Source organism: Patella vulgata, chromosome 2 (genome assembly GCF_932274485.2).
Source record: "Patella vulgata chromosome 2, xgPatVulg1.2, whole genome shotgun sequence".
NCBI classification, from domain to species: domain Eukaryota; kingdom Metazoa; phylum Mollusca; class Gastropoda; family Patellidae; genus Patella; species Patella vulgata.
The window spans coordinates 77,055,067-77,199,245 of NC_065880.2; the positions used below are offsets into that span (position 1 = coordinate 77,055,067).

General features: G+C 36.9%; 1 protein-coding gene across 4 annotated transcripts; it reads right to left on the minus strand.

Annotated features, from left to right (window-relative positions):
- Window positions 1–256: 256 nt before the first annotated feature.
- LOC126811658 (tachykinin-like peptides receptor 99D) lies at window positions 257–54,716 on the minus strand. Of its 4 annotated transcripts, none has more exons than XM_050537465.2 (6): window positions 54,582–54,716; window positions 40,000–40,780; window positions 20,439–20,660; window positions 4,830–4,980; window positions 2,642–2,838; window positions 257–1,862 (listed from the first exon to the last, which is right to left on the minus strand). In XM_050537465.2, exons 2-6 carry the CDS (start codon window positions 40,437–40,439, stop codon window positions 1,628–1,630), a joined length of 1,245 nt encoding a protein of 414 aa, XP_050393422.1. In that variant the 5' UTR covers window positions 40,440–40,780; window positions 54,582–54,716; the 3' UTR covers window positions 257–1,627. The 4 variants fall into 4 exon arrangements, with proteins under 4 accessions (XP_050393422.1, XP_050393425.1, XP_050393424.1 ...); XM_050537468.2 differs by having other exon boundaries at window positions 54,595–54,679; XM_050537467.2 differs by having other exon boundaries at window positions 54,586–54,673.
- Window positions 54,717–144,179: the final 89,463 nt, after the last annotated feature.

Consider the following 144,179-nt stretch of genomic DNA (forward strand, 5'->3'; position numbering starts at 1 on the left):
CACTCGACACAAACTAGGTCATTTCGGGACTAACATATGGTTCAGGTTTATTTCATTAACTCGCTAGCGAGTAGGGGTCTTTAGCAGTGGGAGGAAACTGGACGACCAGGAGAAAACCCACGAGGTTGGACAGGCGACTATATTCCTTGTCACGTACAACCGGGGAATTGAAACCACGTTAGTTGACTCAATGACAGAACTTACGATACAGCGCGCACACGCTAACCATCCGGCCATCCAACCCCCCTTCAAGTGTAGCTAGTACATCGTTCCGGGTTTCATAAATCTCATTTGTATCTATTTATTTGTTACCTGTATTCGTACCGCAGAGACCCCCATCTGATCCCCGATGCCCTACTCTGGCTACGCAGGGATAAAATTAGATAAATTATGATTTGTAAGGTATTCTATGGTCTTAATAGCCTTGCACAGGTGGGTGGGGTGGGGACAAACTTTGTCTACTCCGGCACATACAAATTCTCTCGGCGCCCCTGAGTACACATTCAAAAAATAACAACGAACCTTTTCCAGGTCTATAATTAACGTAAATATACACAAAAAAATGTATATGTCAGGGTCATCATTATCCTCATTAAAAAAACAACCACTTTAACATAAATTAATGTAAATATATATGTCCAAAACAAAGAGAAACCGAATCCTCGAGTGTTATAACACATTCACTAGACATACTTATCCTCTTTAAAGAGCAAAACAGTCACTTCAACATAATTATTTACAGAGACTTTCAACCATCAGCCCCAAACGATGTCAGCAAACAAATAGCGTATGTCTTAATTAAATCGTAACCGTTTACACACGGGTGAGAAAAGGACCATCCGCCCACAACAGCCATATGAAATACTGTCTAGCCAAATGGTATATTTTCATTGTATATATCGATTCTGTACACGTGATATTAGGGCTATAATCACAATGTTATTTATTCAAAACACATATATCTATGTCACTAACAATAGCGTTTTATTTACATCTTTCTTCCAATAGATTCATTATTTCAAATTCATCATGTTTCTCATGGTAAAACACGATTCAAATATACATGTATATATATATATGTATGTATAAATATATATTTATTCAAAGCCATAACACTTAAACGGCCACGTCAATAACATTCAATATTCTCCTTTTTATGCGAAAATCATTGGAATGCATATTATTTAAGATGGCAAATAAGAAAATATCCTACCATGTCCGGAACATTCACAAACACGTATAAATAATCCACAATGAGAACCATCTGATTCTACATGTATCTTGTACAGATGTTCTTATGTTCTTGACTGAAATGTTCTTAATTCCAAAGCAATGTTCTTAAATTCCAAAGAAATCTCCCTATTGGTGTCTTCATATGTTTTAAAATATTATTCCCGGGTAACAAAATGATGTCCAGTGTAGAAAAACGATTCTTGCTGGTCTACAACAGAAGGCATCGGGTTAACTCTTCGTCTACGGAGAAGCTTTATGTTTTTTCTATTCATCTCGAGAGCTTTAACGTTTCTGATCTTAGGAAATTTGGTACAACAATACTCATATCCCCTTACTTTCTGTCTGGTACATAGACTCGTCTCATATCCTTTAACTTCAGACATCTTCTCTTAAATCACATAGAATCATCACGAATCCGCTGCTTTATCGGATGCATTCTGTACACACTGGGGGTTGATGTTGTATCATCCAAACTATCCATCTGAGTCTGCATTAACGAGCCGTTTCGATCATACTTCTCTGAAGCGCTACTCAGGCGAGTGGAATAAAACGCCCTCTCGTGACCAACAAGTCGTCCACTCTGGCGACAGGGTGTACAGCGGAAAAATCGTACAAAACCTTGACGGAATCTGAAAGTAGCCAAATTGTGGATTGAATGTAACTTTCTGCTTTTGGTTTTATCAAGAATAACAAACATGCTGAATACGGGTATACAGGTACAGGATATCAAGTGGTGTGGTATTGCTTAACCCTGCATGTGGTATTTGGCCTACTCAACTGAACAGTTTACAGGTAATGATTTGTATATGATTGTAAACGAGCTGAATAGAGAACTTTTTGACCAACAATACGTCTGCCTTGTCGATATGCAGAACAGCTGAAAAAATTGATGAAGCCTTGGCGGAATCTGAAATTATGCAAAGGACTCGGGTGAACTTAGAATTTTTTTATCATTAGTATATATTAAAGTAATGGGAAAAGAAAAGACGTCATTATTTAATAAATGTTAGAAGGGTCATTCTATAGCGATGTTGTCAGTGATGGATTATTTTGATCGGTGTTCTAAAGTGGTTAGGACAGAGTGTGCGTCTCTTATTTGCAGTGCAATAGCTTTACAACACAAGGATAAGACTTTACATATTGTCACCCACATTCATATGTTCAGATGGTTAATGATATCTGTTAAATGGGTTTTAAGGTAATAACTTTAAGGATAACGTCACAGGACACCATAAACACTTTTCACAATAAAAAAAGTTTTCTTTCCCCTTTAACCATCTAGCAAGGGAACATATCACAGAGAAGGGAACATCAATGGGTACATTTACAGCACCAGGATGATGAACGGATATGAACAATCACAGACAAGATGGGTAACTACAGATATATCAGTAATTATATAGCATACCTGGCATTCATCCAACAATATATTATGGGATTATACATAGAGTTACTCATGGCCAACCAAAATATGAGGATGAAAATCTGTTGGATGTTCTTGCTGTGGACGATGGACGGGAAGATATTGACCAGTATAAAATACAGATGCATCGGCAACCAACAAACGGCGAATATTATAACCACCACTATCATCATCTTCACTACCTAAAATCAGAAACAGGTACAATATGTATTGCATTCACAGTTACTAGATCCTGTGTCTTAATTTTGTATCAGGGACAACGTATATATAGTCGTTCGGATGGTATGAAAACCCGAGATCCCGTGTACATATTAGCGTGCACGTACATGAACCCTTGGCAGTTTGAACTCGATATATGAGTAGAACAGTAGGACATAAACCACATTTTATTCGATTCTTAATTTTGTATCGCAATCATTTAAACCCCTCAATTTATCCTGACGTCACTTATGTTTTAGCTATATCATTCGTTGTTTATCAAACGAAAGGGTTGGCTACTGTGCTAGTGTGTGGTATTGAATTCCAACTGTCAAGGGGTCTTTTACGTGCACACCAATATGTACACAGGACCTCGGTTTTTCGTCCCATCCGAACGACTATACGTTGTCCTTCACCACGCCGGAAAATTCCCGATGAACTTTCTCGGCCAAAGCAGGGATCGACCGAGGGACCTCCACTGAGCCATCATGGATCCTTTGTGCATATCATATATCACTGTTATGAATGCAACAAAAGTTTGGGCTTTGAAGTTGCTGGAATTTGGCGGATTTAATGTGGTATATTTTTTTTTAAAAAATTATGGATATAATGCGTGTTGGACAGGACTTAATGAAGTTAAAGAAATTGGGGTGTGTTTGGTTTTTTTTTACTTGCTCATAAAACTTTAAAATAAGCCAGATGAAATCTCAAGTAATTTTTTGTTAATTTGTTAATATTTTTAAATGAATAGGGAATGTAACTATATACATAGTATATCAATGTGGGTTAAACTTAGAACTTTTGTTAATTAACTTGCAAGGTTTCTTTAAGACTTTCCTGGTTTCCACGAATCCGTTTAAAGCCGATTTCGCACCATTCTATTTCAATCGATTAGATTTTAATGATTTCCTTCGTCATCTTTACACTCTAACAGAAAGATATTATTACACCATTAACACCGTAGACTAATGCTAGGTTCCCACTACCACGATTCGCGCTACGATTGAAATCGTGGTTTTAATCATGGAGTAATGTTGGTGATCCTATCAGGTCTTATCATATACTCTTCAAAACAAAGTAGGGGAGACTGAAATTCAAATACTTATGCAGGTTGTGATATGATAAACAGTCATGGGCACTTGACATGCTTTGAGAGTATGTGCACAGATGAAGAACTTATCGCCCCAAGAGAACCCCTGATTTGCACATGCGACACGCAATAGCACCATACAGGTGGGAGGGGTTCATTGTCAAATTTGACACTTCAAGGAAGGGTTGATGAAAACTGCCACTTGCTGGTTTATCCTATCCATGTTTGCTCTCCTATCGGTTATTGCATAAGATTTACTGTTTAGCGTATCTTTGCTTTAGTGTGTTACGTTTAATTTGATCGGGAGACGTGTTTGTCGACGGCAACGGCAACCGACAACACTGCAAGAATTGGCCCTGGACGGTTAATTAGAACCATGCAACGACGAATTGGTGAATGTCTGAGGATTGGTGGAGCAATTACTCATTATTAAGACTAAAATCAAAAACTTCCATTTTCACTTTTGACAGTGTATCTCTTTGCGAGTGAAATGCGGCCGTCAGATAAGCCGCCCATATGAACTGCTTATGTTCATGTGTAGGCAATTGGTCTGTTATTAACATACACCGGTTACCTCTAATAAAAACAGCAGTGCCTTTCCGCAGTTTTGTATTGTTTCTGAATATCCCGTACATTTTTTAAAAGTATATATTGAGAGCAGTCGTGTCAATCGTGTTGATCGTATCGAAACGTATCTTCACGTACCAGATCTTGGGGCAATCCAATCGTAACGCATCGCACGACAGTGCGAACCTAGCATAACATTGGTGTTTTCATTGGCTGTACGCGACGCAACGAATGCAATACATATTCTGGTAAAATTAAACTATACAAACATGGAATATAAAAGGAACGAAACGTTGTATTTGTACAAACATAACCAACCTTTCTTTTACTTTTGACTCTTTCAGCTTGCATTGGTACAGTTTCACCAATAACTTGACTTCCCCATAGTTCCCATCCGATCCTAGCATACGTGCCAGCTAGCGTCAACATGGGCAAGAAATAGTTGAAGATGATCAGAAGTATGTTATATCTGAAATGTATGAAATTGTAATAACCTTTACTAAAGATACATTATGAAAGGGGATCCATGGTGGCTAAGTGAGTAAGACGTTGGTTCGCTAACCTGGGGGTCCGTGTTCGATCCCGGTATTGGACGAAAAAGTTCGTCTCGATTTTCCGTCGTGGATATCCCACTTGTAAATTATGAGTGATGGAGGACCTGCCACGGCACAACGTATAGTCATTCGGAACCTAAAACCGAGTCCTGTGTAGGTAAAAGAGCCCTTGACAGTTGGAATTTGATATAAGAGTAGGCCGTAGCGTCGCAGTTTTGTCCTACCCCCCCCCCCCCCATAGCACACTGCATGGCGTATGTCCGTCTTCATTAGCCTAGTCGGAGCATTATGTAAAATTTAAATAAAGAGCTGACCGTTTTTGCTATAAAAGTTCAAAATAGCTAATAATGAAGCAAGCATATATACAATAAGAAACATCGCTCGATGACCGTGACTGCTATATATGTATTGGTTAATCTGATGTAGCATTAAATAAAATAAAATAAAAGTAGTCCGTTTTAGTAATGAGGTTATTTTTTGATAGCGACATATTTCTTTGGACAAACGAAAGAGGACTTTATCTCTTCTAAATCATGTAATCATGAATGTGCCAGTAAAATAGCTAATACTCAAAGAGTGATAGACAAATACTTTCCGGTGAAGCCTTACACGACAACAGGAATTTGACTTTTAAATACCGCCCCCCCCCACCCAATAATTAGTTCAGACGATTCAAATTATATCTGCTTTAACAAGGTACGTAAATATGAATATATCAGAATTTTTTTTACAATTTTGAAAATGTATTTGGATCTATTTAATGATTTCGTGATATGGCCCGTATTTTGACGTTAACTACCTCCACTCACTACTCATTTAATATATGTTAGTGCCATCCAATTTTTTTTTAAGGTATGTAAATACAAATGTGCCAGAAAATAATTACATTTTGTAGCAAGAAATAAACATGCTTTCCAGCAGTATATGAATAGATATCGAGAATTTCTTATTAAGATCGTTTTTTGGACTTTGAATACTGCCCATCCCCTCATTTAATAAAGTCTAGTGAAACTGATCTTTTATCAAGGTATGTAAATATAAACGTGCCAGAAAATAATTTGAAATATTTCACGGTACTAAACTCTATTAGGTGATGGGGAGGGGGTTGGTGTAGTCTGAAATGTCAAAATACGGACCATACTACGACATTCCAGATATCACACAGAATATCAATGAAAAGAAATTCCATTTCATTAGATTCTGGCACATTTAAATTTGCATAGCTCAAAAAGGCTATTACAGTTGGATGACGCTAAATACTATTAAGTTAGTACCAGGGGTGGGGGTATTTAAAAGTTAAAATACGGGTTATCGTGTAATGCATGACCGGAAAGTATTTTTTTATCCCTCTTTCAATGTGTTACTTTTTCCCTGGAGCGTTCATGATTACGTGATTTAGAAGAGATAAAGTCCCCATTCGTTTGAGGAAAGAAATATGTCGCTATCAGACAAAACTTAATTTCTGAAAATAGACTACTTTCAATTTCGACCGGATTAGCCATACTATGCCTGTGGTTTTACTAGAGTAGCGGACATTATTGTATGGTGACATATTATAAGCCAGGTTGATTTACACTCATGTCGTCATAATGTTCCGGTTCCATGAATTTCGAGAAATGTTTTTGGAGAAATGTTTTTGGAGAAATGTTTTGCAAGATTTGTATTTGGAGATTTGTATTTGTTGTTCGAGATTTCTTTTTCGTTGTATTTTTCCGATGAGATGTAAATATAGGCTAATATTTTGATTTTCTAAAATAAATGTTATCTTTATATTAAAATACAATTAAGTTAAACAAAAATACAGTCGGATTTGTAAAACAAATATAGATTTTAAGTTACAGATGTTAATTTTGGTGTACAAATGCCGAAATACGACAACAAATGAAAAAATAAGAATAAAGGAATATGAATGAAGAACTAAGAACACTGAATAAAGAGCTGTTTGGTCTTCCATATAGTTTTGAAAACTATTGTATATATATTATGTCACAGCAAGAGAAATATGGATCTGCCATAAACATAATGGATATTGCGTAGTCTCTGTATTTCGGTAGTACCGCACCGCTACCCCACACCCAAGGTGGACTATATGATGAAGGTTTGAAAACTATTGTATATTGTATACATGCATTATGTTACAAATAGATGTGTCATATAACTATTAATGGATGTCATAGTTTCTTTGTCCTCGGGTGGACTATTCGAAGTCTTGAAAACTATTGTATATGCGATGTTACAGCAAAGGAAAAAAGAATTGATCTATGTATTTGAAGGCGCTAGTCTATATTAAACATTTGATCTCGATCAATAAAATCCCAATCAAGACGGAATCGGTGTAATATGACATATTTGAACTACCATAACCTTGGAATTCCTAATTATAATCAATTCGTGTTATCGCTAATTTTTTTACTCATTTATTGACATTTTTACTGTTATATTTGCCCAATAGTCGGCGGTTTGTTTGTACATCATGATTTGGTATATAGTGGGGTTTATTAAGAAACCAGTTAAGAAAGGAAATAAAAGAGAGGTCTTTAAATGGAAATCATCAACTTTGAACTCTATTTGTCTACTGATTTGTCGCATTCCTGAAGTAATGGCCGCAATGTCATTATACACTTCTATACGTTCACACATTTAGAGCTCTTGTGAATCCCGACTGATTTGTTACGCTGTGAGGGAGCAGATGTTAACAAGATTGTTGACAAGTCAAAAGTTAGGACGAGAATCACCAGCCAGTCCAGCAGTTTTAAGTGGGATTAGAAATAATCTAACGAAACACTGCGGGGGACACACTCACGGAAACTACTAAAATTAACTGAAGCGGGGTAAAGCTGTGTTCTATCCAACTGAGTCGATTTTTTAAAGCGCGGTTCCCATTTAGAGCCCGTCGGACGGACAAATGAAATGAAGTTTTATGGCCAGCTTACGCGGTGGCTCAGTGCGTACGACGTTGGCGCGTTAGGTTGGAGGTCCTGTGTTCGATCCCGATCGTGAAAGTTCATCGGGATTTCGGGTGTGGTCCCCCTTTGTCAGTGGTGCAGGAATGAAAGCCGTGACAGTTGGAATTCGATATACGAGTAGGCCGTAGTATTGCTGTCCGGGCAAACTTTTCCTCATAGCACACTATATGGCGCATGCCCGTCTTCAGTAGCGCAGTCTGAACAGAACAGTAGCACGTTAAACCATATTGCATTTCTGTTGTCGACAATATAAGAAAGATGAAGACTTTTCCTTGGCATTTACACAATTACACAAAACAAACCTACTGACGTGGCACAATATACATGTACACACGCGCTTCACACAATAAACGGATATATCAAATCTAGAGAAAGAATCCGGGAGGTAAGATTTAAATTAAATTTGTTTGAGCTTCTCAATCTGTTAAATCATTGACAAAAAAACCCGCTTATGTCATACTTATTGGCCATTATCACGACCCAGTTTGCAAAGCGTGTGAACACCATAACATTTATTAGACTAAGTAAGTATTGAATTTGAGGTACTCAATCTGATAAAAATATAAAGCACTTTAAATATACTGTTCGTTTATTAGAGGTGTTATGTCAGCATCTAAGTACGTGATATTTTTATATGTCAATGGTTCAAGAAATGGCTAGAATTGATGATTAAAACAGAATTCTACACTAGGTCTGAAAGAGTGTTAACAGACTTCACAGCATTTTTTGATTGATGTTCCGGGTTTGTGTAACGGACATTAGCCCAATCTTTTCAGATAAGTGGGTTGTGCATCCAACGAACACACATGTTCCTAGACTGGTCTGCAATTCCCGAACTTATAGCTACGTTATCTCCCTTTACCACAGACAGTGAACAATAGCGATGTCCAATCAGAGGCCGTGACACGAACAGACTGGAATCAAACATGGCGACCTCCACGGAAACCTTGACCTTGAACGAACTTTGAACTTTTCAACTCGATTATCACAGATAGACATTTTAGTTGGAATGCGCGAGACTTAATTTCTATCGAGGAATCAGAGAGGTCACAAGCTGTCAGTAGCCAATCGAAATTAGTGACGAAATATGCAGGGTATTACATGAAGACGGGGGACAGACGGATTTCAGGTTTTGTTGAGGAACAACGGTCAGCGAGTTAGATTTGTCACCACCTGTCGTGTGCGTTACGGTGTCGCTCTAGCTGTGTGGCGATTCCAAGTTTTCCAATCTACTGGGCCAATTTCGTGGGTTTCCTCACGTTCCTCCGTTTTAGTCCCACTGCTGAAGAACCCTACCCACGAGCGAATTATTGAAATAAAATAGCATCATATGTTAGTCCCGAAATGTTATAGTCTGTGTCGAGTGGACGTTAAACACACACACACACACACACACACTCTCTCTCTCTCTCTCTCTCTCTCTCTCTGTAACTGGGTATTGGCAGAAGAAGGTAAATTTTAGCATGCAAATTTTATATATCAGGACAGAAAAATAACACCTGAATTAACATCACATTAGTTAACGTCAGGGGACCGAGAGTAATCAAATTAAGTCAGAGAGCAACATCCATAGCCGACGAAAAGACTCTAAAAGTACATTTTGTAGCATGAAAATTACGTATAGCGCCAAGAAATGCAACCTACCTAAAAACAGCATATTATTTTGCGTTGGAAAACCGGCGGTAATAAAATCTAACTCATAGAGCGACAACCTTAGTGGGCGAAAGACACTAAAAGTATGCATTATATGTGCGTGACATTTTTTGTATAAGGCAGAGCAATGACACCTAAAAATTATAATGCGTCTGAGAGGCCCGGGGTAATGAAATGTACGCCACAGAGTGATGAAAGACGGTAAAGTACATTATTTGTACTATTGTTGAGAGAACACGTAATTTGTAAATAGAACAAAACAACGTAGAGTATTAAACTATTTGATGCCCCAATAACAAGGAAATCTGATCATGACAAAGTAGTCAGTAAAGAACATCAATTAAACCAAGTACGTCTAATAACCCTTATCACTGTCTGATACCAGTTCATTATAAATCTGCCCACAATCTGCCAAAATCCACTAGCCTCGGGAGTAAAAATTCTCATCGGATAGGCTTCTATCATAATGGACCGTTTTCTGCTATCTTCTATCTCTAATTATAAATGACCACCGTCGCTTGTAATGATTATATAGACAAAGAATGACCGATGGTGAACATGCACTATGGGAATTAAAATATTGCCAATATGACATTATTTTAGCTAAATATGATCTTTAACCTGACGAATGATGTCAGGGAATTATGAGACAGATTACAATTGCTACATCAAACATTTTAACCCTTAATCTTAACGATTTCTTATCAAATGACCTTGTTATGGTAAATAATTATTTGTTTTTATTCAGAACCTATGGAAACATTTTCATTGTATATTATAGCTATATGATTAATGTATATCTATGTTTTCTTAGGGAAGGGGGCGGGGTGGTTGGCCAAATGGTTAGCACATGCCCGCTGTATCATAAGGTCTGTCATTGGGTCAACTGGCGTGGTTTCGATTCCACGGTTGTACGTAGGCTCGCCTGTCCAACCTTGTGGGTTTTCTCCGGGTCCTTCGGTTTCCTCCCACTGCTAAAGACCCCTATTTCAAGCGAATTATTGAAATAAAATTGAAGCATATGTTGGTCCCAAAATTACCTAGTTTGTGTCAAGTGGACGTCGAATATGGTTTGACACTATGATATATCCATAAACAAATTATTTGTAGAAATATTCGACTTAAACATACATTATGCAAGAGCTAAATCTGTCTATCTAAATGTTATCTAAATTATAAATAAGACATTTATTAACTTATCCAGACCATAATCATCTCCCAGTGTCAACGCTAGCCTGCGATATTTATTTGATTAGGAACCGATTTGCTGCTAAACTTTCATTCGTGATTTAATCATGAAATGGATAATCGAGACTATGTTTTTTATCGTACCGACTTCAGTAATGATGATCGATCTAGGCTAGGCCGAAAATTCAATCGCTAAAATCTCGGTTCAGAGTGGATCAATTTGACTGAAATTTTCAGCAAATTGCCTTTATATTATTTATTTTTTAACTATTATAGGGGGAACTGTCAGCTCTTTATCTAATCTCGCATAATGTATCTTTGATGTAAAGATGCATTGTGTATGAGATAAATCTGCCTATTTCAGGTCTTCTTTTTGACTTCTTTATGACATATTTAGATATATATTAACAAGACAAGCACTTAATCAAATCGCCAGACCATTGGCGGATGACCGAGATATTTTATAATTTAACTTTAAAATGAATATTTGAGACTTTTTTTATTATCCTAGCAATGGTATTTGACAACCAAGACTATTAACCTATATCGTGTAAAGCACTTATAAACATTGCTCGGAATAAAATAATTTATCTTTTGTTGAACTATAATAGCTAGAACGGCCATTTCTCGGGGGCCCTAAGCCTAAGACAATATTTGTGCTAATGTGTCTACATTTATAAGAATAGAGTTGAGTGGGACCAAATCGGCGGCAACGCTTCGCACGTTTGTTGACTCAACGTGATTTCGATGAATATGCTCTGCCGAAGCAAATGGGGGTGCAGACCCCCCACACCAACCCCGCCTGTCAAGTGCCTGGATAAACACGTTGATCATGACGGCACGTGTTTTCTGACGTCAAAATAATAATAATAATAATAATAATATATAATAATCAATACTTTATTTAAAGATAAGGTTGTCAGGCAACGAAACATGCGCCCATAGCAGCTAAGTCGCCCGGGAATTCAACCAGTGTTGTCGCATATTTTTCCTTTGTCAGTTATGAGAACATTTACAACACATTATAAACCTATAACTGTAAATCTCTTTGATCTTTAGGGTATATTCTATGTCCGGAATAACTTGCGGCCTGAAAGTGGTGGCCGGCTTTAAAATATATACTGGAAAATTTGGGGTTATTCTTCTGAAAGTTTTTCTTTAAACCTGTTACGGTTTATTCTTCCAGGGTAGGAAGTTTTTCTTACTGATATTAGGGGATATTCTCAGTTTACGTACATTTAAGCATAGACGGTTTATAAGCAAGATAAAGTCCCTGACTTCGGTTGGGGAAGCCTGCCAGCCTCGGTGTTTCTTTTTCTCGGTTTATTTTCTCCAGTCTTTCTTTCCCCAGCATAAACTCAGTCTCGTGCTTTATTCTATACATGAAAATATGATTACGAGTAATGACCGATGAAGTAATTATCAGAAAGCATTATAATTTGTTTTGATTGTTTGTCTCATGAAAGCGAGACTTATATACCCACTGAGGAACCGCAAACGAGCGGAGTTAAGTCCAAAATTTATTCGAAAATTGTATTAAAGATGGGTTCCCGCGTACAAACTGGATGATTTAATGGTATATATGGACTAAAAACATATTCAAACTAATTAATTTGTCATAATTATGCTTCAAATCCTTCTCAAACATTGTAATTGCGAAGGAATGCCCTGCTATTAAAATTCGATCAAAACAGGTCATGTTTACGTCACGTCTTGGAAATCAGAGGAGAATTCATTGCATACATAAGACGATGTTGTCTTTAATCGCTTACTATTTATTACAAATATCGAATCCTAATTAAATTCTCGGATTATCCACTACCCGCGTCTTTTTCTGTCATTTTTATCTCAGAAATTGTTGTACGTCTAACTCTTCATAACGTTTATCAACTTGTACATCAAGCGCTCAATGTTCGCGTGTGACCTTTGACATTACGCGTGCAGACATTCTTAATCGTCGGGCTGTTGATTAGGGGAACCCTTACATTTTTGTCCTCTATACGCTCAGTGAGTGTTTTTCGGGGAATCCAGTATTTTTCTAGTAAGATTGGATATCTCTACTTTCCATATATACCAAAATTGCCATACTTTTATTGGAAATCACCCGATAAATACTTTTCTGGGAACCCATCTTTAAGAAAGACTGTGATATTTGTAATAAATTAGACCACTACTTTATTAGTGTTAAAACTGGTAAGAAATGTTCTTGTCGCACTGGTTATAATTGTTTGAGTAGAAATATAGTCTACCTAGGTGCTCCTTTAGTAAAAAAAACCAATACCTAGGAGAAAGCAAACGCGCCTTTTCAAAAAGAATAAACGAACACCATGCAGACATTAGACACCGGTCGCAATACAGTTCAATTTGAAATGACGTACGAGTAGAAATGTTATGATTAAAATTATAGAGCTTTTTAAGACCGACAGAGATAATGGGGAAAAAATGATGCTATTAGAAAAGCCAGTGAATTCAAATGGATTCGCACTTTAAGAACATTCGCACCGGATGGCATTAACGAGAAGATATAGTTCCGAAGGATCCCCCACTTTATTGTTTACTCAATTTATATTAGCTTTAGCCTCTAGAGTGAATGAATGAATGAAATGGATTTTTAGCATCTAGAGCGTCCACAAGATTTTTTAAAGTGATCAAGGGCCTTAACTTTGAAATTGAATAGGAGTCTGCGTTTCATGCCCCGAAACATCGTGTATAAGTATAAAGTCAATCAGATGTTAACTTTAGCCTCAAGAGCTTCTACAAGATTTTTCAAAGAGGTCAAGGGCTATAACTCCGGCAGTAATTATCAAAAATCATCAGGCTTCTTCGTCTCATGATCTTAAACAGTGCGTATGAATTTAAAGTCAATCGGATATTAACTTTCGCCTCTAGAGTGTTCACAAGATATTTCAAAGTGATCAAGGCTATAACTCCGGCAGTAAATATCGAAAATAGTTGAAAAGCATTAGTTTTCTTCGTCTCATAACCTTAAACATTGCGTATAAATTTAAAGTCAATCGGATATTAACTTTAGCCTCTAGATTGTCCACAAGATATTTCAAAGCGACCAAGGGCCACAACTCTGGCATTAATTATCGGAAATCGTTGAAAATCAATAGGCTTCTGCATCTCGTGACCTTAAACACTGTGTATAAATTTAAACTCAACCGGAAAAAGGGTTGTTAAATGAGCTTTCTTATATATACATTAATAAGATAGAAAAAGAAATAGAAATTTATACATTAATAATATAAAAACAAGTTGAAAATATATACATGTACATTTATGGCACATAAAAGATGCAATGTCGATTATAAAAAAAAAGATTTTACAGCACCGACCACTGACACACTCACTCAATCAAATGTGCAATCAAATGCCTGGTGTTATTTTGATATAATCTATATACTTAAAATCCCATATCGGAAGTCCTCTAAGCAATCAGGATTAAATATATATTTATATCTACGATACATATTCAAGACCATTTATTAACACAGAAACAGACATTTAAAGATCACAAACACACGATAACATATACAATATTTACACAAACCTACGCTGATTTAAAGTATATTTTGACTGTCTATTGGAACAGATAATTATACGTGGAGCCAAGAAAACGCATATTATAAATAATTTATGATTACTACTTTCTAAGCAATGCTGTTGGTTTACATCTTACAAAAAACAGTGCTTATAAACTTTGCTTCTTGGTTCTGGAGAAAAGCTGTAGTTGTTATTATTATTCCTTACATAAACTCATATATTTACGTTATGTCACTATCTCCGAGGCTTTTTGCCGTCTATATATTAAATATGGATGACGAGTAGACTACATTCACAGAAGACCTACACGTGTGCATTTAATATGATTTAAATTAAGAAACAAGAAATAGAAAAAAAGGTGCTAAAAAGTCTGACAGTGCCAAATATAATATTATTGTATGTCTTCCTTTTCTCGTGTCAAATTAAATTCTCGTTACGTTTTTAGAGTCAATATTGCGCCTTTATTGCCTGTCTTCAATAGAAATCCGTATCTGTTTGTGCTCCATCGTTACATACCCCCTAACAAGGACAATGCCTAGTCGTTCGGATGGGAAGCAAAACCGTTGGTGTTCCACGGTAAAACAACACCTGACAGCTTGAATTCGATATATGCCGTAGTGCCACTGCCAGTACAAAATGTCCCTCATAGCACGCTGTATCGCATATGTTCGTCTTCATTATGTGAGTCTTTGCAGTAAAGCAGGACGTTAAACCTTATTTCATTTTATTTTCATTTTTACATATCCTGATTGCCACACACATTATTTATTACATAGTTTAAACAATATAATCACTTGCGTACCTGAGGGATAGAGCGCATTGGGGCGGCATCTTTGCTCTACTGCATCCATAGAAAAGGTTGTTTTCTTGCCGAAACAGTTCAAAGACACAACAGATGTACATTTGAACAGCAAGAGCAAGAGGGACGCAGTTCACTTAAACAAACCCGACAAGGCAAACCTGCAGACAAGACGAACTACACAGATATTGCCAGCAATAAACAACAAATATCAAATCAAGTGAGAGGACCCGGGGGGCTAGCCGGAAGCGCCCACTACTCTCTACAGTCCCGGGCCTGCAATGATATAGACTTCGCTCAAAATGAGAAGATAGGTTGCCAGGCAACGAAACATACAGCCACAGCAGCTAAGTCTTCTGGGCAGTCAACAAATGCTGTCGCATATGTTTTCTTTTGTCAGTAATGAGAACATTTACAGCACCTGAATATCTGACTACGATTAATAACAGATAAAGTATTTATCAAAAACATTATAATTTGTTTGTCTTAGCCTCTAGAGTGAATGAATGAATGAAATACAGTTTCAGCCTCTAGAGCGTCCAAAATATTTATCGAAGTGATCAAGAGCCTTAAATCATTGAAAATAAATAGGATTCTTTGTCTCATGACCTTAAACACTGTGCATAAGATATTAACTTTGGCCTCAAGAGCTTCTACAAGATTTTTATAGATGTCAAGGGCTATAGTTACGGGAGTTATTATCGAAAATAGTTGAAAATCAATTGGCTTCTTCGTCTCATGACCTTAAACAAGATTTTTCAGTGTTCAAGGTGGGCGTATAAAAACAAATCAAAGTGTGCTCGTTGTGTATTGTATTTGCGGGGGGTGGGGAGGTGCGCCATTGACTATAGTCATGTATACATTAATTATTGTTTAGAAACAAGTAGCGCGTAATTGAACTTTTTGGCAAGTTTTACATGATACAACTTTTGAACTATTCATTATTATTTTTAAATTCCCTTTCGATATATTCTGATTATTTAAGAATTCCAGAGCGTGTGTATAGTGCAATATTCTCTAGTAACCTTTAACTACAGTAACGGCCGTTGCAGCTGTTGTGAACTCATGCAAGAGTAATTATGAACAAGAAATAATTTATACAAAGTTTTGTTTGCATAAGTGAGTTGTAAGTGTTTTACTTACATCAATGAATCATTCATTATTTTGACTGTATACATTTTCAGAAAACCTGGTAATCGCTGAGTTAAATAAATCATCCAGGAAAAAGTTCAAAATCAAAATATTATGAAAATAAATACACGTAACATTGAATTCATTATACAATTACCATGGTTACAATCATAGGCAGTTTTCTATTTAATACGAAAGACTGAAATGAAATGAAATTGGGTTTAACGTCCAATTTGTTTGCTCTAACAGGTTTATAATGAAGCCGAGTATACATCACGCAGTGTGGCGTTTTCTCCTACCATCAAGGTTTCTTTTACGTGCACAACGAAGTTTATCGTACCACCCGTTGCTAACCAGGGCCCCTTTTCTGCACCAGTGACAAAAGAGACCTTGGGCAATAATGCTAGCATAAAAAAAACAATTTTCAATGGCAGAGCTTCACGAATGTGTATTTATCTGAAATTATACAGGGCGACAATATGCTATGTCGATTCAGCTGTCATATGTGAAACATCGCAGATTTCTTAATCCGTTTTATAGCCAACCTTTGCCCCTATATCTATTAAACAGACACAAAGTTATCATTAAGAAAAAATATTGTAATATTTCATTCTATTTGAAGGCTGCATTTCATTTGAGACCACTGCGTCGATATTTTTCGATCTCCGATCACCGAAGAAAATTAGATTTTCCATTCAACTTTTTTTTGTACGGAACCTCAATAGCGTAACCTCTGCTTGGATCGCTAAGAAACACGATGCCTCTGAGAACACAAACAAATCATGGTTGTCCCTATTGCATATCAATCAATCCAAACAAGACATATAAACATGGTGATGGTTACACATCGAATATGGACAAAAAATAATTATCTTACTGGCTGAATAGCACTGATTTTAATTAGGATAAAAGCTACAGCATGTAACTCCACACTCAACATCATGATCTATTATAATAAATAGCCAAGTCAATGCTCGAGTTAGGAATTTTGAGATGTTCTGGAAGTTTTTGTTTATACATCCATCACCGAGAACTTGAAATAAAGTAAACAATCAAGTCATGGCGATAACGTGTTATTGGCGATTACACCGCTATGGGGCTGGCTTATTTAAAACTTTGGTTATATCACTGTTTCCATCTCGCAGTGTTAGTTTTAGATGAGATGGATTTTTTTCTGTATTGGTTTCTGAAACTATGTCAATATGATGTTTATGAACATGCTAAAAGTTAATAAAAACCTCCTTGGTTTGTTTTTGTATCCTATTCGAAATAAATAGGCCTACTGTTTTAACCAAGTATAACGTTTCGTATCGTTCCAGCAACTGCTATATCGCGGTGTTAGTTTTGTTGTATTGTTTTCCGAGACTATGTATTAACAAGTATAACGTTTCGTATTGCATCCAACGCATATCTCATTCCATTCCACACACAGCGATCCATCTACTTCATACTTCGAGAATAGATCTCTGCCCGAAATGGCCGCCATATCCATAAAATAGTATATTGTTTTGTAATGCGGTTCTACTCCGTTTCACATGTGGCATACACACAAAGACAACTTCTTCAATTTTATTAAGTGGAAACAGAATAACTACTTAACAAAATTCTCGAAGTTTACTTAGTGTTTTCGACTAAGATCGTCGATTTAGGACTTAAAATGTCGGTCAACTATCTTAGTGTTTGTTCTCAAGCGGAGCTAACTGTAGACAGACAGCCTATGTTTAGTATGATCTCATTCCAGCCAACAGCTATATCACCATTTCGATCGCACAGTGTTAGTTTTATTTTTGTTTTTTTTATATTGTTTTCCTTGATGTTTATGAACGACGTATCTTTTCATCCAACGCACGTCTCATTCCAGCCAACAATTGCTTATTGGTGACCTGTGACCTCTGACAGAATCAAATAACAAACTAGATGAAATATCTGGATGATTGAATAATTTCCAGATTCGTTCGATAACTCGGTACACATTTCGGTTTAACATTTCTCCGATCTTATATATTCACCGGTATTGTACATCTAAAACGGAGTATCGTGGCTATTTTTTCTTTTCGATTCCATTTAACGAGATTAAATAGATAAGAAATTGTTTATTTAAGGAATAATTCTTTTCCATGCGATCGTTAAAGAATGAGTGATTACAAGCTCGGAATACACAAGTTAAATTACCCTTCACGCTTTTTTTAGACGTAGTTTATTTTCACGTAACTTTTATACGATTGCGATGCGCTTGATTATACATCAATCAGAATACATCAGTTTGTCTTTGAAGAGAAAATAACAGAAAATTAAAACTTAAGAATCGTTTCTCTCTCATTCATATCAATTTTGTTATTCGTAGATGTGGTTTTAAATCGATATAATTCAAATTATTCCACAGACAGACTATTTGATGTTGCGGAATGTCTTTAATATGAGATATGTAAATGCACTATATTTGGTGTGAATTTGTGAATGGATGAGAACAGAATGAAGGGTGTGGGTGTGTGTGTGTGTGTGTGAGAGAGAGAGAGAGAGAGAGGGAGAGAGAGAGAGTTTAATAGTTTAATATCCACTCGAAACACATTAGGTCATTTCGGGACTAACATATGGTTCAATATATTATTTCAATTCAGGACCCGGAGACAGAAAACCCACGAGGTTGGACAAGCGACCCTACTCCTTGTCACGTACAAGCGGGAAATCGAAACCATGCCACTTGACTTAATGTCAGATCTTCAGCCATCCAACCCCCGTATCCGGGAAGAAACACCAGAACACAACATATTCTAATCAATCTGTTTAAAGTACAGACAGATCTATATTTCATTTCGTTTTTTTTATACTTTCGATGGCCTATACTACATGAAGATCTGACAAATTGTACTATAAGGTCGTGTCAGAGGTCGTACGAGCCGCTTTTGACTCTATGACGTCAGGCATTGATTAATCAATCAGCGTTGGCGTTTCTAGTGGTTTACCCACAGTTCCGTGCATATGGCACGCCAATAAGTCGCCGTAACAGACTGTTTCATTGGCTTAACCCTCCCTTCAACCAAAACGCCGATAATATAACAACTCTTCCAGATCCTAGTGTAGTAAACACAAGTAAAACGAAATTTTGAACTATAAAAAAGGAAACGAAATAGGATCTGTGCTTTAATCAGATTGTATTCCAATCTACAGTGCACTTGACTTTTTAAACTGAATGAAATATCATTAAACAAAACTATTTGAAATACTCATAAGTAATTCTTTCAGATTATTTCAGGAAAACGTTATCTAAATGTAGCTGCCTTATAATGTATTCTAAGTACACAGTGCTGCAAAATGTGCCAAATGTCATCTATTCAAGTCTATTTTTTCCTTTAACAATGACTGTAACTGATTGTTTCAATGGCGTTTTGTAATTTAACTGGAAATACACAAGGACCCGATAAGCAGTAACTATATTCTATACTAATATTTGTGACTGTTGTTTGTCTGTTTGTCTGTCCAGGGTTGGCGGCTACACTAGTGTTGTCCCGAGGCTGAAATTTGGTATATATAGAGGTAGCTCGGACAAAGGAATAATATGGGCTAGGTGACGTCGGTCTACCGCTTCCGGTTTCGTAGTTAAGGGCACAACCCGCACACAGCCCGTGCAGCGTCAGGTCATCCGCTAGTTTAATATAATTGTGACCCGTGGATTGTAATGAGGTGGGGTTTAACGTCTCGTGAACCTAATACTTCGGTCATTTTGAGACTGGTATATGGCTGGTGTTTTATCTGTGGTTACGTGTCCAAGTTTGCCCTGGGAGCAGCATTCCCACCTACTGCTCTACGAATTACAACTAACCGGGTATCTTGTACGTACATAGCTAAATTGTAAACGGGACCTCGATTTTTTAACCCATCCAGACGACTAGACACACTGCTCTATACTTAATGTCCAGCACAACTGATGATTAAATGGCCAGGAAATGAAGTGAAATGAAATGTTTAACGTCCTACTTCTCTAATGGGCTAATGAAGACGGAGGCAATCATACGTTATACAGTTTGCTATGAAGCAAATTTTGCCTGGACAAGGGGTCAGAAAAAATCGGAAATAAAGAAGAAATACTTACGCCATATCAGCAGTACTTTGGTTACTTGCTCCATCTGGCCAAAGCAGATAACAAAGAGTTCGGACAGTATTGTTAGTTTTTTCATCATTGATATCATAGACTGTGGCATACAGAAGACTTGGTAGTGCCAATAAGAACGAGGCACCCCAAATTCCCACAATTATTGTTAGAACTATTCTTCCTGTTAATCTGGGTTTCAGTGGGTGGATTATAGCCATGTACCTGAAAGAAATAAAGTCAACATGTATTTCGATCAAAAAGTTTACAGGAATAGTCACAGTACCAGAGTGCACTCTCGCTGTAATTATATTTCCATTTGCACATTGTATGTTTATAAAATATAACTATATTTCTGACAGGGAGAGGGGTTTAATATATTAAATGTATTTCGATCAAAAAGGTTCCAGGGACAATCATAGCACCTGAGTACATCCTCACCGTAATTATATTTCCATTTGCACATTGTATATTTATAAAATATAACTATATTTCTGACAGGGAGAGGGTTTTAATATATTTAATGTATTTCGATCAAATAGGTTCCAGGGACAATCATAGCACCTGAGTACATCCTCACTGTAATTATATTTCCATTTATACATTGAATATTTATAAAATATAACTATATTTCTGACAGGGAGAGGGGTTTAATATATTTAATGTATTTGGATCAAAAAGGTCGAGGGACAATCATAGCACCTGAGTACATCCTCACTCTAATTATATTTCCATTTGTACATTGTATATTTATAAAATATAAATCTATTTCTGGCAGGGAGAGCGATTTAATATAGGCTAGGCTATGCCTGTTCCCCAGTCCCTGGTTGGATAGCAATCTGAATAAAACATATTGTTTATAATTTTTAAAAAGTTCAAAAAATAAATCTTCAAAAGTACAATAGAAATATTCACAGCAATTAACAGTTTATTCGTTATTACTAGGAATATTAAGTCACGGCTTTCCACTTTAACGGCGGCGAGGTAGTTGGGAAAATATTTACACTGTTTCTCTCGTTGCACTGAGAGTATCTTTTTTCAAGTCCATAGTTCTTACTATTACCACCGGAAGAAAACATCGCGTGACGAACACTCTTGAATCTGAACTTTTCATTCAGATACTGTTTTTTTTAGTTTAAAGCTCTAATTGATTCATCTGTGTTTCAAAAGCTTCCATTAACCCCATTCCTCTAATTTAATTAAGAAATCTGTTAATTATTCATTATGTGTATCTATTTTCTAGCATATATTTCATCTCTGTAACCTAAACTTCTCTTTTTTTCTCTCTTTATCTAAAAGTAATTTAATTAAATATACCTGATAAACCAGCGTAAAATTTGACGAGTTGTTATATAACTTAATTTTATAACATTTCTTATCTTTTCCAGACGTTTCAGATGAAAAAGGCAGTTCGCCATAATGATTATATTCCTATGACTGACAGGTATGGTACACTGAGAGTCGAGCATGGTTGTTATTTTTTATCTATATATCCGGGATTAATATATGTTCAAATATTGAGTGTATATCACTTATACCCCAAATGTTAGTCTCGAAATGACCTAGTATGTGTCGAGTAGACGTTAAAATCTCTCTCTTTCTCTCTCTCTCTCTCTCTCTCTCTCTGAAGGGTGGTATTGTCATTTAGTGACTGACATGAATTGATTCAGATTGTGTATGTAGAATCTGTGGACGCTGAAGTTGTCCTTTAATGACATGAAACTATGGCAGCTGGAATTGCCCTTTAACGACATGAAGCTGGTGTTGTCTTTAATGACATTAAATGATTCTGACAGACTAACACGTACTAATTTCGTGTTTAATATAGAGAAACCCATTGAAAATAATTATTTGTTTGGTGTCAGTATGTCTCTGGTAAAAGTTTGTCCTAGGACACCTAACAGTAAACGTACTTAGTGAACTAGGGCAATATTAAAAGAAAGCCAATAAGAAGGAAGAAAAGTTGTCAGGAAATTAATGAAGGAAGACGTTTGGGACTTATCTTCATTGTATCTAAAGCTTCAACTGATGCGGTAATGTAACAGACTGGCATTAAACTTTATCTAGGTAGTATAATGTGTATCCCCGGAAGTGACTGGTTATTTAAGTTAATGTTCCAGAGATGTACACGTATTACCTGTCAAGATCGGCCCATCAGGCTATAAACTAATTTCTACATCATGTCTTCGTGACTCAATAGAGTATTTGGCAAGAATCTGGTAAATAAATCTTAACTTTAAGAATTCGAACGTTATACACGAAAATAACTCAAATGGGACTTAAGATCCAACTTTTCTGCACCGACTGGGATAATGAAGATAACCATACGCCATACAGTATTGTATGGGAGATATTTTGCCTACTTTTATTCGAAGAGTTCTTTTACGTACACACCAATGTGTACCCGGGACCTTGGTTTTTCGTCCCATCCGAACAACAAGCCACTTTCCCTTGTTAGATTCACCGTCCTAATAACTGGCAATGGGAAATGGCACCGCAAAACCCAGAGGAACTTTCTCTGGGTTAGCGAGCCAGCATAATCCCCACTAAGTCACCGCGGCTCCCCTACACGAAAATACCACCATGTCAATATTAATATAATGTCCATTGTCAATATTAATATACTCTCCATTGTCAATATTAATATACTGTCCATTGTCAATATTGATATACTGTCCATTGTCCTAGTACTTATTTTTAAAAGTGATGGCTCGTAACTACATTGATAGCATGCAAATAAAATCAAATTTGATAACAGTAAGCAGCTCATTTTGAATGATCATATGATAGTATCCACGATGGAAATGAATGGAATACAACGTAAGAGGTTTAGATCTATTTGATAAGGCTAACTTCAAGTTTGGTCAAAGGTCACGAGATGTAAACAGGGCAAACCCTAACCCTAGACCTATCTGCAATGCTTACCCTTACCTTAACCTACTATCTCGCCAGCAATCACTTGCCCTATCTATATTTACATCTCAGCGACCTTGACGAAAATTGAGTTGGCCTTAACAAATAGATCTAGCCAACGTAACAGCCGATAAAGACGGGGTTCAGAGTGCAATGCATTGTTGTTTTCGCTTGCTCGTTTACAGGAGACTTTATGATATACGTCCGTCTTTATTAACACGGTCGGTACAGAAAAGTAGGACGTTAAACCACATTTCATTTCTTTTGTCATCGCATGTAAAAATTTCTCACACGCTTTCACGGACCCACGAGGTTGGAAAGGCGACCCTACTCCTTGTCACGTAATTTGTGTCCAGTGGTCGTTACCGTCCCCTCCCCACCCCACCCTCTTCCTCTTTCTCTCGTACAAGTGTACTGACGTAACTGATAATAGACAACCGTGTACGATTATAGCTAATTTGACAGATTATCACATATTCACATATTTCCTAGTTAGTTGTATTTTATGGCTGAAATGATTTGTGAGAGTCTCTTATTATTATTTACAATGACGTCTAGTCTCATCACCCTTATCAACAGAAACAATCCCACATAAACAATAGTCGATGATTGATTACTTTTGAATAGAAATGACACGACACACTGTTACATGTTAAAAGTAAAACACTCTATGTACAATTACCTTTGCCTATTAATTAACTTTTGAAACCCTGGTCGAGTTTGTTTTTTTTTCTGCTGTAAAAATTACTGAACGCAATGAAGAGATGTGACATAACCTCAGATCGGTGTGGTGGGAGACGAATGACTCCTGGGTTTGAAAGAGTATACCATGCTTTGTTATAATCGTCAGGATTGGATCTATTTGTTCAATAACCTATGCTTATTAAAGGAGCCAAGTCTTTAACTCAACATGATCCACAATCTTTGATATTCTAAACACGACTTATTGGTCAATTTAAGTCAACATTGATGTTACTCGTATCTTTTTGTGAAAAGCTGGGCTTCTGATATCCAATATTTAAGACAAAATGAAAATTTAAAAATTGGCACACGAATCACGTGCCAGAATGCTTTCGAGCATCATTTGTATGAAGCGACTTGTTGAACCAGGCTAAACATATCCCATGTAGGAAAATACTACCGGTGTAGACTGAAATAACCAGACGCCAAAGATTGACATTCAATTCGGACTCTTCGCGTATTTCGCCGAACATAACTGATTAGAAATTACAGTAAAAGCAGAAACGATTGAATGCAAATCAGTTTATGTACATTTATATTACTTTAGTATATGCGTTGTGACCCTTTTGTGTCCATTTCCAGGTGCCAAAGAATAGCGATTTAGCTCCTTTAACTTTAAAAAATCGGGCTTGAAAACAATGTCAAGTAAGTGCAGGGGTAGCGGTGAGGGGAGGGGGCGCAAACAAAACCGATGACAACCCTGCGGATAAGACTCAGGTTTAACGCCTGCGCCTTGGATCATAAGGTCTGTTATTGAGTCAAGAAGTTTGGTTTCGATTTCCAGCTTGTATGTGACGAGGAGTATGGTCAGGCGTCTCCCGTTTCCCGCCATTGCTAAAGACCAAAACCCGCAAGAGAATTATTGGAATAAAATTGAACCATGTTAGTCCCGAAATGACCCCCTCTCTCTCCTCTCTATCGCTCCCTCTCTCTCTCTCATAGTGGTTTTAATCATCTCAAAAATAATCATAAAAATTATTAAAGTTTTCATAAGTCATAATGTGTTATAAATTTCCCTTAATCGAAGATTGCAACATTCATTTTTTCCCAGTCAACAACATATAGATTTACAGAAAGGTTATCGAACAATAAAACATTTCAATAATAATTAAACGCCTTAGTTGTACTGTAGATAAACTGCTTTACTTCTTTGTTTTTCTTGTGCAATAAATAGCAATTTGCATTCTTTTTTTGCAAACCCTGGAATCCACCTTTTATATGAAACATGTGTTGTAAATGTGCTCGGTGCCAGATTTATAAATGCTGTTAGTTTTTAATGACTCTTACTTTAAACATCCATTTAGTAAAACAACGGATGTAACGACTTACCGCTTCATAAAAATCATTTAAAATGAAATGGGGTTTAACTATTTAATTTTCTGCAACAATGAAGGCGTGTACACCATGTAGTGTGCTATTAAGTAAATATGCCCTGGATGGGACATGTAGTGTGCTATGAAGGAAAATCCCCCTGCATCGTTGAGTGGCCAAATGGCTTAACACGTGTGATTTAGATATTTAGATCACAACGTTCAGTGGCATGGTTTCAATTCCCTGTAGGAGTCGGGTCGCCCGTCCATCCTCGTGGGGGTGGGGGTGGATGGCCGAATGGTTAGCACTGTATCATAAGATCATAAGGCCTGTCAGTGAGTCAACTGGCGTGGTTTCGAATCCCCGGTTGTACGTGACAAGGAGTAGGGTCGCCTGTCCAACCTCGTGGGTTTTCTCCGGGTCCTCCGGTTTCCTCCCACTGATAAAGACCCCTACGCGCAAGCGAATTATAGAAATAAAATTAAAACCATATGTTGGTCCCGAAATGACCTAGTTTGTGTCAAGTAGACGTTAAACCCCATTTCTCTCTCTCTCTCTCTCTCTCTCTCTCTCTCCATCCTCGTGGGTTCTTTCTTGCAAAATTCATTCATGTTCGTCAGCAGAACATCCATGCCCAATGAACATTATGTTATTAATTTACACCACCCCAATGAAGTATTTGTATTATAATTGCAGTTTTAATGGTTGTTTAAAATAACGAAAATGAGATTATTATACAGAAAGTTGGCCAGTCATACTGTGATGAATTCCAACATATATTTACGTTCAGTTTATCTTGTCCAAATATAAACTGTTACATAAGATAGCTGAAATGGGCCTATTTAGAACTAGCTTTAATGAAATGAAATTAAATGGGGTTTAACGACTTACTTTTCTGCACCGACTGGGCTAATGAGGGCGAACATACGACATGTTGTGTACTATGGCCTACTTTTATTTCGAATTTCAAATGTCAAGGGTTCTTTTACGTGCACGCCAATCTGCACATAGGATCTAGCTTTTTCCTCCAATCAGAACGACTAGACGTCGTCCCTGTCAGACCTCTCATCCGCACCCTTGACAAGGGAAATCTCGCCAGAAAAACCAGAAACTTTCTCGGCCAACACTGCTGTAGCGAACCCGTGACCATTTAGTTAGCGAGCCATTTACTCACTCAGCCAATGCGACTCCAGCTTTAATCTAACATATTGATATAGTATTTGTGAGTATTCATGTCTTATCATTAACTATGTAGAGTATTATTTGTCTCATCTGGTCAAGCCTTTTTCCATTAACACAGAAAATATATGGAATGATTTGGGTCATACTAATCACCAACAAGAACCGCGTATTTTTGTCAATATTGCAAAGTACTGCAAACATTGACCGACAAGGGCAGTTATGTTCTAGATATCCAAATGAACAAACATGTGGATAATTGAAATATTGACAAAACAGTAATCTTGAATCAATCTTTTCGTGAAAATTTCAATTATCCATTTTTTTTTTTAAAAAAAACCAAAACATTTTCGTGAAAACATTCAAATTTTGGATATGATGTGTAGAATATTGACGAAAAACATTCTTGTCGGTGATTAAATAGTAGGCCGCATTTCGCTATCTGGAGAGGGGATCACGGTTACTAAGTGGGTAAGGCGCTGGCTTGCTAGCCTGGAGGTCGGGTGTTTGATCCCTGCATTGTCCGAGAAAGTTCATCCAGATTTTCCGGCGTGGTTCTCCCTTGTCAGTGATGCAGCACGTTCGGATGATACTAAAAACCGAGGTCCCGTGTACACATTGGCGTGCACGTAAAAGATCCCTTGGAATTCCATATAAGAGAAGGCCGTAGTGCCGCTGTCCGGGCAAAATATTTCGAAGATCTTGTGTTCCGATATATTACAGGGAATATATCATCGAAATCTTTAAAAACACTGAAAGTGGCAAACATATGCAAGAAAACGATAAGCAGATGTGATCCGCGTAACGAATTAATAATCGATATATTTAATCGTGCATCGCGAACACTATTTTAATATTTATCAAAGCTTTAGCTTATTTCACTAAGCAAGACTACTTATGTTAACCTAAGAATAATGATAAATACTATTTTAGAGGCATTTAGTAACTGGATAGAGCAATCATCTATAACACATACTTATGGAACAACAGCTACTAATTTATTTGGGCGACGTTTAGAAGGGTATTCTCTCAACGTTATCAAGCTAATTATGTGTAACGGACGTCGATGTTTATGGTTTACAACAGAAATTGCGTTTACTGTTTCGGCTACAAATCTCGCCTATGAAATCTAATACATATATCCGGCTTGAAATTTACACACCGTTTTGTTCATTAACACAGGTTCGCAATAAGATAGGTAGCAGCTGGCAGCCTTGTTGAAGTAATTTAAGAAACATCAATCGTGCTGACAGGTAAAACTCTGGTAATTATTAAAGTATTCTTTCATCTATCTTGTTGACAGATATGTTTTTATTGATACTATTCGTTTACTAGATTATTAAGAAGTTTTGATATAGATATCGATATGCCAATTACAAATCCGTCTTCATTAATTTCATTCAGTGCATAAAAAGTAGGACGTTAAACCACATAAATACAAGAATATATGAGGTAGTAAGTATATCCGAATGTAAGGAGCGATGTAAATTGTAAATGTAAATGATCGGCATCTTCGAAGAAATGACCACAACCACAATCACACTGAAATAAATGCCCATTTAGGTGACAGGTTTTTTTTATTTTCTGCATGTTAGCCTAATGTGTGTGTGCGTTTTCTTTTTGTTTTTTTTGGGGTTTTTTTTATTTGTTTTTTGGTTTGTTTCTCTTTTCCTTGTGGGGGGGGGGGGGCTTTCATTAATATCATAGGTAATGAACCATACTTGAGTAAGGCTGACCCAATACTTAGACAGTTTTACACATTTTCATTGTTGCTATCGCTATGTAATATTATATATCGCAATCAGTTGGGTGAGTTAGTTCAATACAGGGGCGAGTCAACCTTGGCATCCGTTCCTTCTTTTAATCTATCCATGTTGTTTTTGTGTTTCAAAATAGCGGACAACTGCGATAATTATTTTCCTCAAAACATACAAAATTATAAGCATCTGTACACGACAAGTACTAGCAGCTACGGTGACTCAGAGAGTAAGACACTCGCTAAACAGGGTGCCTCGGGGTCTCTCCCGGTGTTGGCCAAGACGTTCCTCGGAATTTCCCGGCCTGGTTTCCCCTTGTTAGTGTTACAGGACGGAGGGCCTGGCTAAATGTCCCTTATAGCACACTGTATGGCGTATGCCCATCTCTCCATGTCAATTTAATGGCAATTGCATTATCAATCAATGCGTTATTTATTATTGGTGATCTTTTAGGAAACATGCTTAGTTGTTTAAATCGATGGGTTCTACTAATCGCCGACAAGAACCACTAATATTTACCAAAATATTGCAAAAAACGCCAAAAAATGAAATGAAATAAAATAAAATAGGTTTCAACATCCAAATTTTCTGACTTGGTTAATGAAGACGAACATACGTCATGCAGTGTGTTATGGGGAACTTTTTTCCCGGACAGCGACAAGGGGAAGAGGACCAACATTGAAACATATATCGTAGCTGTGCACGTCGTACACATGACATTATCAGTGAAATTGTCAATTATTTGGTTATTTATTATTGGTGTGCATTTGAGAAACATGCTTTGTCATGTCAATCGGCAAATCACAACATCATCATGTTCTTTTAGGCGCAATCAATGTGCAGTCATTACTCAATCGGATATGCAATCCATTCGCACTACTTCTAATCTTTGTTCAAAGCGCACGAAAAACAAATTATTGTCCGTCACCCACGTTTATAATCAATGAGGCTTTTAACTATAATCAATAAATGTCTCCGTATTGGAGATAAGGTGTACGAGACAATAAGAGTCGCAGATCCGTAATACCCCCATTTCTTTTTAAAGTTATCACTGTATTTTACAGTTTTCTATTAGCTAGACAACGGAAATTGATGGTTAACACACTTCAATCCTTTGTTTGCCGATTAGCCTTATATTAAAAGCGGTTGTCGATTTAAAAGTACGAAAATCTCTATTGATGTGAAGTATAAATTCGACCGTTAAAATTTAAACACAAGCAGAGGTATACGCCGCTGTCTACTTGGCATACTCAAGTCACGGAGGTTTGCCCGAAAATTGTCTTTGTCACCCGAATTTTCAGAATGATTCGGCCATGGACTAAAATCAATTTTCCACAAAGCTGTGATGGTTGTTTATTTTTAATTAATTACACAATTACACAACAAAATAAATGTAAAATATGTTAAGCAAAAACATCTTAATGTTCCCCATTCTCTGATGTTTCTTCCCGAAAAACAGAAATACATTGCCCGAAAAATAGACGGTTCACTAACTACGGGAGGGGCGGAAGGGTTGAGGGAAGCTGTAGCCCCCTCCCCCATCCCCTCGGCTCTTACACTCTAATGTATTCATTAAGAAGTAGGTCGCGGAAACATCTTGATGTCAAACTTTGCAAATGTGTACATATTTAAAAAAAACACCCACACACACGTATGGAGTCTGTTGCGATGCATTCTCATGTTACGGAGTAACTTAGTAATTTCTATGGATTAAAATGATACGGAGACGTTTATATGAACTGTATCTACTTAGTTATTGGGTTAACATTAAACCATACTATATCTGTATTTGTTATCTATGAACTATAAACGTTACTAATTCTTCATAGTTTGTTTAACAAGTTCTAGCATCTGGTTATAATGATATCAATGACGTACAGAGCCTAAAGCTACGTTTACACGTGTACATTGCTATACAATAATCGTCCACGGAACAGTTCCAGGAAGTAATACAATTCCAGATATTTGTCCCGCTCACATTGCTATACAATAACCGTTCACGGAACAGTTCCAGGCCATGATAAAAATAAATCAAAGCCATTTGCGTCGTTTATATTACTATTATAATAACCATTCTGGGATCTGTTCCTGTTACATTAAATGTTGGAATTCTTTACAAAAGAGTAAATTTCAGGCTCCGGTATGTTACTGAGAATACGAAAACGATGAAGCAAATATGAGTATTCTTTAAACGACTTAATGCCCATTTTGAATGAGTTAGATAGCAGTCAAATCAAGTTATTCAAGCATATAACACTACCATACAAGATCAAAGCGAACGGCCATGTCGTTTATAAATACCCTGTTTTACATTATCACGGGAACAAAATGTCAATGTTAATACTGACGATTGCGCGAGAACATATCTCTTCAATAGTCCAGATTGGAATGATTTTCCGAAAACGTAACGCTTTACACTACTTAAAATTTAACCTTTCCGTCCACGGAACCATTCCTCTTTGTTATATCACCGATTGTTACTTGTTACTTTAGTTTTTCGGACGGGGTTCAGCGGAGGGGCAATGAAGGGTTTTTTTTTTTGGGGGGGGGGGGGGCGGGGGGAGAACAGTCTACAGTAGGTATTTTACAGCTATGGTCAGCAACTTTTTTTCGCGGGGGGAGGGGGGCAAAACATTTTTCAGGGGGACGTTGCCCCCCTCCCCCGGCTACGGGCCTGGTGTAAACGTAACTAAAATATAACACTATTATTCTACAAAAGTATTTTCCATCAACATATTTCCGTTACGGGTTTAATCGGGGCTTTGTTTTTTGTTAATAACCCTGTTTGTTACTTGATCTTGATTTCTTGAAGAAAAAAAAATACTAGTAGTGTATACGTAACTAAAATATAATATTATTACTCTACAAATGTGCAATCCATCAAAAAGTGGGTGGTATGTCTGATAAATCGTGTACCGCTGAGAATAAGACAACATCATAAATCCAGATTTCTTAAATAAACTGCCGTAAATCTAGACTGAATTTCTTCTGTTGTAATTTATTGATGGCTGTCTGCGTCGTAAACCTCTATTCATAATTCGTTTTAATTAACGCGTTTGGGAAATATTAAAGGTCCAGGTCAACTTTGTTAACAGCAGCAGCGTTTAATTTACGTCTGTTAGTTTGACGCCAATAAAAAAAACTGCTGATTATTTTGAATTTATACTGTTCAATCGTACTGGGAATGTAAATTACTTGATAGATTTATTTCTGTTAGTTTGACGCTAATAAAAAAAAAACGGGCTATACTATATACCGGTAAACACCGAAAAACACCGGAAAACAACTGGAAAACACCCGGAAAACATTGGAAAACTACCGGAAAACACCATGTTATACTGAATACCGGAAAACACCGGAAAAAACACTAAATACCGGAAAACACACTAAATACTGGAAACCACCCTATATAGGTAACCCGGAGAAGGGCTATACTATCAACCGGAAACTAACCCTAACCCTAACCCAGGCACACAGAGGACCAGGCTCCCGGTTACCTATTTAGGGTGCCAGTCTCCGGGTTACCTATTTAGGGTATTTTCTGGTATTTAGTGTGTTTTCCGGTATTTAGTGTGTTTTCCGCTATTTAGTGTTTTTCCGGTGTTTTCCGGTATTCAGTATAAAATGGTGTTTTCCGGTGTTTTCCGGTATATAGTATTGCCTAAAAAAACCTGCTGATTATTTTGAATTTGTACTGTTCAATCGTACTGGGAATGTAAATTACTTCATAAATTATAGGGGTAAATAATTTATTTTATAATTTATAGAGGTCAATGGAAATGGGTATAGAAAATATTTCATAATTTATAGGGGTCAATGGAAATGGGTAAATACAATATTTCATAGTTTATAGATGTCATTTGAAATTGATAGGGAAATCACTTCATAATTTATACTGAGCATAGAAACTATTTCATAGGGGTCAATAAAACTGGGAATAGGATGTATTTCATAACTTATAGGGGTCAATAGAACTGGGAATATAATTTATAATTTATTTCATAATTTATAGATGTCAATGGAAATGGGTAAATAATTTATTTCATAAAGGGGTCAATTGAATTGGGTATCGAAATTATTTCATAACTTATAGAGGTCAATGGAATTGGATATAAAAGTAACTGTTGGTTATTTTGAATTAATAGAGGTCTTTGAACTGTGTATTGCGTTGTGTATAAGAATATTACATATTTTGGTAGATATGTCACTCCGTACAAGAACAGCGACACCGTCCTTTTCTATTTCTTCTGAGCGGCTAATCCGGTTCCATTCACTTGATCTGATATGTGCGTTTGTTATTTGTGGTGTCTGTATATTGTGTCCTGTCCGTAGGTTTGTCTTGTGTAATTGTTTGTATGAGGTGTGGCCCCCCTGCACTTACTATTAGGTCTTCATTTATTATATGTACGTATCACTATTATTGTCTTATCCATTTGATGACCATTAAATACTTGTTATTAAATAGAGCATAACGACTGATATATCAATTTGCAATTAACTGAAATATTCTGAATTTTTTTGATAATTATTTTCTCATGAAAATTTGTGTAGCTCATTTTAAATATAATGATAAAATGCGCAGTAGCTTTTGGGTACTATTCTTGTAACGATTTGATAAGCTGCCACTATATAATCTGCAGGGGCCGGTTGTTCAAAAATCAGTTATTTTAACGATCCGTTAAATTCTATCTTACTAACTTATCGTTTACTTACCCGTCCGTGAAATTTCAATTGCTGGAAAGTCAATTCCATTATCCATTAGCTAACGGACTGATTAAAGTTAATCCAAGAGAAGACTGTTTAGTCATTAGTGTGCAGACTGTTCACAAAAAAACTTCATTAAAGACAAAAAGATAATATAAATTTTACCATAAATCTGTAGGCAATATTATACGATTTGGACTACAGAAACTGTAGAGTATTTGGGGCCGTTATTTCCTACGGGCCCCCCAAAATTCCCAACACTCTAGAATGTTCTTTATAAATCTATGTAAAACTACACTGTTATTCCATCGACTAATACCATCAGTAAACCGATAGCTGAGCCCAACATCTTCGTTAAATATAACAAGTTAATGACTTGTTGAAGTTAGCGGGGCTTCCAGCAAAAGACTTTCTCTCCGGTACAGATAACGATCCGTTAAGGATGTCAGGGTGGAATAAAGTAAGCATAGGGTGGTGCATTTTGTTCTAGATAGAGTAAATTAGGATGGAGTAGGTTGTTCTAGTTAGAGTAAGCATAGGGCGGGGTAGATTGTTCTAGATAGAGTAAGCATAGGGTGGAGCAGGTTGTTCTAGATAGAGTAAGCATAGGGTGGAGCAGGTTGTTCTAGATAGAGTAACATAGGGTGGAATAGGTTGTTCTAGATAGAGTTAGCATACGGTGGAGCAGGTTGTTCTAAATAGTGTAAGCAATTGGTGGAGTATTTTGTTCTAGATAGAGTAACTAAGATGGAGTATGTTGTTCTAGATAGAGAAAGCATAGGGCGGGGTAGGTTGTTCTAGATAGAGTAAGCTTACGGTGGAGTAGGCTGTTCTAGATACAGTAAGCATACGCTACCTAGCACACGACACCCATCTCTATTCACATTTCAGTATAATATATATTTTTAAAAATTGAACAATGGTCTTTCCGTGCTGATATAATCATTGTTCCGAATTAGAAAAAAATCACTACGGACTCGAAACAATGTCCTGGCAAGGTCCAAGAACAATCTAGGGAATTTTCAGTCCGTGTCCATACATCATGGAAAGTGTTGGGAAGTGGTTCGGGTGGGATTACAAACAGAGACCTATCCGTGTACATAACTCGATGAAAAGTAGACAGAGACGCCGCGGCTGCCCTATAAAATTCTCGTCCCTAGCAATGCACACGCGACAATATTTGTCTCAAAAGCACAGAATTAAAGTACATTCCTTGTTTTTGTTTTGCCTTTCTGTTTTCATTTAATCAATCAATTGGTGCTTTGTCACTTTAACAATACATTATGGGAGATAAGATAAAGAGCTGGCAGTTCTCACTATAATAGTTAAAATCTAGAAAATGTAAAGGCAATTTGCTGAAAATTTTAGTCAAATTGATCCACTATGAATCGAGAATTAAGTGATTGAAATTTCGGCCTAGCCTCGATTATCATTACTAAAGTCTGTACGATAAAAAACATAGTCTCGATCATCCATTTCATGATTAAATTATGAATGGAAGTCTAGCAGCAAATGGGATCATAATCCAGTAAACATCGCAGGCTAGCGATGCCATCGAGATTTGATTATGGTCTGGTTAAGTTAATTAATGTCTAATTAATAATTTAGATAACATTTCAGACCTAAAGAAAGACCTGCAATTGGAAGATTTAGCTCTTGCATAATGTATGTTTAATGGAAGATCAAGATAGACTCACTCAATTCAGCTTGAAACTTGAACATGTTTCTGTTATTATTCCTACTGTGATTGTCATTACAGACATACCAGACGTCATAGAATAGCATGTCGACAAACAAATCATTTATTCTTTAAGTCAGAGCTAAACATATTACAATCGTAGATATAAAAAAAACAACTTTCGCTTTTGTGTTTTGTGCGTGCACCTAGTGGGGTGTAAAACAATTTGGCATTGAGTCAAGCAAACACAAGAGAAAAATCCTAATTATATTTTGTAAATATGTAATTTTGAACTTGTGCAACGTATTTAAATTAATGAATTATTTGAAGGCAAGTCCTAGTTCCATAACTTCGAAGTTAATAAGTTGGATGAAAAGAACAAAATAAAAAAAAAAGAAATAAACACTCACAACCCAAAATAACAAACTGCTAGTTGTTTATCAAGTAGAATAATAATTGGTTACGTTTGGGTGTCATGCAGTGTATATCCTCCGAAAAATTCATTTTAAAATATCAAAATTGTTTATCGTCTGGCCTTTTAGGCCTACGAGACACATGCCAGGCAAATCCTTTAAATTATTAAATAAGTTAAAACTTATAATAAATACCATATTATTAAACATATATTATGCAACAGCTAAATCTGCCTATTGTAGGTCTTTCTTTAGGCCTTATATGTTATCTAAATTATTAATTAGACATTAATTAACTTATCCAGACCATAATCAACTCTCGGTGTCATCGCGAGCCTGCGTTATTTACTGGATTAGGATCTAAATTGCTGCTCAACTTTCATTCATGATATAATCATGAAATGGATAATTGAGACTATGTTTTTATCGCTAAATTCTCGGTTCAGAGTAGATCAATTTGACTGAAATTTTCGTCAAATTCCCTTTACATTGAACTAACTGCCAGCTCTTTATATAATCTCCCATAATGTATCTTTAACATATACTGCCAATCATCCACTAAGATATTTTCTATGACATGTTCGTAACCGGGGTAGCTAATATTACAAGAGTCGAGTTGCTCATCAGGGAACATAACTAGACAATTTGTGTCAAAGTTGGGATTGCGAGATTTATGATGGCCGCGACATTCCATACATTTACTCTCAGATCCAAGTAACATTCACAAGTACAAAGAAGAGGGTCTCATTCTCTACAATGGACGTGTTTTGATAGTTACATTTTCTATCTGTTAGGTTCAGTGGTAAATAGCCCAGTTTTTAAAGGGACAATAACACTCTTGCTGGCTTGACAGCTCCAGAAAATAAAAAATAGCCTTATTCTAAGTACTAGATGTGTTAGTGTGCAACCTGTTGTGTAAATTATCCATTAAATCCTATTTTACTTGTCCAGAGGGTTCAAAAATATTTTTAAATCTAAGTCTCATTTGAAAAGCTTTACGTCAGGCTTTTCAAATCATTTAGTTGAATTTTTCCAATTTTTTAAATTAGGTGTGTTAAGATGAAATTTGTATCATCAATTAATTGGAATGTTGTAAAATAGTGCAATTTGTTGACCAGAACAAAGATTGGGACATATTATTCAGTTACAATAAGAGTGGTATTGAGACTTTAAAACCCTGCATCAATAGACACAATAACAGCGGTTATATTAATTGTATATTAGTTCTTGGGTTCCAGCCCAGTTAGTATGGGGACTATCATCATTATCAGGACAGCTTAAATACCCATAAACGAACCAGGTCCCTCGCTGACTCAGTAAGGCGGAGTTTGCCTAGAAAGTTCTTCCGGGTTTTTCAACAGGAGTTCTTCTTGTGAGAGGCGCAGGACGAAGAGCATGGCAAGGAACTGCGCCTGGTCGTTCGGATGGTACGAAAATGCGAGTCCTGTGCACACGTTGGTGTGCACGTAAAAGAACCCTTGCAAGTTAGAATTCGGTCACGAATACGCGGAGACTCTGCTGTCCGAGTACAATCTGCCCCAAAGATTGTTGACTAATGAAAGTATAAGAGGATTGGGGTCTTTAATGGACCTTTAACGTGCAGCAACCAAAACACATCCTCGAGTACCAGGGAACTAACACTACCTTGACAAATTCTCAATTGTGGATGTTTGAGTGGTGTCAAAGCAATTTCTTCATTCAATTACCTAGTTCTCAACCATATGATTAAACTTAAAACTTTGGTTTCCGAATCATTTTAGATCATACCAAATGTGAATTTTCGCCCCATTCTGCCAAATCTCTGCTCAATAGAACATGTCATTCCATTGTTAGCTTAAATTTTATCCCCCGTATTTTCTTTGCTTTCAAAGGGTACATCATGCAATTTATATCTAAAATCTAAGGTCAAGTACCGTTCATCCCATCAATATCTTTCAGGATTTCAATCTTGAAGATATATTTTTTTATATGCTCAGACTTAATTTTCGCTATTTGACATCAAGTGCAATTCTCGAATATATATGGCTCGTTTGTCGAAAGCCGCAGGAAGCCGAATGGGGCCGCATTAACCTTTAAACCTTAACAAAGTATGAAATAAAAATCAGGCGAGTCTGCAATACTGTTATTTATTGGCTATTACCATCGGAAATAAAAGTCATTCTTGTCTCTTAACACGATAATGCTCTATAATATGCCCCCAGCCTTCCATATACAATCAGTTAACATTATAAACGTATCCATTACTTATATTTATTCGAATCTTACATACCATCCCCGAGCACAGTAAGTAGACAAAGAAAATAGCTTAATAGCCCAAAATGATCGGGCGGTCTTCTCTCTTTAAGACGTGAATTATTTCTTCGGTAAGATGAAAATAATTAGTAGTGCTATAAAGAAGCAATATTGTCAGGCTTTTGTTAGCATAGTAAGTCGTGGGACAATTGCTTTTGTTAGCATAGTAAGTCGTGGGACAATTGACCACTGCTGAAGACAATTGCCCAACTGCTGTTCAAGACAATTGTCCAACTGCTGAAGACAATTGCCCCACTGAAGAATATTAACCCACTGCTTTGTTAAAACAGTGGGGCAATAACTATGTGTATCATGCGTTCCTAGTACTATTTGAGGGATACAGTACCAATTTTAGGTTTAGGTACAATATTCTTGAAAAAGTAGATTTTATCCTTAGTAGGCGTTGCTTAAAGGTTTCAATACAATGTATATCTCATTCGTGTTGACAGTTAACTCTGAAGTCCTAGTCTGAGTACGCGGGAGGTGTTACAGGCGACCCGACCCTTCTCCTTGTCACGTACAAGCGGTGAATCGAAACTACGCCACTTGACAGACCATTTAATTAAATGAGCACACGTTAATCATTCGTTTACCTAACACTTTCCCCGACACTTTAATTAAATCTACATTTATCAAACTGAAAACTCAAATTATAAAAATACTTGGCAACTAAACTAATAGGTGTTTACGATGACGTTGTCAAGAGGAGATAATCAACGGACATTATTTGAGAATAAACTACTAGATTTTCTTAATTTAGTATGATGAAAGACTCAGAAATTCTTCTATTTTACGAATAATTGCTATTTTAAGAGAAACTGTATGGCATATTACTGTATTCATTATCCCAGTCAGAGCAGAACAGTAGGACGTTAAACCTAATTTCATTTCATGTCAATCAACACCGATATATACCTACGCATCTTTACTTTTCTACATCAGAGCCACGGAAATTTATTTCTTGAGCTGTCTTTTGAGATGGTAATCCGTTTATGAGATTATCAGATTAACATGTTACATCATGTTATAATCTGTGGCGCAGTGGGTAAGGCACTGGCAAATTACTAACCGGAAGATCCGCGTTCGATCGCGTTTTGGGCCGAGGTTTTCCAGTCTGGTATCATTTTGGCAACGGAAGCTCTGGCCAGTATCTAGTCGTTCGAATGGTACAAAAAGGTGAATATTCATTTACACGTCAATGAATCCATGAATGTTGGTATCTGACGAAGAGTAGGCGCCGTTGTCCAGACAAGAGTTCCCCCAGGACACACTGTAGAACAGCTGAACGTCAGGTTACCCCGCTTTTTATTACATTTCATTTTCTACCAAAGGAGTTTCTACAGACACGTTAAGTTATAATATAGTTGCCTTGTAATGTTATTAATACTACTAGTGCGTCCCTAGAGGTGTATCATTATAGTTGATATCATCACGGTTATAGCCAGTTGAATACCTAGCTTATCTATATAACAACCTTATGACATGAGCACCGCTTGATTAAAAATATATGTATGCAGAGAGAAATAGAGAGAGAGAGAGAGAGAGAGAGAGAGAGAGAGAGTAACGTCCGCTCTCATATACAAGGTCATTTCGGGAGGGGGAGGGAGTTCATTTCGGGACTAGCATAATCTGGTTGCGCGAAAGGGTCTCCCCCCACTGAGAAAAGAACAATATGGTAGTCCCGAAATGTGGAGTATGCCTATCTTAGCACTAAATTAACACATTTATGTTAAACTCGTAGAGGTAAAAAAAACAAGGCTAGATTGAAACGTCTTGGTCGTTAAACGCTAAATTAAATTAATGGGTCGAAATTCATTCTATAACTATTAACGGAAAAGGTAGAGAATTGGGAATTGAATTCCAAAATATCTCTTTCGTATTATAAAGAAGACTATTTCCATATAATGTTTCGTTTTAGTTTCCGTTTCCGTTGGCGGAATTTAGGGTGTAAGGCTATCGGTAGTTCGAAATGGGGAGTGACATATGTCTGATGACAATACACTTCGGGGATATACAACTTCGGTTTCACAAAAACAAAATAAAACAGTAATGGAAGGAAACCGTTTCCGTTTCTATTGACAGAATTTAGGGTATAAGGCTATCGGTAGTTCGAAATGGGGAGTGACATAAAACCGTAGAACCCGGGGAAAACTCATGAGGTTGGACAGGCGACTCTACACATTAGCGTTCATTAAAAGAATCATTGACTGCTGGAATCCGATTCACTGGCCCAGTTGCTACATTTTAATTTGTTGCATACCAAAAACTTATGCTTGTAAAATAAACTACTCCTCCTTGTCACGTACAAGTTGCGAATTGAAACCATGCTACTTGCCTCAATGACAGACCTTGTTATCTAAAGCGCCACCCAACCCTCGTCAATAATATTTCAATCATTCGCTTGCGCGTAAGGGTCATAAGGGTGGGGTTTCTTTTTTTTGGGGGGGGGGGCGGAGGAAATCCACGGGGTTGGGCAGGCGACCATACTGCTCACGTACACGCGGTGAATCAAAACCACGCCACAGAGTGGAAATGTATGAAAGGTAAATATATGAAGTAAAATATAATTAGCTTACCTGTCTATAGCTATGGCCATAAAGGTAAGAACACTAACAGATATAGTGCACGGGGAAATAAACATGGAAAACTTGCAGTAGTCTTCTCCAAACCACCAATCTTGATATAAGATAAATATAAAATTAAACAGAGTGTTGAAGATGGACATCAACGCATCAGCAACCGCCAAGTTGACAAGGAAATAATTCGTAACTGTTCGCATTCGTTTATGGGCTAAAACAATCCAGATCACAATAATATTACCACCTGCGGCCACCCCAAACATTACCACAAACAAAGCAATAAATATTAACTGTTGCCACCATGGCAATATATAGTCCGGTTCCGACACCGTAGAATTTGTCGGATACGTGGTAGCATTTTGAACAATTTCCGCAAGCTTCGAGATATTATTTGCCTGGTGCGTTGAACTGAGAGAAATCAACCCGCTACTTTCCATGTTTGAGATCTTTGAAAGTTCATAAACCTGCGGTGATAAATCACTGAAATTTAGCAATGTTCCGTAATCCAGCTGCCTTCTGATATAGAAGTAATTGTCTGATAAGTACTTTCTTATATATATACGGTGCGGGTATTGGTTGATAGCCAACAGAAGTTATTAGCGCTTGTTAAGCTTCATTAATGTTGAATAAACTGAAGGTAGGAATCGTGGAGTTCCCAATCCTTTTGGCTCGCACTTTACTGCAGAGAGAGTTCTATTATGATAATCTGTGCGTCAACAGTTTGTAGTATCGACTCAAAACTCAGGATTCAGCAGATGTTCTCGAGATAGATCTCTGTCTGAAAAATAAAAATTAAAATTGCAATTTAAAAACACGTAACACTTGCACGTCGGACGTTAAAGGACTGTAGTTATTTATTGCCGAAACATCACATAATGCTTTAGTAGATAAATGTTGGTATAACAATAGGCTCAGTGAGTACAGCACTGGATCACTAACTAGGAGGTTCAGGTTGCGATTCTGGTGCTAGCTGAGAAAGTTCCTTGCTACTGGTGCACGGATGCGACGTAAAACCGGTCACGTTTACACATTAGCGATCATTAAACATACATTATGCAAGAGCTAAATCTGTCTATTGCAGGTCTTTCTTTAGGCCTGGAATGTTATCTAACTTATTAATTAGACATTAATTAACCTATCCAGATCATAGCCAACTCTAGATGGCAGCGCTAGCCTGCGATCTTTAGTGGATTATGAGCCGATTTACTGCATAACTTTCCTTCACGATTTAACGATTAAATGGATAATCGAGACTATGCTGTTTATCGTGCTGACTTTAGTAATAATGATCGAGGCTAGGCAGAAATTTCATTCGCTTAGTTCTCGGTTCATAGTGGATCAATTTGAATGAAATTTTCATTGCGAATCGAAATCATGGCACTTGCCTCAATGACAGACCTTGTGATCTAAAACGCCACCAAACCCCTGTCAATAATATTTCTTTTTGAGGGGGTGGGTGGGGGCGGAAGACTCGGAGGAAACCCACGAGGTTGGGCAGACAATTATGCTACTTCTCACGTACAAGCGGGGCGAAATAGCACCACTCAGTTACAGACGTTAAAAAATTCGCCCACCCAAACCCATCAATTTCGCAAGGACGTAGTTCCAAAATACTCATTCAATCTGTACTCAGAGACAAATGTACACTACCTGTGAAGTGAAAAATGTTCAGAATAATTTATTTTAACATATATCTTAACGCCCATCCAGACATATATATGCCATTAAAATAGATGTTATTCCGTAATGTGAGACAATAACAGGTGAAAGGGAGTAAAGCGTTTAATCACAATAATAATGGTAGGAATTCTCGAATTCAGATAAACTCCGAGGCTATTTACCCTCATTCCCACCTGTTCTTAACACAACCGGAAATGACATAATAGCTTTTGTATATTCAAGATATCTGGTCGTTGTATTTACATTCTCCATATGCTGATTTGTCTGCAGGCATTTTTTTTTCATTTATATAAAAGCTTTACAGATAGAAGGAATTAATACATAAAAGCAAAATGTATCTGCTTGTACATGTACTCGGAAAAATTAGTAATGGCGACCTGCATGTAATACGTGGCGGGAAATTCCGTTCCTGTTTTATAAATGAAATGGGGTTTAACGTCCTACTTTTCTGCACCGACTGGCTTAATGAAGATGGCCATTATTCCAGTCGGTGCAGAAAAGTAGGACGTTAAACCCCATAGAAACATTTTAGTTCATAAAGTTTAAAATCCCCGTGTAATAAAATTGCTTTTCAAAATCCAATATGTCTTGACGGACGTGTAACAGATTCTATTTTCAGTTGTCTGTTAAAGATGTTTGATAAAAAACAACGACATGGAGTTCTGGGTTGTATCTTCTTGTCATTACTAACTGAAATATACATCGAGCTACGGTGTAACAACAAACTATGGAGGACCAACTGGGACAGGCCCATTACATTAAATATATATGAATGACATTGCCTTAGGCCCGAATTTCATGTACGCGCTTCCGAGCGCCATTTTTTTTTGTATTCGCATGTGTACAAAGAAGTCGCTGAAAGGTTTGGGGAAAACCAGGATTTCTCTTTACACCTACTATGTTAACCTGCATACCTATATATATAAAAACACGTGAACTGCGCGTGTAAAGTCGCCGCCTTTTTATAATAACACCATGTCCAAAAAATCTGGCATTTGCAGCCTGATTTGCAGAAACAAGGGTGGTTGCTTGACTTAGTTTGTGCGGCAAAACGTAAACGTACGCATGTGCACACTTCGCGCGAGAAAAAACGCCAGCGAAAGAGCGGTCCCATTACATTAACATTGGACCGACTACAAACTATGAGGGGGCAACTGGGACAGGCCCTTTACATTAATTTAGTACATGGGTCTGTTGCGTTATACTGTTCGGGTGGATATAAAAATATATGCTTGTTTATCTCTTTAATAGTTTTCTCAGCTATCGAACGCGGTACTCATAATATATCTTTTTTATCAAATGTTATCTGGTCCCGAGTTCAAAAAGCATTCTCAGACTTAAGAATTTACTGAAAATTGTTCGCCTTATTTTAACTGAAATATAGCCCCTTATAACCCTTTCGTTGTTTTAATGTATCAAATACATCAATAAGAAACTATGTGCAAACTTTTGTGTTTCTGGATCGAAGATATTTCTCATAAACAGTGTTTGAAAGATGAGTAAATTCTTAAGTCTGAGAATGCTTTGTGAACTCTGGGCCTCATATTGAATCCATTGTGAATCTAATCAAGGAGAACGTGCATGACACTCAGACGAATCCACTGGTAAAAGCACATATTTTATTATTAGTATACACGAATCCATTGCCGTATAATAGCAGACTACTTGGTATGGATACAATTACTATACTTTATTACACTACAACATTTCAGCCAGATTTCACGTCGTTTCCAAGCCAAAAGCTAAAGCACAATTAATGCAACATATCACGAGTGGATTACATATAGATGTACAATTGCTGCATCTATTGCAGTAATGGGCGATATCTTAAATATAATAAACTTAAACTTTAACAAAAAAAATGTGAATACAATTTCCATCTATCTCATATAATAATATCGTTTAAAAAGATAAAACCACAGTCAACATATTCTTTAAAACCAATTACTGTCATAACAAGTCTACCCCATCGTCTCTCCCACATAAACTTCAATTAAAATGGGAATACACTCTCAGCGGATCTAATAAAACCGTTAATAAAATCCAACTACGCGCAATATACGTATTAAAATCAATTACTTTAATGACAAATCTACCCCGCCATTGCCCCCCACTCCCACATCTGTTTAATGTGCGGCCTTATCGGATAAGGGGGAAAGCTATGTATTACTTTTCAGTCAATTAAGGAAATAACTGATTAAATGGAATCATAGGTCCATGATGGAATTGATTAATATAATTAGTGAAATTAATACGATTAATACACATATACCACACATAATATATTATAATCTTTATATAATCACGGGTTATAATACGATAATTGATAATGATAACAGAAGCATGTAATATTCGTTGAAGGTTATAATGGCATCCACACAAAATTCCACTATGTCATGATAAGGCCAAAATAACAAAAATACGTGTAAATATCTGTGTGTGCGTTTACCCGACCGTCCCTATTATTGTTACTCAAAATCGCCAGCCCTGGACTTTTTTGGCGTGATATTCTCTATACAAATTCCAACATAGAAATTTCATATCATTTTCAAGAACCTTACTCAGTAATTAAGCTAAAATGTTAAGAAATAGATAACACAAACCCTGTGAAAAAAAATAAATAAAATAACTAAGTAACCGTAAACACAGATTGTTATTCCTTGGCCTAACATACTAATATTGTAATAATGAATACACAAAAAACAACATCTGCATCAAGAACAATAATGAACATATGTGTTTAGTATGCATATTATTTAACACATTTAGCAGTTGTTCTATATTTTTCAAATTTCTGTGTTTTTATGATAACGATAACTTGTGTAATTCTATGAATATCAAAATACGAATTTCGCCAAAGTCAAGAACAACAGTGGCAATCGATCGTGTCTGTTAATCTTGAGAACTAATATTTGTCGTAGGTTCATCCGGATCTTTCGGTTTACTCCCACAATAAAAGTTCCTTACGCGCAAGCGAATTATTGAAATAAATTTGAACCATATGTTAGTCCTGAAAAAACCTAGTGTGTGTCGCGTGGACGTTAAATCTGACTTCTTTCTCCCTCTGTCCAATGGCGGCCTTACTGTCAAAACATATTACAAACTAAAGGAATTATAAAGTATCCAATTTTTCAACATGTCAATTGTTGCTTGAGCGATACGTAGTATTAATCTACCATCAATCATTTTATAATGAACATGCTGATAGCTGCCATTTTAAAATGTCATAACCGATGGTTGAAAAGTGTGCTTTAAGAGTGTTCTATTTAATAAAGTGTTTTTTGATAACAATAACCCCAATAAGAAATATAAGAAGGCGGTGACAGCATCTTCTTTTACATTTTCAATAATCGTGTTTGTTGTGTTGCATCCGCTTCTATTTGTATGTGTGTGATGATACTATGTGTATTAAAATGTGATCAGCACGATACTTACAATACAATACAAATTATATGTTAATAATGAAAAACAGTAGATACACTATATACAAGATACATAAAACCCATACTTAGCTAAATAGACCTAAAGTATTATAGTTTGTAATAATAATAATAATAATAATTTAAATTCCTTTAGTTAAATTGAAATTTGATTGAACTGTTGTAAAGATCAGATTACTAATTACGTTGTTGGAGTCATGTAGCCCGTAGAGTAGAGGTTTGCTATTCTTATACTCATGAGATAATGTAGAAATGGTTTTTCGTCGAAAAATTTTGACGTTTTGATAGTGTAAAAGATAGTGTCCACTATCCTCGAAAGGGAGAAAACATTTGCAAGCTGGATTTCAAAGATGTGTCTAAAAACCGTGTAACCATTTAAGTCACTGCATGAAAGTCGTGGTTTGCTGCGGATAATTTCAATTTTTCTAGAACCAATGTTTTTGGGGTTTGGAGTCTTGTTCGGAGTGTTTTTGTTTAAAAGAGACTTTGTTGATCGTTTTGTGGACTGGTCTAACCGGTTCCATTCCTTTATTGACAGATGGTACAAATGAGTTGGAAAATAATTTCGTTCTACACCGATATTCAGTGAAGTCATTTATATTTCTAAAATTGTACGAATATTTTCTAGAAGGTGGAAAAAGTGTAGAAAGATAATTGGGTATAGTGTTATTGAAAATTTTATAGAAAAGAATAAGTTTATGTCTTCGTCGACGTTCTTTTAGAGGAATGAAACCGGTTTCCTTGTAAAGAGAATCGTGGCTCGTACCTTTCACTCCTCCGCAGATTGTGCGTAGTGCGTCCAGTTGCAGGTGCTCAAGTTGATTTATTAGTAGTTCCGAACATCAATCGGAAACAATATCCCCTTATAGTCGAAGTAAGGCAGCATGTAAACGTTATAGACAGTCAGTAAGGATTTATGTTTCAACCGATATTTCAGAGACTTCAAGCAGTTTACTTTTTTCTTTTTTCATATCCTCCTATGCGGATATCCAACTTCTGAAACGTAAAGTCTAAATGTTTGTGGAAAGAGACTTCATTTATTTTTACAGAATTAAAGATACACCCACATCAGCTGACTCGCCCGATGGGTCGACATGAGTTTTCGCATATCTATTCTTTGTAGGTAATGGGGGCATTAACAAGACAATTTCATATAGATCAGATTATAATTTTCATCGTTTAAGGGTTTACAAGGTTCTACAAAATGAAACAAGCGCCTTAATTCAGGAAGTAATTTACAGAAATTGTTGAAATTCAACCAGCTTTTCGTTTCACTAATTTGAATGATGCATATTAATTTCATACAAATTGGAAGATAACTTTTGTCGTTGGAGCGTTCACAAGGTTCAACAAAGTCAAGCAAGGGTCATAACTCCAGAAGAAATTAACATAAATTATTGAAATTAAAACGGGTTTTTTATCTCACTAATGTAAACAACATATATCACTTTCAAAACAGATGATGTGTTGTCTGTAGAGTGTTCACAAGAAATTGTGGACAACGGTCCGACGGGGGCGACGGCAATATACGACAACATTTCCATGTGTGTGTATATAAATAAGTGGTGGCTTAGTAATTTTTATGGGTGCTGATAGTCAAAGTTTCAGTTTTAATGGGATTAAACTTTTAACTCCTCACATGAACATAATATTATACATACATTAAACATAATATTATACATACATTAAACATAATATTATACATACATTAAACATACATTATGCAAGAGCCAAAATCTGCCTATTGCAGCTCTTTCTTTAGACCCGAAATGTTATCTAAATTATTAATTAGACATTAATTAACTTATCCAGACCATAATCAACGGTCGATGTCATCGCTAGACTGCGATATTTACTGGATCTGCTGCTCAACGCTTATTGATGATTAAATGGATAATCGAGACTATAGTGCCGATTTTAGTAATGATGATCGAAGCTAGGCCCAAAATTCAATCGCCAACATATCCTTTCAGCGTGGATCAATTTGACTGAAATTTTCTGCAAATTCCCTTTAAATTATCTAGTTTTTAACTATTATAGTGAGAACTGCCAGCTCTTTATCTTATCTCCCATAATGTATCTTTATCATTTTGTTTTTTTTAAATAAACAAAAGAGAGTTAAATGGCATTGCCTTCAATAGCGTATTTTCATTACTTCGCTGACAACAAGTGATTAAAATTTGAATCCAGATTTATAAGAGCCAAAGGTGAAGGATCACATGACGTGCTTTTGTTTCTGTCATTTTAGTATATCATATGAATATTTCATAAACAACCCTGCGTCGACTTTGATTGATTTAAGACATGCGTCACGTCCAACATCAAAGAGGAACCATGGATCGATGGATTAATAAATCATGCATTTCACAAAATTAAAACATTTATGACCTTTAACAAGGTTAATTAAATAACAGAAATTCTAAAGTGGTGTTGTGAATAAGACATTTTTCTTGAAAAAGCATGTTCAATTAAATATATGTTTTAGTCGATCTGAATATTAAAAAAAACACAACACAATTTTTATGGAAAACAATCATTGCTTTTTATACACATATATACACGCATAAAATGTCCACCGGAATTAGAAATAATATGTGCTTGATAACGATACAAGAAAACTTGCCGAAACGTCGTGCTATATGTGTTTAAACCTGTGATTGTTTCATACAAATTGTATTGTGTTTTTTTTTTAAATTTTCAGATCGACTGAAACATACTTAAATGAACATGCTTTTTCAAGAAAAATGTCTTACTCACAACACCATTTTATTTAAATAACCTCAATCGTTAAATGCCACTCTAGGATTAGATATAAGTATTCTTACGTGGAATTAATATACCTTTAAGCAGCTGACCGTCAATTTCATTTATCCGAAAATGTCTAATCCACACTAAAATGTACTTAAATTGATTATTTAAAGATACATTATGTAAGATTTAGATAACGAGCTAGCCATTCTTGCTATAATAGTTCGAAAATGGATCACGTAAAATGAATAATTTGTAAATGTCATTCAAATTACTCTATTGCGAGCGAAAATATTAGCCTTTGAAGGTTTGACACCCGACAAGCCGCGTGCAATAATTTCAACCACCGTACTGGTTGTTCGAAGCTATGTCTCGCTCCTCACATTTTTAGATTAAATCAAAATATGTCTGAACCGTTCTAATCTATTTAATATCGGAGAAATCCGATGCCATCGAGAGTTGATTATGGTCTGGATCTGTTAATTAATGTCTAATTAATAATTTAGATAACATTTCAGGCCTAAAGAAAGACCTGCAATAGGCAGATTTAGCTCTTGCTTAATGTATGTTTAAAATCTAGTTATAAAAACAAAATAAAAATATCAGCAATGAGTTGGTGGCGCTGGCATGATTTGACCATTTCCCGATCATTTCAAGGGGATGCCGAATGTCGATAAATTGAAATTGAACTTGTCAGTTCATCATATGTTTGTAAATATTGACTGGAATATAATAATGTTTGGTTTGATATTCTTATTATCGATCCAGCTTTCACAAAAATTAACCATACCTCAAATGACGATCAGAGACTTTAACCTACATCTCAATGTCAAATTGAAATAAATCCCTGCAATGACGACGTGAGACTTTAAGCTCCACGCAGCAGTATCAAATTGGAATAATTTCACCGACCCCCAGTCCGTCACCGATTCCATCATCTTACACTGAATAGAGCTATAAATCGCTCTAAAATTGGCTAATGCGTAAACATTTGAAACCTGTACGAATTATCTAGGAAACCGTATCCCACCTCATTGGAATGTATAAGTTATTTTACTGAAGTAAATATTACATTAAGATACGTCGCCCACAGATTAAATCCTGCGAAACAAAGCGATCCTGTGTTACAATATTATCAAACGTAAACAATCCAGTCGTTCTTACATCACTGCCATTCTTTACTGGATTTTATTTCACATTTAAGATAAAGTAGGAATGAGACGGAATGGGGTTTAACGTCCTACTTTTCTGCACCGACTTGGCTAATGAAGACGGGCCTACGTCATACAGGGCGCTATGAAGGTAATTTTGAATGGACATCGGCACTACGATTTCAACTGGCAGGGGTTCTTTTACGTGCATGCTAAAGCGTACACGGGACCTCGGTTTTTCGTCCCATCTAGACATTGTTTCGTGCCAGGCCCTCCATCATCCATCACTGACAAGGAAAATTTAAGATAGAGTTGGAATGATAACCCACGGTAAGTTATACATTTCGCACACAGACAACTGTCTGCTTCAAGAATAGATCTTTGCCCTAAATGTCCGACATATCCAAAAATTAGCATACTATTTTGTGATGTGGTACTACTCCGTTTCATGTCTGCCATACACTAAATAAACCCTTTTTATTAATATAAAATTGAAGCAGAATAAATATTTCTCAAAATTATCCAAGTATACTTAGATTTTTCGACTAAAATCATCGATTTAGGAATTAAAATGTCGATCAACTAGATTTGTGTCTGTTCTCAAGTGGCGCTAATTATTGTAGACAGACTGTGTACTTTTAGTATTTAAGTTATACTGACATTAACAAAGCCGATCGTCATTTGCATTTTAGCCAATTTTTTTCACGACATCATCCACGCTAATATAAACTCAAATTTATTTTCAACATATGATTAAGAAATGAAATGAAATGGGATTTAACGTCCTACTGTTCTGCTCCGAACTGGGCTAATGAAGACGGGATATAATTAAGAAACCAGAATGATCATATCAACAGTAAACGTTCAGTCACCATTACACAATTACTGCATGTATACAAGAATAGTTTTCATGAACATTAAAACCCTTTCAATTTGCTGACATTTGTATTGTCCTTAAGCTTCCCTAGCTTTATTAAAATTATTACATTGATTAAAATGTCTCGTTATTTGAAATGGAATGTTACTATGTCGACGCTTTTTATTCTGTACAAAGGTTAGTTTCTTTTGGAATGTCGCCCGAGGGCTCCTGAATCAAGACCAATTATCAACCAATATCCTGAAGTATTTCTGTTTGAGTGCTGATCAGCCCTAATAGGAGCACTGTGTAATCTTTGACTTCGTATCATTATAAATATAGTAAATTGGAACACGTTAAATTAATGACCATAACAATGTTGGTACATGAAGATGACAGAATAATATACGTTACAGACGATAAACTTAAAAATAATTAAATTTAGAACAGTGTGCAAATAACCAAATATTGCTAGGTGTTCTTGAAATAATTCGCACACTTAAAAGGTTTGTTGCAAGTATTAATAGATAATTAAAAGAAGTAATATATGATGGTGTGTGGCTTAGTCCCCAGTTCTTAATATACCAGCACACACTAAACGGTTTGTTGCAATTATTAATTGAATGGTGTCAGGTGTTCTAAAATTATTAGCACACTCGAAACGGTTTGTTACAATCATTAATATCTTAGTCCATGGATATATGTACAAATGGTGTTAGGCGTTCTTAAAATAATTAGCACACCCTTAACAGTTTGTTGTACAAGTATTAATATATGATGTTGTGTGGCTTAGTCCATGGATATATGTACAAATGGTGTTAGGCGTTCTTAAAATAATTAGCACACTCTTAACGGTTTGTTGAAAGTATTAATTTGTGATGTTGTTTGGCTTAGTCCAAAGAAATGTTGTTGGGTGTTCTTAATATTCTAGCACACAATAAACAGTTTGTAGCAATTATTGATTGAAAGAAGAAATATGTGATGTTGTGTGTGGCTTAGACCATAGATATATGTACAAATGGTGTTAGGTGTTCTTAATATAATGTAGTTTGTTGCATGTATTAAGAGACATGATGGTGTGTGGCTTAGTCCATAGATACAACCAAATGTTGTTGTGTTTCTAATATACCAACATACCGTAAACGAGTTGTTGTAATTATTAATAAGTACATAGAAATAAACAAATTTAATAATGATGTTAGTTGTTTGTAAAACAATTAGCACACGCTAAACGGTTTGTTGCAATTATTAATACCATTCATGCTAGAAGCGTAGTCCAAACGGGGTAATACCATTCATGTGAGAAGCATAGTCCCAACAGGTAATACCATTCATTCTATAGAGGCTTGTGAGAAGCTTAGTCCAAACCAATGCCCCCGTTAGCTATAAGTACAGCCGTGCCATGTACATAGTCGGACACGCTTACACTTGGCACCACACCCATTTTAGGATTTTGCATAACTAACAAAGTTTAACTCTTTGTATTTAGCTGCGGATCTGTACTTTATTACATTCTAAGATTTACCCAACATGTATTTATTACAAAGGACCCCCCCCCCCCTCATAAACCACGTTTCATGCATTCATACAAAGCAAAATTGAAATGAAATGAAATGGGATTTAACGTCCTACTGCTCTGCTACGACTGGGCTAGTGAAGACGGGCATACGCCACGCAGTGTGCTATGTGGGAATATTGCCCGGGAAGCGGCACAATGGCCTACTCTTATACTGAATTCCAATTGCCAAGGGATCTTTTACGTGCACGGGACCTCGGTTTTTTTGTCCTATCCGAACGACTATCACACAAAGCATATTATAAAATTAAACATCACGATTTGTAGGCCCGAAGTCTCAGCATGAGCTTATTAGATACTGTGTCTTTGGGTATCATTCCAGTTTAAACAAAGAGACAATAATGGATGGAAATTAATTACTAATTTAAAACTCTGTTTTGACAGATGTGTGATATATATATACAATATCTATAGTAACTGGTATATTACATTATCTCTTCATTATATGCGTTAAAGATGGGTTCCCGCGTACAAACTGGGTGATTTAATGGTATATATGGACTAAAAACATATCCAAACTAATTAATTTGTCATAATTATGCTTCAAATCCTTCTCAAACATTGTAATTGCGAAGGAATGCCCTGCTATTAAAATTCGATCAAACCAGGTCATGTTTACGTCACGTCTTGGAAGTCACAGGAGAATTCATTGCATACATAAGACGATGTTGTCTTTAATCGCTTACTATTTATTACAAATATCGAATCCTAATTAAATTCTCGGATTATCCACTATCCGCGTCTTTTTCCGTCATTTTTATCTCAGAAAGTGTTGTACGTCTAACTCTTCATAACGTTTATCAACTTGTACATCAAGCGCTCAATGTTCGCGTGTGACCTTTGACATCACGCGTGCAGAAATTCTTAATCGTCGGGCTGTTCATTAGGGGAACCCTTACATTTTTGTCCTGTATACGCTCTATGAGTGTTTTTCGGGGAATCCAGTATTTTTCTAGTAAGATTGGATATCTCTACTTTCCATATATACCAAAATTGCCATACTTGTATTGGAAATAACCACCTGATAAATACTTTTCTGGGAACCCATCTTTAAACAGAAGAGAGAGGGAGAGCGAGAGAGAGAGAGATAGGTTAAACGTCCACTTGACACAAACCAGGTCATTTGGGGACAATTTAATGGTTCAATTTTATTTCAGCAATTCGTTTGCGCATAGGGATCTTTAGCAGTGGGAGGAAACCGGAAGACCCTTGGAAAACCCACGAGGTTGGACAGGCAATTCTACTCCTTGTCACGTACAACCGGGGAATCGAAACCACGCCAGTTGACTCAATGACAGACCTTGTTATACAACGCACTAACCATTCGGCCATCCAGCCCCCTCTTCATTATAAATAAGCTATTAGTGTTTACGCCATGTAAAATCACTCCATTTTATCCGCTAAATAGAGGATAGTAGGTCTGATTCGATGGGTTAAAATCATAGTCATGTCTCATAATTGGATTAAATGGTATGAAACATGATATACCGTTCAGGGTTTCTCTGGAGCTTATTGCTAGAATACCAATGAATGGTTTAGTGAGGGGAGGACGAGGACTTGAAGACCAAGACTTAAGTGAACTCAAGAAACTTCTCAATGAACTTAGATCGATGTGTAGGAAGCGTTTACTTATTTTCAAGTTACTCATGAATTAGTTTCGCAGTGAATGTGAAACCTTTTAAAGAGATCGCCACCTCTTGAAGATCAGCAAGATAATTAACACCATCGCATGTCAGCATATACTCCACTTTCAAATTAATAACATCGTACCGTCACCGAGAACAATGGTCAACGAGGATTAACAATAATATCAATCAAGATTTGGCAATAAGTTTGAAAACACTCATTAAAGAGAATAGGGGCCAAGGTGGCTCGGTGATAGAGGCTCTGACTCATTAACCAGGAATTACGGGTTCGATCCCGTTATTGACGGAAAAACTTCCCCGGGTTTTTCAAGTGTGGCATGCGCCTGGCATGTCAGTGGTGCAGGGCCAAGGTTAGGGTCCTGACTAGGAACAGTGCCTAGAAGTCTGGATGGGACGACGTATCGGGGCCCCGCGTACACGTTGGCGTGGCGTTCACGTAACAGAACTCTTGATGATATAAGAAGCCCGTAGTGCCGCTATACGGACAAAATGTGCCTTATAGTACATCGCATGGCGTATGCAAGTAGATTTTGCTGCCCTCGCTTCTCCAGTTTCTAATACATATTTATATGCATGTGAACGTAATGGTTAAACATTAAACATCACACTTTTTATTGTTTTTATTAACTTTTTCTGATATGCAGAGACTAGTACAAAACAATTTACCGCGCTCCAATAAACCCACGTGTTGCCAAGTCACATAAAACCAGTTTTTTTTTTCTTGCAAAAGTCTTCATATTGTTATAAATTTATAAAAAAAAAGCATCCACGCTCATGGGGTTAAAACTAATATATTATGGTCAGCTACTAACTTATTGCATCTTATTTATCAAATACAATTGTGAAAACTCTAAATTCGTCGGCTATCAATATACCGTGCATATACAATGGGTATTATTCGGGAATACTGCAAGTGTCAGAGCCTACACTATTCAACAATTACAACGATTAAAAACTGACGGAGCATTATGATGACTTGCATTGACAGACATATAGTCGCTTTAAAAAGTGAAAAAATTGGGTTTATATAAAAATCGCTTTACTTCCACTCCAGTCTAAAGGCAGAATATACGTACTATAAGTTTACAATGAAAAAAGAAACTCTGCGCAAAGACGGGTATTATTCGGGAATACTGCAAGTGCCAGAGTCTACACTATTCAACAATTACGACGATTAAAAACTAACGGAGCATTATTATGGCTTGAATAGACAAACTTATAGTCGCTTCAAAAAGTGAAAGATTTAGGTTTATATAAAAATCACCTTACTTCTACCTCAGTCTGAAGGCATAATATACGTACTACAAGTTTACAATGAAAAAAGCTCTGTGCAAAGACTGAGCAACAAAATGATAACACATTTCCATCGATTGCCAGTAATGCAACCTTTCAAACAATGAAATAAAATGTCAACAACCAATACCCTTTACTTATGTTCAATTAAAACGTTTTAGAATAAATAAAATAAAAGCCGTGTCTTACCTACATGTCTCACCTTAGTTATTTAGCCTCTTGAATGCAAGTTTTAGTTCGTCCCAACTCTGTTGCGCCTGTATCAATCATAAGCAATTATCAGTAACGAATGGAAGTCGAGAATTGCTATCACCAAGCGCCAGCATGATTGGCAGCTTGGCTCCACCTCCCAACTTCGTGTGAATTAAGACAGTGCAGACGTTAACGGAGAAATTGGCTTAAAAGTCGGGAAAAGTAGTATTTTATTGGGAAAAGTGTGGGGGTGTTATTATTTGGCGTACATACATATTTAAAGAAGACAAAAATTGATGTTTGTCATCCTGGATAACATCTTGTTGTATTTGATCTAAATGCATTGCTTGTTGAAATGTATTAGCGTGCCTATAAATGTTTTATATTGGCACTTACTGCGCGGGATATTTGTATATATACGATCTTGTTGATATCATCCAATTTGCCAAATAGACCATCAATTAACTAAATATTTCATACTTGTTATGTAGTGTAGATTTTGGGTAATAGTATACATTATAGGTAGTTGTAGATTATTCTATTTGAAAGTGACAAATTAGAATATTGTGTGTATTGTGATACGTTTTATTGTGTCCAATAACGATCTGTTATGAAATCAATTGTGATAAAGTTTTTAAAGTAGATTTTTTAGATTGAAGAAAATACATGTGTAATGAGATTAGGCTTAGAGTTATCAATGTGTTTAACAGATTTTGATCATCGCCATCATATTTGACATGTAACAATGAAATTGAATCTGATGGTTTTATATCAGTGCGATGAATTAAAGCGTGATTTGTCAATCTTGTGTAGAGTTTCTGTTTATAACGAGAAATAAAGCACGTGGACGCCGTATAGGCTCCATGAGCTTCCGATTAAGTAGATACAGGGTATTTGGCTGTATAATATTATAATATTACTGCAGAAGCCGCCAGAATGCTAGATATGAATATCTATCAAGAGGCCCAGTCGGTGCAAAAAAGTAGGACATTTAACACAGGGGCGAAAAGGGTGTGGGGGGGTCACCTCCCTCCCCCCCGGCTCAACCCCATTGTTTTTTTTTATTTTTAAAAAAGCACTTTTATGCGAAAAGAGTCACGATCGTGAGCTTTATCTTTTATCATCAGATGGTGAGATGGGGTGGGCATTCAAAGCGCGATATAATGATCCTATTAATTCATAATACAAATTGACGTCAAACGGGTTGTCGGATTTATCACTTTAAAAAGCTCAGTATGTCTGTATGCCTACGTTATTTGGAGAGGATGATGGCATCGTGCATTGTCAACTGTCAGATTCCCTTAACAGGAACCTGGCAAACCCCCTCATGTAAAAATTCCTAGATCCGCCCCTGAAAAGCCATTTCATTCAATTTTTATCAAGAGACTGACATTAACAAAATGACACTTATAATAAAGAGATTTGTAATTATTTCTTACTTATATCATCGTCAATGCAAGTAAGCATTTCACGTATCTGTTCAAATTCTAAGAAGAGAAAGCGAGAGAAACAGAATGGGGTTTAATGTCCTACATTTCTGCAACAACCGAGTTAATGAATAAATGAAATGGAACGGGGTTTATATCTTACTGTTCTGCTTCTACTTGGCTAAAGAAGACGGGCATACGACATGCAGTGTGCTGTGAATGAAGATTTGCTCGGACACTGGCGAATTGGCCTACTCTCATTTCGAATTCCAACTGTCAAGGGTTCTTTTACGTGCACAGCAATATGTACACGGGACCTCGGTTTTTTTATCCCATCCGCATAACTATACGCTATTTCTTGCCAGGTATTCCGTCCCACATCACTGGTAAGGGGAAACCACGCCGAAGAACTTCCTCGGCCAACACCGAGATCGAACACGAGACCTCCAGATGGTTAGCGAACCAACGTCCTACTCACTACGCCACTGTGACTCCCTGTGTTAATGAAGAACGGCATGTGGTGTTAAAAATTCCGTCTTCTATTCATCGAAATCCAACTGCCAAGAGTTCGTTTACGTACATGCCGACGAGAACACGATCGAACCTCTGATTTTGTTCCATCCAAACGGCTAGACGCTTTTCTGTCCTGCCCCACTGACATATGGAAGAACTAAGCTGGGAAATCCCGTGGAACTTCCTAGAGCAACGCGGAGATTGAACTTGGCTTCCAAAGAGTCAGAAACCTTCGTCCACGCTAAATATCCCTCTCATGCATCAAACATAATGTCCTAGTCTTAACACAAAAGAATAATAAAGTATACAGGGTTTCTGGGACACGCTCGTTTATAATGTTTCTGTCCATTCTAAAACCACTGAAAAAGTAATCTGTTCAACTAATCCAGGGAGATCCTCGGTCATATTAATATCGAGTGGCCCAGAAAACACGAGTACGTTATTTGAAGTAAAGTAATTCAAAACGTATTGTATATCATTCACATTTCACATGTTGTACAATATGGATGTCTGACACTCCACTTGAAATTGCAGAATGGAGAAGTGTAAATTACAAAATAACTAATGCATGGCTCTCTTATACTTTAATTTCACTATTACGAAATACATGAGAAGAATTTGAGTCCTGTACGTACCATCATAAATATAAACGACCTAATTATTTCAATAATTCTCTTGTGCGTAGGGGTCTTTAATAGTAGGAGGAAACCGGAGGACCCGGAGAAAACCCACGAGGTTGGACAGGCGACCTTACTCCTTGTCACGTACACGCTCACCACCCCCACCCCTCCTGCAATAATTGGAACAACATCCCACACACCACATACAACTCGTCGAAAGGTCGGAGAATCATCTTTGAAAAGATAAAAATTCCATAATCTGGTGTGTATGGTGAGCGAATAGGTGTGAAATTTATAAATCAAAATGGCTTAAAATAGGACCTTATCTCTACGCTGGCTACCGTCCAAAATTCAAAACAGTAATGAAAACTCTAGGGAATGAATGAATGAAATGGGGTATAATGTTTTACCTTTCTGCACCAATGGGATAATAAAGACGAGTATACGCCATACAGTGTTCTATAAGTGAAATTTGGTCCGGAAGAATTCCAACTGTGTAGTGCTCTTTTACACAGGACCATAGTTTTTCGTCCTATCCGAACGGCTAGACGCTTTCCTTGCCAGGGCCTCTCGTCCTGCACAACTCACAAGGGATCGAACGCTGGACTGACTGGTATGTGAGCCGGCACCTTACTCAACCAGTTACCGTGGCACACCCAACAACCACCTAACTAAGTGGAAAAGTCGAAATTTCCGGACTAAACGTATGTGTTTGGAAATGCGGAGCCATATCCTAGAGACCCCAGCTACTTTAACCATCACATCTAAAACCTAAATCGGTAACTGCCATTAGCATGAATTAGCACCCATAGTTCACCTCTATGTGCAAAATACCCGTCCACCAACAGATTTGTTCCTTGTATCAATGTCGCAACATCCGCCCACCTTCACGTCTGAATCTAAACCGGTAGTTGCTATTAGCACGAATTAGCACCCATAGTTCACCCCTATCTGCAAGTCACCCGCTAACCAACAGGCCACTTCCTTGTGTGAAGGTCGCCACACCTGTCCACACGCAGGTCAGTTCTTTGTATCAATGTCGCAACATCCGCCCACCTTCATGTCACTTCCTTGTATCTTTTTCTGGTTTTGATGAGTAGAACAAAAGTTGTAGCGCGATTAATGGGGAATCAAAACGTTATATCTATATGTATAAATGAATTAAAATAGGGTTTAACGTCCTAGTTTTCTGCACTGACTGGCTTAATTAAGACGGGATGTACATATGTACATTTACAACTTCCTTGAGTAAATTTAGAAATTGATATAAGTGTAAGAGAGAGTGAGAGAGAGAGAGAGAGAAATGGGATTTAACGTCCACTCGACACAAACAAGGTCATTTTGCGACTAACACATGGTTCAATTTTATTTCAATAATTCGCTTGCGCGTGGGAGTCTTTAGCAATGGGAGGAAAACGGAGGGCCCGGAGAAAAGCGATGAGGTTGGACATGCGACTCTACTCCTTGTCACGTACAACCGGGAAACCACGCCAGTTGACTCAATGACAGACCTTAAGATACAGCGCGCACATACTAACCATTGGACCACCAAATCCCCCTTGATATAAGTTATAGACATAATACGGAACAGAATGACTATTTTAATTTAAAGTGATTTTTGTTGATCTTCTCTTTCAAAGTTATCAACTAAATGATAATAAATATAGACAGCTAGAAGATTTATAATGCATACTTGTATATTGCGTATCCACATTCATGCTCAGACGGGAGCCGCGGTGGCTCTTTACGTAAGACATTGGGTCGCCAACCAGGAGGTCCCAGGTTCGCTCCCGGTGTTGGCCAAGAAAGTTTCTAGAGATTTGCTGGTTCGCTTAATCCTTGTCAGTTGTGCAGGGCAGGGAGCCTGACAAGGACAGGGTCTAGTCGTTCGAGTGGGACAAAAAACGGGGTCTCGTGTGCATATTGGCATGCACGTAAAAGAACCCGTGAAAGTTGGTATTCGAAATAAAACTAGGTCGTCCGGGCAAAATTTGACCCATAGCCCACTCACTGTATGGAAAATGTCAGTCTTCAATAGCCCAGTCGGAGCAGGAAAGTATGACGTTAAGCACCATTTCATTTCACTTCATGCACAGTCTGTAGTTAAAAAGAAATGACAGAAAACCTATTTAACATTATAAAGTGTCTATGCGGATGTGTTTGAAATTATATCTCGTGATCATGACTTTAATCTTTTTCTGTCACTTACGAATATTTCTAGATTACTTAGCACAAAAAAGATGTGTACATTTCAAACCTCTGCTCACTCCTAACAATCAACAAGATATAAATCTTCTAGAATAGTTCTTCATGACATTGTTATAACGTATGATGCATATTAAAGAGACAAATGAAATGAAATGAAATGGGGTTTAACGTCATACTGTTCTACTCCGAACTGGGCTAATGAAGACGGGCATACGTCATACAGTGTGCTATGAGGGAAATTTTGCCCGGGCAGCGGCACTATCGCCTACTCTTATATCGAATTCCAACTGCCAAGGGATCTTTTACGTGCATTCCAATGTATTCACGGGACCTCGGTTTTTCGTCTCATCCGAAGGATTAGACAGCTGTCCTTGTCAGGCCCTCCGTCCTGCATCACTGACAAGGGGAAACCACGCCGGAAAATCTGGATGAACTTTCTCGGCCAATGCAGGGATTGAACACCTATTAAAGAGACAATGTTACGGTATTTATTTTTTCATATTACAAAATGTTGGTCTTATACGAAATTGGTCATATACGAAGATGTTTATGAAATGAAATGGGGTTTAACGTCCTACTTTCGTCACCGACTGGGGGGGTTGGATGGCTGAATGGTTAGCGTATGCGCGATGTATCATAAAGTCTGTCATTGAGTCGACTGGCGTGGTTTCGAATCCCCGGTTGTACGTGGCAAGGAGTTGGGTCGCCTGTCCAACCTCGTGGGTTTTCTCCGGGTCCTCCGGTTTCCTCCCACTGCTAAAGACCCCTACGCGCAAGCGAATTATGTAAATAAAATTAAACCATATGTTAGTCCCGAAATGACCTAGTTTGTGTCGAGTGGACGTTAAACCCCATTTCTCTCTCTCTCTCTCGTCACCGACTGAGCTAATGAAGACGGGCTTACACCGTGCAGTGTGCTATGTTCGGACATTGGTGCTACGGCCTACTCTTATATCGAATTCTGACTGGTAAGGGTTATTTTACGTGCATGACAATGTTTACACGGGATCCCGGTTTTCGCCCCATTCGAACAACTAGACAGGCACCACAGGGAAGGGGAACCATGACGGAATATCACTAGTAACTTTCTTGGTCAACAACTGGTGAGAAGATGTTTATGATCGATCGCCTGCAAATGTCGATGTTATACAGACAAAAACTGTCCTTTATCAAATAAGAGAAGCGTCCTATAATGTGAAACAGACAATATGTGACAAAACAAATGAGTTAGATGCTACAATGTAAAAAATATCCATTTTTTATGTGGCCCAATTCCGTAGTTTACCACTTTTTTTCTGTTAATCGATGGCTTTTTTGGGGGGAGAAATTGTATTAAAAGTGTGAGTTATTTCTTCAAATTACGTGTTTTATGTATTTTTATGAAATATTCAGTATTAAACAGGAAATTTCCGTGAAATTTAGGGATAAAATGTTTTATTCACTTCTATAATGGACTTAATTCTGTTATTTTACGGAATAAAAGTTGGAATGACTAGGAATTTCCGTGAAATTTTGGGATAAAATGTTCTATTCCATTCTATAATGGACTTAATTCTGTTATGTCACGGTGGAATGATCCGGAATTTACGGATTATTTCTGTTTGCAAATGCAACGATAAATCATATATAATCATTCCTAATAATTATCATATTATAGTATTCATTTCAATTTATTAACCATAATATGAAGAATCATATTTTGTAAAATTTGTTATATTACATGTCATATATATCTAATTTCCATTATTTATAAGATCTATAAAGTGTATTGTTATTCATCATACGTTAATCATATTGTAAGTATTTTCATAAATGTATAAAAATATGTGTTTTAACGCCCGGTCTGTATAGGTTGTATTATTTGGTAATCAAGCACGCTTAAATCCTGATAATATAACCGATTGGCCGGTGTAAGCCGATTTGCCTTTATGGCAGAGTTTACATACCTGCTAATTAATAATACCGCAAGCTTACATCTGGAAGCCTCTAACCGGTCCAATCACTGACGAGTATCGGTTTGTGATACCTTACCGATTTCCCTCCCATTGCTAAAGACCCCTATGCACACGCGAATAATTCAAATAAAGTTGAACTATGTATTAGTCCCGAAATGACCTAGTATGTGCCGAGTTAAATCCCCCCCCCCCGCGCTCTCTCTCTCCCTATCTCTCTCTCTTTAATGCAACAAAGTGCATTCAGTTTTGCAATTAATCGTAAATCTTGATTCTTTGTACGCAGTAATTTTTTAACTCATAAATGTTTCAAGCAGATTTTATATTAAGACAAATTGAATCTGATGTTTTTCATACCAGCTCTAATTCTTCTAGATGCTATGTTGGAATATGGATAGAGATGTTCATTGAACATCATGTTATGTGCTGTTTTATATGTTTATGTTTTTAACACCGTATTTATCTAATATAACACAGCTGTAGAACATGTTTCATTTCTACATTTATTTAATAAATTATATAGAAAACTAGTTGTGTCAGGTTAGATGGGGAACCCCCTGTGTTATAACATCATTCATTATCCGTTACCCTACTGTTTGATTGTATGAGTAGTTTCTAGATAAATATGATATTTTTAAATGTAAATAGCACTTTCACTTAAAGCATCTGTGCGTGATTTGAATTAGAAAAAATATGGTGACTGAAAGCGTCCATTTAGTCTTTAGATCGTCGTGTTTCTAGATACAAAGCGAGGGTCGCCGTTAAGCCAGCATGACGAAAGAGGCCTCCCGCGACTTTCACAACACGGGAGTCGCCGTTAAGCCAGCACGAAACAAAGGTCGTCGATTACTTTACGATATCGATTTCCATCTTCCACTGGATCTTTTACCTGCACGCCAATGTGTCCACAGAACCTCGGTTTTACGTCCCATCCGAACGACTAGACATTAAGATAAAGTAGGGTAAGTTATAATGACATTAAGTCGCTGCTAGTCATTTGTATTTTTCGGAAAATATCAAGCTTCTCATGGCTTAATCAGGGCTAAAATATAGCCTACTCGTAATGATTATTTAACATTTAACATTTGATTAAAATATCAACGGTATGGAGAAAAGCGGTCCAAAGATTTATTCATAACGGGTATAATCTACTAAAACCAAAACGGCCCAAAAATTTCGTCAAAACGGACATAACGGTATAGATAATACATTTAAGAGAAAATGCACCAAATAATTTGTCAAAATAACCATAGATTGGGGATAGCCACAGTAATTAATATCAACGAGACCTATTAAACATTTGTTATCTTTTAAAGATACATTATGGGAGATTCGATAACGAGTTGGCAGTTCTCACTATTATAGTTAAAAACTAGATAATGTAAATGCAATTTGCTGAAAATGTCATTCAAATTGATCCACTATGAACCGAAAACTAAGCGATTGAAATTTCCGCCTAGCCCCGATCATCAGTACTAAAGTCAGTACGATAAACGGCATAGTCTCGATTGTCCATTTAATCGTTAAATCGTGAAGGAAAGTTATGCAATAAATCGGCTCATAATCCACTAAAGATTGCAGGCTAGCGAAGCCATCTAGAGTTGATTATGGTCTGGATAGGTTAATTAATGTCTAATTAATAATTTAGATAACATTTCAGGCCTAAAGAAAGACTTGCAATAGACATATTTAGCTCTTGCATAATGTATGTTTAAGAACCCAGTGATATACATTTAGATAGATTTTGACCGACCACATGTTTTCTCGCTTTGGCTTTTAAGAGAATTTTTGTCGTTGGTGTTTACGTATCCAAGATTTACGTACTCAGACTACGTACAACGGAACAAAAACTTACTAATTAAAGAATAAGTTACCAGCTGGCTGCATAGCAAGTCACTTGCTCGCCTCCACAATAACATATTAATGGGAAAGATACCAGTTTGCCTTCATACTTAATAATTCAATCGGAAGTTACCTGCTCGCCTCAACAATAAAATCTTACATATTCTATATGAAATTAACTGCTCGTCTCCAAAAATGTTATATTTCTTTATATAGAGTCTTTTTTGATGTAAAAACACAAGTCATGCACAAATAAATAAATATAATTCTTTGCTATAAATTTCACTTTTACTGAACCTGATTACATTACGGCGTAGTGATACATCATTTTTGACAGCAATTCAGCCATTGTAAAGTGTTTCCATCAAGGTCATGTGAATAACAATAGTTCATTTTTAATTTAAAAAAAGTTACTTTTAATAAGAAATGAACTGTTCTTTGAAAATAAAAAAAGTAGTTCCTATTTGATTGACCAATCAATTTCATGTAAAGCGATTTCTCCTGAGGAGATATCGCAGTAGATTATGAAATTTATCACACAAGTGATATTTACTGTAGAATGTATTATTGGGTGATAAAATAACATAATACAGTGTTTACTCTTAATGAATCTAACTCCTAATATATTTAAATGTTTTTAAACCGATATTCTTAAGAAAGGCGGTTGGATGGCCGAATGGCTTAAGGTGTGCGCTTTAGATCATAAGGTCTGTCATTACTGTCATGAAGTCCAGTGGCGTGGTTCTGATTTCCCACTTGTACTGAATTCGTTAATCCAGCATCGTGGGTTTTCTCTGGATCCTCCCACTGCTAAAGATCCCTTACTCTCGGCATGACAAAGTTTGCGTCGAATGGACGTTAAACCCATATCTCTTGCCCTCTTTACTAAATGGAGTGATGGTTTGAGACTGGATTTTGAAATAGAACGACACTGGTAGAGCATAAATTCTTGCTTTTTATTATACACGTTTTCTTTATAGATTCTAAATGTGAACTGTACGTGACAAGGAGTAGGGTCCAAGCTCGTGGGTTTTCTCCGGGTTCTCCTAAAGACCCCTACGCGGAAGCGAATTATTGAAATAAAATTAAACCATATGTTAGACCCAAAATGATCTAGTTTGTGTCGAGTGGACGTTAAACTCTCCCCCTCTCTCCCTCTCTCGATCGACCGTATTACTTCCATAATCCTAATTATCAACTCTCCACTCTAAATTTCTCCGATCATTTTCTTTTATTACCAAAGAAAATTTTTCACCTAATTGCTATTACATATTATCCCAACCACATAAAAATATGACCCAGTGATTAAAGTTAATTAACCAGTAAGATTCTCTCAGATGTACATTAAAAACGTTTAATGAATACATAAAGTGGAATTACCAACACATGTTCTCTTTTTTTTGTGTATAATTTGCATGATTTAGAACGATGTTTGCAGTCGAGATAAGAAGGTTTATCAATTTTTCTGTTTTATATATCATAAACAGTTGCTGATAATATGGAAAGGAAGCTTGCGAAAATTAAAAATAAATTAAAGATACATTATGGGAGCTTAGATAAAGAGCTGATAGTTGTCACTGTAATAGTTAAAAACTAGATAATGTAAAGTTAATTTGCTGAAAATTTCAGTGAAATTGATCCACTCTGAACCGAGATTTTAACGATTGAATTTTCGGTCTAGCCTCGATCATCATTACTAAAGTCGGTAGATAAAAACATAGTCTCGATTATCCATTTCAGGTTTAAATCATGAATGGAACTCGAAAAGCAAATCGGAACCTAATTCAATTAACATCATAGGCTAGCGATGACATCGAGAGTTGATTATGGTCTGGATAAGTTAATTAATGTCTAATTAATAATTTAGATAACATTTCAGACCTACAGAAAGACCTGCAATAGACAGATTTAGATCTTGCATAATGTATGTTTAACGGTTTAATACCACTCATATATATAATATGGATCACAAGACCGTGAATGTTACGGCATAAATTAACGGTTTAATGCCACTTATGTGGTTTAACGTCAACTCAAAATAAACTAGTTCATTTTGGGACTACTATATAGTATAATTTTATTTCAATAATAAGCTTTTACATAAGGGTCTTTCACCGACCGGTCTAATGAAGGTGGAGATATGCCCTCTACCTGGATAGTTCCGCTATGGCCTTCAGTTTTTCGTACCACCCGAACGACTAGACATGGGAAAACCGAGAAACTGGGATCGAGTCAGGAACCTCCCGCGTCTTACTGACTGAGCCATTTCGACTCCTTATACAGCAAAGAGTTCTGTAATATTTTCATATTTTCAAATATTGACCACTTTAAAGTGCGTGAAGCGTTACAATATTCAATTGATCAACCTTGACTAAATGGAACTGTTCTGGTGAACCCACATTTAAACATTGGAACTGTTCGGGTGAACTCACATTTAAACATTGGAACTGTTCAGGTCAACCCACATTTAACATTGGGCATCCATAACTTCGGGTAAAGCGGGGTTGTTAACAACCGTCGAAAGATTAAAGAATATCCTGCAGAATCGATATAAGAAACGCACAGTAGAATCACTTACGTAGGAAGACAACAGGAATAAAAAGTCAATACAATTACAATATCTTTTCAAGTGCAATAAAAACCCAAAGTAATTTCTGTATATTTTCCAACAATTTAATTATTTTTATTATTTGTATTTCTTATTTTAAATAAATTGACATGTCTTTGCTAATAAAATAGGTGATACCGTGACGTGCACGCTATTTAATCGAGTCTTTCATTACCATTGAGATTATTCTTAAAATACTTCATAATCTTTTTCTTATAATCTGATAGAAACTAAGAATTTTTGCCCATCAGATCGCTAAATCTATTAAATTCTCAGAATTTTAAGATTATATAATTGAATTTTTTTTAAAAACTTTGTATGGGTATTCGATTACTAGTTTTATTCCATAGAATTGTAATATGTGTTTTCCAGTTCAGTTACTAAATGCCATTGAAACAATTTTAAGATTATATAATTGAATTTTTTTTAAAAACTTTGTATGGGTATTCGATTACTAGTTTTATTCCATAGAATTGTAATATGTGTTTTCCAGTTCAGTTACTAAATGCCATTGAAACAATCTGTTTAACAAGGGGTGTTGGTAGCCGTATGGCTTAACGCGTTAAGATTCATAAGATGTGTCATTTGGTCAAGTGGAGTCGTTTCGATAGGGTCACCCGTGCAACCTCGTGGGTTTACTCTGGGTCCTCCGGCTTCATCCCATTGCTAAAGATTCCTACGAATTATTAGAATAAAACTGAACCATGCATTAGTCTTGAAATGTACTAGTTTTTATCGATTGGACATTAATTCCCATAATATCTCTCTCTCCCGCTCTCTCTCTCTCTCTCTATCTCTCACTCTCTCTCTCTCTCTTGCTTGTTTAACATATAAATGTTTGAACACCTCTCCCCACCCCCACAACCAATAAAATAAATATCTTATAATCTCGTATCGATGGTACTTTCAGACTAACACTTATTCTATTACTTAAATTGGATTAAGTTACCCATTACGTAAACTTTTGTTTTCTGTTTATAACCAACTTCCTGGCTCAATCATCTTCATCATATAGTTAAAACGTTTTGATTAAGATAAAGTAAGGGAGATAATTGACTAAGAGCTATTTAGAATAAGGCGAGGTTTTAGGGCATGTTGTCTAAATAGGCCTATTAATAATACTATAGCTGTATATTATCCATCAATATCTACAATCACTGCTTGAGCAGAAAACCAAGAAATTACCGTCGTTAATCTGGCGCGAAACCACCGGAAGGCTAATAGGCATGAATGGAAAATGGAAGACCACATTTACCACCACATAAGGCGACCAAACGGCCAGTCCTTTTATGGTAATCTAATCAGTTTTACAGTATGTAAAGAGTTTGGCTAATGATGTAATGCACGTTTCCGGCCAACTGGTAAAAGGTCACAAGACATCATGTCTATTATCATCAGTGTTCATCGGAAGATGGTTCGCAATTTCGTATCAACACGGGATTTGTTCTTAAAGACCGCGATATTCAAGCCAAATTTTATCATCTCGACATTTGTTCTCTCGTAATCTTAGTAAACCGACCATTTTAATATGCTTACATCATGCCTTCTTTCAGTATGAAAAGCATTAGCTTTTTCCCTAATCGAGATATAATTCAGCAGCAGTAAAAGAAAATCTGCCTAAATTCTCAGCTTAACAAAGGAATCCGCGCGAAAGATAGCAGACAGGAGCCATTCCCAACTACCCATTCGAAAGAATAGATAAGAGTACTTCGCAGTGATCATTGTTCGAATACAAAATTCCAAATATTGAAGCTTTGAATCTTGTACGGAAGATATAATTGGTTGATAGTCTCACTGTTTTAGAGATAAATGGACTTTCGAAGAGGAAAAATAACTAATTAATTGTATATAACATCATATTAACAACACCAAATCAAAAGTATGCACTCATTTAATTTATCCCAAATGTTTTTTATTGAGATGCCTCCAAAATCCTGCCCGTTGAAGAAAAGTTTAAGAGTGTCGCCAAAAGCCCTGAAACTTGTATGGCAGATATCGTTAGTTAATAGACTTTAAAAGGAGAGTACCCCACCTCAAGTTATGCGGGTGAAAGGGAGATCCTTTTGTTTTATCTGCCGATCTGTGAAATTGGCGCTTCCTTTAAAATGCCAAATACAAACCGTGTAACATTTGGTGGCATCTAACAAAACACATGTGTTATACCTTTTTTAAATTTACCGCAAACGACCAGCATGTGTTCAATGATTTTCGACGTGTTTCCCTTGCCATTGGTGCAGGACGGAGGGACTGGCAAGGACAGCTCTCTAGTCGTTCGGATGGGACAAAAAAACGAGGTCCCATGTACACATTGGCGTCCACGTAAAAGTTGCCGTAGCGTCGCTGTCCGGGCAAAATTTCCCTCATTTGACCTATACCGGACTTCATTAGCCCAGTCGGAGCAGAACATTAGGACGTTAAACCCCATTTCATTTGATTTCTTTTTGCATCTACGTTTGCGGTTTGGAAGTTAGACGAAGCGAATTCGTATAGAAATAACATATTTTTATCACAAAATGGTCAAGTGAACAACGGTTAAACCATTATTTGTTCCACTCCATTAAAACCTAATATGCCAGATTGAAGTTAACCTATGGATTGTCTGAACATGCACAATCGAGCGTAATTCAGAATAAAAAAAAACAAAATCCTCAAATCGATCAATTTTAATTTAAGACATGACATTTAAAGTTGACAGTGTTTTCTATTGATTTTAATCTTCTGTTTTATGTATCATCATGATGGATTATAACAAAGTAAAAAAAATAACCAGCGCATTTTTAATACGTGGATATTATTAATTAGCATTAAAACACATTTTTACATTAACACATACGTTTTTACATTAAAACATAAGTTTTTACATAACAGTACATCTATGTTAATTTCGATATCTATGTGACCGATCTTGTTGTTTTGTCATTTAGCATTTGAAATGTCGTCCAAAGAAGTAAGTATCAAAAAGGGAATATAATCATTGTAAAAGAAGACGGCCACAATGCTGTCTTGTGGTCGTTTCCGTCCTTTAATGTTTTACCTAGTTAATCTTGTCATTTACCGTGCTATCTTTGATCCGACTTATACAGAACATTATATAAAAATTATATCAAAGTATCTTTGTATAATATATCACACAGCGCATAGTTAGTTACTTTGTCACATTTCAAAGTAGTGCCTTTTTGTCAAAGGTAAAGGGCTTTATGAAGAGAAATGAAATGGTATTTAACGTTCTATTTTCTACTCCTACTTGGCAAATGAAGCCAGACGTATGCCATACAATAGGCCTTGGGGGAAACTGTGCCCGAACAGTGGCGCTACGGCCTACTCAAGGGTTCTTTTATACGCACGCCAACGTGTACACAGGGCCTCGGTTTTTCGTACCATCCGAACAACTAGACACCTCCCTTGCACCATTGACAAGGGGAAACCGGGCTGGGAAGTTCATGGGAACTTTCTCGACCAAAACCGGGATCAAACCCCGGTTCCCCTTGTTAGTGAGCCATCCCCTCACACACTGATCCACCGCGGCTCCTAAAAGCGTTGTCAATGAATATACTTAAAGTTACGATTTCATATTTTCTAAGAAAGTCAAAACATAATTATTTCTATGTCTTTTGCTCAATTAATTGTCAACTCACTATACGATCATAGGTGTCATTCTCACACTTAAAACTCATTTACACCGGAAATAATAACACAATTACCCCCCAATTACCTCCCTTGTTTTCTATTCTCCACCATGGAGTAATTATCTTCAGACGTTTGAATTTGAAGATGAAAATGATATTTTTGCCAATCTCTCAACTGGCAATAGTGAATTATAGGATTAATAGGATTATTCTTTAACAAGGTAGGACTGTTTATAGATACCATCTATTTTAAGGCTTTATTTTAATAAGTTTTAAAAATATAACTTAAAAATATGAAATTGCAACTTTAATGATTAATCGTACTCAAATTAGCAATATGCCACAATACAAGTTACATAAAGAGCTTATAATCAAAACATTTTTTATTAAATTCATTTCTAGTCCCACAGATATTTTAAAAGCTTACAACGGTTTCTATTGATTTCACCCCGCCATCTTTACGTCTCTAAGACACATATAATAATCCATTTAGAGAATATTGATATTCTGTAAATACTGACCTTATAATAATGACTGTTGTTGGTCTTCTGTTATACTTACCTTATAATAAGAAGTGTTGTGGTCTTATATAATACTGACCTTATATTAATGACTGTTTTTGGTCTTCTGTTATACTCACCTTATCATAAGAAGTATTGTGGTCTTATATAATACTGACCTTATATTAATGACTGTTTTTGGTCTTCTGTTATACTCACCTTATCATAAGAAGTATTGTGGTCTTATGTAATACTGACCTTATAATAAAGATTGTTGTGGTTTTTAAGTAATACTGGCCTTATAATTGAGTGTCTCGATGTATTCCCAGAAATTTAAGACCTATACCATCGTTCAGAGAAAACCAAAACACAACGGTTACCTTTAAAATTCGCGTCTTTAATATGTTGGTAATCTTCAAATACGACTACACGAAGTGCTAAAGTAGATATTATGTTACAGATTCCCCCAAAATACTTTATGTTACCTATTTGTATTAGAAGCTGTCAACATGATCAGAGAAAGTAGTATAAGTCCCGTAGTCAGCTAACGTATAGTGCAGAGCGGGGGCACTGATTCAATATGGGATAATGCCTTTGAATATGATCTTATTTATTTCTGCTTGTCAGTAATGGGGTTAGTAGGTGGGTAGATATGTCAGAGGCGTCTTTAATTACAACAAGTTATTAAATCTAAAGCTGTATGGACTGACATAACCTATAAGATATGTAATCTAAAACAGCATTGAATACGGGTATACGCCATACAATGTGCTGTACAATTTTGCCTGGATATTTCAAATTCCAACGAATATAGACTGTCACTTGCCAGCCCCCCCCCCCACCCGTCCTGCACCACTGTGGTTACTTATAGAAGAACAGTTTATTACGATCTGTATAGTATAATGACGTAAGGGTTGTAACTTAGTAAATAGCACAGTAAAGAGGGAGAGAGAAATGCGATTTAGCGTCCACTCGATACAAACTAGGTCATTTCGGGACTAACATTTGGTTCAATTTTATTTGAATACTTCGTTGGCGCGTAGGCGTCTTTAGCAGTGGGGGAAAACAGGAGGACCCGCAGAAAACCTACGAGGTTGGACGGGCGACGCTACCCCTTCGCCCCCCCCCCCCCGCACAATAAAAGAGGCAGTGCGTATCAAGATTGAAACTATATAATATAGTGAGCAGTGGCGTTTTTGGGGAGGGGGAGGGGCGCCATGGTTCACCCTTACAGCCAAGTAGGTAAACAGGGAGGGAAATCCCCAATAAACAAAACACACCAAAACTTGTTCGCTGTACCGGTGCCTACTTTACCCGGGACGACATTGTAGCCAGTCTATATCTGACTTTTATTGCTTATTCACTTTAAAAGGGGTGGGGGTGGTCACAAGATCTGTCATTGAGTCAGGTAGCGTGGTATCGATTCAGTACGTGACAACGAGTAGGGTCGCCTGTCCAACCTCAAGGGTTTTCCCCTGGTCCTCCGGTTTCCTCCCAGAGCTAAAGACCCATACACACAAGCGAACAATTAAGTTAAAATTGTACCATATGTTAGTCCCGAAATGACCTAGTTTGTGTCGAGTGGACGTTACCCCCCCCCCCCCCTCTGACAAGGAGTAGGGTCGCATGTCCAACCCCATGGGTTTTCTCCGGGTCCTCCGGTTTCACCCCACTGCTAAAGACCCCTACGCACAGGCTAACTATTGAAAAATGAATTGAACCATTATGACCTAGTTTAGTTTGTGTCGAGTACACGTTAACATCCTCTCTCTCTCTCTCTCTCTCTCTCTCTCTCTCTCTCTATCTTTCTCTCTCTCTCTCTCTCAGTATAAATTCGAAGCACGACCTGTTATCGCCTGTTGCGCACTAGAGAAGACGGAACACCGGAAAATTTCCTCGTGTAATTTTTGTGCAGAAGCTGTATTTCATGGCCAACCAAAGATTAGCCGCAGATCATGCATAGACCATTCAGTTTGCCAATTATCAAAACAGATGTTGAGTCTATGTTGCACGGTATGCCATAACATTAAATAAGAAATTAAATGAAATGGGGTTTAACGTCCTTCCTTTTTGCACCGACTGCGCTAATGAACATGGGCGTTCGCGTAATGAAATGAAATGGGGTTGAATGTCCTACTTTTCTGCTCCGACTTGGCTAATAAAGCCGGGCATACGACATGCAGTGTGCCCTGACAGCAGCACTGCGGCCTATTCGTATTTCGATTTCCAACTGTCAACGGTTCTTTTACGTGCACGCCATCGTGTACACGGGACCTGGGTTGTGCATCCTATTAGAACGACTGGAGACTGTCTTTGCCAGGCCCCCGTCCTGCACCACTCTGACAAGTGGAAACCACGCTAGAAATTCCCGGGAAACCTTCTTGGCAAATACCGGAAGCCACCGCGGCTCCCACACAAGACATTCGGATGAGTTCGTATAGCATGTTGAATGAGAAATCATGTCTTAAAAAGAAAAAGAAATTTTTGGGGCGAGTCATTCATACTAATGTGTTTCGTTAATAAGTGCAGGAGGACCATAAATCATTGAATTCCGCTTACTACCCGAGAAGCAGGGACAAACTCCAATCAAAATTACATACATGTGAAGACAATGTCTTTTGGGAATAGAAACTAATTATAAATGGTCACAAAGCAAGGTGTTCGTCGTGTCTGAGAAGATTAACTGTTTGTCTCAGCTGTCTTCTACAGTATATGTCAATGTAAGAATTTGCTAATTAGCCTATAATTAGATGATGTACTTATATATAATTTATGATGTTTTTGGTGTTGTACACCTTATTCCTGGCTTTCACGAGAGCTACGAATGCTACGAATCGCCCCGAATAGTGGCGAATCGAAATTCGTGGCGATTCGGCAAAAAAACACAAATCAAAAAGATGGTAGAGAATCTGGAGTAGCTGCGAAGCAGTTACGAATAGTTTACGAAAGAGATGTCAAGGTAGGGTTCTACGAAATGAAAGAAACATCTCTATATATACGAACTAAAGCGATTCAGTTGCGAATGAGTTACGGATATACCGAATACAGTTACGGATACTCTACGCTGTCCACGAATAATGCCGAGAAAGCTACGAAAAGTTTACGATATTTGGCACTTACGGACGATAAGAAAGGGCTACGAAGGGTTTACGATACATCTACCGTCCACGAAAGTGTGGCCGAACTATGAACTACTACGAAAATACGAATGTATAAATACCTAATAAGAATTACTCACGCACGATTTATCTACGTATCGGCAAAAGTTTGAATTCGGGACGATTCCGGCGAATTTGTGGCATTCGTTGCCCATATGAAAGCTGACCACGAAAGATTTTATTTCAAAAATCACTTACGAACTTCAACAATCATTTACGATGTATGTACGATTCGGAAAAAGTTTAGATTCGGAGCGATTCGTAGCATCTGTAGTCCAGGTGAAACATGGGCATTATAGTTAGCGAACGTTTACGTTTTCTGGTTATCCTAGTCGTTTTATTGTGTGGAGTATAACTGCAGCGTTGTACACCATATAATATGTGGTAGCCTTGATCGTTTTATTTTTCGGGTATAACTGCAGAGAGTATGAACGTTAATATTCTGGCCATCTTGGGCGTTTTATAACTGTAGCAGTGTACACCATAGATAGTGTGAACGTTACATTTTCTGGTCATGATGGGCGTTTTATTATTCGGGTTTAACTGTAGCATTGTACACCATAGAGAGTGTGAACATTAAATGTCCAGGGGCCTGTTTCACGAAATTTTAACTAAGTTAAAATCCAAATTTTAGTAATTTGATTGGATAATATTAGATTGATTTTAGTGCTTAGCCAATCAAAATTGAAGTATCTACTAAAATTTGGATTTTATCTTTAGTTAAAATTTCGTGAAACAGTTATGGCCCTGGTCATGGAGAGCGTTTTATTGTGTTGTGTATAACAGTAGAGTATATCATCAATCACACAGCTGTCAACTGTTGGCGGTGTAGTACCAATGTTTAGTATTTACAAGTTTGTTTGTACACCCATTCCAGGATTAATCACAAGGGTTAAAACTCTTCCAACAAATGCTAACCACACATAAATGTCTTATTTTGAAGTTCCCGTCCTAAGTATTATATGTAAGTATTTATGTATGTACACTTAGGATGCGTATTTCATTAAGTGGCCGTTCTCCTCGAAAGTATTTCCTATCTTAGGAGAGAGAGAGAGAGAGAGAGAGATATGAAATAAAATGGAGTTTAACGTCCTACTGTTCTGCTCCTAACCTGGGCTAATGAAGACGGGCATACGCCATACAGTGTGCTAAGAGGGAAATTTTGAACGGACAGCGGCACTACGGCCTACTCTTATATCGAATTCCAACTGCCAAGGGATCTTTTACGCGCACGCCAATGTGTACACGGGACCTCGGTTTTTCGTCCCATCCGAACGTCTAGACAGCTTTCCTTGTCAACCCCTCCGTCCTGCATCACTGACAAGGGAGAACCACGCCGGAAAATCTGGATGAACTCTCTCGGCCAATGCAGGGATCGAACACCCGACCTCCAGGCTATCGAGCTAGCGTCTTACCCACTTAGCCACGTGAGAGAGAGAGAGAGAGAGTATATATATACGCCTAAACTATGAATATCAGTATTTTCTTTTTTTTAAAAATAAACTTTTTTTTTATTAGAGAGAGATGGGGTTTAACGTCTACTCGACACAAACTAGGTCATTTCGGGACTAACATATGGTTCAATTTTATTTCCATAATTTGCTTGCGCGTAGGGATCCCCTGGACCGAGCGGGAAGCGGCGGTAGCTCAGCGAGTAAAGCCATGACTCGTTAAAGCTAGGTTGCCACTGTCGTCCGAAGCGTTACGATAGGATTATCCCTATTGAGTCCACGGTCTGCTACGTGTAGATACGTTCCGACATTTCGATACGTCTCGATACGATCAACACGACTGCTACAACTTACCTCAATACAAAGATCACTACGATTACTCCACGATCAAAATCACGATTTTAATCGTAGCGCGAATCGTGATGATGCGTTACGATAGGGTTGTCACTAGAAACATTTGGCAAACGGAATTTTTCCCATCCGTATCGCGTATAAGATATTGATACGTTGCGTCAGTGTAGTTTTAGAGTTTTGGCAGAGTAACTGAGCTATTACAGCATGATGACAGTTATCTACTAAGATCACCATTGGTACTAGTCAGGTGCCTAGCCTACAAATTCCTGGAGGAAGCTATTAAAAAAACTAATATCGAATCGTATTAAGAATCTTCGACCTCGACTCGACAGCATTCTTTTGTTTCACTAATGTATCGTTTTAGACAGTTTATACCCCTTTACCTTCTTGAATTTATCTCGTATATCAACCAGCATACAGACAGGAAAAATATGAAAATTCCGAAAAAAACTCGATAGCAAAGACCGACCTCAATATATGATAAGAATTGATAGCATCACTACGACTATTCCCCGATTAAAACCACGATTTCAATCACAGCACAAAATCGTGGCAGTGGGAACCTAGCATAACCTGGAGTTGGCCGCGAAAGTTCATCGGGATTTTTATACGTGGTATTCCATAGTCAGTGATGTCGGACGGAGGGCCTGGCAAGGGACACGTATAGTCGTTCGGATGGGCGAAATTCCCCACATAACATACTATATGCTAGTGGCTGCAGAACAGTGAGACGTTTAACCCCGGGGGATATCATTTTATTATCACTGCACTGACTGCATAATATGATTGAATTGGTTAGGGAACCAGCGTCTTACTCACTGAACCTACGCGGCTCCCCATGATAAAGAATCGTACCTGAACAATGATTCAGTGACACCTTTAGTCTTGAGGAGATTTTTCATTTCTACTTTATTAATGTATAAATAATTACAAGCAAGACATCCAACATAAAGGCATCAATTATTCTTCTAATAATGATAATACAATCTGAAGGTCAGCTTAGCGGAAGCTGGATTCCTAAGTTCAAGGGCGTTTGCAATCTTAATAGACTTAGGAAAAAATTAATTATAATTCTAATGGTTGGAGGATATGATGCGTACGATCGATGAACATGTAGACCGAAATATTTCTTAGCGTTAAATCACATAAACCTAGTCAGTAACATAATCCTTGAGTAGCGTTTGGCCATAGTAGACAATTAATTTCTCGGCTCAAACTTTTCCCCAAATTTTCGTGGGTTTGGACGCTTTCTACCACAGATGAAGCAACCACTTGCACAGAAGCATGTGTGAGGTTTACCATGAAAATTGTTAGATATGCCAACTGAAAGTAGCTTATAAAAAAAACATGCAACTTCCGCCCTTACCTTTCAACTTAACCAACCTCTTATCCTTCCGCCTCAAAATCATGAACCTACCAGAAAATGTATATTTAAATACTTTTCTTCGATTCTACACCAATTAGTCCAAAAAAAATGTCGCCATGCAAAAGAGGGAAAAATGGAAATGGAGAGAAAGACTAAGTATAACTTTTTCACAATATTGACACTAATAGTTCCCCGTGTCCATTTCTTGGCGTTAAAGCCCACTCAGTAGGTAGGAACATTATCCGGGTATTTTAGTAATTACGAACATACGATATGAACCAGGATCCAAGTTTGACGTTATCGCAGCCATCTTGGAACTGTGACGTCAAAGTATGTCAATCGATGGGTAATTGTCCCAAGAAAATCGGGTTTTATGCATATTAGGCTTTAATGATGGGTTCCCCGCCCCCTCTTCCGAAATGAAGAAGCACAACAAAACAACAAGAAGATTACCAATTATTTGGAACCAGTTCGTGGTCCTGCTTTATCTAAAATTAGTCTGAATCCTAAAATCAATTTATAAAGATAATTTTCAACAATTAACTATGAAAGCATTCATAAATATCTCCTATGGCGGACTATGTGTGCTATAAAGGGACTAGCATCAAGACGAGCGGCATTTGGCGAATAGTTTGAAGAAAGTATTAGCATATATATTCCGATAGAGGGTGAACTGCTACAGCAACTTGCAATCTCTTCTGTACAATAACATCCGTCACAGGATTATGCAAATACAGCTAGAGTCTGGGGTCCAAGATTTATAATTTAGATAAATATCGGTTCACAGAGGACGTAACCCCCGTGAAAGAGATTTTCGAGCGTTTTATGACGCTTTTTAGAAGGAAATGTCACCCATGGGTAACACCATGGAGTATCTGTTAATAAATATTAGCATAAAGGACTAGATGTAGATAAATACATTTCCAAATAGAGACAGGCCAGACGAACACAGCCATTGTTAACTTAAATGTATAAGGCAATAACGTACTGAATGCTACATCACGTACTACATGTGGATGAATCTGTTCCTTTCAACATAAAGTGCTAAAACCCATTTACCCCCGCCACGTTTTTCAACCAAGAAACGTGAAAAAGTACAATTTTCTGGTTTACAATTGAACTATAACTGATGAATTTCTGTTAAAATGAATCAATAAAATCGTGAATTATGAAGAGTATAAAAAAGGCGATTTTAAATTATACATTTTTGTCTTTATAAACCTTTTTACCTTTGGTGTGGGTAATGCAGTGTCTGCCTATCGTTGAATTATTAGTTATTCATAATTTGTCAATAATAAATACCGAAAGTTTAATTATTGGTTATTTGTCAATAATAAATACTGGAAGTTTAATTATTAATGAATTAATCACCACTAACCAAAAATAAATGAATGTAATGAAATGGGTTCTAACGTCTTACTGTTCTGCCCAAACCATTTGAATGGTCATATAAGGCGAATTTTGCCCGTTTGCCCGAGAAGCATTTGAATTCCAACGTTACTGTAAGGGTTCTCTTGCGTGCACGGTAGAGTATACACGGGACCTCGGATTTTCATCCCACCCTGTTCTTTGCCAGACCCTCCTAAACATTTTGGAAAATCATTGGAAACTGTCTCGGCCAACACCGGATGCGAATGCCGGTCCTCCTAGTTAGTGAGATAGTGTCTTACTCACTAAGCAACCGTGGTCTCCATAACTAATAACAAAAATCCAATGAATTCTAACTAGTGTATAAAAAGGCTTTATTTTGACCTGTAATCTAGTCGTGAATTTATTTTAAATGTTTTCATGAAATATTTTTTTCCTTTGCAAATTATTTATTTATTATTTATATATATCTATATTTATTTTTTATTTATATTTATATCTATATTTATTTTTTATTTATATTTATATCTATATTTATTTTTTATTTATATTTATATTTATTTTTTATTTATATTTATATCTATATTTATTTTATATTTATATTTATATCTATATTTATTTTTTATTTATATTTATATTTATTTTTTATTTATATTTATATCTATATTTATTTTTTATTTATATTTATATCTATATTTATTTTTTATTTATATTTATATTTATATCTATATTTTTATTTATATTTTTATTTATATTTATTTATTTAGTTATTTATTTTGGATTTCCGTCGTCATGATACACATTTTTATTTATATTTATTTTTATTTATTTATTTTGGATTTTCGTCGTCATGATAAAACTTTAAAATATCACAAAGTGAATTTAGTCATAATATATGAAGGAAATTTATATAAGCGTTTAGCTTGTTTTCGTATCATTTCACGAAAATTTTCATGTTATATTTGATATTTTATGATATTTAAAACCAAATTCTTCTACACTGTTGCACGTTTTCGAGGATTTGTTTTCTTTTTTTTCATAAAAATGTGGATTTTTTCCTATAATTCTTAGAATAATGAGATAATTACAATGCTGAGAGACATCATCAAATAGTCGATGTCATTTCATTAGATCAAAAGCCGTCTTCATTAGCTCAGACGGAGCAGAACAGTAGGATGTTAAACCCCATTTCATTAGATAAAAAACAGAATACTGCCCAGTTTTAAATAGTGACATTAGTTCTTTGTTTTACACCTAATCAAACACGCGATTGATGTGACTTGTATTTCTATGACAACCTCGTTATATTCTAGTCAAAGGTCGAATTAAAACGTCGTCCAGGCCAGGCTTAGGTTAGGGTAAAAGGTAACAAAAGTATAAATGAGATAGAGGAAATGGGGTTTAACGTCCGCTCAAAACTAAAACTAACAGTCTCGGATATTAAAAAGAAAATATTGCCAAGGGAACTTTCTCTGGTTAATTTAACAAGAGAGAGAGCGTGCTAGGCAGAGCACACAAGTGTGTGTGTGTGTGTGTCAGAGAGAGAGAGAGAGAGAGAGACAGACAGACAGAGAGGTGGGGGGTAACGTGCACTCGACACAAACTAGGTCAATGGTTCAATAGTTAGCCTGTGCATAGGGGTCTTTAGCAGTGGGGTGAATACGGAAGTCCCAAAGGTAAACCCACGAGGTTGTACAGGCCACCCTACTCCTTGTCACGTACAAACTTGGGATTGAAACTACGCCACTTGACTCAATGACAGGCCGTGTGCTCTAAAGCGAACGCTTTAAACCATTCGACCGCCCATCTTCCTTAACAATAGAGAGCACGAAGTATTTAGTGTTGAAAAAAAAGAGTGAAATCGTATACAAATTACACGCGTGGCCTAGGTTATGTTTATTGCTTTTACTAGACATCTAGATTTACATTACCTTTGTCTACGAGTATAGACTTCAAGGATATGTGGGATTAATACAGATTTTTTCGGTTAAGTTACTCCAACAACTGTATTACTATTCACCAAGAGTTTCTGAAATAATCCAGACCCCCCCTGGACCTTACCTGCTTTTCAAAGATGTAGATCAAACAGATAGATAGATTATACGAATACAAATTCTGAGCACTCATTTTACCAAAAAAATATAAACCAATATATACAAGGTAAATACTATATTAGAGGCTTGGTGTGCCATTTGTATTTTTCGCTAAAATATCAAATTTCTTGGTGCTCAATCCACGCTTATATGTACTCAAATTGATTATTTAACATTTAATTAAGCAAACAAAGTCAAAATGCAAACGCTAGATAATCTCTCTGTTTGGATTCATTCGGATTTAAAACAGACCCACCAATAAATTTTCGCGGATAAAAAATGAAATTTGAAATCCATAATATTTTTGTTAATCTGCACGGAATTGAATCATTTTTGGGAGTGAAATTCAGGTTAGAGAATCGCCTTTCACGATATTGTAGTTTGCAATTGATTCATATAGCTCTAAAATGGCGCATTGGGGCTTTAAATACAGAACACAGTTATCTGTAAGGCTCTCAGGTGATATTCATTTACTTATGTTGCATTTTATATACTTTGTTTTTATTTGGGGTTTTTTTATCAATAATTTAACATTCAAATAGCTTGTTAACATTTACTTGTATAAAAATTGAACCGAAGCTCTTTGGTGAATACTGTACTATCAATACACGAGTAGGCTATGTGCTTAGAGGACGAATTCGTCAAATTTAGTGTTACCTTCGCCCATTAAGTAAAATAATAAATACATATGTTCACCTACATGTCGTTTTACGTTTATTTCTTTTTATTCGAGTACACATATTAATAACCCCAGAAGCAATTCGAAATCAAACAAATATGAATTTATGATTTTATCCTAAATGTTCATTTTATCGAATATGTGAAAAGACTGTATCTTTAAATTCACCAAATCTAATTTACAGACTGTTCCAATTCCATATAGCCAGACATACCCTTTTTTATCTTGGGCGGCGATTTTTAACATTAATTTAATATTTGCTGTAATTACTTGATCTAAGAACTGTTCGTGAGCATGCATAAAAGGGTGTAATAATTTGATAAGTAGACCGACGAAAGTAATTGCAGTATTTTGAAAAAACGAGATTTTACATCTTTGATCTTAACGTTGACTGAAAGTGGTTTCGGGTTGATAAAACGATTTTTTGTCTTAGTGCTCTATTGCCGTAAACGCTTTGTAATTTACATACTTTATCGTCTCAATTGTTTACAAATGTCGAGGTTGCAATTTTGCATGTACAAGTCGGTTTAAAGACACGGCCCCAGTTCAAATGGTAATGGAAAGGACTCAGCATCCAACATAGGTCTACCCCAAACAAATAACTAGATCGTGTCATTACTTGGCTTTGCTGCCGGTAATCAAATCTGACGAATGAGCGATTGATTGGAAGATCCAAAAAATACGTCACCTATCTAGTGCAGTATGTATTGGGATGAATTAAGGATAAATAAATGAAATTAAATGGGGTTTAACGTCTTACTGTTTTGCTCCGACTGGGATAGTGAAGACGGACATACGCCATGCAGTGTGAGGGGAATAGGCGCTACGACCTACTCTTAGGGTAAGGTTCTTTTACGTGCACGCCAATATGTACACGGGAATTCGGTTTTTCGTCCCTTGCCGGGCCCTCCGTCCTACACCACTGACAAGGGAATTTGTGATAAATAATATGACAGAATCTAGGACAAATAATATAGCATAATTTTAACCTAAGTAATATAGCTGTATTTAGGATTTTGGATCAATAATAATATAGCAGAATTTAGTGTAATTTAGAATAAATAATAGCGGAATTTAGGATGAACAATAGAGTAGAATTTAGGATAAATGATATAGTTTAATCAAGAAAAATAATACATTGTAATTTAGAATAAATAAAATAGTGTAATTTAGAATAAATAATATAGTGTAATTTAGAATAAATAATATAGCAGCACTTCGGATAAATGATACAGCAGAATTTAGGACAAATAATATAATACAATTTAGAATAAATAGTATAGCAGAATTAAGAATAAATAATATAGTGCAATTTAGAATACACTAATATGGCAGCATTTGGGATACAATACAGCGCAATTTTAGAATAAATAATATAGCAGAATTTGGGATAAATAATAGCATTGCAATTAGTAGTTTGCATAAACGCATTAAATCTATAGGATAATTTAAAACAGATGGTATATCAGAATTTAGGATAAATAGTATAGCAGAATTGCCGAAATTGGGATAAATAATATAGTAAAAGTAAAGATTAATACAGCAAATTTAGTGGAATCAGTACCCAGTTAGTTCTTTACAAACTTAAACTGCTTGAACTACGATTTGATTTAAAAATAACCAAGCAGATTTACTCTTTTTAAATTTTATGATGTAATCAACCATCGGTCGTAATTCGACAATTTTCGAAAACAATTTCACACCTCCCTTTGATATAAAATTAAAAGTACTAAAACATCTAGACGAGAATATTTACTCTAAACCCAAGATTTTACAATAAATCATACTTCAAAAGCACATCTTTAATTATGTTATTTTCTTGTTCCTTTAAGTTGTAATTTCAACCACAGGAGATGCAATTTCGATGAAACTAATTTTATGGGTTACTCGGGTTGTTAACGAAATCACTAGGCCATTTATTTCTTCTTGAGCTAAAGTCAATAAAAATGAGTTTTTTTTTATATTTACTATTACTGCAGGAAGAAACTCGTTATTTGATTGATATGTACATAGTCTGGTGCTTTACTTATTGTAGTTGATCATAGCATGACATGTTGATAATGCGAAAGTTTAGGTAGAAATAGAATGGCATGGGGGTTAAGTGCTGTTAAGACGAGCATACGCTATACAGTGTGCAATGGGGGAGATTTTGCCAGGGCAGCGGCCTACTCGTATTCGAATTCCAACTATCAAAGGGTTCTTTTAAGGTGTACACGAGACATCGGTTTTCCGTTACATCCGAACGACTAGACACTGTCCTTGTTAGGTCCTCAATCATGCATCGGGGATCACGTGGCTAAGTGGGTAAGACGCTGGCTCGCTAGCCTGGAGGTCGGGTGTTCGATCCCTGCATTGGCCGAGAAAGTTCATCCAGATTTTCCGGCGTGGTTTCGCCCTTGTCAGTGATGCGGGATGGAGGGCCTGACAAGGACATCTGTCTATTCGTTCGGATGGGACGAAAAACCGAGGTCCCGTGTACACATTAGCGTGCACGTAAAAGATCCCTTGGCAGTTGGAATTTGACTGACAAAGGGATATCGCCCCGGAATATCCTGCAGAACTTTCTCGGCCAACACCGGGATTGATTTCCGGATCTACTGCTAAGTGAATCAAAGCTTTACACACTGAACCACCGTGGCTCTCATAACGGAGTAACCATCAACAGTATACTTTTAATCTAACTCTGGTTGTTCGCGACAACGAATAGAATCGCCTGTCCAACCTCGTAAGTTTTCTCCGGCTTCAACAGGTTTCTTCCACTGCTGAAGACCCCTACGTGCCCCCGCCACCATCCCTCACTTCTAAAAACCCCTACGCGCACGATAATTTTTTAAATAGAATTCAACCATGTTAGTTTCTGTGTGTGTGTCTCCCTCTCTCTCTCTCACCCTCTTTCTCCCTCTCTCCCTCTCTCTCAAATTGACTCCCCATTGTTTGTTATCGTAGATCATCAAATTGTCTTTCTAAAAATATTTCAAAGTCCATTAGGTCGTCTATATTTATGATGGTACGTACGGGACTCAAATTCTTCTCATGTATTTCGTAATAGTGAAATTAATGTAACCGTAATGATCGGCAAATCCATTACAGACAAACTAAACAGTAGAATGTTAAAACCATTTCATTTCATTTCATTTCATTACAGACGAACCAAACATAGGCTTTGCGTTAATATGCATTTGATTCCATTTCATGGTGTATTAGTGTTATAAATATGGAGTATTTTCCTGAGTCCAATACTCTGCCGGCAATTACCCCGATTGATTTTATACGGGTGGGAGAAATTGAACGACGCCTAATTTAGTGATGGGCGAAATCGCTCAATTCATATTCCACGCTTATGAGTTTGTTTCATCCTTGAAATAAGATTTTCATACTGCGGAAATGAATAATTTCAAAGCAGGGTTAATTTCTCATTACCTGACCCATATCAAAACGAGCATTGAAACTTAAGTCTGGAAACGTATACTCGACGGGATATAGATAATTCTTTTGATATATGAAATAACCTTTGCAATATTTTACACGTATCAGAAATATTAGTGAGACATTACGTGCTATCTATTAGCTGTTTCTCTTAGGATTTCCATAAACTGAACATATTTGTTTTCGACTATATGAAAGACGTATTGTAAGCATTTTATGTTGATAGCGTTCTGGTATATGAAAGCATGGTATACAATTAGATAATTTCCTATCTTTAAAAGATAAAAGATAGAGTAGTCGTCACCGTCTACGATGCGATATCCTTAAGATAACAGCACGTCGTGTCTGTAAGTATAAACACGCCTAAATTTATTTTGATAAATATTTACTAAATTGCCATGTAAATTCCTGGTATTTCTTTGATAAAGGGCATTCTGAAACGTTCGTAAACAAACAGGGAAGTTAAGGAATCACTGATAAATGGGAGTTTGCAACATCTGTAGTTTCTGAGCTTCAAATAATAGGACGATAATTAATGTTGTACAGACGCTGTTCTAGACGCTGTGTTTAACTTATAATTAAATGTGTATGTGTATATATGAGGCACGCATATTTATAACATACTGCGTTTTTAAAAAATATATAATTAAGACTATTTTGGTTTATATTTTTGGATCCACACTCCGGGGTATCATTAAGAAGGTTACATATATCAGTATTGTATGGTATTTTAAAGGGACAATAACACTCTTGCTGGCTTGCCAGCTCCAGAAAATAAAAAATAGCCTTATTCTAAGTACTCGATGTGTTAGTGTCTTACCTGTTGTGTAAATTATCCATTAAATCCTATTTTACTTGTCCAGAGGGTTCAAAAATATTTTTAAATCCAAGTCACATTTGAAAAGCTTTACGTCAGGCTTTTCAAATCATTAGTTGAATTTTTTTAAATTAGGTGTGTTAAGATGAAATTTGTATCATCAAATAAATGGAATATTGTAAAATAGTACAATTTGTTGACCAGAATAAAGATTGGGACATATTATTCAGTTACAACAAGAGTGATATTGAGCCTTTAAATAATAAAAAAGTAATAAACTCATTGGGCAAACTAAGAAATATACTACTTCGAGGTTTTTTTTACATGTCATCTTACATAGTTAAGGTTACCCTTTTCTGGCAACTAATCAGTCAGTTTCAGTGCAGAGTCCCGTGTACACGTTGGTGTGCATAAAAATAACCCTTCACCGCGCGTTCCGGCAAAATGTACCTCATAGACACTTGCATGGCGTATGCCCGTCTTCATTATCCCGGTTGGTGTAAAACAGTAGCTTGACAATCCTCATATGGGTCTTTTTGTAGCAGTGGTAGGAAACCGGAGGGCCCGGAGATAACTTAGGGGGTTGGACGGACGATCCTGCTTCTTGTCACGTACAGTCTGGGATCGACTCCCCATCACTTGACTCAATGGTTGCTATTATGATCTCAAGCGCACGAGTTAGGCAACTCGTCTACCTACCACCCCCCACACCCCCCGTATTTTAAGACTATTGCCTTAAAAACAATTCGATATTATGTTAAGTGTCAAATATCATTAATAGTTCATGTAATATGTTATTATATAAAGAAATGTAAACCTTTGGAGACGAGCAGTTCATTTCTTGTACAATTAGAAAAATTTAATTGCAAAGGGGGTAACTTTCTATAGAATTAGCAAGTTCTTATTGTGGAAATAACGGCAATATCGCTGGGAGGAATATCTTTAATATAAATGATTCGTCTGACATTACTGGCATGTTGTTTTATTACATCCGCAATTAAACAAATTCCCGAATGACCGGACGAATAATTGTCCTACAATGTTTAAATTTGGAACTTTTCTATCTCCCGGGAAATCGAAACTAGACAAATTTATTGGGTAAACTCTACACACGTCTGAACATGCTTATCAGTATTTGATCTTTTACATAATGATGATATATTATTAAAAGGTTATGAAATAAGAAATAGATTTTAATGATGTTTATTGTCTGGTCCATATGTATAATACCCGAGAGCGTATCGTTAATACGATGACAAAATGAAATGAACTTTGACCTCCTACTTTTCTGCACCATCCAGTGAGTGATTGAAAACGGGCATACGCCATGTCGAGGAAAAGTTTAGTCGGTGTTACAGCCTACTCTTACGAATTGTTTCAGTCTGTTATAATATTTCGTGTATTACACATAAGCTACGTTTACAATTGGCCGCGACAAGCGTACCGTAGTGGGGGACAGTTTTGTACCGCGATGAAATTCAAGACATTGTTCCGTTTACATTGCTATACAATAATCGTTCTCGAAACCATGCCTGCACGCTAAATGTAGAACGATTCCCTGAAAGGTTCATTTTTAGTCACGTGGAAAATGGGTACTGAGAACAGTTCTAAGACAATCGGATTAAAATATAGATCTATATTTCGTTTCGGTTTTTTTTATACTTTTGATGGCCTACACTACATGACGATTTGACCAGTTGTAGTGGATTAATTAATCCATCAGCAATAACGTTTCTAGTGATTTACCCACAGTTCCGCCAAAACCTCGCCGTAACAGACCGTTTCATTGGCTAATTCATCACATCACCCAGAGCTCTTCCTAGTTTAGTAAAGACAAGTGAACGAAATTTTGAACTATAAAAAACGAAACAAAATAAGATTTGTGTTTTAATCAGATTGAGTTTAAATTACGAAAATTTAACCGTTCCGTACTGAGAACGTGCCGAGTCCAACTCACTTCAGTGGTCCAGAATAGCACGATTCTCATTGCGGCGTGGCAATTTCTGACCAAAAAAAAACCGTTCCCGGTCGGCACCGTTCCTAGCATGCTTAATATGGGATTATATATAGATTATTGATCGAAACGTATTTTGAATATTGTATACTGTTTGGATTTTTTTGAAAATAATTCCTAAATACAAAAATAGAAATGTTTCGCACTGGGAACCTTAATTGTTATTTAATATGACCATGGAGATTTTAATAGATTTAGCTTGAAACAAGCGAATAACCTGCTCATACGTCCCGGTATGGCATGGATAGACTACGGGATTTTTTTGTAGTTGATAATAATTTACAAACGATGACTGCTTCTGCTGTAGACGGGCGTGTCCGACTGGACAGTGGAAGAGGTTGGGAATTTTTTTCATCGACAATCCCTCCCTACATCTACTTCATAATTCACCCGAGACTTTTTGTTTAAATCATGTAGGCCTATATACACACACACACAGACACTTCAAACACACGGTGAAGGTCATGATTCATCTCAACCAATCAGACAACATACTTTAATCTCCACAGGGGGGGGGGGGGGCACGTGGCTAAGTGGTTAAGACGCTGGATCGCTAGCCTGGAGGTCGGGTGTTCGATCCCTGCATTGGCCGAGAAAGTTCGTCCAGATTTTCCGGCGTGGTTTCTCCTTGTCAGTGATGCAGGATGGAGGGCCTGACAAGGACAGCTGTCTAGTCGTTCGGATGGGACGAAAAATCGAGGTCCCGTGTACACATTGGCGTGCACGTAAAAGATCCCTTGGTAGTTGGAATTCGATTAAGAAATGGCCGTAGCGCCGCTGCCCGGGCAAAATTTCCCTCATAGCACACTGTATGGCGTATGCCCGTCTTCATTAGCCTAGGTTAGGAGCAGAACAGTAGGACGTTAAACCCCATTTCATTTCATTTAATCTTCACAGGACCTTTGACACTGTTTAACGCTATTTTGTTGTAGTCGAAACGGAGACCATTCGGAGATTCTATCCAGTGTGCTAAAAACATATTGACATGCTGTTTGAGGACACTCGAGGTAATAAATCTCGAACAAAAAAATATGGGAGTCTTGTATGCGTGTTTAAAGGCTCAATACTACTCTTGTTGTAACTGAATAATATGTCCCAATCTTTATTCTGGTCAATAAATTGTACTATTTTACAATATTCCAATTGATTGATGATACAAATGTCATCTTAACACACCTTATTTAAAAAATTGGAAAAATTCAACTAAATGATTTGAAAAGCCTGACGTAAAGCTTTTCAAATGTGACTTGGATTTTAAAATATTTTTGAACCCTCTGGACAAATAAAATAGGATTTAATGGATAATTTACACAACTGGTAGGACACTAACACATCTAGTACTTAGAATAAGGCTATTTTTCTATATTCTGGAGCTGTCAAGCCAGCAAGAGTGTTATTGTCCTTTTAAGCAGAGATTATTGACACAAAAACCAATTTTGTAAATCTAAAAAAAAAAAATCTAGTTTATTGTCTCACATGTCACTAATAAAAAGCCTGTCCATGCACATGCATGCCATTACTATTAGTACAGGCCTACTCATCAAGAGTTTTGACTTCACATTCTTCTTTTTCGCCCATAAAATTCATATTAGAATGAACTGTTTTCTTTTAAATACAAAATAAGCATTTTGACGGAACAATTTATTTAAATATACAAAATCCGTATTCCCTTTGACTGTACATTGCGTTTATATACAACTGGGATTCTTATGTGTATAACTTTTAGATTTCACATTCCGTTACTATAAATTTCGCAGTTGTATGTGTGTGGCGTTTTGGCTGTATATTCCTTTTGTACGAACTCCGTATTTGTACATGTGTGACGTTTGGGCGTGCATTCATCATTCTGAACACTGAGACCCACAAATCCGTGAAAAAAAAGTTAAAAAGTTCCGGAAACAAAAATTACCAGGAAAATTATATCCGTATTTGCTTTTCCTGTAATTTATAGAAATTCCGTCAATTATCATAAATTCCATTTTCAAATACAGAAAAAAAATTCCTATTTTTGGTTTCCTGAGCATGAAAGAGAAAAGAAATGTCATTGAATAAAAGGCATTTTTAACTCTTCGCTGTTGTAGCGTGCCAACTTGCTCAACATTGAGAATAAGGCATTTCCTAATCAGTAGACGAGCGCAAGGTAACAGAGACCGCTACTGGTCAGTGATTGTACCGGTTAGAGGATTTCAGATGTCAGTTTGCGGTACTATCAATTTGCAGGCCAGCGAACTCTAGAGAGAAACCGGGTTACACTGTCCAATCGGTTATAATATCCGCAATTAAGCGTGCTTGATTAGGAGATAATACAACTTACACCCGGAACGTCAAAACATATTTTTATACATATAATAATAATAATAATAATAATGTATATTTATAAAGCGCATATATCCATCCATAAATGCATGCTCAAAGCGCTAACATATGTACACTGTCAATAATTCACTATTCAACTGTCTTGGTCATTAATGGTCATATTCACGTTGAAATAAATACGTTTTTAATCTAATTTTAAACGATTCCATTGAAGGAGCAGATTTAACACTCAGTGGCAGGGGATTCCAGAAATTAGGAGCACTGAGTTTGAATGATTTGTATCCGAATGTTTGAAGGTTATATTTAGGAACTACAAGCATTTTTTGGTCTTGGGATCGTAGGTTTCGTTGAGGATTGTGCACCTGGATTAAGTCGGATAAATATTTTGGACTGGAACCGTTTAGACATCTATATACACAACATGGAATCTTGTAGTTGATTCGTAAGTGAATAGGCAGCCAATGCAGGTCTTTCAGAAGAGTGAATTATCCTGGCTGCTGTATTTTGTATTACTTGCAGTTTTTTGAGCGAGGTTTGATTTAGACCACTCAGAAGACTGTTGCAGTAGTCCAACCTGGAGAATACTAGCGACCGAACCAATGTATGAGTCGAATCTTTTGTTAATAGATGTCTGATGTTGCCAATGGTTCGTAGGTGAAGATAGCTTAATTTACATAAGTAATTGACATGTTTTTCCATTGTCAGATGTGAGTCCAGAAAGACACCAAGATTTTTCACACTATATTGTACTTTTATGACAGAATCAGCAATGTTCACTGTTGGCGAACCAAATTTCTGGATGTTATTCCTGGTACCAGCAATCATCACCTCTGTCTTGTCGTCGTTTAGTTTTAGCATGTTTGACATCATCCACGATTTTATCTCCTTTGTACAAGACATTGTACTTATAAAGGCATTACTCCATTGATGAGGTGGGAAACTGTTGATAATCTGTGTATCATCCGCGTAAGAGTGGTGTGAGAGATTATGGTTACTGATGACGGAAGCAACATGATTGGTGTATAGAACAAACAGGACTGGACCTAACACCGATCCTTGTGGTACGCCACAATTTAATTGGATCCTATCTGACAACACGTTGCCAATTTGTACAGACTGTGTGCGGCCTTCAAGATATGAATTAAACCACGCCAGGGGCGAGCCTGTGATACCACATATTGTTGATAAATTTTTTAGTAGCCTTTGGTGATCAATCGTATCGAAGGCTGCGGATAGATCCAGCATCACTAGTGACACAAGGTTACCACTATCCACAGCACATCGAAGATCATTTACGACTCGTAACAAGGCAGATTCAGTGCTGTGATTTTGGCGATAAGCAGATTGGTAGTCATCTAAAAGGAAATTTGCAGCAAGATGATCTTTAAGCCGAGCATTGACAGCTTTTTCCAGGACCTTTGACAGAAATGAAAGATTTGAGACCGGACGATAGTTCTTCAGTTCGTTTTCATCTAAATTGTCTTTCTTGAGAAGTGGGCGAACCACGGCTGATTTGAAGTTATCTGGAAACACACCTGTCGCTAAACTGGTATTAACCAATAAAGTAAAAAATGGAAATAATTACAATCTGATTAACGGATGATGAATAACAATATACTTTATAGATCTTATAAATAAGGGAAATTAGATATACATGACATGTAATATACCAAATTTACAAAATATGATTCTTCATATTATGGTTATTAAATTGAAATGAATATAACATGATAATTATTAGGAATGATTATATATGTATACGATTACTTGTCGTTGCATTTGCCAACAGAAATAATCCGTAAATCCCTGGTAATTCCATCGTTTATTCTGTAAAGTAACAACACTAATTCCATTATAGAATGGAATAAAACATTTTATCCCAGAATTTAACAGGAATTTCCCTTTTAATACTGATTATTACATAGAATACATAAAACACGTAAATTAAAGAAATAATTCACACTTTTAACACATTTTCTGAAAAATAAAGAAAAAACATCGATTGACTGAACTACGGAATGCCATATAGAAAATGGATAATTTTTACAGTGTACGGAAAAGGCCAGCTGTCATTTAGTTTTCGGGCGATACTTGCGTACGTACATTCATTATATACGTATTATTAATAATATAGTACTTGCAGGATGACCACACTAAACGCAAACAAACTCGATAAGACAAACCCATGGAAAAGACAAACTACAGGCTTCACTTAAAATGAAAAACAAAACATGATTTTGTGTAACGGATTGACTTCAAATTCATTTTGTACAAAATCCGTTGCGCTATAAATTATCGAAATGCCCTACAATATCCTGTTAGATGTACATGTACTTATAATAATGTATTGTTGCAATTTACCCAGCTAATCAACATGGGAATACTAATAACATTGATTACATCACTTCATAAAAATAAACAGTTCGTACAATTATATAGGTACCGTTTGTTGTCTTCCTTGTAAAAGGTCATTATAAACCAATTTTCAGATTCAATTTTTCTCAGATAATCTCCACGATTGAAGCAGAGACACAAGTATGAGCGTACTATATGGACACGGAACTGGGCATAGCGTCATTGATATCACACGTCAATGTACAATAGTCCAAGGAATAAGCATGATCAGTATCATGTCAATCGTAATGAAATGAAATGAAATGAAATGATGGGGTTTACCGTCCTACGGTTCTGCTCCGAAATGGGCTAATGAAGACGGGCATAAGCCATACAGTGTGCTATGAGGAAAATTTTGCTCGGACAGCGGTCTTCTCTTATATCGAATTCCAACTGTCAAGGGATCTTTTACGTGCATGCCAAAGTGTACACGGGACCTCGGTTTTTCGTTCCGTCCTGCATCACTGACAAGGGGAGACCACGCGGAAAAACCTGGATGTACTTTCGCGGCTAATGCCAACCTCCAGACTAGCGAGCCAGCGTCTTACCACTTAGCCACCGTGCCCACCCCCCCCCCCCCCCATGTCGATCGTACGTGAATTGACAGATCCTTGGGCTTTTGTTTTCTTTTTTTAATTGTGTGTTTCCCCTTTTTAATTGTGTGTTTCCCCTAAGTAGACAAGTAACGCTCTGGGGCCAGTTCTTGCTCCAACAATAATGTGAATGGTTGGACAAAGCATTCTCGGACTTAAAGGAGCAAGGTCTTTAATTCGATATTGCAAACACGACTTATTGGTTAATTTAAATCAACATTGATGATGTTATCTCACTGTGAAAAGATGGGCTTCTGATATTTAATATTTAAGACAAAATGAAAATGTTAAAATCGGCATACGAATCGCGTACCATAATGTTTTCAAGCGCCATTTGTATGAAGCGACTTGATGAACGATGATAAACACATCCCATGTAGGAGAATACTGGAATAACCAGACGCCAAAGACTGCCATTCAATTCGGACTCTTCGCGTATTTCACCGAACATAACTGATCAAAAGTTACAGTAAAACCAGAAACGATTGAATTTTACATACATTCATATTACATTATTATATATGTTGCGACCCATTTATGTCCATTTCTAGGTGCCAAAGAATAGTGATTTAGCTGCTTTAAGCTAAGAATTTACTCAACTTTCAATCACTGTTTCTGAGTAATATCTTTGATCCAGAAACACAAAACATTGCACATAGTTTCTTCTTGATGTATTTGATAAATTAAAAAAACAAAAGTTTTATAAAGGGCTACATTTTAGTTAAAATAGGGAGAACAATTTTATGTAAAATCTTAACTTAAGTCTGAGAATGCTTTGTGAAAACGTTCAATAATAATTCAAGTTCGTTTCGTGTGGGTATCTACCCAGTAAAGTACCTTTGACACTTCTTCGGGGTATCAAGTTCCGTTCAAACGATTAATTTTCCTTCGCGCTCCCTTTGCTGCTCATTAGTCTATATTATTGGACAAGCTGAATACCAAAGATAAGAGTACATCAGTGTAAAATATATAGGTTACTATTAGTAGTATTGACTTTATGATGTACCGTCGCGTGCAATTCAATATTTATAAAACATCGATCATGGTGACTGGAACAGGGAAGAAGTGTTGATGTGTCCAGTCCAACATTAAAATCGTATTTAACTATGAAAATATTACAGATAAAACGACACAGAATGTATTTCATTACTTTTGGTTTAACTTTAAGGTGAAATATACAAAGTATGTGAAGGTCGTGGGTATGTCTGTCATGTTGTTTTCTTGTAATACAAGTGTAGTTATTACTGAGCGACGTTTCGACTAGAATCCTCGAGCTGTTATCAAAATGAAATGGGGTTTAACGTCCTACTTATCTGCATCGACAGGGTTAAGGAAGACGGACACACTCCATACAGTGTGCTATGACAGCGGCCTATACTCTTATTTCGAATTTTAACTGTCAAGGATTATTTTACGTACACGGCACCTCGGTTTTTCGTCCCACATCACTTGACAGTTCTTATCAGACAACCACAAACTGGAATTGTAACTCGGATCGTCAGTTTTCAACGTGTTCATGCAGCCAGACCGCTATTGGCTTAAATGCCAAATCCATGCTCTTCCTTTATCTATAACATATTTTTTTAAGATTCCGGTGATCTTAATCTGTATAATCGCAAAGAGGAAAACATGTCGCCATCATCTGATACGTAAAGGTCATGAACTACCCGTCAAACTTCCTTAAATTAGGGGGATATGGTTAAATCACCGGAAGTTTATGTGCGGTATATTTTATTTGGTCATTATTAATTACCTCAAATTAATTCAACATCCTTTGCACTTAAATGGCTTCATGTCTGGGCAAAGTGACATAAACCACTATGCCATAAATTTTATGTAGAATTGCACGCATTTTAATTAACAGGAATTCTAAACGGATCCAAAACCACCGTCTATAAATGTTCAGTAGTAATCATTCTGGTTTCAGTTCTTGAAGCAGAAATCTCAAAATGTTCGTAGTAGTAGTCGATTTGTATGTCATGGCTGGATTGTTTTGTTTTTATTTGTTGTTGTTGTATTTTTTATTATTATTTTATTGTTTTTTTGTTGTTTAGTTGTTGTTTTTTGGGGGGTTTTTTTTGTTTGTTTTTTTTTGGGGGGGGGGGGTGTTTTGTTTTGTTTTTTGTTGTTTTTTATTGGGGGGGGGGGGCGGATGGCCGAATGATTTAAGGCATGTATTATATAATTAATGAGAATAATCAAGATTAATGTTGTTCATTTAAAATTCAAAATTGATCTACTGCGAAAGCTGTCCAATACACATCTAAAACCCGATTGCAAAATCAGATTCGAATCCGATTACGAGTAGGTCTTACTTAATCTTATTCCACCTCACCCTGATTATGGCTTTGACTACACTCGAACTATGAAGAATTATAGATCATCTTTTAACAGAGGTAATAAACCCCCTTTTCCCTCAAATTTTCAAATAAAATATACTATTCCTGGATAATTTTGTTCGACACTCTAACCTGCTTCTAAAATTTTCGCAAAGTTTCGCCCTGTTTTGGTCCACGTGTTTCGAAGTTATCTGAAATAGATCTTTAATCTGGGTTTAGAGCGTAAGGTTTTACAATATGGAATATGCTTTCTACCGCGGTCTTCTTCAACGTGATTGAACACGACCATAGATCTCATTTCGGCTATATATATTAACATTATTATCACTTATCACAGGTAACTTTAACCTTCAAGATATATTTCTAATGATATATCAACCGAAAAATATGCTTTTATTTTTTTAGATATGTTCATGCGTATGTATATGTGTGTATATATTTATATATATATAACTTTTAAACTGTAAATATTCCGTGAAATTATTCTTGTAGAATGAAAATGAATTATGTATTTTGTCTATTTTGTGAATAAATATATCTACAAGAAAAGAAAACGCGTTGGATCTTAAGGTCTGTCATTGACTTAAGTAGTGTGGTTTCGATGCACCGCTTGTACGTGACAAAGAGTAAGGTCGCCTGTCCAACCTCGTGGGTCGCTCGGTTTCCTCCTACTGCTAAAGACCCGCACTCGCATGCGAATTATTGAAGTGAAATTGAACCATTGAACCGAAATGACCTAGGTTGTCTCGAGTGGACATTACCCTCTCTCTATTCCACAAGAATAGTAAGTAAGTCTGTCGGCTTATTAACAATAATAGTGAACTTGGGATGTGGCAGAAGATTTGTGCATTTTGTTGACCATGATAGTCTCAAACTGACCAACAGAACAAGATAACGTTCTATTTGATCGAGACAATAAAATGAAATGGGGACCGGGGTAATGAAGGCGGACACACGAAATGCAATGAGGTATGAGGGACATTGTTCCAGGCCAGCGGTCTTTCCCCAGGTTATTCGTCGAATGGCAAATGTCGTCGGTTCCCTCTGTGTTGACGGGTGGTCTTCGATTTTTGCCCCATCCGAAAGACTAGCGGCTTTTCATCCAAGGGGAAACCGGGATGAGAAATCCAGAGGTACCTTCTCGGCCAGCACTGGGATCGAACCCGGGACCTCCTGGTTAATGAGCCAGCGCCACCGAACCAGTGTACTTCCTAAAAATGAAATGAAATGAAATGGGGTTTAACGTCTACTATTCTGCTCCGAACTGGGCTAATAAAGACGGGCATACGCCATATAGTGTGCTATGAGGGAAATTTTACCCCGTCAGCGGCACTACGGCCTACTCTTAAATCGAATTCCAACTGTCAAGGAATCTTTTACGTGCACGTCAATGTGTACAAGGGACCTCGTTTTTTTGTCCCATCCGAACGACTAGACAGCTGTCCTTGTCAGGCCCCCCGTCCTGCATCCCTGACAATGGAGAACCACGCCGGCAAATCAGGATGAAATTTCTCGGCCAATGCAGGGATGACCTCCAGGCTAGCGAGCCAGCGTCTTACCCACTTAGCCACTTTGATTCCCACCTTTTCTAAAAATACACGAACAGAGATGAAAGAACAGCTTAAGAAAATATTGGCAGTCTACATGTATTTTATCTTCTCGGGACTCGGGAAGTAAATTGTGGATAAAGTAATTATGTTTTAAAAACACCATTTACGCATGTAACAAAGTGTAAAGTGTATATTGCACTGGTAAATATCCATAATAGGAATTAATAGGACATTTGTGTGTGTGTGTGTGTGTGTGTGTGTGGTGCATCACAATCGTTAAAAGGAGAAATAAATTGATCAGATGCATTTGTCTTTGTGGTGCATCACGTTTGTAATTTGGGTTAACAGAAAAATAAATGATGGGTTAATTAGATCGCTTACCATTCATCATGTCGTGCATCACGTGGATCGAGTGGGTCGACCTACTAATATATAAGGCAATCTGTTATCAACGATACCTATCACATATTCCATCCCATCTCTTTTTCCAATCAAGACAATGTCAATTGAACGAGACTTTGATATATTAGATGTCGACTTTGGCGACTCGGACCTGTTGACTGATGAAATGGAACTCCTTATCTAGTATGGACGTATTTCGTTTCTCAATTAAATTCCTTCACACTGAAAATGGACTTTAATTAAGGAATTCTTGGACTAATGTTCCGTTTCCATTTTCATTTTGGCACTATCTTTAAAATTATTTGGAATTGGGAAGTAAAGAACAACAATGAAAATAGGCTTTAACGTCTAACTTTTCTGCACCGATTAAACCTATGAAGACTGGCAAACAACCCACAGTGTGCCATGAGGGAAATTCTTTCCAGACCGCGATGCTACGGCCTACTCTTATTTCGAACTGTCAACGTGTAGGCAGGGCATCAGTTTTTGTCACATCCGGATGATTTAACACTGTCCTTTGCCAGACCCTTCGTTCTGAACCAAGATTAAAAGGCAACTGTAAAATTTCAATGCATACCAAATAAACTGAAATGAAATGAAATGAAATGGGGTTTAACGTCCTACTGTTCTGCTCCCATGCTGGGCTAATCAAGACGAGCATACGCCATACAGTGTGCTATGAGGGAAAATCTGCCCGGGCAGGGGCACTATCGCCTACTCGTATATCGATTTCCAACTGCCAATCGATCTTTTACGTGCATTCCAATGTATACACGGGACCTCGGTTTTTCGTATCATCCGAAGGACTAGACAGCTGTCCTTGTCAGGCCCTCCGTCCTGCATCAATGACAAGGGAGAACCATTACCAAATAAACAGGGGTCTTACCAAAAAATAATACTGATCTAAAAGTTGTTAATATCTATTGTGGTCTAAATTATACATTGATTTCACTTGTCATCATCATAAGAAACTCCCTGTTTACACTTAGCTCCCCTTGGTAAAAGACACGAAGCTAGTTGACCTACATTTTAATTATATTTTGAAGATTTTAGCATACTTCGAGAATTTTATAAAATTGAAAATGTTTATTAGTCTTTGTTTGTAAGACAGATGTAAAACAGATTACAACAGCATCACAAAATAGTATACTAATTTTTGAATATGGCGGCCATTCAGGGTGGAGATCTATTCAAGGCGTAGATAGCTCTCTGTGTGCATAATGTGTCACTGCATATGTTGTTTCTTACTTAAAGATGCATTATGTAGGAGAGAGAGAGAGAGAGAGAGAGAGAGAGGGAGGGGGGGGGAAATGACATGAAATGGGGTTTAACGTCCTACTGTTCTGCTCCTAACTGGGCTAATGAAGACGGAGAGAGGGAGGGGGGGGGTAACGTTCACTCGACACAAACTAGGTCATTTCGGGACCAACACATGCTTCAATTTTGTTTCAATAATTCGCTTGCGCGTAGGGGACTTTAGTAGTGGGAGGAAAACGGAGGACCCGGAGAAAAGCCACGAGGTTGGACAGGCGACCCTACTCCTTGTCATGTACAACCGGGGAATCGAAACCACGTCAGTTGACTCAATGGCAGAACTCATGATACAGCGCGCACGTGCTAACCATTCGGTCATCCACCCCCACCCCGCCCCACCCCATTTAGATATAGAACTGGCCGTTCTTGCTATAATAGTTCAAAAACAGATAATTAAATATGAATATATTGAAAATGTCATTCAAATTAGTCTGAGCGAAGTTATGAGTGGTGGCAGATATAGCGTAGATTGTTTATCGTAACAACGGTACGGGTCAAACGAGACTAAGTCTCGATTATCCATTTTATCGTTACATTAATTTCTAAATCTCACAGGCGTTCTAATATATTTAAACCTCTGCCATCCCATGATCTAGACAGTTGATTAAAACCTTTGAAGCCAAAAAAAGAAAGACCTGCAATTGGAAGATTTAGCTAAATAACCAAAATGTGTTTCTCTGCTTTTTTTTGATCCACGCTGTGTAAATGGTCTTCCGTATAGACTGAGATTTGTAGTTGCCCCAACAGCTGCATAATATAACGTATGTTTATCGAAATTAACCCGGGACCCTGTTACATTAATTTTATCATCTGGTCAGGTTATCGAAGATTTTGGGTAACCTTTTCTGAGGGTAAAAATAAATGACTTTGTACAGATACTGAAAACGAAATGGGTTTATAAAAATACTATGTATGACTGTATATTTTTCATCATTTAAGGTTATCAGAGAGAGAGAGGGGGTGTCAGTCATTATCACACATGTGATAGAACTAGTTAAACACGTTCTAAATATAATACACAGAGATCATTGCTACGATAGATGCGTAATGAAGGTTTCAACAATAGTAAGTGCCGAACGCAAAAGGAAACACGTGTTATCCCTCTATATAACTGACTGAAGTTACGAGTGATAACAGATACACGAGCGAATTTCTGCTCACTAATAATTCCTTCGAAGACCAAAAGTTGTTATAGGAGACTGTAAGATATCTGACATTTTTAAAAAAGTAATTGAATGTCATTAGATAAGAGAACATGAGAAAAATAGAAATAGTCCGTATATTCCCTTTTTTATATTCATTCTATACTTAATAAAAACGTGGTAATGTACGGACTTTTTCTATTTTTCTTTCTTTCGTAAAACCGTAGAAACGAAACCACGCCAATTGGCCCAAATGATACGCTTTATGATCTAAAGCGCACGAGTTGGACCGTTTGGCCACCCAACCACCAAGATACTAGACAACATGTGTTTATATAGAACTACATATATTTTTATATATTTCAACAATGCCGTGTTTACTTTATCGTTTCTGATTTAATATATCTCCATTAACGATAATGCCTCTATTAATTAGGTTAAGATTGAGAGGAATCCGTCCATTACAAAACATGTCCGTACTCAAGTAGTTTAAAACACTCATAGTAAATATTATGAATAGTTGTAAAGAATGACTCATTTATGAGCTCTTCTGGCACTAAATGCAATAAAAAATAACGCTTTGTTTACATCTAGTTCATTGTTAAGTCCATTAAGAGATCAATTGCCGGTATTCGCTAAAGGTTGTACCTTTAACCATCCTGTATCGCACTCTTAATGTATACACACAGTGGCATGTGGGTGTCTCCAGTGCCCATAGGTGCGGTGTACACATTAAGCACCACTCTAAAATCGTGGATCACAATGCGTGATGTTGGGTACTGAAATGCATGAACTGCACATACCGAGATATTATTAACGATTTGTTTGCGCCTACATTGTCCGAGCATCTGGTTAACGCAATAGATGCTATGGTCTTTAACAGTTTTTGTCAGATCTGGTCTGAAGCATTGGGGTCATGAGTTGACACTCCTTTGTTCCTCATTTATCCCCCTTTGTCCGAAAACCGTGTTAATGCGACAGAAACTTTTTTTTTATAACATATATGAGAGAAAGAAAACTATCGATTTTCAGAACTCCGCAACCATCCATTCCGGAGTCATCCGAAAACCTTGTTATGGCAACAGAGGCTATTTAAGGGATATTTTTTTATAATTTGGTGTGAAGCGTTGGGGTCACGAGAGATCGAGACCCAATCGAGTTTCAGCGCTTCGCCACCCCCCGTTCTCGCCCATGTTTGAAAAAATCCTTAGGCTACAATTTCTAACATATTTTTGTGTGAAGTATTAAGGGTCATTAAATTACAAACCATATCGATATTCAGCGTTCTGAGACCTTCTGTTGTGGGACCTCTGCCCTGCTTTCTGACAACCTTGTTATATCGTGTTTTAATAGATGTCTTACAAGTTTTGTGTGAAGCATTAGGACTGTAAGACGATAAACCCCACTGAAGCATTGGATGAACCCTGAACATTGATTTTCAGCAATGTTAGATTTTCTGATACAAGGATGTATAATTTGTCCGGAATAGCTTTTGAACACCATATAAGCATTATATTTCTTGATAGATCCAAGCTCGTTATTAATATTGGTCAACAGCTAGGTTTTTCTTTGTCCCTACTAACTTACTTATTACTAACAACCGTTGTCAGTGCCCAAGTTACTCTAACATTAATGGCCACTAGGCCTCTACCGGATTAAACTGGAGCCACGGTGGGTCAGTGAGTAAGACGTTGGCTCGCTAACATGGATATCACGTATTCGATCTTGTGTTGACCGGGAAAGGCCACTACCGGATTAAACTGGAGCCACAGTGGGTCAGTGAGTAAGACGTTGGCTCGCTAACATGGAGGTCACGTATTTGATCCCTGTGTTAACCGGACAAGTTCATCGTGGTTCCCCCTAAAAAGCCAGGCTCTTATATTTCCCTCGTAGCATATTTTATGGCGCGCGTCCGTCTTGATTAGTCCAGTATGTGCAGAAAAGTGGGAGGTTGAGTCCCATTTTATTTTTGCTTTAAGTCTGTATCTTTATTCAATAGCGTGTTGCTTACCTTCCAACCCATTACAAACACAAGTCATATTTATTTATTTACCACAATAGCATATATTTTATCAGCTAATCGCGCAAGACTACAGATATGCCCGCTATCCGGGCACAATTTCCCTCATAGAACACTGCATGGCGTATGATCGTCGTCTTCAATAGCCCAGTCGGTACAGAACAGTAGAACGTTAAACCCTATTTCATTTCATTTGGAATTTATAACTGACAACCATATAACACTTACTTTCAACATCATGTATGATGCTACTTAGCACTGAACTCGCAATCATCAAGTGCATTCTAATTTAACAACAGGTAATTTAAACAACCGACAGAATCTCTTTGTTCTTCAACAGGTGATGTCTACTTAATCCCTCATCGTCTAATTTATCAGTTGTTTGCCTTCAAAGACAAAAATCCTATTTTATTCTTTGGTTTACAAAATAACGTTTATTGTAACACATATAATTATGTTTTTCTCTTAACCGTGCTCCGAAAGGGATTTGGTTATAATCACAAACACTGGTCTCTATATAATAAACATACTGAAAGATGCGGTAGGCTAATTGGTGAAAACGTCCATCACAGTACCATCGTGTATATAGAGAACTGTTGAAGTCAGCATGTTAAAGGTGCAAAACGTAAACACTTAGCATCTTGACGTGCAGGTATGGAATGTTAGCTTTGTTATGGTACTACACGCAGTACCAGTTTGACAGATTTACGACATACTTAAATTTACTTATATATACATGTACTAGTAAAAGAAACGAAATAGAGTTTAACGTCCTACTCTTCCGCACCGACAGGGCTAAATAATATGGGCTGACGCCATATTGTGTGTTATGAGGGAAATTACCAGTTTGACAGATTTATGACATACTTAAATTTGCTTATATATTTGTAAATGAAATGGAGTTTAACGTCCTACTTTTCAGCATCGACAGGGCTAAAGAATATGGACTGGCGGCATATTGTGTGTTATGAGGGAAATTACCAGTTTGACAGATTTACGACATATTTACCCAGGTTAGGAGCAGAACAGTAGGACGTTAAACCCCATTTCATTTCATTTACGACATATTTAAATTTGCTTACATACTTTTATTTTGTCGTTTCATCTTGTCAGTGGTGCAGATCAGGGGGTCTGACAAGAAACAGTATGTTCTGGTTCGGATGTGGCAAAAAAACGAGGTCCTGTCGTGAAATAATCATCGACAGTTGGAATTCGAAATAAGAATAGGCCTTAGTGCCGTTGTCAGGACAAATTTAATTTTCTCTCAAAGCACAGCGTATAATATGCTCGTCTTCATTAGGCCAGTCGGTGCAGAAAGTAGGATATGAAACCCCATTCCATTTCATTTGTTTATAACTTAGTGTTTCTAAAGGTTTGGGAACTAAACGACTACACGATTTATAAACCCAAGAAACATTTAGTTCTTAATTTACTAACTACAAAGGTATTAGACGCTAAACCCCATTTCATTACATCTGTATTTCCTAGTCTAAGTTTGTTACAACGTTGGGCCAGCAAGATGCGGGGCTCTTATCGCGGCTCGCCTTCTCTCTCCCCCTTCTTAACTTAAGGAAGCTCGAACTAAAACCCCTACTGCCCCAGTCAGAATCTTCCTTTCTTCCAACGACAAAGTCTCCTACCAAATCAAACGGCTACTAATGCAACAACCAGAAATAGATGTAACTATATTAAGAGCTAATGGTAAACTAAATCCAACACAGTCGCTTCAAACAAAGGGATGTGTTTATCAAATAGAGTGCATTCGAGGAAGTACGTGCGTCGGGGAGACAAAACGAACATTAAACAAAAGGATAGATGAGCACAAGTCGAAAGCAGCAACCAACAACTCAGCTGTAGCTGAACATTTGAACTCCAACCCCCGCCACAGAGTCCAATGCAAGAATATAAGCAACAAGAGTGCGCGCCGATTGCATGAAGCCATTGAAATACGAAGTCACAAACCTGCAACGACGAACAGAAGTCATGGATTGTTCCTCCAGGGGCGTATGACACTCTTATTACATAAATATCTACAACTGGGCTAAGCGTAATAATTTCTATATAATCAATATTTAATACTTAATAAAATTCTCACCACTATTCAAGATTAATAATCTTTTTTTTAATGATAATTAACGATTGACAACTATTCTGCTTTCCAGGGCTGCTGTTATTGAAATTCAATGCACTTAATAGTTCAAATCGTGCCTTTCTAAATCACTATAGCATCCAGTATAAATACTACTTACTAATTTAAATAGTCGGCCTTCAAGGGACCGTTGATGATTTGTGCAGTCATTGTTCTAAGGGTTTTTTTTGTATTAAAGTGGAATCACTGACATTAACATTACTATATCAACATTTTTCGTTGACAATACTAACAAATTTACTAAAACCTGACCAAATCATTGGAAACACTCCGCAACATGTTATCCATTAATCAATTTGTGTTAATTTTAGGTAAAGTGGTCGATGATAACATTAATCAAATTTTATCTTCATTCAGGGTGTTGTGATTATTAAAACCTGATCAAATCATTGTATATACTCCACAACAAGTCATCCATCAATCAAGTGGTCTATATACCGGATGGAATGTTGTTACTAGCATTAAACATTTATAATCCTTAACTAAGTTAGGTTCCCTTCAAGGTAATTAGAAGGAGTATCTCTGGTTGGTCAGCATTAACCAAGTATTGTTGTGTACTTGTTATATTTTCATATTTTATCATTGTTTGATAATGACTAGAGAAGCCTAGCCGAAATGTCGCTCAGTATACAGTAATTGTATTCCATAGAATTGTGACCTGTATATTCCAGTTCAATTACTAAATACCATTGAAACAATTTAGTACATTATTGGTGGATAATTATATGATTCCGGCGAGAAAGGAGCTAAATCGTTAATATTTTGGACCTAGAAATTGGCACAAATGGGTCGCAACACATATAATAATGTAATATGAATTTAAATAAACTGTTTTACATTCAATCGTTTCCGTTTTACTGTGAATTGTCATCAGTTATGTTCGGCGAAATACGCCAGAAGTCTCAGCCGAAAGACGGTTTCTAGCGTCTGGTTATTCCAGTCAACACCGATAATATATATAGCGCATGCTCTCCAAATAAGAATATAGCATCACCGTTTGACATGACTTGTGGAATATGTCTAGCCTCATTCTTTGAGCACCTTGTTACAAATGGCGCTGAAACGCATTATGGTACACGATTCGTGTACCAATGGTAAAATGTTTATTTTGTCTTAAATATTGGATATCAGAAACCCATCTTTTCCAAGTAAGACCATAACACCAATGCTGATTTAAATTGCAAAAAAGTTCGTGTTTTCAATGTCGAAGGTTTTGGATGATATTGAGTTACAGACTTAGCTACTTTAACACTAACTTCCTGTTTTGACCTTCGCCGGATATGTAACATTATGTTAGCTTTTATTACACAAATGAATTGATTTCAACACAGCATCGCGGTAGTGTTTCCCCAAAAGGAAGTTTTCCCATTTGTATACGCCCACATTGAAATGTGGTCGTATATCGTGGTCACCACTGTCTGTCAGTACGGCGTCCACAATTTCCACAAGTTAATATCCGATTGACTTTAAATTTATACACAGTGTTTAAGGTCACGAGACGAAGAAGTCATTTCTGACAAAAGAAAAATATGCGACAACCTTATTAGACTGCCGTGGGTGTATGTTTCGTTGGTTAGCAAACTATCTTTTTAACATGGGCCCCAACACTTTTTCCAGGTCAAAAGTAATATGTTATGTTTGGCCTAAGGATTAAAAGTCTTACAATAAAAAAAAAATCACACAAAATCTGAAATTTCATTTGGTCGGTGCCTTGGAAATAAATCCAGAAATTATCGAAGCAGCTAGGATAATCCGAAGGGGTGTTTTAATTTGTTTCTGATTAGTTTTATCTGAAGCCCCTGTCTTGTAATTCTATCAACAGGTGGAAAACATCTGAAGCTGTAATTGTCCCCCTATTTTTCAAACACTTTATTTGAGGTCAAAATTTAGGAAAAGGGTAACACTTAGTGTTAAATTACATTACAAATACTTACACCAACACTGCATTTGTGCATTTGACCCCAGCCATTGTTGTCGGATTCAGCCTTCAGGGTATCTGATAATCTAATATTTTATTGGTAACCGTATCTAATGCCCAAACTTTTAAATGTGAGCCACGGTGGCTCAGTGAGTAAGACGTTGGCTCGCTAAACTGAAGGATCGGTGTTCGATCACTGTGTTCTTCGGTATTTTCCGGTGTGGTTCCCCTTTGTCATTGGTGCAGAATTGAACCCTGACAAGTGACAACGTAGAGTCGTTCGGATGGGTCCAGAAACCGAGGTCCCGGGTACGCATTGGCATTCACGTTAAAATAAACTTGTAAATGTGATGGTTACACCCTGTAAGGATTGGTGATACCGGATATGCATATCCTTTGAAGAAGATTATTAATATATAATTACTTAGATTACTTTCGTTCCGTTAAATACCTGGGATGATTGCAAAAATGCGAATTGTCTAACCAGATTAATTTTAATGGTTTTAGAAGTGTTCTTTACATTTTAAGATGTTATTTGATTTCAAAAACTTATAATTTGCATTTAAATGATGCGAAGGGGTCCCAAAATCCAAAATCCATTTAAAGTTCATGCTCATGGATAAAGAAATTATTGCAGATTATACAAACGCAAAATACGGAACAGCTCCATATGCAAATTAAATGTGTTATATAAAAAAAATCAGATAATACCATTTCCCAAACATCCTTCATGCAGTTGTTGTTGTTAGCAGGGTTCGTTCCCACCGAAGGTGATATCGCATGATTATTTTAGCATGATCAGCGCATACGAAGGGTTTTTCTTGTGGTAACAACCAGAGTACTGGAGTAAACCGAGCAGGTTGAGAGGATCCTCCATCTCCAAATCTCATACATACTAAGTTTCCAAACCACACTCTCGACCATCCCAAATATCCGCCATGCAGCTTTAACATCAGCTGTTTCTATAATTAAACAGAAGATGAGTAATGATGTGAGCTAATCCGATGAAACGATACCATTAACTTTAATAACGAAGGCATGGCTTGTTTACATCATCGATACTACCCCCAAATCTTAAAAGTTGCAATGTTTTTAGTAAATTGTTTTGTTTATTATGTTTTTGACGTCTTTGTATCCTTCCATTTGGCCTGGTTCCGCTTGTCGCACGTTATGAATGTATCGTTTAAACCGAAGCATCTAGAATGTTTTTTTTTAAGGAGAGCGGGTTTAACATTCACTCGAAATAAACTTGGGCATTCTGGGACTAACATATGGTTCAATTTCTGTGCGGGGAAACCGAATGACCTGGAGAAAATCCACGTGTTTGGACAGACAACCCTACTCCTTGTCACTTTCAAGCTGGGGATCGACACCACGTCACTTGGCTCAATGACAGACCTTATGATCTTAAGCGCACGCGTTAGACCATTCACTCCCAACTCCCCTACGTGACTTATAGCATGGGTATATATAATCGTATTCGTGGTGTTGATTTCAGAGTTGATAGAAAGTAAACAAATCTTATTTGGTATTTGGAGGACCCATTAGCCATGGGAGCCGGTGCCAAAGTGAGTAAACGTGTGACTTAAATGTAAGATTACAATACATGAAAAGATGTTGTCGTACAGTCTTTAATATTATCTGAACTTTCATACACTGCGAGCGTTATCCCTATCCCTTGGTCCATTACACGTGAAATAACAAAGCAGATGCTACGCTATATCTGGAACAATAAGCCACCTCAAATACAATACTACTCGATAATCGGTAGTCGATCAGTATACGGCTTAAGCCTTCCCAATATAACTATGAAATCAGATGCTTTTTGTATCAAATGGTTAATAAAATAGTTTGATTATTCACATAATGCCGTTTGGAAAGATACAATGGCATATTTTCTAATAAAATATTCAAATCTAGGTTTAAGTCACGATCTTCTTAAAGTACTTTATGATGATATATTTTTTAAAGATTTACCCGTTTTCTATAGAACATTTCTGTTAACTTGGAATAAAATCAATACAAATTCTATACCAAATCCTTGTAATATTTTTGATGTTTCATTGTCAGCCTTTTATTCTATAATACATTAAACATGCATTATGCAAGAGCAAAATCTGCTTATTACAAGTCTTTCTTTAGGCCTGAAATGTTATCTAAATTATCAATTAGACATTAATTAACTTATCCAGACCATAATAAACTCTCCATGTCAAGGCTAGCCTTCGATGTTGGCTGGATTAGATTCCTATATGCCGCTAACGGCAGTTGATAATTAAATCAGAAAAAGTGGATAATCGAGACTATGCTGTTTATATTAATGATTTTAGTAATGATGACCGAGACTATGCAAAAATTTCACCCGCTTCTTTCTCGGTTCATAGTGGATCAATTTGACTGAAATTTTCAGCAAATTACCTTTACACTATCTAGTTTTTAACTATTATAGCGAGAACTGCCATCTCTTTATCTTATTCCCATAATGTATCTTTAATAATGGTAAAATTGCATTTTGATATTTCTAAACTGTCTAATATATGTAAAATAAATGATATTATATATTATATTAAGCCATGTTTTGTGCCTGTACACACTATTATTGATATTATACACTGAGAATATCCTGATTATGATACAGATAAGATAAGTAAAATAGTATCTATACCACAAGACTGGATAGACATTATTAATAATGAATGTTATACTGGAAAGAACCCAGAGTATATATTCTTCAATATTAAGGGCCAAGTTGTACTGCCCAAACAACAAAATTCTGTTATAATAGTAAGTGTAGGGGGACTACACCACACCAAATGTACACAAAAACAAATACACGGAAAAACATCATACTCAGAAAAACACAAACAGACAAACAATTTAAAAAAAGTGAATGGATCCGGCGGATAGCTGTAAGCGTCCACTGCGCTGTACAGTCCTGGGTCTGTAGTGACACAGACTTCACTCAAATTTGAAAACAATCAAGAATACAACCGAAAAAAATCATTGTGTAATGTCAGCATGAGTTATGATCTGTTAGTCTTGATTCGACCCAATTTATGAACAGTGTCAAAGGTCATTCTGAGATTAATTTGTGGAACTGTTTCTCTCTGATGATGCGAAAGCCCCCGAGCGATCGTACATTCGCTGTATTCTGAGATTTCAAAAATCTTATTTTCATTTCAATTTTTCTCAGGCGTCCCATAATTTTTCCAACTGTTTCCCTCTGATAATGCGAAAGTGACCGAGAGATCGTTTATTCGTTGAGATTTCAAATGTCCTATTTTATAGAACCTAAGTGTATAACATTCTATAAAAATTTTAATTTTAATGTCTACTGGAAAAGTGTCTGGAGAATTGTCTTTCTGTGTTTTAAAGATCCTAAAATGGTCGAATTGAATTATGAAATAGCCCACGATATAAAATGGACAATGCCCAAATTACATAAAATTGGTAACACTGATGACGATTTGTGTCCTGTAGGTAAAGATGAGATAGAAAATTTACAGCATTTATTTATTGAATGTTTAGATTTGCGTTATTTTAAGTCAAGATTTAAAGAATGTGTTAATGATTTATTACCATATGATCCTGATTTTAGCACTTGTTTATTACTGGGACTTCAGTCAAACAACAAATCACATCCTAATGACTTTTGTAATTTGATGTTTGGTTGAGCTAGATGCTCTGTCTATAAACGTAGAATGAGGTCCCTAGATAATTTACATAGACCTTGATATTGTTAAACTATTTAAAAGTGTACTTAAATAACAATCGGATGAATTTTACTCAAACTTTCATTTCACCATCTGTATGTATATGCTATAAACTGGACGGCACAATAACTGTTGACTTAGAAATGTATATAAACTGTTATCTACTAAATGATCGTATGCATGAGTAATAATGCTTATTAGAGAGGGGAGATAATCGGGATTAATTATTATGCATAGTACTTTTCGGAAAACCTAATTATCTCGGAACTTTCAAGCCTTTCGCCCTTCGAAAGCAGGTTTCCTCCGAACGCTCATAGTCGATTAGACTTTTCTTAAATAGCTTAATTAACTTATCCAGACCATAATCAACCCTAGATGGCATCGCTAGCCTGCGATCTTAAGTGGATTGTGATCCGATTTACTCCATAACTTTCCTTCTCGATTAAATGGATAATCGAGACTATGCTGTTTCACGTACTGACTTTAGTAATGATGACCGAGGCTAGGCAGAAATTTTATTCGCTTAGTTCTCGGTTGTTAGTGGATCAATTTGAATGAAATTTTCAGCAAATTGCCTTTACGTTATCTAGTTCTTAATTATTATAGTGAGAACTGCCAACTCATTATGGAATCTCCCATAATGTATCTTTAAATATTATGTACATAAACAAAAATATTACTTTTAATATACCTTATTTATTGTGTCATTCTCTGGCTCGCTGGCCTGGAAGTTGCGCATTCGATCCCGGTATTGGCCGAGAAAGTTCATTGGGATTTTCCGGCGTGGCTTCCCCTTGACAGTGGAGCAGGACGGAGGGCCTGAGAAGGACAACTGTCTAGTCGTTCGGATGGTACGGAAAACTGAGGTCCCGTGTACACATTGGCGTGCACGTAAAAGATCCCTTGGCAGTTTGGATTCGATATAAGAGTAGACCGTAGCGCCGCTGTCCAGACAAAATTTTCCTTATAGCACATTGCACTGTATGATGTATGCCCGTCTTCATTAGCCCAGTCGAAGCAGAATAGTAATACGTTAAACCCCATTTTATTTCATTTCCCATTGGCCATGCTTATACACCATACAGCTAGAATCAATTTATCATCCTTTAAATAGAAATAATGTATTTTGTTTTGATTCTTTCAGAAGTGAATTGTATACCTTCAATACACCGTACGGTGAACGGGTGTTTCGGTAACGGACATTTTAACTTGTTAGAGGTCAGTTATTTTAAGGATCCGTTAAACTCTAACATATCGTTACCTTATCAACGTTTCGTTTGTTAACGGTCCGTTAAATTTCTGTAGCTGGAAAGTCAATTTCACTATCCGTTAGCTAACGGACTGATTAAAGTTAATCCAAGAGAAGACTGTTTAGTCATTGGTAGAATTTTAGTATTAAGAGAGAGAGAGAGAGAGAGAGAGAGAGAGAGATGGGGTTTAACGTCCACTCGACACAAACTAGGTCATTTCGGGACTAACATATGGTTTAATTTTATTAACATAATTCGCTTGCGCGTATGGGTCTTTCGCAGTGGGAGGACCCGGAGAAAACCCACGAGGTTGGACAGGCGACCCTACTCCTTGCCACGTACAACCGGGGATTAGAAACCACGCCAGTCGACTCAATGACAGACTTTATGATACAGCGCGCACGCTAACCATTCAGCCATCCAACCCCCCTTTAGTAATAAGAAGAAACTGGAGAAAGTGGGACAACTGTGCAGTATGTTCACAAAACTTGATTAAAGACAAAAGGATAACTGTAGAATTTTCTACAGAAAACACTATAAAAAATCTATAGTATTTTCCTACAGAAATATTAGCATAGGTGAAGTTACAGAAACTGTAGAATATTTGGAGCCATTATTTCCTACAGGCCCCAACATTTTGTAGAATACTATCGAATTTCATCTTATCGAAAATAGGATAGACACCCCCTCCCCCACCCTCGCGCAACCCCGTAGAATGTTCTATAGAATTCTACAGAAAATTACACTGGTAATCTATGACTTTTTGCTAAGGCTATACTTTGACTGACAGTCGACTAATGTCATGGTTAAACAGATAACGGAGACGGACACCTCCGTTAAATATAACGGAAAGTTAACGACATGTTAAAGTTAACGGGGCTTCCAGCAACAGACTTTCTCTCCGTTAAAGATAACGATCAATTAACTCCGTGTTAACGAGTTGTTAAAAGTTAACGGGGCTTTGAACAACTGGCCTCAGGTGTCCAATGAGAAGTTTGGGTTTGACGTGTGTCCTAAAGCGAGCATCTGTATATTTCAATAAAGTCGTTCTATTTGATTCTATATGGTAATTATAATAGTCTAGATAAATATTGTACGTAACACCTTTCCACTTCGCATACCTTTCATTTCCTGTTACAAGATTTAGACATGACTTTCCCTTTACCTTTTCTCTATTCACAGCTCGAGGTTAGCATACCCTTCCACGCTATCGGGGGATCACGGTGGCTAAGTGGGTAAGACGCTGGCTCGCTAGCCTGGAGATCGGGTGTTTGATCCCTGAATTGGCCGAGAAAGTTCATCCAGATTTTCCGGCGTGGTTCTCCCTTGTCAGTGATGCAGGTCGGAGAGTACGGAGGGTCTGACAAGTACAGCTGTCTAATCATTCGGATTGGTCGTAAAACCGAGGTCCCATTGCAGTTGGAATTCAATATAAGCAAACTTTTCCTTATAGCAGAACAGCAGGATGCTAAACCGCATTTCATTTCATTTCATTTCATTTCCACGCTATCGACATCAGATAATCGCGATAATCGTGTTATTAACCTTTGTACATTATACCTTCTGTATACCTCAGTATATTAAGTATTTTGTACTATATCCAAGATAACCTTTTCATTAAACATACATTATGCAAGAGCTAGATCTTCCAATTGCATTCGAATCCCCGGTTGTACGTGACAAGGAGAAGGGTCGCATGTCCAACCTCGTGGGTTTTCTCCGGGTCCTCCGGTTTCCTCCCAATGCTAAAGACCCCCACGCGCAAGCGAATTAATGAAATAAAATTAAACCATATGTTAGTCCCGAAATGACCTAGTTTGTGTCGAGTGGACGTTAAACTCCATCTCTCTCTCTCTCTCTCCCTCTCTCTCTCTCTCTCTCTCTCTCTCTCTCTCTGCCAATTGCACGTCTTTCTTTAGGCCTGAAATGTTAACTAAATTTGTAATTAGACATTAATTAACATATCCAGCCAGACCATAATCAACTCTCAATGTCATCGGTAGACGGATTGTCACTGGATTTGAATCCGATTTGCTGCTTAACGCTCATTGATAATTAAATCAAAAAATGGATAATCGAGGCTATGTTTTATATCGTACCAACTTTAGTAATGATAGTGATCGAGGTTAGACCCAAAATTCAATCACTAAAATCTCGGTTCAGAGTGGACCAGTTTGACTGAAATTTTCGGCAAATTCACTTTACATTATCTAGTTTTTAACTATTATAGTGAGAACTGCCAGCTCGTTGTCTAATCTCCCATAATATATCTTTAAGAGAGAGTAAATATTTTGCTTTGTAATTTATAACGCTGTGTAATTCATGATTATAATTATAAACTATTTATTTATATGTCTGTAACTAATTTCTTACGGGAAATGAATTTATATAAGCTCAGACTTGTTTTCAGACCCCATAATTAAATATTATATCTTTAGATTATGTAAATATTGATTGAATAAATATTGTTAGAATAACAAATTATTGTACGTAAATATTAGTTTATGGCCAACTGCAAGTATATTTACACCGTGGCTCCTTCCAAGGGATATTCCGGCGTGGTTTGTCCTTGGTAGAGTTGTAGGACGGTGGGTCTGACAAGGAAAAGGATCGAGTCGTTCGGATGGACGGAAAACCGAGGGGCTGGCAAAGCTTCTAGTCTTTCGAATGGTTCGAAAAACTTCGATCCCGTGCATTTGAAAGAACCCTTGGCTTTAGCACCGCCGTCCGATCAAAGGTTTCCTCATAACACACTACATGACGTATGCCCGTCTGCATTATCCCGTTAAACCCCATTTCAATTCGGCTCCCTCAACGCTTATAGAATTATTATATTTACAGCCCACGAATTGTTCTGATTCCCTCTCTAAGCTAGAGACCCACAGGACTATAACATTTTTATGTTTGCCAATTTCTTAAAGGGACATTATGGAAGATTAGATAAAGAGATGGCAGTTCTCACTATAATTGTTAAAAACTAGATAATGTAAAGGACATTTGCTGACAATTTCAGTCAAATTGCTCCACTCTGAACCGAGATATTAGAATTTGAGTTTTAGGGCTAGCCCCGATCACCATTACTAAAGTCGGTACGATAAAGCATAGCCTCGATATCCATGAACGTTGAGCAGCAAATCGGATTCAAATTCAGTGACAATTCGACACATAAGATGGCATCGAGATTTGATTAAGGTCTTTTCATGTTAATAAATGTCTAATTAATAGTTTATATAACATTTCTAGCCAAAAGAAAGACCTGCAATAGGCAGATTTAGCTCTTGCATAATGTATGTTTAACGCTTGTGACAGTTAAACGTTTTGTCAAGAAAATTCATTAAAAAAAATATCAATAGTCAATATGCTAAACAATTTTCCTCCCCCATAGAATTACATGTCAATAAAAACATATGTGTTCCAATAAGCTGAATAGATCAATCCGTGTCGGATGCTTGACATATTGAGAATCAACTAAACTCACATAGACAACATGTATTTGAAGGATGAGATTGTAACAAAGTACTATTTCAATAGCACTTGGCCCCATCCAAATCACTTGATCACCAGCTTCTACGATCGTGTTGCAACAACGTCTACTGGTCATAGTTGTTTTATCGATCCTGGAAGCTGGCAATTACACGTAACGTGTACAATGGTTTAAATACAATCTTCCACGCCTAATAACTATTTAGAAAAATCCTCTGACAGATTTAAGAGCTATTTAAGACTGTAAAAAATAAGAATTTAATATACATTTCGGGGAAATGGAAATAAAATTTCATTACCGATCACTATAAAAGTTTGGGTAAATAAACTATCTGTGAATGGATGTATCTTATCGAGGTAATGAAGGGTGTATGAGGGCCATTCAATTTCTTTCTCATTATACAAAATGTGCTCTTAAAAAGAAATCATTGCCAAACCGCCACCTACACACAGACTAAATTAAGTTACGGCCAATTTATACTACTTGCTTTATTGAATTCAGATTGAACTTGTAGACATATGATCTTCAAGAAAAATAATCGTCAAGAAATGTGATCTTCAAAAAAGAATGGGTATGTTTTCACTGTATTGTTCCAAAAATAGGATTTATTTTTTTAAAGGGACATTAGATAGGATTAGACAAGGAGCTGACAGTTTTCGCTATAATAGTTCAAAAATAGATAATGAAAAGAGAATATACTGAAACTTTCAGTCAAATTGCTTTACTCTGAATCTAGATAATAGCGATTCAATTTTAGGCTAGCCTCGACAGTCATTACTACCATTGTTACGAAAATAAACAAAGTCTCGATTATCCAGTTTTACGGTTATTTCATCCACTACAAAACGTATTCAAATCGATGGCATCGAGAGTTGATTATGGTCTTGGTAAATTAATTAATGTCTAACTAATAATTTAGATAACATTTCGGGTCTAAAGAAAGATCCACAATAGGCAGATTTAGCTCCTGCATAACGTATGTTTAAGCAAAAGATGGTATCTTACAGTTTCTTTGCTGGAGATGTTCACGATGGTTCAGTGGGTAAGGCTCTGGGGCCTGTTTCATGAAATTTTAACTAAGATAAAATCCAAATTTTAGTAATTTGATTGGATAATATTAGACTGATTTTAGTGCTTAGCCAATCAAAATTGAAGTATCTACTAAAATTTGAATTTTATCTTTAGTTAAGATTTCGAGAAACAGGGCCCAGGTTCCCTAGCAAGGAGGTATTAGGTTCGCGCTCAGTGTTGATAAGCCGTTTTAAAATCCGACTGAATCCATGCCGAGACGTTGTTTAGGGTTTGTATTTTGATTTTGTTTTCCTAATCAGATGTTAAAGATGCATTATGTAAGATTTAGATAAAGAGCTGGGCGTTCTTGCTATAACAGTTCAAACATAGATCATGCAAAAAGAATAATATTTGAATTATCATTAAAATTACTTTATTCTGAGCGAATATATTAGCCTTTGAAAGTTCGAAAAGATGTGTGCACTGATTGTAACCACCGTACTGATTGTATGAGGCTAAGCCTCGCTTTACCATTTTAATGGTAAATCATTAAATGGCTGAACCGTTCTAACCTGTTTAAAATCGGACCCATCCGATGGCATTGAGAGTTGATTATGGTCTCATCATGTTAATAAATGTCTAATTAATAGTTTACATAACATTTAAGACTTAAAGAAAGACCGACAATAGGAAGATTTAGCTCTTGAATAATGCATGTTTAAATAATCAATCTCGGGACTCAATAGCATGTATTAAGCCGTGGGAAATTTTATATTTTAGCGAAAAATGCAAATGGCACATCAGAACTTCAATGATACCACTTTAAGAGGGACCGCGTTGGCTAAGTGAGTAAGACGCTGGCTTGCTAGCCTGGTGGTCGCGGATTAGGTATCGGGATTGGCCGAGAAAGTTCATCGGGATTTTCCGGCGACGTGGTTTCCCCTTGTCAGTGTTGCGGGACGGAGGGCCTGACGTGGAAAACTGTCTAGTCCTTCGGATTGGACGAAAAACCGAGATATCGTGTACATATTGGCGTGCATGTAAAAGATCCCTTCGCAGTTGGAATGCGATATAGGAGAAGGCCGTAGAGCCGCTATCCGGGCAAAATTTCCCTTAAAGCACAATGTGTGGCGTATGCCCTTCTTCATTAGCGCAGTCGCAGTGGAACACTAGGACGTTAAACCCCATTTCATTTCATTTCACCACTTTAAATTACGTTGGCAGAGATGCATATTTAAACATTCTAGACTAAGTAAATCACCTTGACAGATGCAGCTGTTTTAATATTCAAATACCCTCGGTTAACAATCTTACAATCATATTAGCTAATAAAATCTTCAAATACTAGTGCGAAATGAGAGAAAGTAGCGATGAAAGTGAAATGTTTTGACTTTTTTGAGGCGTTAGATGTGTTTTCTTCGTCTTTAGCTAATTTGTTTTGATATGCAGCTTGTGAATCAAATTACATACACGGGTCATATCTGTAGTCTTGCACGATTTGGGTGGTTAAAGATCTGCTCTTGTGGTAAATAAATAGGACTAGTGTTTGGAATGGGGTCGATGGTGGGCAACAAGTTATTGAATAAATAATTAAAGCAGAAATGAAATGGGGTTCAATGTCCTACTTTTCTGCACTGACTGGGCGGATGAAGACGAGGGTACGTCTGGGTTATGAGGGAAATATAACTGCCTATTCTTATTTCGAATTCCAACTGGCAGCAAGAGTTCTTTTACGTGTACGCCAGTGTTTACACGGGACCTCATTTTTTTCGCATCCGAAAAACCAGATACTGTTTCGTGTGGTAGTACCCTCCGTCCTGCACCACTGACAAGGAGAAACCACGCCGGTATCGAACACCGGACCTGCAGGTCAGCTACCAGGCTTCTCACTCACTTAGCCACCACGGCTGTTGGGCTAATACGAAGAAACAGGTTAGGGTCAGATTTTGGGTTTTAACAACCTATATCGGACGCTTTCTAACCATCTCCTACTTTCTCTATTTATATTACGGTTGTTACAGTAATTAAAAAGATAGCAGGGTCCAAATTGACAGAATTAGAATTTGCGTAATAGAGCAGACACGTGCTACGAGGCAGCTAAAGCAAATATTTTACAAAAATAAACCAATGCATAATTTTTGTTTCTTTAATCCTAATGATGTATGTCATTGGTAATTTTCCTCTGCTGAATTATTTTACCGATACGCGCGTGTAGCAGACTCGTCCATCGGTAAAGTAGCAATATGAATAACTAGCTAAGCTGTAATCTATATTAATTTAAGTTGTTAATTTTAACCATTTTAGAGTTTTCCGAAATTTTATCTGGATTATCGCCCTTATAATTATTATTTTCTTTAAAGGTCTAACATATGAGGTCAAATGACAGCTTACCGCCGTCAAGCAACACAGTCCTTCAATACACGACCATCCCCAACAACTTCTCTATTACCTCTTTCTTGCATCCATTTGAGTGACGCCTGTATCACCACAGGCCCTGGATTGTATAGCGTAGTGGACGTTTACGACCTCCCCACCCCGGGTCCCTTTGTCCATTGTTATTCTTATTATTTAGATTAATATTTTGAGAACAAGTGACAAAAAACCAAGAGTTGCGTCACATCGACCAAGGCAAAATATCGACACGCTCTCACATTCACTAGATTTGTTGTTTATTTCTTGTTATATCGACGTAGTTTGTGTATCTTGGTCGCAGTTTTGTTTTGTCGGTTTTGTTGGACCTTGCTGTCTTTAAGCTTCGCAACACATTTGAACCTAGAAAAAAAGACCTGTAATAGGCAGATTTAGCTCTTGCATCAATGACGTCTGGAATGAATTACACAGTGGACTGCGTCCACAAATTTACCCCACACCCACAATCTTCTTGCGAAAGGCTTTACATTTTGACAGTCGAGAAATCAGTATGACGGAAGAGGACCTCTATTTGAACACTAAAAAAAGACATGCGCATAGCGTACATGATTTATTGAAAAAAAAAAGATAAGTTTAACACGTCCCTTTCACCCCCATATTATCTTAACCATAACACTCAACGCTCTAATCCAAGAATATTCAAATTCATATCAAAAGACAAATTATGTAGGCTAGATTGTGTCCGCTTACGTCAATTGAAGCGAAAGTTAAAAAGGGATTATATTGGGCTACCATTGTGAACAACAAATAAACAATATTTGATAATCGAGATTTAGATTCACGGTGATTTATTATATAGGACGTCCGGTAAACTAGATCAGCTTCAAGGTGTATATATCACAGTTTGTAAGACAGAATACGTCAATTCTCATTATAAAAGGATATATTTACTTCATAATAAGTTTGCAGTCTCCAAACTTACGTCTAATGTTCTACATTACGATTTGCTGGCTTCATATTTAAATGGAAGTCGCGGTGACTCAGTGGGTAAGACGCTGGTCGCTAACTAGGCGGTCTCGGATTAGAACGTTACAAAGGATTTTCCCTTTAAAGGGCCTGGTCAGGACAGTGTCTAGTCGTGCGGACGAGACGAAAAACCGAGGTACTTTGTACACGTTGGCATGCACGTAAAGAGTAGGTAGTAGCGATGTTGTCTGGGAACATTTTCCCTCATAGCACACTGTATGGCATACTCCCGGCCCCGTTAAACCCAATTTCATTTCATTTGTTTATAAGTTATTGTTCATATAGATTTGGGAACAAAACAACTAAAACATAAATGAGCCCAAGAAATATTTAGTTCTTAAAAAGAGAGAGATAGAAATGGGGTTTAACATCCACTCGACACAAACTAGGTCATTTCGGGACTAACACATGGTTCAATTTTATTTCAATAAATCGCTTGCGCGTAGGATGCCTTTAGCAGTGGCAGGAAACCGGAGGACCCAGGGGAAACCCACGAGGTTGGACAGGCGACTCTACTCCTTGTCACGTACAACCGGGGAATCGAAACCATGCCTGTTGACTCAACAACAGACCTTATGATACAGCGCGCACATGCTAACCATTCGGCCGCCTTACCCTCATTTAGTTCTTAAGTTATTAATTATAAAAGTATTAAAAATCCGACCAATTGTTCTTGCATTCCAGCTGCTGTATATTGAAGGTCTATATATTAAATATTTTATTATATGGCCATTAGATTAAGACAAATGTTATTTTCTTATATGACTATGGAATGTCTGGCGTCTGACTGTAACGTGCCATTAAGTCCCATGAAACACCTGAGAATAATGTGACTGGTATCTATGGAAGACCAAATTATTATGTATTAGTATTATCTAATACGTTTTTACCATTATATGCACTTAACAATAACAAAGTAAAATACAATTTAGAATAAAAACAAAAGTTATACTGTAACGTGTCATTAAGTCCCATGAAACACCTGAGAATAATGTGACTGGTATCTATGGAAGACCAAATTATTATTTATTAGTATTATCTAAGACGTTTTTACCATTACATGCACTTAACAATAACAATGTAAAATACAATTTAGGATAAAAACAAAATAACAAATAACAGTTCCCTAAAAACAGTAAAAGAAAGGACAATGTAAAATGATAGAAAAAAACTAACTACCCATAAAATAGTAAAATGTATAAAATCAGTAAAATGCCTGTTTGAATAAATGAGATTAGAATGTAAAAATATAAGGTGATTTTCGAATGACCCTACTCCGTGACACTTACAAACGGGGAATCGAAACCAGGTCGCTTGACTCAATGGCAGACCTTATGATCTAAATGGCATGCGTTAACCCCCCCCCCACTCCCCCTATATCCAACCAACAGGGAAATAGCAATGGATATCGTATTCAGTTTATTCACTTATCGATACGAGAAAATAATGTTGTTGTTTTTTGTTGCGTTTTTTTTTCTAAAACAGGAATAGTTTCTTAAATCTTTTGATCATTTTCTGTCAGATTTGACAGTCAAATTATATGTGCGATAAATCAACAGTCTTTTATTGTCTTCCTCCTGAAACCTCTCTTTTTTGACACCACGTTGTGTTTTCGTGCCATTTCATATCAATCTTTATGTCTTCTGTTAAACCACATTATGTTGGGGTTTTTTTTCATGTAATGAAATCAAAAGTGTTTCTTTGTAACTTAATGTTTCCACAAACCGAGAATTGACACGGCTTTTAAATGAATTACAACATATTTACACCTTTTGTTTGCCACATAAAGATCAATACAGCGCACCATGAGAAACGTAATCAGTGTTAAAATGGAAATTAAATGAAAGTCGACCCGAGTTTTATTTTGTTCAATTGCTTTCTGATGAAAAATATGGCGAAAGAGTCTATGGAAGACCAAATGGGACAATAGTAATGAATCGTTTTTCTGCATTCCAGTTTGATCATTAATGCCCCTGTCAGACCAGGGTAGCGTCTTTATTGCGCTGCTGCGACCGTACGTCGACCCGAAAATGCACAAGGTCGCCGGCAAACATGAACACAGCGCGCGAAAATGTTCCAAAAAAAAAAAATACAAGCTTGAAAAACGTCGCGTTCTTACCGCGACCTGTACGATTATACCACGTTCTCACGGCGCTTTCGTCACGACCTCTCCGTGGTTATGGCGTTTCTATTGAAATCTATAGGCTTGGCACCGGCGGTCATTGGCGAACACGTGGTGCTCTAACCACGCTCACAGCGTTCTTAAACTAGTCAGATTTTTGGAAATTTCATGATTTTGACTCCGTAGCAGCCACCCCGGTCTGACGAGGATATAATATTGTCCCACTTGGTCTTCTATTAAAGACGTAGTATTGTACTTTATGAAATCTAATTTAACGTCCAACGTACACACGGGACCTCGGGTTTGTCGTTTTATCCCACTACAGACCATCACTTACAAGGGGATACCTCTCGGGAATATCCCAAAGGAACTTTCTAATTTTTTTCCAGGATCGAACACTCAACCACCTGAGTCACCGTGCATCCCAATATATCAGAAGATGTGTGTCATGCTTTTGACATTCTTCGAGGTTGTCTTTAATGCAGTATAAAGAAAGAATTCAAAGAATCTCTACTGATTATCTAAATGATGATCGTGGCCGACGTTTGTGTAGCCGTTGTCTACCGCAAGATCTTAGATCCCTTTTGCGATGAAGGTATACTTAAAACCATTAGTAAAGGAATATCTAGAAATCTAATTACTCATTTATTTGTCCTGTCTATAATTACAGTCAGATTATTTAGACTGATATAAAAGTCCAGAAAAATTCCTTTACTTGTATTAATTACTTGTTTTTTGTTATCCTTTTGTATTAATGCCGCATCAATTTGATTATTTGTTCTTCGGGAACACTTGTTAAAATAAGTTCTGAAATGAAATGAAATGAAATGGGGTTTAGCGTCTACTGTTCTGCTCCGAACTGGGCTAATGAAGACTGGCATACGCCATACAGTGTGCTGTATGGGAAAATTTGCCCGGACAGCAGCACTACGGCCTATTTTTATATCGAACTCCAACTGCCAAAGGATCTTTTACGTTCACGCCAATGTGTACACGGGACTTCGGTTTTTCGTCCCATCGGAACGACTAGACAGCTGCCCTTGTCAGGCCCTTCGTCCTGTATAACTGACTCGGGGGAACCATGCCGGAAAATCTGGATTAACTTTCTCGGCCAATGCAGAGATCGAACATCCGACAAAATAAGTTCTTCTCAATTCTTCAGAAAAAAAAACAAATTTTAAACGAAACACTCTTTCGCTTGATTCGAATGGCTATTTATTTTTTAGGACTCCGCAGAAATGAAAATGAAATAGGTTTGTCCTAAAAGCCACACCAAGCCAGAAATTGAAATGAAAATGGGTTTAGCGTTCAACTTTTCTTCACGACGATCATACGCCATGCTGAGAGCAACATTTTGCATTATCTATTTTTGAAATATTATAGCGAGATCGGCCAGCTGATTATCTAAATATTACATAATTCCCCTTTATAATAAAATGCACGTCAATGTATAATCGGGACCATTGGACAATCATGGCATAGATTGAGCAGCTTTACGTTACTAAAGAAAATGTTTAATAAAATTAATTTTACGGTAATCTGCATGCACCACTTGAAATCAAATAAATGATGTAAAAACCATCAAGAATGAGATACTCAGTAACCTGCTTTCTCTATGAAGTCATAAGAGCTTGCTTTTAGCATAAATATACTACAAACGCGTCCATTAACAGTAACTGTGATATGCAAAATATAAACAAATAAAATTCATATCCCACCCTGGTGGATAAGTGGGTTAGGCGCTGGCTCACTAGCCTGGAGGTAGCATGTTCAATCTCTGCATTGGCCGAGAAAGTTCCGACGTGGTTTCCCCTTGTCAGTGGTGTATGACTGAGGGTCTGACAAGGGCAGTCGTCTAGTCGTTAGGATGGGATGAAAAACCGAGGACCTGTGTATACATTGGCATGAACGTAAAAGATCCCTTGACAGTTGGAATTCGAATTAAGAGTAGGTCATAGTGCCGCTATCCGGGCAAAATTTCCCTCATAGTACAATGTATGGCGTATGCCTGTCTTTATTAGTCCAATCGGAGCAGAATTGTAGGACGTTAAACCCCATTTCATTTCATCTTCATATCTCACTCAAGGCGAGAATACGTATGGTGCAAATGAGCTCAAAAGTATAACTTTGTATTTAATAAACTTGCATTTTTTTCCAAACGCCAATATTTTATATCCTTTTTTTGACTATACTTTCAATCTGCTAATACATAGCCTATTATGACACACCAGAATGATACAGCGTTTGGGGAATATTCCCTTTTTTTCTTCGAATTTTACCCTTCTTTTAGTTGATTTTCAATTCGACTGAAGCCTATATCACTACAGGCCCCATACTGTAGAGGGCAATGGAGGTTTACGCACCCCCCCCCCCACACACCACCTTTCAATTTTTTAAATTGTAACATCGTAATTTTATGTATTTATATTGAAAGTCAAAAATGTAATGAAAATAAATTACTGTAAAAACCTAATATGATACTTTTATTTTATTTTATTTGCGGAAAAATTATTTAGTTAATACATTAAAAAATGGAACCCAGGGTGACTCTTGATCTGATATATACGTTTGGTTTTCTTTTTTCTTTCTTTTTTTTTGGGGGGGGGGGAAATGTCTATGTATCTTGTCCGTATGTTTGTCTTGTATAATTGTTTATGCGTGGAACGGACCACCTTCATTTACTATACATGAGCAGTATGCATAAATGAAAATAATCAAATCAACGTATATCTGACATGGTCGTGGGATGTCATAATTTCTGGTTTCTAATTTACTGGTGTTGTTTTCGAGCTGATTTCAAGCGATTAATTCAATTTTCTGGATTATTTTGATCGTATTGGTGATTTGTTAAACCATCATGGTCTATAATTGGCAATGAGTTTGTTGTTGACTCTAGTGAAATGTATTATCACTATAATTATTACACGAAATTAGACAATAATAGCATGGTGTTTCCCATTAATGCATTTATACACAACGACCCAAGTAGGACTTTTCTGGTAATGAAGCAGGCCAGAAATGGTTCCATAATGTACGGCTAGTTAATTCAATTTTTGGAGAAAAAATCTCGGCCTTATGTATGTGGTTTTAGCTAATGAAGATTGATTAGGAAGGGTAAATTGGCCAGACACCTTACACGTCCATGGCTTTATAAGACTTATAAGTAAAATATGAATGTGTACTTTTATGACCTGACCCAGTTCCATATTTAAATAACGGTACATTAGACCTGGTGATTTTTTTATATCAGTGATGGTACCAGGGGGTGGCGCGGAAGGCCGACACCACCCCCACTCCCCCTTTACGACAGATTTTTAACTTCTAATATTAAATATATTTTCTTCTGATTCGAGACTAGCCATATCCATACTCCATAATGAACAGAGTTTCGACTATCCATTTTTACATTAAATTATCAGACACAACTGTGTTTTAATTCACTCATTATAACCATCCGGTGGTCTAGAGAGTTGAGGCTTGTCATGTTGATAAATGTCTAATTAATAATTTATAGGCCCGCAATAGGTAGATGTTGCTCTTACATAATGCATCTTTAGGTATATTTATTCACTTCCCTGTCAGCACTCATTTCCTATTACTGTATATATGTAAGTGTATATTGATAATTTAAGTGACAAGCACCTTTTAACCATAATATATATGCCAGACATTGTAATATACACTAATGGAAAATGAGGAAACAAGCTCGAGAAAGAATACCATAACAAACCATGGCTACTACTACTCCTGTTTCAGGGTTAATGCTAGGTTCCCACTATCACGATTCGTGCTGTGATCCAAATAGTGGTTTTATATGTGGTTATCCTATCATATATTGAAATCCAGTCGTGGTTTTAATTGTGGAGTAATCGTGGTGATCCTATCAGGTCCTATCATATATTGCGGTCAGTCGTACCAATCGTGTTGATCGTATCGAAATGTATCCGAACATATCTGCACGTACCAGATCGTGGACACAAAATCCTATCGTAATCCATCGCCCGACAGTGGAAACCTAGCATTAGGGAGTTAAACTTCTAACTCAATATTATCCGTAATATTAGAAATTAAAAACACGAATTAGAATTTGTGAAAAGGGCTACTCTAAGTTTTTGAAACTTGTATCTGAACATTTTGATATGTGTCAATAAAAAATGCTTAAAATAAATTAGAATTCAATATTAGTCCATTTCAATCAATATTGATGTTGTTATCCTACCGTGAAAATATGGGATCCTAATATCCAATATTTATAACACAATGGACATGTTTAAATCAGTACACGCACGAGTCGTGTATTCTATGGTTTCAAGCCTCATTTGTAATGAACAAATAAAACCATATCTCACAAAACAACACGGAAGTAATTATAAAATGACTGGTTCACGAAATACAAAATATAAAAATTATGTAAAATAGACCCAAAGGGTGTTATATATAAAATAAAATGTGAGTGTAATGAGGCATACATTGGAGAAACGTCACGTCCGATATCAGTGCGAATTAAAGAGCATCACACCGCAGTTAGGAAGCAGGAGTATAATAAATCTGCAATTGCAGAACATATTTTCAAAAATCCGCAACATGAAATCAAATGGGGAAAGACGGAAATTCTAGCCAGGAACTTGACACTGTGGAAAAACAGAATTCTCAGAGAAGCCCTAGAAATCCAGAAACATAAGCCTAAATTAAACAGAGACTCAGGACACTTCTCCCAAATCTATGGGTAGATTTACTCAATCCCTAATTACTGTGTGGTTAATGCCCCCCTCCCCCCCCCCTTGCTAAAATGGTTTCCACTTGTTACCTATATATTTGTACTGGTTATTTAATTGTGGTCATTGGTTTATCGTATAAATGGTTTCAAATTGTGATCTTTGATCTGGTTAATTAATTGTTGTTGTTGTGTTATCTGCTAAATGGTTTCTACCTGTTGTCTACATATTATATCTTTCATCTTGTTAGTTAAATTATTGTTATTGTTGTATCTGCTAAATGGCTTCCAAAGTAGTTATCTATATATTGCACTACGTTTTTGTTAATTAAATTTGTCTGCGATATCACCTCGGTGGAAGCGGACGTAAAACACAACTAACAACTAACTAACTGTTAATTAATCATTATTTGCTTGATAACGATACCTGTATGAGTATTGAAACGTAGCATGTTAATAAAATTCAGAAGTAGTATGTCCTTATTGAGTTCACGATCTGGTATGTGCAGATACGTTCAGATACGATCAACACGATTATTACGACTAAGACTTGATAGGATCACCACGATTACTTCACGAATAAAAAACCACGATTTCAATAGTAGCGTGAATCGTGATAATGGGACCCCAGTACTACGCCCTTTAATCATTTTCTATACCCTGTTTTGTGAACTTTTACCATGCTTGTTGTTAGGTAAGCCTTTTTGTAAACTCACACATTATTTTCTATATTCAAAACACGTGTTTGATGGCAATGTAGATTACATTGGCGACAGGTAAATACATTTATTTTTAAGGATATGCTGGTGGATAAAACAAACCCTTCCTGTATCTCTAAAACCTGATCAAAGAGATCCAAAACCATCATTAACCGCAATAAATGATTCGATAAAAGCAGAAGAAGACTTGTGATGTCAAAATATAGGTAGAATCTGGTCGAGTTAAAGCCAACAAAATAAAAAATCCCAGATCGGTTATAAAAGCAAAGTCAAAGAGAACTTGTCTGGCTGTTTGTATTATATGAACGTCGTGTTTGTATTGAAAGTCGGAATCCATAACAAGCCAATAGGTCTGGTAAAAATGTTTATAAAATCCAAACAGGTACATATGGTCCTTCTCTGTGCCATTTATACATAGAATTGTTAATAAACCTGAATTCGACTTTCTTACTTCGGAAAACTTTACACATAACTCACTGTATATGATTCCAGAATGTATTAAATGGGGCGTATATATAAAATGAAATGGGGTTTAACGTCCTACTGTTCTGCTCCTATACGCGTATATATAAAAGAAGAACAGAAACTGTCTATAATATTTGACAGATGGAGCTTTATTCATTAATACGGTTAGCCCAAATCTTACCCGCTTCGATACATACAGACCTCCACATGAGGTTCACCATGGAACTTTTGTGATATCTCGAGTATGCTATGCTAGATAAAATTTCAAAACATTCAACATCTTAACTCAAAATCAGGAATATTCACCAAACCTGACAGGAAAAGTAAATTGAAACACTCTTCCTCGATGCAGATCAAAATGTCAACAATAATCGCATACAAAGGGGAACTGGGACAAGGCGAGAAAGACTATAAACCGAAGGTTAACCAATTGGGAGGTTTCCGGGTTTTGCCCACCGATACAAAACATAATTTCGATTTGACTACATAGTTCGCACACGGCTCAAATTAGACTGAATGTAGAAATTGGTACAGTTCTCTCCGTCCATGACTATTACCCCCGTCAGACCGGTGTGGCGTCATTACTGCACTGCTACGGCGTTGGAAAATGATCTCAGAGCGCGTCAAGATCGCCATAAGCGTGGTAAAAGGGTGGTGGAAGCGCCAGATATCGTGCTATGGTCTCCATGATCGCCAAGTCACCGGGGTGGCGTCCTTACTGCTCTGCTACGGCGATGTAAAATGGTCTGAGAGCGCGTCAAGATGGCGATAAGCGTGGTAAAAGCGTGGCGCAAGCGCCAGATATCGTGCTATGGCCTTCATGATCGCCGAGTCCCGGCTTTTGTTTTGATCATCCTGTCTCCTAATTAAGTAGCCCTGTGCGCATGATTCTAGGTTCAGTTTGAATAATATAATTTGAAATAAATTGCATTTATTTTCTATTTCAATTTTATAATGATTCGTTTATTTATATTTTTTTTTTTATTTTCAAGATGCTATCTCAATATAGATTGTATTTCCATTGATCCCTTAGAAAAGTCAAAGTATTTCATTTCATTAAACATTTATATGATTTTGTTCAGGACTGTGTATTTAATTGATGGATATAATAAAAATGGAAATTTAATTAAATTACGTAGAAGATTCAATCAGGTAGCTAATTGCGGAAGCAAAATCTGAATCTCAAAAGGAACATTGATAGCATTGGTTATAAAAGATGTACCAGGAAAACCAAGGAAAGCCAATCAGAGTAGATACGGATAAATAGAAGTTCTTAAAAATATATTTGTTGGATTTATTTACAAAATAAATAATAATAAATCCAAGTTCTTTAAAAAATATAATTCCTTTTTTTTCTTCGTCAAGAATACTGCTTTCGCTAGAATTATTTACTATATGCCGGGTTTCATCAATAGACCTAGAAATCAGGATAAATGCAGTTTCTGAGAGAGAGAGAGAGAGAGAGAGAGAGAGCGAGAGAGAGAGAGAGAGAATGGGGTTTAACGTCCACTCGACACAAACTAGGTCATTTCGGGACTAACATATGGTTCAATTATAATCCATAATTCGCTTGCGCGTAGGGGTCTTTAGCAGTGGGAGGAAACCGGAGGTCCCGGTGAAAACCCACGAGGTTGGACAGGCGATCCTACTCCTTGTCACGTACAACCGGGGAATCGAAACCACGCCAGTCGACTCAATGATGACAAACTTTATGATACAGCGCGCACGTGCTAACCATTCAGCCATCTACCCCCCCCCCCTCAGTTTCTTAAAGATCTATCATGTAAGATTTGGAATAAGATATGACCGTAGTTTAAAAATAGATAATGCAAAATGAATATATTGAAAATTTAAATCGAATTACTTTATGCTATGTACAGTTATGAGTGTTTGAATATGATCTCGATTGTCAAGCTACGATAACAAACATGTTTAGATTATCCAATTTTCCTTTCAATTATGAGTTTTAATCTATTCAAAATAACGACCATCTGATGATCTTAGATGTTTACTTAATACTTTATATAATATTTAAGGCCAAAATAAAGACCCACAAGAGAGAAATACGGGGGGGGGGGGAGGGGGGGGGTTAACGTCCACGCGACACAAACAAGGTCGTTTTGGGACTAACATGTTGTTCAATTACATTTCAATAATTCCCTTGCACGCAGGGCTCTTTAGCAGTGGGAGGAAACCGGAGGACCCGGGGAAAACCCACGAGAGGCGTAGAGAAAAATGGGGTTTAACTTCCACTCGATATAAACAAGGAGTAGGGTCGCCTGTCCAACCTTGTGGGGTTTCTCCGGGCCCTCTTGTTCCATCCCACTGCTAAAGACCCCTATGCACCAAGCGAATTATTGAAATAAAATTGAATCATATGTTAGTCCCTAAGTGACCTAGTTTGGGTCAAGTGGACCTCTACCCTCATTTCTATAATACGTCTGTGTATACAATCTTACTAAACACTAGTGATAAATCTCGAAGTTAATACACGGCAACTATAACATTATCAGGAACCTCGGTTCACATGCATGACGCCATGTTGGATGTTGAATTCAACCACAAACTGTTGTTTCAAACTGAAAGTAGTTAACGCACGTGAACTATTAAACAATCAGAACATCATTAAATATAAATATATCATGTTGTTTGTCATACTGTGTTGTCCTATAATACATGTGTATAATAAACAGGAGTCACGGTGGCTAAGCGGGTAAGACGTTGACTTCCTAAGCTGGAGGTCGGGTGATAAATCCCTCCATTGGACCGAGAAAGTTCATCCAGATATTCTGGCGTGGTTCCTCTTTGTGAGTGGTACAGAACAGAGGGCCTGGCAAGGGACAACGTATAGTCGTTCGGATGGTACGAAAAAATGGCAGTTGGCATTCGATATATGAGTAGGCCGTAGTGCTGCTGTCCGGCCAAAATTCTCCTCATAGCACTCTATATGGCGTATGCCCGTCTTCCTTTTCCCGGTCAGGAGCAGAACAGTAGGACGTTAAACCCCATTTCATTTCATTTTCCATGTATAATATACAAATTTCATTTGAATGGTAATATAAGATAATTGTGAAAGACCGACCAATATACACAGTGACTTATTTATCTATACATGGCAGGCTGAAGCCTAGGGCCTCAAGATCTAGGTGGCCTGCGGCCACGGTGTATAATATTTTGGACACTGTCATAAGCCTTTCGTCCACACTCTGTAGTTTTGAAGGGGCTAAATCGCTATTCTTTGGCACTTAGAAATGGACACAAATGGGTCGCAACACATTATAATAATGTATTCTGAATGCATATAAACTGATTTACATTCAATCTTTTCTGTATTTACTGTAATTTCTAATCAGTTATGTTCAGCGAAATATGCGAGGATTACCAATTGAATGGTAGTCTTTGGCGTCTGGTTCTCCTGTGAGGTATGTTCAGCCCCGTTCATTGAGTCACTTCATTACAAATGGCGCTCTTATATCGAATTCAAACTGTCAAGGGTTCTTTAACGTGCACGCAAATCTGATACTACTTCCTCCGGTTTCATTCAAATGATAAAGGCCCCAACGAGCAAACGAAGTATCGAAATAAAATTAAACCATATGTTAGTCCCGAAATGACCTAGTCTGTGTCGAGTAGACCCCATATTTCTCTCTCTAGCACGCATCATTAATATATGTGAATAGAATTTATGTTTTGCAGCAAGTAAATCAATATTTCGATTTAAGCAGCCTCCTAACCTTAATTATCGTTTAAATTAGTTCAACTATTTCCCATAAAAATGGGGGAAAAATCCAAAAACCTTGTGTTTTCTAAAGAAACAATCCCATACAAATCAATAAAAACATGTGCTCAACTTGTGAGCAAGTCCTCTTCAAATAAAATAAACGTGATGTTAAAATGATTTAGGTTACATTATTATAACATATTATTCGTTTAAACATTGATCGACGATATCGTATTGCTTTTAATTATATCATATGGATTCAGTAATACCTATCACATATGTTACAGTTGTTTTCAGGGACAAAAGGTATAACCATCTTTAAAATATCGTTTTACAATATCGAGAAGTTATGATTACTTGGGACAAGACAGAGGGAGAGAGAGAGAAATGGGGTTTAACATCTACTCGACGCAAACTATGTCATACCGGGACTAACATATGGTTCAATTTTATTTCAATAATTCACATGCGCGTAGGGGTATTTTAGCAGTTGGAGGAAACCGGAGGACCCGGAGAAACCCCAAAAGGGCTGGAAGGGCGATATTCCAACTCCTTGTCACTTACAAACGGGGAATCGAAACCACGGCACTTTGGTGTTTTGCGTCGACGATTTCATTTTTGCACTTCACCGTTATTAATGCGTCATCCATTGATTTAGGTGATGGATGACCGAATGGTTTGACGCGTGCGCTTTTTATCATAAAGTCTGTCATTGATTCAAGTGGAGTGGTTTCGATTCTCCGTATGTACGTGACAAGGAGTAGGGTCGCCTGTCCAACCTTGTGGGTTTTCTCTGGGTCCTCTTGTTTCCTCCCACTGCTAAAGACGAATTATTGAAATAAAATTGAACCACAATGACATTAGTCTGTATCGAGTTTTTCATGTTTATTGGTTGGGACGAGTTTTCTTGTTTAAGAAACAACCCATAAACAATAAACAAAACGCAAAACAAAATAAAAATATTCATTTTATAATGTGTTCGTTTGCATTCATACTAAATCATTTATTTTTATTCCATCAAGATAATAATTAGCTGTTTGTTCGACAACGAGAGATCGTTATTTTAAAAAAATGATAAGATCGTCAAAGACGTTTTTCCCTATACATTATTAAAGATTGCGTGTTTTCGCATAACTTGTAAACGGATGATAAAAAAAATGTTTTAACTGTTCGTGGTGAAGTCAACATTTGATCAAAGCAACTTATTGACAATCTGTTTACAATTTGACTCACATCACGAACACACGATGTCTATAACCCACATAATTCAACGATAAATATTGTGTTGATCGGAAATCATTTTGAACATAAAAGCAGTGGATTTTATCTATAAAACCTTTCAACCCACCCACTGCCAACATGGCTATAGGTCACTGGTAGTTATCATTGTAAACAGATTGCTATCTTCAAGGCGGCGGGGCGGGGTAACTTGAACAGATCAGGAAGAAATTAACTCTTTTAAGTTATAGACAAATGAAATGAAACTTGGTGGTTATATACAGATATACCCGAGTTTAGTAATTTCTGAATCAAGGTGCCGCGACTCTGCATATTTTGGAAAATGAAATGAAATGAAATGGGGTTTAACGCCCTACTGTTCTGCTCCTATACTGGGCTAATGAAGACGGGCATACGCCATACCGTGTGCTATGAGGGACATTTTGCCCGGGCAGCGGCACTGTCGCCTACACTTATATATCGAATTCCAACTGCCATGGGATATTTTACGTGCATTCCAATGTATACACGGGACCTCGGTTTTTCGTCTCATCCGAAGGACTAGACAGCTGTCCTTGCCTGGCCCTCCGTTCTGCACCACTGACAACCACGTCGGAAAATCCAAATGAACTTTCTCGGCCAATGCAGGGATCGAACAGCCGCCCCCAGGCTAGCGAGCCAGCGTCTTAACCACCTAGCTACCGTGGCTCCTGCATATTTTGGAATTTTAAAATTTGAGTGCAAGCTGTCTAAACATTTGTTCGAACTAATATCAATCCATATAACAATTTTGTTATCAGAATTTACCTGTTTGACAAGCATCTTTATATGAATAAGTACTAACATATGGTTCAGTTTTATTGCAATAATTCGCTCGTGTGTAGGGGTCTTTAGCAGTGGAGGAGACCGGAACCCGGAGAAAACTCACGCGGTTGAACAGACGGCTGTTCTCCTTGCCACGTACAAGTGGGGAATCGAAACCATGCCATTTGACGCAATGTTAGACCTTAGGATTTCACGCGCACGCGTTACACCACTAGATCCCCACCCACACACACCCGATTATCTTACAAGATGCTTTATTGGAACAATTAGAATCCAAACCATTTATAAACTGTCAAATAGTGGCCATGTTGCAGTAATTCCATATATATTCACCTATTTGGCACCACGATGTATAAATTATATTAAAGATTCATTCTCACGAAACTATGTATAGGGTAGTTATTTCCAATAAAACTATGGCAAATTTGCTTTAAACGGAAAGTAGAAACATGCAATCTTACTCGAAAAATACCGGATTCCCTGAAGAACACCCATGCGGTAATCACCGGTCAAAAATGTCAACACAACGGCTTATTGTCTGCCACCTTGACTTAGGGAGCGTTTGTTATAACTTGATCAAATGTTTAGGCGGTTATTGGAACATTGCATGAGGGGTTTAAACGTACAAACGGTCGCGACGAACTTTTCCAAATTGGAAGCTGTCCAAATAGCAGCTTTGGTATCTTCCAAGACTTTTATGTGAATAAGAAGGTACCAAAATTGTTGCTTACTTGTGTAAAATAGCGGCAGATTTGATTTATTGAAAACATGCGTACTCTACCAAGGCTTTGTGTGTGTGTGTGTGTGTGTGTGTGTGTGTGTGTTTATCGATAGTCAATTAAAAATATTAGGGATGAAGTGGGGATTCTATCAAAAATGTTCAGGTGCTCGCCAACTTCGCAAGGACTATTCTGATATTCTGGAACTGCCGAACTTTAATAATAAAATTGCACAAATGTTACTACGAGTGTTTCCGATGACAAAATGATTCCAGATCCGTTAAACTTTTCACACTAATGATTGTGGATTCCTAAATTGATTCCAATGATATTTTATTAAATATAGAACTAAGACAAATATTAGTACGCTTTATGAGGCACGGGTAAAATAATTGTATAGTTATCTCTAATGTAAAAGTTAATGTTCTACAAGACTCGATGTGGTTTCCCGACAGACCTATAACCCTAGAACCGTGACGGCAAATAATGTTTTCAAATTCTCCGATGAGTGTTCAAGACCGATGTGTTAGGCATTACGTCTGTGTCATACTGGGTTTATTTCTCTCGAGACTGATAACCTATCTGTCCAATACACAATACCATCTAAACAGGGGCGGATTACTCTACTTAAATTCTAATCATTTTTCAAGTTACTTCTAGACAAATGAATGCTAAAATCAGAATATGCTCTTTGGGGTATTAATCTTACCAATTAGACCATACAATATTTTATAAAGCCCTTAAGTGTTTTCACAGACGAATTTCAGATTTTGTTTTTTTAAGTGGCTCGAACACAACATCTGCCATCCCTTAATCAATATGTTGTTTCATCGATCAACGAAAGAGAACAATATCTACCCAGGATTTTCTTTTAAAAAAAATATTTTGTTTGACTTCATTTCAGCTTTCGATTATCAAAGAACATCGAGATTAGTTTGTAAAATATCAGTCATCGCAACGCAGTCGGTGGCGCGAAATTTCATTTCTATAGTTCGCAAATGTCGTAGTAAATTAGGAACATAATGCCAGGATGATAGCTTTATGACTGTTTATCTTACTAAGAAACGAAAACATTAATAATGTAGATGTTATCAAGCGTATCCCCGTTCGTGTAATGTTCAATCACAACTGTTTTATACGCTATTTTCATAGGCAAACATTTTGATAGAGTCGGATAAGAGATACAAATGGATATCTTCACTCTCCACTAAGTACCGGTCAAATATTTTACGACAGGGTTATCTCAGAAGGTTTTCCTTTGATATATCGTTAAAGTGATGAATTATTGACTAAGACTATGACGTGTCATTCGAGATAGCCAAAAATGTGTTTTATTGATGCTCCTTAACAGTTTGAGCATAAATGACATAAAACACTGAAATAAATCGAAAACATTGTGTTTTCTTTAATGTTTGGATATGCAAATTAAATATGACGACTGTTTGTTGATGTTCTAAGATAAAAGTACGCATAGCAATGGTGTGAACCTAGTAAATATGTACCGTTATCAGGAGCATTTCAGTGCTGTTGTACTACATTTCAAATGCCAACTTTAAATATAAATAGCACCTTTTTTATTGGACATTTTACTAGCTTGAGTAAAAAAGAAGCCAACGAATTGATGTCAGATGTTGAGATTGACAGCAGTGATATGTAGATTCCGATTTTTTTTTCTTCTTGACAATTTTAATTAGAGATTAGAAAGATAAAATACACGTTTTCTTGATAATGGCGCCATGGAAATTTAGAAGTTTACACATTTATGTTTTACACAACATTGACATTGTAAATGTGTCTTATTCTACAATGTTTCAATAAAATAAATATGTATACTGCAAATATAGGGTTAATATAAATTGTTTGGCGTGGGCTTGGGTTGTTAGATGGCCGAATGGTTAGCACGTGCCAGCTGCAACATGAGGTCTATCATTGAGTCATCTGGCGTGGTTTCGATACCCTGGTTGTACGTGACAATGAGTAGGGTTGCCTGTCCAACCTCGTAGGTTTTCTCCGGGTCCTCCGGTTTCCTCCCGCTGCTAAAGACCCCTACGCGCAAGGAAATTATTGAAATAAAATTGTGTTAGTCCCGGGTGGACGTTAAACCCCATTTCTCACACTCTCTCTCTCTTGAAGTGGGCTTTATCAATAACTTCTACAAACCGAAACGTCGTTGGAGTGCGCGTAACAAAAGCTAGGCGGAAACGCACCTGTATGGCCATTGGCAATCCCGTGTTCGATCCCTGCGTTGGTCGAGAATGTTTATCGGGATTTTCCGGAGTGGTTCCTCCTTATCAGTGATGTAGGACGAAGGTCCTGGCAAGGGACAACGTATAGTCGTTCGGATGGGACAAAACCGAGGATCCGTGTACACATTGGCGTGCACGTAAAAGATCCCATGACAGTTGGAATTCGAAATAGGCCGTAGTGCCGCTGTCCGAGCAAAATTTCCCTCATAGCACACTGCATGGCGGCGTATGCCCGTCTTCATTAGCCCAGTAGTAGCAGAACAGTATACGTTAAACCCCATTTCATTGTTGTATGGGCAAAATGCCACTAATAGCACACCGCATAGCGTATGAAGGAAGAGTGGGTGAAAGCGCTGCTATTTGGGGATGAAGTCCTCATAAAACACTAGCTGGCGTATCTGGTTGGTGTAGAACGGTAGATCGGTAAACCCCCATTTCATTTCTCTAGAAACGGACTGAAGACCCATGAAAACATCAAAAGGTAAATTCTACAAACCGGTTTCTTTACAAAGCTGAAACAGAAATACGCCATCTCTCCACTCCAAAAAATATCTAATATGATAAAAACATGCCATTGACATAAATATTAAATCCGCGTCTTCATTCGCACAGTCCGAGTAGAAAGGTAGTACTTAAACACCATATCATTTGCGATATAATGAATGCGTTATAGGGTTTTGGTGAAGGTCTGTGTTGTAATATGAGTCATAATATGTCTAGTAAAATAACGGTTAATTTCTTTTGTAATAAACTAAGACAAATGAGTTAATTAGATCTTATACAAATGTTTGATGGGACCCGCGTTTGCTTAGGGAATAAAACGCTGGCTTGCTAAACAGGTCTCGGGCCGGTGTCGTTCCCTTTTTTTCAGTTGTGTAGGACGGAGGGCTTGACAAGGACGGTGTCTAGTCGTTCCGATGCACGAAACAACGCGGTCCCGTGCAGATGTTGGCGCATGTAACAAAAAACCTTGACGGGTGGAAATCGGAATAAGAGTAGGCCGTAGCGCACCTGTCCGGGCGAAATGTCCCTCATAGCACACTGTATGCCCGTCTTCATTATATCAGTCTGTGCAGAAAATAGACCGTTAAGCCTCGTTTCATTTCCTATGCATTCTTAATTAAATGGGTTAATATACATAATACGTACATTAGTTCACAATATAAATCTATTACTTATTAATACCCCATATTTTACAGACAGACCGCAAACATTATTTCAAAATAACAATCGAAACGAAAAAAAAAAACAATTTCCCACTGAACAATAAATATATTGTATGTGTAATTTATATAAATATCTCATCCATTATTGGTCATTTGTTCGTAAGTTCTATTTACTTTGCTTGAACTAGACAGGCGGATGGAATCGATGTTTGTAGAGTCAACCGTTGAGGTGTTGATGTGACTAATTACTTTCTTTTGTTATATACATCGTTCAATTAGCCTTTTTGTTATCGCTATAGTCATTGATAACCCATACATTAACAATAGAATAAGATATTAGCGTATAAAGTACAATTTGGATATGCGTGATTAAGTTTTCATAGAAATGAATGTAGGTACACATATTATACCATGTAAAACATAATATTACTCTCGATATTTTAAAGTCGGATAGTTTGTCGATGTTCCTCCTCCCCGCCCATCCTTTTGTTTGGAAGTAGTCATTGGCTGTGATGAGTTTGGTGCTCGCGATAGAGAACTGTCTACTGTGAGAATAGATCTTTGTCCTGAATTATTTATTATTATTATACAACACTTATATAGCGCATTCTTCCATATATGTGTTCAGGTGCGCTTTACAATAAAATGTAGAAACTATAAAAATTAGTAAATAAATAATATCTATAGAAACAGTTAAAAATAAATAAATTCCTATAAAATCCGAACAAAAATAAAACAATACCTATAAAATCCATACAAAAGTAAATACAAATCTATAAAATTAGTAAGAAAAAAAAATAAAAATCTGTAAAAACATAAATATAAAATCCGCACAAAAGTAAATAAAAATCTATAAAATTAGTAAGAAAAAAAAAAAAAATCTATAAAATTAGTAAGAAAAAAATAAAAATCTGTAAAAATATTAATATAAAATCCGTACAAAAGTAAATAAAAATCTATAAAATTAGTAAGAAAAGAAAATCTATAAAAACATAAATATCTATAAAATCAGTAAATGTCTACAAAATCGGTCAAACCAGTAAAATATAAATATCTATGAAACCAGTAAGTATGAATACCTAAAAAACTAGTTAAATATAAATAAATAGGACTATTATAAGAACAGAAAAATACACACATGGGGAAGATTTAGAATTAATTCAACAAGGTCCCTCGGAATAAAAAAGAGGTACAACTGTGGATTCTTAAAGGTGCTTGAAACGAAAACGATCGCTCTCCGTAATTAAAAGACACTTGGTTCTATCATCGTTCAGCTTAAAATAAATGGTTAACATTTAAAACAAAGCCATCTTTAACAATTCGCTTGAACGAAATATACAACTGCTTATCTATCTGCATAAAGATGATACTGGATATTATACCTTTTGATTATTTTACCCAAAAGCGAAGTATACAAGCTGAACAGAATTGGGCCCAAAACATAACCCTGTGGGACATCGTATAAAAGGCTAACATCTTCAGATGATTTTGCCACTGACATCAATGACAAATAAGACCCGAAAGGGTTGATGGCAGTTCCAGACATACCGAACTCTGATATTAAACTAGAAATTAGAATGCTATGATCGATGGTTTCAAAGGCAGCCGACAGTTCCAATAAGGTAAGGAGAACACAACTATGATTGTCTAGTGAATGTGAATTTAGAATGTCATTTTGAACTCGGACAAGAGCAGTCTCTGTGCTGTAATGCTTGCGATATGCACTTTGAAATACTTCAAGAAGGTTGTTGTCCGAAATGTAAGGTTTTAATTGGTAAGCTATGCATTTCTCAAGGATTTTCGAGATAAAACTAAGATTGGAAACCGGTCGACAGTTTTAGTACTGATTCGGATCAAGAGTTGATTGTGGTTGCGGTTTTAAAATCATCTGGAAAAATAGCACATTCGATTGCATGGTTACCCAATGGAGTATACAGTTGATGAATTCTTTTAGAAGCCAGGTAGGTAACGGATCAAGGGTGCAAGACTTTGAATTTGATGAACAGATGAACTTTTCAATTTCATGATTGCAACAGGTGAAAAAGCTTCTAAATTACAGTTTAAATTAGACAGAACGGCTTTAGTTGTAGTGGTGTCTGATAAGATGACTTGTTCTAATCATTTCGGATCTTGGAATAAAAGATATCAGCAAATCTATTTGATGAATCAGTTACATCATCAATTGGAAGTTTTAAGACACCATTATTGTGATCCAGTAACGAGTTAACAACTTTATAAAGTTCTTTCTGCTTATTTTCACTGGATTCTATTTTATCTGGATAGAAAGATCTTTACGCTGATTCAATTTTTCTAATCACTACGAGTTTTGCTTCTTTGAATATTTCTCGATGAACATGTAGATCAGATTTTCGCCATCCACTCTGCCTTGTTTCGTTCGATCTTTGAGAGATGGACATCCTCATTATACCATTCAGTTCCAGCACGAACCGTAACTGATTTGGTTTGTAATGGGAGTGCAGTATCTATAATGTTTTGGAAAATAGTGTTATAATGGATAACCTTATCATTAATTTCATTTATTTCACATATTTTGGTTAAGTCTGGATTCGTAATTTCCCGTTTCAGTGTATCTTTGTCTAAAGTTTTGAATCTTCTAAAACATATATATCTACGAATGGGTATAGGTTTTCTGATTTCAAGATCAACGCTATTTGTAGGCGATAATTCATTCTCTTTTGTAATGACTAGAATATGGCCAGGATCAACAATATGTTGACGTGGAGAATATAGCTGTAGCAGATTACTAAAACGGTTCGCAGAAACGTTTTTAGGGTCGTCAACGTGGCATTTAAAGTCGCCAACAATTAATAACTCTGGTCCAGAAGAGGCAATATTATTTAATAAAGACGCGAACTCATCAAGAAAACATGGGAATTTTTTCTCGTTTGGTGCTGGATATAGAACAATAATTCTGATTTTCTTAGTCTGAGTAGTAGTTTTTATCTGTCATACATACAGACACCAAATAAACATTTCAGTTTTACTAAATGGAAGCAGAATATACACTTAAGAGAAATCATCGACGTGAATTTAGTGTTTTCAAGTAAAATCGTCGATATAGGACTTGAAATGTCGGTGCTCAAGCGGGGATATTTGTAGACGGACAGTGTAAGTGTTTACCTGGTACAACTTTCTATCAGATGTTCCTAAAGTAACGTTTCCGCTTACTGCTATTTCTGATAATTACTGCAAGAGTTATGGACCTTGATTAATTTTAAAATCTGATGGGCGGTCTAGAGGATAAATTTATCATCTCATTGACTTGGGTGATTATTTTTTTGTAATTACTTAATGGGTTGTTACCCATGGTCAGTTTTTAGTGTCCTTGAAATGTTCACATTATCTACAAAACAATAAATATGTGGCAACTCTTGTGGTCGGTCGGGCAACAGTGCCGGGTTGAGATGACGGGAAGCCCGAGATTATTCCACATATAAGGCCCCTCCTTATCCCCCACCCTACGACTACAGGATGGTGAACGTGTGTATCAAACGCAGTTGAGCAAAGCCAATCACGATGTTAGAGGTTTCAGAATAGTTTAAGAAGGGCTTATGAGGCCTTAAACACAATTGCCCAAAAGTCGAGGATGGCGACGGATGTTTAGGACTACGGTGGGTATAAAAAAAGGCTTAAGAAGTGTCAAAATTATTATACACCCTGGGCGGATATTGAGGTATATCCAGGAGTGTCTGGTAACCTATCGTTTGGGATGTCAAACCAGTACATTTTGCACTGAAGATGACCGTGTCACGGGCCCCCGAGTTCGCAAAGCAATCTCAGACTTAAGTCATTAATATTGTCTAACACTTATCATATGATATAGATCATTTATTAATAATGCATTATACAAGTCACTTATTCGCCATTATTAGAGGTATTAGCATTTCTTATACTCAAGCCAATAGTCGGAAAGATCACATCAATAAAAATCTTGAGAAACGAGAAATCTTAATTTACATCAAAGAGATGTCAAGTTTCTATCAAACCCATCTACATCACCTCGTTGTAATTTGAATAAATAGAAGGGGGGTTTGACGTCATACTTTTCTGCCCCAAGCGGATTAGCTAAGGCAGGCATATACCACTCAGTGTACTATGGTGGACATTATGCCCGGACAGAAGCGTTTCCGCTTAGTATTCACCAATTACAACAGTAAAGTTCTGTGTACTGACCCAGTGTTTCCTTTAAGGTCAGAGCCATTACGAAGCGAACACGTTTATGGTAATTGAGAACTTTCCCCCAACAATATTACTGGATCCACAAATTAACCAATCAAATTCAATGAAAGCGATGTCAGTAGATTATGAAAGTTATCATACAAGCGATATCTACTGTAGAATGTGTTATTGGGTGATAAATTGATATGTCACTTACTCGATACATACGTGACATATAAATAGTGGGGCGTGGGGGTCTAATGGTTTAACGCGTGCGCTTTAAATCATAAGGTCTGTCATTGAGTTAAGTGACGTAGTTCCGATTCCCAAGGAGTAGGATCGCCTATCCCCCAGTTTTCTCGAGCTGATAACAGAACCCTACGCACAAGTGAGTTATTGAAATAGAATTGAACTATATTATGGTAGTCCCGACCTAGGTTGTGTCGAGTGGGGGTTAATCCTGAATGACCTAGGTTTTGTCGAGTGGAGGTTAATCCTGAATGACCTAGGTTGTGTTGAGTGGAGGTTAATCCTGAATGACCTAGTTTGTGTTGAATAGACGCGTTACCCCCCCCCCATCTCTCTTTCTCTCTCTCATAAAGAATTATAAGACTAATTGTTAAGCTAAGAACGTGCAAATACACCAGACCTTAGCCTACCATTATATCTCAAATAAATATTGATTTGAAATGCTTTTTAAAACTATGCTAATATTATAGAATGAAGGTCATTTTTAATATAAATATTTACAGTATAAAATGTTTTCCACGCTAAAATCATTATCTTATTATCCCGCACAGGCCGAAATTAAGGAGGGGTATTGCAAAAAACTCCGTTCTTCCTTACGGTACGGTTTTGTTTTGTTTCCGGAGCACATCTCATAAACCGCCTGTACAGTGTGCACACGGCAACCTATATCATAGTAGTTGTGACTTTTACAAATTAGATATTTCTCGGATTTGATCCATGTTTGTGTTTCATGGAAATTAATTTCGTATACAAGGGTGAGGGATATTAGAAAAAAGATTACTTGTTGATCACGCCCCCAATATCGGACAGCACTGACAAATGGAAACCAAAGAGAACAGACCGAACTTTCTCGGCCAGCAACGGAATCGATAAGTGGATTAACGCATGGTTCAAGTTTACCTCGCTTGCGCGTAGGAATCTTTAGCAGTGGGAGGAAAGAGTAAGACCGGGGAAAAACCCAAGATATATTTACGAACTGGGACTAATCCAATTCCAAGCCTTAGCCACCATCTCAAATTAATACATTTTACTATTAAAATAGTTTAAGCTACTGAGTTTGTCATTTAACAGGCAGAGGGAAATGAGGGTTAACGCCCACTTGACACAAAATAGGTCATTTAGAAAATAACATATACAGTGGACTCTGTCACATCCGATCTCTGATCACTCCGGATTGCTGTGACATCCGGTATGATTTTCATGTCCCGATTTATTGCCTTATTACTTCAGTCAAAAAAGCGCTGGTAAATCCGAATTCTGTATGTTCCGGTTTCCGAAATCAATCAGCCGTCCCGTCACATAATTTCCATTGAATCGACACCGTATAATCCGTACTTCAAACGGTGGGTGTGAAGCATCCAATTATCGGTGAGATTAAAACTCAATGGGTGTGAAGCCAGAAAAGATTAACAAGTAATCACCAATCAATTATCGGTGAGATTAAAACTGTGTTGATTACTTTGATCGGTAAAGCAGTGAACCCGAGTTGTTTTAAGGGAGTGGACAAGATCTACCTGCCAGTCAATTGGTCGGCCAATCGCAAAGCTTGGATGACAGGAGCCGTTTACTTTGATTGGCTTGAAAAACTGGACATAGAACGACAGATTATAAATGACAATTGACTGAAGACGGGGACGATGAAGAATATTCAAAATTCCTACGCATGCTCAACGACATTAAACACTTCGCACAGATTAAGGACGAAAAGATGATCGCAACAATTCATTTGTTAGAAGATGTTGCCCAGGACTCCGCCTTACGATATGCTTCCGGTAATCTTAACTAAGCAAACTACTTTAAACGATTACATGCATTGATATTTATAAATATATTGTACGCGTGCATTGATATTACATGTAAACGATTTTATGTATATATTGTACGCATGCATTGTTATTGTTAATTATTTAATATAATAAAATTTTGAAAGTACAGAAAAGTTTATCATTTATAAAGGGAATAGCATTCTGGTGATTCGAAGCTACAATATAAAAATACTTCCGGTTTTCGAAGTTACAGTATTTCCGGTTTTGGAGAAAACTCGGTATTCCGAAACGCTGTGTGATCCGAATTATTGTAACGATCCCACACGATGTCGGATGTGACAGAGTCCACTGTAGTTCAATTTTATTTTAATAATTCGTTCGGGTCTGTAGCAGTGGGGGGAAACCGAAGGACCGGAAGAAAACGCACGAGGTTGGACAGGCGACCCTACTCCTTGTCACGCACAAGCTCGGAATCGAAACCACGTTACTTGGCTCAAAGAAAGAACTTATGATCTAAAGCGCACACGCTTTACCATTAAGTCCATCCCGTCCAGCCCTTCTTAGGGAGCCAGCGCTCCACTGACCAAGTAACCGTGGTTGGCATCCTCCAAAAGGAATATCAGTCCAAAATGTTTCAATTACGTTGAGCATTAACAAAGATGGCGATGAATTGAAAATCTCCAGGCATTGATATTCAGTTTTGTTTTCTTAATTGGATGTTAAACATTCCATTCAGCGCTTATCCAGTTTAACAGTCTGATAATATATTTCACATTTATTGACCTTCGGTTAACTGAATTAATATATTTACGGTTCCCCTCGCTCAAGTTTATAGTCTAATAATAGGTTTTATTTTTCATGATTTTCAGCTTATTGAATTAATATATTTATGGCTTCCTTTGCATCAGCGATCACTCTTGTTCAGGGGCTTAAGACCAACTTATGCATTGATTCCCATACTTTCGATCTATATCAGTGCTTATCCAGTTTCACAGTCTAATTATACATTTTACATATCTTGATTTTCAGTACTTATCCAGTTTTACAGTCTGATAATATATTTCACATTTATTGACTTTCAGTTGATTGAATTAATATATTTACCTTAAACCCCATTTCTCACTCTCTCTCTCTTGACCCGGGTTTTACCAATAACTTCTACAAACCGAAACGTCGTTGGAGTGCGCGTAACAAAAGGTAGGCGGGAACGTACCTGTATGTGTTAGTCCCGAAACGACCCAGTTTGTGTCGAGTGGACGTTAAACCCCATTTCTCTCTCTGTTGCATATTCTGTATATATTTGTCTACTATTCACATATCTGTATCATTTGCTTGATAAATACGAGGGTATCCTCGTCGAGACGTCGCTTAGTATTAAATTCTGTAATTGTGTATCCATAAAAGTGTACCTTGTGTTAATATGTTCATTTACTAAATGTTAATCGAAGAAGACATTTGAGTACATTTTAGCATGGATTAAAGATGCATTATGTAAGTTTTAGATAAAGATATGACCGTTCTTGCTATTGCTATTATAGTTTAAATATAGATAGTGAAAAATGAACTATGAAAATTTCAGTCAAAATTACTTAATTCTGATCGAAGTTATAAATGTTTGAAGTTTAGACAAGAAACAGCCCATTTAGTCTTGATTGTCAAGTATCATTGTCACTGTAATAAACGAAGGCTCGATTTTCTGTCCATTGATCAACGTTCTAAGTGGGTGACATCCATTTGCATGTATAACCGAATTATGACAGACACTGTCTAATTCACTCAATACCTAAAACATCCGATGATATAGACAGTTGATCATGGGCTAGTCATATGAATAAGTGTCTAAATAATAACGTATATAACATTTGAAGCCAGAGAGAAAAACAACCTGCAATAAGCATATTTAGCTCTTATAATGCATCTTTAATGCCAGAAAATTAGATATCGTCCTGAAAATGCAAATGGCGATCAACTGCTTTAGATATATATATGAGTATAGAAATTACATGTCTTCACAATCACAAATGTATTTATGCAATAGAAGAAATAAATAACTGGGGTTTTGTTGGATATTTTTATAACCTTTTCCGTGTGCGAGCTTAACATTTCCAATTTTTATGAAAAATGTGAGTGACAAGAAAATTGCCTTTATTGCTTACAAGAGTACCTATCACAATTCGTGAAAATATTATCTTCAGGTTGCCACCATTTCTATTAAACGTTAAAAATTCCCAACTCTTTTATCATGTATCGGTCGGATATCTCTTGAAATGAAATGAAATGGAATTGGGTTCTATCTTGAAGAATTATATGGAATGAGTTTTTACCAGGAATCATGATAGACACGATACAAGTTGTAGAAGAGAATATTATTGTATGATTTGTAATCACCATTTAACTGGACTACTAATCGCCGACAAGAACAGACGACGGCGTTATATTGTCATTAGCGTCCAAAGTATTGCAAAAAAGTGAT

Coding starts and splice junctions, on each gene's coding strand:
- LOC126811658 (XM_050537465.2), bottom strand. CDS start 40,439: ATGGAAAGTAGCGGGTTGATTTCTCTCAGTTCAACGCACCAGGCAAAT. Junction 20,661..39,999: donor ATGGCCATAGCTATAGACAG/GTAAGCTAATTA, acceptor TATTTCTTTCAG/GTACATGGCTATAATCCACC. Junction 1,863..2,641: donor TATTGTTGGATGAATGCCAG/GTATGCTATATA, acceptor GGCTACTTTCAG/ATTCCGTCAAGGTTTTGTAC.